We start from the raw sequence: 144,179 nt of genomic DNA on the forward strand, positions 1-144,179 counted from the left end.
GTGCACTTACTATTACCATGAAAATTAGAATGGAGGTGCTTGAAAGGCAGGAATGAAAATGCCCCTGCCTTACCATTATGCAAATTACAAATTCTATAAATGAGATAAGTGGGGAGAGAAACACTTTTCATAAATCTTAACTAGGTAAAAGAGTTTATTAAGTCCATTGTCAAAAACAAATTGAAAACAAACATTTGTTAAATTGATTAAAAAAAAGAAAAAAAGGAAAGCAAGAAAAGAAATGTCTGCCGGGCTGTTCCCAACCTAACCCCTCTACACAATGCTTAGTTTGGTAGCATGCTAACGTTTAATTTAAAGTTCTTGTCATTTTATTATTCAGTTGCATAAAATGTTGAAAATAACCATTATCTTCAAAAAGAAGCCAGTAATGCAATTCTTATCCAAAGTTCTGAGAAAATATTTTCTGAGGAGGACTTTAATGAGACCAGTTCCAAGGAAGGACAACTATCCTGTCTCAACCTCCGTGGTTCTCCTTTGTTTTTTACATATTTTACATATATCCTAGTTATTCCCCCAACTCTTTCTTATTTCAATCATCCAGTGAACTTTGGTGAGCCCTGCAAAAAACATTCCCATCACAGAGGATTGATTGAGGTAAATGTTGCTGAAACATACAGTGTTCCTTGCCATTTGCTTATCAACTTCATGTATATGAATTATGTGATCGCAAACTGTGAGTTCTGTTTCTGGCACAGCACAAATTACACACTTTCACTCCTTAAAGAATTTATAAAGTTGCTGAGGATTTTGATACAGCAAAATACAAAATGGTAACACAATGAAATGTACTATTTTGCATTAAAGAGAAAATTCATGGCGGAGTTAAACTAAGAATGATGAATTTGCATCCTTTAAAAAAAAATTGTATTTGTTAAGGGACATTTCATTTTGGTATTTCAGGTCCAAAGAAGCTTCTACTCTCTTAAATAATTAAAAATTTGCATCTTAGAATAAATGCTTTTTCATCTGATGTTTAAAAATGAGGTGCTTAAAAAGAACCCGGCTTCAATTTAAAAGTTCAATGGCTTGATTATGATATTGGGTTACAAGATTTTCGCTGTTAAAGATCATCTTGAATAAATGAGCAAATTAGAAAGCAATGATATATCTTGGTATTAATAGATCTTAAAATATTAATAGTCACAATATTCAGGAAATATAAGTAAATTTTGACTACAGTTTGGAAGCTATTATCATTTTTGCGTGATTAGCTACTGCAACTTATAATGTTTGCTTCACTGCTTTATTTCTTTCGATAGCTTTTTTTTTTTAATGAGACTCCAAAAACTTAATTATGGCTTATGCAAATATCATTTGAGGGAAAAGAGGGTAATATTAAATCTTTAAAAGCATTGTTAGGTTAAATGCTAGGAAATTCGTTGTAGGTATTAAATGGCATTCAGAGGAAAAATTGAATGGAAGTGAGGGGGGCATCTGGAGAGCTTCCTCATCCTTCCTTAAAATCACCCATGTGGATCAGTTCTTTCCAACTTTTTTTTTTTTTTTTTTTTTTTTTTTTTTTTTTTTTTTTTTTTTGAGACGGAGTCTCGCTCTGTCACCTAGGCTGGAGTGCAGTGGCACGGTATCAGCTTACTGCAAGCTCCGTCTCGCGGGTTCACGCCATTCTCCTGCCTCAGCCTCCCGAGTAGCTGGGACTATAGGCGCCAGCCACCGAGCTCGGCTGATTTTTTTTTTTTTTTTTTTTTTTTTTTTGTATTTTTAGTAGAGACGGGGTTTCACCGTGGTCTCGATCTCTTGACCTCGTGATCCGCCCGCCTCCGCCTCCCAAAGTACTGAGATTACAGGCGTGAGCCACCGCGCCTGGTCAGTTCTTTCCAACTTTTTAATCAAAGATGAGTATTTTCCAAACCTGGAGGGAAAAAAAGAGTTAAAAGAGAGTTTTTGCCTGTGACTTATGTGCAGATCAGAAGTCAAATTAAGCCCATTCTTTGCCAAAACTGCTGTAAATGAACACTTGAAGTATGTGGCTACCCTCTTAATAGGCATAATGCAAAACTTCTTTCTATTTTTTTATTGAATCATCTACTTTTTTTCTATATTGACTGGATCTCCAATAGTGTGTAAAACCTACAGAAAAATAAACAGGTGAATTAGAGTAACCATCAGGTTTAACTAAGATGCTAAAATTAAAATGTTTTTCTGGGAAGATATGAAGTTAAAAATACGCTACATATTTTTAAAGTACCCATAGCCTACTGAGCACTGCTCTTGAAGAATGCTTAATATCATGAAGCTGCCAAATGATACAAACAAAAATAATGTTTGAGAAGGATGGGAATAAAATGGCAGGAAGAAGGGGAGGACAGGGTCAGAAAAGAAGCAGACAGAAAAGGACAGATTGGATTATATGCCTCTAGAGCACTGATTCCCAGCTGTCTGACTTTGGACCACTACTAGCCTATGAACATTCACTGGCCTGCTGCTAAAAGAAATAAAAGTTTGGAGAAGGAAAACCTTTTTCCCTACTTTCTTAAGTTCAGTACCTGGAGGCCTGTGAATTAAACTTACAAAAGACAAGTTAATAGGAGAAAAAGAACACAATTTGTATTAATATTTACACGCATGAGAGTTCACATACAAAAAGATAAAATGCAAACAAGTGATTAGACTTGGGGGCTTATACACCATTTTAACAAAGGAAAGGAGCGTGAGCATCAAGTGACATTAAGTTGTGGAGAAGTGACTAGGAAACATGGGGAGGAACTAATGGAAGATAAGAGTTTAGTAAGATCTGTTTATGTAAACTCACCTTCATGTTCACTCTGGTCTTTCATGTTAAGAGCTGCTATTCTTTCTCTTGGGTAAGAGAGAACCTTCTTCAAAGGGAAATTTATGTACAGCTTTTTAGGCAGAAAAGGAGAGGACAGTAAACTCTTCCTGCATTTCTTGATTCTTAATTGGCTTCAGCTCACAATAATCCTTATGCCAAAGTGGCATATTTGAGGGTGAGATATTCTGATCTCCTTCAAAATATAATACTCTGTTTTAAAAAATGATGATAAATACTTTCAGTTAACTTAGCTGTCTTTTAGTCTCAGAGTTTGTTTTCTACATTTTCAGCTTTTAAAAAAACTTTCTGTCATGGAAACGTGTTTGTAATCAGTGGTATTCTTTTTCTCTAATGTCTCTACTAGGCAAGGTAAAACCCTGGTGACTTTAATACATTCCTTTGATTGATTTTATTTTATTTTATTTTTTGTTTCAATAGTCCATGATTTCTCAAACAGTTGGTGCAATAGTTTAAATGTTTGTCCTCTCCCTAACACACGTTAAAATTTAATTGCCATTGTCACAGTATTAAGAGGAAGGACCTTTAAGAAGTGATTAGGCCGTGGTGGTTCTTCCCTCATGAATAGATCAATGCTATTATCGTGGAAGTGGGCTTGTTATTGCAGGAGTATGTTCCTTACAAAAGGATGAGTTCAGCCCCCTTTTGCCTCTTTCTCTCCCTCATTCTCTTTTTGCCCTTCTTTCATGGGATGATACAGCAAGAAGGCCCTTGCCAGATGCCAGTAACTTGATATTGAACTTCTCATCCTCCAGAATGGTGAGCCAATAAATTCCTGTTCATTATGAATTACTCAGCCTGTGGTATTCTGTTATAACAGCACAAAATGGATGAAGACACCTGGAAACAGTGTTCTAAGGCAGTGTCTCCAGAGGAAATATTAATAATAGCCATCTTTATTGAGTCCTTGCTATGCTTCAGACAATATGCAGAGAGTTCCGTGTATTCTCTTTAACATTAATACTGATCCTAACAGATAGACAGTGTTGTCCTGATTTAATAAATGAAGAAAGCAACTTAACAGAAGTTAAGTTGCTTGCCCATGGTGACATAACCATAGGATGACCTTATCATCTACCATTTAAACTGTACACATTTTAAAGTGAAAGACGGCAATATTAACAATTACACCAGGATAACAGATACAGCAAGGTCTTTCCAGGACAACATAGAACATAGAGTCATCCTACAGAACTACTGTATAAGCCAGAATTTAAATCAGATTGCATCTAAAGCCCATAATGCTCTTCCCATGTTTTAAGCTGCCTCTGGAAGTTTCTGTATTTAAATAAAAAAATAAAGAGATCTATTTTGAAGAAACTGAATTCATAGACCTTTATGATACCAAGATACACAAAATAATAATTCAGTCAACAATCCAAGATGATTTGTACCACAGGACGTCTACCACCAATGGTGGTTTTATGAGTGACGTAAGGATGAAAAGGAGATAATGTGTGTGGGACACGGGCTTGTATCAGAACTATGTGTTAATGCCTGCTCTTAAGAGAGGAATTCATTTTCCATATGCAGAAGTTAAATGAGTGTAATGGTTTTGTGAGATTCTGACTTCATCTAATGGTGCAGCCAGGACAAAGATAGGGAGAGATTCCCTGGTGGTGAGTTACAGCAGCCAGCAACACAACCCCAGAAATGGGTCTGAGACTAAAAGAGTCTAGCACTATCAAAAAGAAATAGAAAGTCTGGCAATTATTTGCCTTGAATAGGAGCCCTAATATATACTGTAGTTAATACTGTGTTCTTAACTTTCCCTCTGTTATCTGTGAAAAATGCAGGCAAAAACTGTGTGTCCCAAATAGATCAAGATGATTGTTGGGAACAGAGCTTAATTCCACTAAATCAAAATGATGCCTCATCACTTCCATCTCCCCAATGTTGTAATGAATGAGTGCCATTAAACTTTGAGGTCTACTCCCAATTCTCCCACCTGCACTGTGACCTATAACTTTTTAATTTTGAGAGAAAGGCTCTTCCCTTGCCAGAAAGTGCTTTCTGTTTGTGAAAGAGTATGTAAAACAGCACCAGGTGAAGAACGACTTTTTCACTCAGTCTCGAAACCATCACAAAGAGACAAATTTTGCTGCTTTTGCTTCGTGTGTGAATTTTTTTTTCCACACAGCTCTATTCATTGCCTAAAACAATGGGACCAGTGTTGGCCAGCAAAGAATAGTGCTATTCATGCGCCCTGTACCCTGCACAGTGCCTACACTTGTTAGTCTTGGCTGCCCTGTGCGGCTGGCTGCTGGCAAGAAAGTCGGGTCTATGTTGTTGGATGGTGTAGCAGATCAGAGAACGAACACTGGCAGCCAGATTCCCAGATAACCTCAGCTCCTCTAGAAAACTCTTGTTGACATAAGCCTGTGCTTTGAGGGGTGTCTTGGAATTCCAAGAACTTGGGCCAGGTGTGAGGCCAGGTGGTTGTGGTCCCATTCCAGCCATTCCCATCCTCCTGCTACAACCAAAGCAATTTCGTTAGGGGTCAAATGCCTGGTTTAGGAATCAGACACCTGACTTGAATTCTGGCTCCAGGGCTGACTGGCAATAGGACCATAAGCAAGTCTCTTAACTTCTCTGAATCTCTATTCCATCATCTATAGAGAGGGCATATCAATGCCACCTACCTCATGGGGTATCGTGAAATTCAATGACATAGTATTATGCTATGATTTACATGGAATAAATGTTAGCTATTATTGTCATTAATAAGAGACTGATGTAGTGATTACTGTCACTAATGAAAGATTGGTTTAGGGCATCCTCTCTCGGTAGAAAATTAACCACTGTGAAATCATGGGCAACATCATTGAAGTGATGAGTGAATGGAGGGAGGGGAGAAAGAAGACAAGCCTCAGAACCAGGCTGTGCTTGTAGTGCCAAAGTAAAATGTTTTACACAGGGAAGAAAGTGTACACTGGCAGAGGCCACTCTGTTTGTCTCAAGGATTGAACAGAAGACTAATTTGCTTTCATGTGGCTTATTCCAAAGGACAGTTCCATAAATGTATGCTAGAGATGGTCTCATCAGCCTCTTCTCTAGCTCTCCAACCTAGAGTGAGTGCAGCAGAAAACCTGGACCCTATCCTGAATGTGTGTGTGTGTGTGTGTGTGTGTGTGTGTGTGTGTGTGTGTTTTAAGTGAGAAAGTCTCATAGCTCCTGTTTGATTTCTGTGGGGAAGCAAACTGCCAAATTCAGGCAACCTGTGGAAAACTTGCAGAGGCTCTGGTAGATTCTGGGATCGTCAAGGGCAGGATGCCTGCCTACCCTTCTCTAGAATCACCCCAATGCAGAGCCTGGCAGACTGCTGGAATTGAAATGTGTTATCAAGATTAGTGCTGCAAAGGAACTGCAATTCCAAATCAAATAAAGTCTAAGAGGGATGTAGGGCTGGAAAGAGACCATCTTTCAAGTTCTTTCCAACCCAAGATGTTGTGATTTTTGAAGCTTTCCTTGCAATAGATGTTGTTTAACTACCTTGTGTCTTCTGTGAAGTTGCCACCATGAAAGCTGGACATGTTTGGCACCCATTTCCCTTGGCACAGTTTATATACTTGTACACTTGTTATAGTATCAGCGCTCTAGATTCTGTTAATGCATGACAGGAAGCATAAAGAGTACTAATCACAAGGGCAATTTTCCAGGTTGTATGTACTATAGAGAAAAGATCATATATACTTGGTAATTATCTTTTCTCCATAGCACATATAACCTGGAAAATATATACTTGGTAATTTAAAATATATACTTGGTAATTTTAGACATTTTAACCATTACTTCTATGAACAGCAGACTTCACTTGTTATAATCACATAATTAGAAGACATTATTGCAGTTCATAAATGAAATTAATTATAATTTTAATTAAATTTTCAAAGGACAATCTAATAAAAGTAGGATTGATTAGAAAATTATCAATGAATTTACAGATTCATTTAAGACATTTATCTCTGTCACTTTTAAATTTCATTGAAATCTGTTAAAAGTGATGGTAGGTATGCCCACAGTAAGATTTCAATAGTCACCATATTGTTTCAAGAGGTAAACAATACCTAAGATGTGTCTTGGTATCTTTCACTGAGTAGTGAATTTTATCAGTCAACTCCTTTGAACATTGTCTTGAAATAAATTGACAGAAAAATATGACCTGTCCAGCATTCATTTTGAAATCAAAGTCTTGTCTATTTGGCCAGTTACATTTTTCTTGAAAATGGATTTGGATTTCAGATCAAATGTGTGGCTGAGATAAATTTATTGATGGCCTATTTGAGGTTCATTCATGAAACTGATATAGAGCAATTCTAAATCCTAGCAGAAGCTGAAAAATGTGTGCAACATTTGTGTCTAAAATAAAAGCTTTGGGGCAGGAAGAAGACCTAGTACACATGCTGGATCTGTTGCTTACAAAATGTGGTTAATATTATTTACATTAGAGCCACTTTAGTGGTAGCAGCAAAACCTGCGTAGTTTTCATAGTGTTTGATAATTTTCATTTCACAAATGGAAATGACATCATCAAGAAGGAGGGCCTGTAAATCATGCATTCATTCATTCACTCATTCATTTATTCCACGAATACAAAGCTAGACCCTCTATGCAGGATTTGGTTATAAAAGTTATGAAATAGAGTGATACAGTCAGCAGATCCATTCAACTCTACCCTCAAAGTAAATCCAGGATGCAACCCCTTCTTCTCACCACCTCTGCACTTGCTATTCCAGTCTACAGTGTTTTATCTGCCTAAACAATTGCATTAGCTTGTTAGTTTGCCACTCTGCTTCCACTCTTGTTACAACATAGCAACCGGAGATAGTCTTTTTTTTCCTTTTGAGACAGAGGCTTGCTCTGTCGTGCAGGCTGGAGTGCAGTGGCAGAGATAGTCTTTTGAAATGTAAGCAAGATCATTTAAACCTTTCAGTGGCATCAAACCTCACTCATGATAATATCCCAGAGTCTTTCCAGAGGCTGGAAAGTCCTTGTGTCACGCTGCCTGGCCCCGTCTCTGAGCCAACTGCCCACTCTGCTCTCATTCCCTCCTTCCCAAACCCAGTGCATACTTCACTGAAGGTGTCTGTGTCCTTCTCCAAAGATACAACCAAGGCTTGCTCACTTATCCCACTCAGGTTTCCAGTCAAGTCATCAGAACTGAGAGGCCTTCCTGGCCCATCTTTTCTCATTTAGGCCCTCTTCCTTACATAGTTCTCCTTCCTCTCACCACTTTGTTTTTTTCCAGAGCATTTATCATCACTTATATGTATTATTCACACTGTATATTTGTTTATTTTCTGTCTTCCCTGTCTAGAATGTAAGCTTTGGGAGACCAGTGGCTTTGTGTATTTTATGTATTGCTGTATCCTTAGGGCTCAATAAATATTTGTTAATAAATGAAGGAATCATCCTGCTCTGATCCTTTTAATTTTACCTGGAAAGAAAGATAGGCAACAAATAATTCCAATAAAGCATGGTAAGAGTTATCATAGGAGAAGCAAAGAGTCATGGGAACAGTAAGAAGAACTAATTGGTTTTCTGGAGGAGGTACTGTTTCAGTTGAGACCTGAGGGGTGAAGTAAGCCCAAGAAGAGAGTTCCAGGAAGGAGCAACAACACCTTCCTCTTTCCCTCCCTTCCCCACCTCCTTCCCTCCCTTCCTCCCTCCTCCATCCCTCTTTTTCTCCCTTCCTTCCTTTTTTTTTTGTTCCTCTTTCTTTCTCTCTATTTATTTTATTTAGTTGTAGTCATATCTTCTTGTTCTTGTCATTTTAATTATTGAGGATGTGATGTGTGCTTCTGGGAATAATTTGGATTGGATAATTTGAACAAGTTCACCTAGGCAAGGTAGGAAAAGTATTTATAAACATGTTAAATATACATCTGAGTCCTTAATGAAATAAGGAGAGTAAGAGAATCCTCAACCCAAATTAGAAGTACTAAACAAGTGTGACATTGCTGTTATCCTGGGGTGGGGAGGAGCTGAAAATGAGTGCCCAACCCAGGATTATGCAACACAGGAAGACATAATCCATGATGAATGACAGTTATCAGATACAAAAAATAAACAAAAGGATTAGAACCCAAAGAGTTTCAAGTAATAGATTATTAGAGGGATATTATAAAATAATATGTTAAAAATGATTAAAGAAAAAAATTAACAAGTCAGAAAAGCATAAGACATATGAGTAAGAAATAGGAAGCTTTGAAAATAACAATTAAATTTCTAAAATTGAAAAATATAAACATGGAAGGGAAAAGCACAATGGATAGTTTAACCAGATATTCAACATTCAAACAGTTGAATAAAGATTTTCCTAAAGGGTAGCAGAGAGCAATTAGATATTTAAAAGTGGTTAATACACATTGAGGGGAGAAAGAGTGTTTTAATGAGAGTGCCTGAAGGAAAGAATAGAAGAGGAGGAAATATGTGAAGAGATAAGACCTAGAGTTCTCCAGATTTTTTTGTTTGATGGGGTGGGGGTCAGGGGTGGGGTGGATGGTGTCTTACTCTGTTGCCCAGGCTGGAGTGCAGTGTTGCAATCTTGGCTCTCTGTAACCTGTGCCTTCCAGGCTCAAGCGATCCTCCTGCCTCATCCCCTGGAGTAGCTGCGATTACCAGCACCCACCACCATGCCTGGCTATTTTTTGTATTTTTAGTAGAAACAGGGTTTCACCATGTTGGCCAAGCTGGTCTCAAACTCCTGACCTCAAGTGATCCACCCGCCTCAGCCTCCCGAACTGCTGGGATTATGTGAGCCCCTGCACCTGGCCAAATCCTCCAGATTTGATGAAAGACATGAAACGTCAGGATTTGGAGGCCCAAGTGAGATAAGACAACACACAGATACATCTTATGGAAATACCAGAGACCAACATAAAATCTTAAGAGGAACAAGAAAGAAAGAAAGACAACCTGTAACAGAACAACCACACTAACTGTAACCTTCTCAGTAATGACAGAAAAAACCAGAAGACAACAGAATAATATCTTCAAAGGGGTAGGGGAAATAACTGTAAACCTATATTTTTATACCCAACCACACTATCATTCATAAATAAGAGTGAAATAAAGAGATTTAGCAGATAAAGGCTGAGTGCTTACCACTATCAGAGCCATGTTGGGAGCAGAAAATAAGGTATATCCATGTGCAATTATAATATGTCTTATGCTTTTCTGACATGTTAATTTTTTTCTTTGGTCATTTTAAACATTATTTTATAGTATCCCTCTAATAATCAATAACTTGAAGCTCTTTGGATTCTAATCCTTTGTTTATTTTTTACATCTGATAACTGTCACTCATCATGGATGATGTCTTCCTATGTTTTATAATCTTGGGTTGAGCACCATTTTCAGCTAATCCCCACCCCAGCATAACAGCAATGTCAAGAAGCAGGAATTTAAACTCCAAATGAAAGAATGGGAAGCAAGACGTAGGGATTTAAACTTCAAAGGAAACAATGGGATGCAAACTCATGAGCAAAGAAACCAGTAAATTGTGGGTTTATATAAACAATCAATGATTATATAAAACAACAATAATAATAATTCAAATGAATAATTTGATAAGATATAAAACTAAGATGACACTAAAATGTTGGACCAAATAGCATGTAAGAGGGAGGGGATGGTCAGAGTTAAAGTGCTCTAAGGTACTTGCCATATTAGAGCAGAATAAAAAGATCAGTTAAACTTAGACCTTGTTAGGTCAGGAGACATGTTAAAAAATTAGAAATAATAACTAAAATAATGGAAATAGAATGTATCTCTTCAAAACCAGCAGAGGAAAACATGATAATAAAGAAAACTCAATCACTTTGAAATAAGTTAGAAAAGAAAAAAGGAATAATATAATATGATAAGACTGCAAAAAATAAAGTAGAAAAATATGAAATACATGTGCAATTATAGTAAATCTAAACTGAGTAGTGGCAGAAAAATATACTTAATCTGAAAAATTAGGGGATAGCTAGATTAGATAGTCAGCTAACGCAGTAGATTAGAAGGCCCCTGACAAGCGTAAAATTTATAATTATATTTTTCATGTGTCTATATGAACATTTATATTAATATCTAATATTTGTTTATATATTTTATGCAAATTAAGCAGGCACTAGATGTTACCATTTCTCAGTGTGGGAAATCAATGTGTCCTAAGGATATGGGTCTGCAGAAAGATTAGCCCAGCAGTAAGTTGGCTCAGCCACCGGAAGAGGGTGCTTCAATGTAGAAATCAATGTAAAAAGAGTTTGAGATGTTGACTAGGAGTACAACTTATTAGAACTGCACATTTTAAGAAACAGAAGAATAGGGAGATGAATCGAGGTCAAAGCAGTAAAACAAATAAACAAACAGACAAATAAATTAAGAAGTACGTATAAAAGAGAGAGGAGTTTCACCTTCAGAAGAGCTCTGGGTAGAAAAAAGCATCAACAGTACCCTATATCTCTTTTTCCAATCCAGAGACATTTTGGAAATACTTTGAAATCTGTTTCCCCAGGTTTGTTTTTCCTCTCTGTCATACCTCAAGAGGAACACAAAGAGTGATGGCCTGTCACTCTGATGCCTCTCTCTACTCAAATGGCAGAAACCAACCAGGTGAGTTGTCATAACTTAGATGAGGCTGGGATAAAAATACACCTTGGAGAGCTAGCTTACTGATGACAGAGTGAGAGTTGCTCTTTTTGATTTGAGTGAATTGGAGCTTAAATTCTGTGCCAGCCCATATGAGTGTCTCAAGATGCTTGGGTTAGAAAAGAGATTATATCAGGATTATAAGGTCTTTTGCCTGTCTTCCCTCAGAATTGTCTTTGATTGATAGATAAGTGACCCTCTCCAGCATACTGATTTAAAACTGTAAGTGAAAAAAACAAAACAAAACAAACAAAAAAACAGTTGAAACTTTCATTCAATATTCACTTTGGATTTACCTTTAAAAGCAGCTCAACCATTGCAGAGTTAAACATCCTAATTAATTACATCGTCTGAGAATGCAGCTATTACATGCATCAATGTATCTGTTTTTCATTAAAAGTCAAAAACCCTTCCTTGGTTTCAAAACATAACAATTTTAAAATCCTTAATCCTAAACCTCAAATCTTGATCTTCAATTGGAGTAACTTATACAAACTACTTTGTAGGGTGAGTCTCTCAGCCTAGCCTCTCCTAACCTGCTCAAAAAGGCCCTCCAGCAGGCAATTGGGGTATACTATAGAATCAACCAACAGAAACGCAAAGCTATCTCCACCGTGGCTACAAATGATATCACAATGAGGCGTGCATCTGCTTTGCTGAGGATACCTGTGATTGTTAATAAAGTAAGTGGTAGGAGTGGGGCAGTTTTTCTCTACCTTTTATGATATCTTTCAGTAATCATGACATTGAGCTCCTCACAGGTCATGTCTGTTCACGGCTGACATTTGTTGTTCTGTTCTGATTGGATGATACCCTTGTCTCGGTTTATAAAAGTTTTGAAAATCATCCTAGTCTGAGAAATATTGATGCAATACTATTGTTTTGTTTGTTTTTGATTTTTAGCAAAGCAACTATTCGAGTTTTATTTATAGCTTTATTTATTTATAGCTTCCCCTCACCCCAAGACCAAGGAGTGAGTCCATGGGATTGATTATAAAGTAGATTTGAGTGATTTAAAATCATTTCCTCCTGAAGTCATGAAACCTTTTACTTTCTTTTAATGGTGTTCAATGCATTGTTCTGATCTCATTCTTACCTTAGAATGAACAATTTCCCTGGATACTTTATATTTCCCACAACGGTGACTTTACTCAACATTTTGCCACATATACATAGCCATGTCTGTATCTCAGCTTTGGCTCAAGCAAAGACTTTGAAACATTAATGAAAAATATTAATAAGTGCCTATTGTATGCTGAACACTTGCTATTTCATGTAATTCTTACATGACATCTTTTACAGGAGAATATCACACAGTGCTCAGATTCAAACTCAAGTCGAAGGCATCCAAAAGACCAAGCACTGTCTTCACACTTTGTAGACAGATTCTCTCCTTCTTCTTGGATGAGGCTGTCAAAGAACTGGGGAGTAGGGGATATTCAGACCACATCTTCATGTTCAGTAGAATATCTTCATGTTTTGGAGTGTTAAGTTGGATAGCATCACTTCTAGCCATGGAACTCTTCCAGAAGCTTGAGAACCTGTGAGATTCTTGAGTGACTTGGGACACTCAGAAGGGCCAGGATGAGGTTCAGGGTTGAGCCACTGAGAGCTGGCTGTTCTGAGCTTGATTTTAAGGGAAAGAAGGGGTTGAATTCAAGCTTGCCAAGACCTGGTTTCTTCTATATTCTATCTGCTTTCATCTTGTCCATCTTTATTTATGTAGTGACTAGAGTTATCCTTTTTAGAAACAAACATAATCATACTATTTTCACACTTAATGACTTCTTTTTGAACTCCTTACTCTGATCTTCAATGTTCAGCTGAACTGGCTCCTTTAGGTTTAGTCCCAGTCATTCTTCTTCCCTTCCAACCTCCAACATGCCTTCAGAACTCTGAACATATCTAGAACTTCCATGCCTTGGGGTCACTGCATGTGACATGTCTTCTGCACACCATTTTCCCCCACTATTCTGTCTCACCATATCATCCTGGACATTTTTTACACCATGTTTCTACAATGTATAATTGCTTGCTTATTTATTTTCCATCTCCTCCATCAACTGCAAGCTACATAGGACAGAGACCATTACTCCTTAAATCATCATGCTTACCCAGAGGCTGCACTGAGCTCAGCACATAGTGAACACTCAGTAAAAACTTGTTGATTGTGTAAGTTAATGAGCTATGCTTAAGAACACTGGTGTCCACAGTTGGACCAAGGTGCAAGGGTCAAACAGAATTGAGCTTTCCAAGTTTTCACAAACATGCTAATATTAATAAGTAAACTGATTTCCATTCTGAGTTTTATCTAATTTTTCATAAACCACTGCTCCCTGTTAATGCCTGTCTATTCTGGAATTTATTGCCAGATGATATGTTATTTAATATGAAGTTGATTTTTTTATCATAGGTATAATAAATGAATCAATATTAAAAACAATCCTATAGTGTTCCATAAAGACATGGCAACTTCTTTCTGTCCCTCCACCTGAAGAATTTTGAGAACTGCTGGCCTGTGTCACTCATCTGTTACTCCATCACTTCACATTTTACAATAGCTTAAGTGTTCATTCTTATTTTGTTTAAATTTTGTCTCATGGCCTTGAGCACACAACTTGATTGTAAGCATCTTGAAGTGAAAAGTCACAGCTAGCTTTTCTTCTGTCCTCTGAATCCCCCACAGTACCATCCCAGTATCTTGTCACGGAAGATGCTTCACGAATGGGCATTGATTGATTACTTCTCCTTTTCATAATCAGAACATTGTGGCTTGGCTGGGAAGCACAGTGGAACACCGCCCTCTGTCATTTTTTTTTTTTTTTTTTTGTGAGGCAAAATTTATATGACATAAAATTAAAGATTTTAAAGATAGCAATGCAATGACTTTCAGCACATTCACAATGTTGTGTGATTATTACCTCCTTTCCCTTCCAAAACATTTCCATTATCCCAAAAGGAAACGCCTTGCCAATTACACAGTCACTCCCCTCAATTCTTGTCAACCACTAGTCTGCTTTCTGTCTCTGTGGATTTCCGTATTCTGGATACTTCAGGTAAATGGGGTCATACAGTATGTGACCTTTTGAGTCTGACTGCCTTCACTTAGCATAATGTCTTCAAGGTTTGTCCGCATTGTAGCAGGTGCCAATACTTCATTCATTGCTATGGCTGAATAATATTTCATTGTATGAATATACCGCATTTTGTTTATCCACTCATCTTGATGAACATTGGAGTTGCAGCCAGCTTTTGTCTCTTTTGCACTTTCTGTCTTCATGCACTCTACTCTTTTCCATTTGTACTGGAGTTACCTCAGGGAGTAAAACCCTGCAGAAGTCTGGGAGCTATGAATGCTGTCTGCGAACAGACTTCAAATGCTTCCTGAAATTGTAGTGCTTTTTAATTATCAAAAATATAGTGCTTATAAATTTTAGTACTTATTCAGGCTGATACCTTTCTGGAAAAGCCAGCCTAAGAAATGAGTTCATTAATGACTTCCACATATACTTTACTTTCATCTGTTTCTACACTACCCCTAAAATAGTCTTAAGAGATGAAGTGGGTGTTACTATTGCATAGGTAACAACTCCCTAGAGTAAGGCCAGGCCTAAAGACAGTTAGTTAAACTTGGCCTCATGGGGACAGGCTGCACTGTCACATAAATAGACTTATATTCTGGAAATGTTCAAACATGCATACAAATATAAAGGCTAGTTCAATAGACTCCCACACATTTGTCACCTAGTTTCAATAATCCGCATCTGCTGTTCTTATTTTACCGATGCCCTACCATCACATTTAAAAAAATTGTATTTGTTGTTCTTATTTATTATTTATTTATTTATTTATTTATTTATTTATTTATTTATTTGTTGCTGGGGTATTTTAAAGCTAATTCTAGACATAATAGCGTTTCACTCATATGTATTTCAGTCTAAATATCATACGTATTTCAGTCTAAATATCATATGTATTTCAGTCTAAATATCTAGTTTTATTTTTTGAACATAATCACAAAATCATTATCAAGGCCTTCAAACCTCGACAATTCCCCAATATCATCAATTTGTGTTCATTTTTCATGATTGTCCCAATCGTATCTTTTTTAATTGTTGGTTTGTGCAGTTCAGAATCCAGACAAGATTCTAGGAATATTGCCTATGATTAACACGTTCTTATATTTATTTTAACGCACAACTGTTTCCTCTCTTTGGTGCATTTATTGAAGAAATTGAGAAATGGGCCTATTGTCTCGTAGAATGATTGGATTTGCCTGATTATATCTTTTTAGTGTCATTTAATATGTTTCTCTATCCCTACAAAAATCAGTAGTTAGAACTAGAGGCCTGATTAGATTAAAGTTGATTTGGTGGTGTGGGGTAGAGGGATTTCGTAGGTGGTATTGCCTCATATTCTAGTCATCTCATATAAAGGCATATCAAGGATCGTGTATTTATCCCATTTTCCTTAGTATTAAGATTACTCCATGATTTAGTGTTGTGGTAGGTTGAAAAATGGTCCCCCAAACCAAAAGATAACCACATTTTAATCCCCAAAACGTATAAACATTAACTTATATGGAGAAAAGGAGGCTGAGTCTTTGTAGTTGTGACTAAATTAAGGGTTTTGAGATGCAGAGATTATCCTGCATCATCTGGATACCAGATCTGGGACTCAGAGGCCATTACCTGTGTCCTTTGTGAAAGGAAAATATCTTGGGCCCCTTCAAGCTGGGAACCACACAGGGCAAATCTGCCTCCCATTCTACTCAAAGTCATCCCTCTGCTCACAGAGATAGATGCATATTCTGATTGCCTCTTTTGGAAAGACTTATAAGAAACTTAAAAGAATGCAACCATCTGTCTCTCACCTACCTGTGACCTGAAAGTCCCCAGTGGGGAGGCCTTGCTTTGAGTTGTCTCCACCTTTCTGGATGGAACTACTGTACTTCTTACATATATTGATTGATGTCTCATGTCTCCCTAAAATCTATAAAAACAAGCTGTGCCCCGACCACCTTGGGCACCTGTCGCCAGGACTTCCTGAGGCTGCATCATGGGCGTGTCCTCAACCTTGGCAAAATAAACTTTCTAAATTAGCTGAGACCTGTCTCAGATTTTCTGGTTTTACAAGTTATAAGTGGGAGGCAGAGGGAGATTACAAAGACACATACAGAAGAGAAGACAGTGTGACCACTGAGGCAGAGATTACAGTTATGCAGCCACAAACGGAGGGAAGCCTGCAGCCAGCAGCAAATGAAAGAGTGGAGGGAACACCCAGAGGGAGTGCAGCCCTGTCAGCACCTTGATGAAGCTGAGTGAAACTGATCTTGGATGTCTGGCCTCCAGAACTGTGAGAAAATAAACTCTTGTTGTTCAAAGCCACCATGTCTGTGGTAATTTGTTATAGACGCTGTAGGAAACTAGAGTTGACCCTTGAACAATGCAGGAGTTAGGGGCACTAACCCCCTTGCACTTGAAAATCCAAGTCTACCACTTTTAACTCTGTAAATACTTAATTACTAAGAGCCGACTGTTGAAATCATTAAGAACTCATATTAAGAACTCAAATATGTAAATAGCCCATTAACACATATTTTGTATGTTACATGTATTATATACTCTATTCTTATAGTAAAGACAATTTTATTATGAAAATGATAAGAAAGCAAAAATGTATTTACTGTTCATTAAGTGGAAATGGATCATCATGAAGGTCTTCATCCTTGTCGTCTTCATGTGGAGTAGGCGAGGAGGAGGACAGGGAAGAGGAGGAATTGGTCTTGCTGTCTCAGGGTTGGCAGAGGCAGAAGAAAATCTTAGTATAAGTGAAACTGCACAGTTCAAATCTGTGTTATTCAAGAGTCACCTTAATACAAGTATGAGCTAACTGCCTGATTCATCCATTAAAATGTCCCCATCAAGTTTTTCAATACAACAGTACTCCCCAACCCTGCCCCGCAACTTATTCTCTGGGGATATGTTCCAAGACCCACAGTCGGTGCCTGAAGCCATGGATAGTACCGAACCCTATATATACTATGTCTTTTCCTGTGAATACATACCTTTGATAAAGTTTAATTAGTAAATTAAACACAGTAAGAGATTAACAACAATAGGACAATTATAATAATATACTTGTAAGTAAAGTTATGTGAATGTAAGGGGGGCACGGTGGCTCACGCCTGTAATCCCAGCACTTTGGGATGCCAAGACGGTCAGATTGCTTGAGCCCAGGAGTTTGAGACCAGCCTGGGCAATATGGCGAAACTCTGTCTCTATAAAAAAATACAAAAGTTAGCCAGGTGTGATGGCACGCACCTGCAGTCCCAGCTACTCGGGAGATTAAGGTAGGAGGATCAACTGAGGCTGGGAAGTCAAGGCTGCAGTGAGCTATGATTGGGCCACTGCACTCCAGCCAGGGCAACAGAGTAAGACCCTGTTTCAAAAAAAAAAAAGTTATGTGAATGTGGTCTCTCTCTCAAAATATCTTATTGTACTGTGTGCATGGGTAACTGAAATTCACAAAGCAAAACTGCAGGTAAGGGGGGACTACTGTAGTAGTTTTAGCTGCCATTGATTACTGTTGTCTAGGTTCATTATTTCATTAGCGAGTGGAAAATAGTGATTTTCTAATTCTTTAATTTTTTCTGCATTTATTATGCATGATTCTTCTATATAAAGAACAACTGTATTCCTCATCAACTAGCTGATTAGCCTGAGTTCTAGTCCAAATAGGGAAAGACAAGAGGAATGCTTGAGATTTTTCCCTTAATTGATACACTTTCAGAATAATGAGTTGGTTCCCTAGCAACCTCCAAGGTGATCAATGAGATTTTTTGTTTGTTTATTTTTGAAGTATCATTATGAACTCATCAGTTTTCATATATTTGATAAGTTTCAATTCATTATAGTCATTATCATTTTTGATGCTTAAACTGTCCTATCTGTAATCTCAGGGGAGACCCTCCAGGCTTGATCTGCTTTAGAAAAGTCGAATAATGGCCGGGCGCGGTGGCTCATGCCTGTAATCCCAGCACTTTGGGAGGCCAAGGCGGGCGGATCAAGAGGTCAGGAGATCAAGACCACCCTGGCTAACACGGTGAAACCCCGTCTGTACCAAAAAAAAAAAAAAAAAAATCCAAAAAATTAGCCGGGCATGGTGGCGGGCGCCTGTAGTCCCAGCTACTCGGGAGGCTGAGGCAAGAGAAAGGCGTGAATCCGGGAGGCGGAGCTTGCAGTGAGCTGAGATCGCGCCACGGCACTCCAGCCTGGGCAAGGGAGTGAGACTCCATCTCAAGAAAAAAAAAAAAAAAAAAGAAAAGTCGAATCACCCTGGCAACTGAGTAAAGATGGGGCACTGTGGATTTGAAGGGTAACAATCGATGATGGAATGCTGATCTTCTTCCTGGTCTCCTTTGTGTGAGTCTTATACACACTCTAAAAAAAAATCAACTATGAAGATACTTAGTAAATCTAACATCTTCCCATTTCTTAATATGGTGACTCTCAACCCTAACTTCACAGTAGAATCCTCTGGGGAACTTCTAAAAAATGCTTCTGTCGGGAATCCACCCCATGAGGTTGAGATTCACTCCTTTAGGTTAGGGCATTGATATGCTTCAAAAACTGCCCAGGTGATTCTAGTGTGTAGCCAGGACTGAAAACCACTGTCTAATGCATCGATCATACCTCTGAGATGTTTACTTTTTTAAAAAAAACAAGCCCTGGTCTTTTGCCTTCTGCAGGTAAGAGCCTAACATTGATCGCACATGGAGCAAGATTAAAAGGGTGCCTCATCATATGTTTTCTTGCCTCCAGATTCAACGAGGATTCTGCCATTAACCACATTACCAGAACTGAATTAAAAAGCAAAACTGGCCAAGTGTGGTGGCTCGTACCTGTAACCCCAGCACTTTGGGAGGGTGAGGTGGGTGGATCACTTGAGGGCAGAAGTTCGAGACCAGCCTGGCCAACATGGTGAAACCCTATCTATGCTAAAAATAGAAAAATTAGCCAGACATGGGGGCATGGTAGCACATGTCTGTAATTCCAGCTACTTGGGAAGATGAGGCAGGAGAACAGGAGAATCACTTGAACCCAGGAGGCAGAGGTTGCAGTTAGCCAAGATCACTAGAGACACTGTCTCAACAACAACAAAAAAGCAAAGCTACCATCCTAACCTAACTCTAATGCCTTTGTTTGTTATCTGTAGTCCACATCCAGCCTTACCTTCCTGGCCTTGCTTCCTTCTCCAGACTTTGTTTACCACTTTATAACATTTATCTACAGGAAAATCTCCCTCAATAGATTGTATGGGGGGTTGTGTCTTATCCACCCTTGTAGTCTTACATTCTCATAATGAAATGGAATAGAGATTTAAATACAGTTAACATTTAGTAAAGTTTTCTTTGGTGCAAGAAAATTACCAGGATAATTCTGTTTTATTTTCTACTCTTCCCCTTCATCCCTTCAGCCTGTTGAAGTCTACTGGATAAGTAAATAATTTATAAATTTCCATGCTTTTTATCTGCATATGATTTATATAAATATTCATTTTGCTTCAGTTTGTTCAGTAAAGGCCTCTGGGTAAAGAATTCCAAATTCTATAAAGACATATAAGATTCAACATGCATCTCAACTTTTAAAAGTTTCTCTTTTTGAATATATCTAGTGATGATAAAGGTAAACAGGTGTTTGAAAACATACTGTTGTGAAGTACCAACCTGGCAGAAAACCTGTAGCATTTATAACGAGAACATAATCCAATTGAATTTGTAATTAGCACTTTTGAAATGTGCTCATTATTATTGTTATTATTAGCTACAAAATGATGCAGCTTTGGCTCACACCCATTGGAATTTTAGGGTGTGATTCTAGCCAAAAAGCAGTCAGTATAGAACCCAATAAAAGAAGTATGTTGCAGATTTTATAGAAGTCTTTTCATGTTAAATATCCAGTGGGGGCTATCAATTAGATGTAAATTATTTACTATGTCAAAGAAAATTTTCACTTTTGGAGATGCAGATTTTTATGAGACATAACCTGATGATTTGAGAAAAGTTAATACACCCGTGCATGGAATCTACTTGGGAAGTAATCCTGGAAAAAAGGAATAGTCATGGTTGAAGAGATATATCACAATGGAGTGGAGAGAATTTTAGAATTCAGAGACTTGTTTTTATTGAACTTCTAAAGGAAGCTACTCCCAGCACTTCTCAGGCCATAGAAGGGTCTGACTGACTTTATCCCTGGTAACTCCCACAGGAAAAGATTTGATTCCCAACCAGCTTGTAGTTCCCTTCATTAACAAACATTTATTGAATCACAGTGCACTGCATTCAGGGCTGCTGAAGAAATAGGAATGATTTAGTAAATTGGATATATAAAAATAGGAGGGGATCTTGGAGACAATTACAAAGCAACATGTTAAGAGAAAAAGCAATAATTGTGAGCTCAGTGCTAATTATTAAGGGAAGGACCCAGAAAAGGTAATAAGGTATGGGCAAGCTAGTGAGGAAGAGATTTATGGAGAAGGTTCATTTTGATTCAGATTCAAAATAACACCTTTACCTTATTGGTAGGATGGTTAGGAGATGCCCTTTCAATAAGAGAACTGACACAAGTAAGGCATGGACCTGTTACCATTTGAGCCTTGGGTAGGGATGTCCAACCTGTTGATTTGATTAGAAAAGAAGAACTTGCTAGGCACTGTGCTTGGCACATGGTCAATAAGTGTTTATAGGTGCCCAATAATAGTAGATACTCAAAAAGTATTTGAAGGTGCTCACTAAATATTAGAGAGTCAATGACTTTGACTTTCCTGTCACTCATATGCCAGGAGGGTGTATAAATAACACACTAAGAAAATCTGACTTAAAGCTTCACAATGATTTAGTCCAACTCCAGACAAGATGTACCCGTTTAGTTGCAGTCCTCCATGGACCTTACTCCAGTCCAACTCTGCTCACTTATATTACCTAGTTGACTCTGTATGTCTTTGATTGTATGATTCTGGTCTGGGTAGAGTAGACAGAATGTATGATCTAAGCTTACCCATATGATCATAAGCCTAGATGTTGGGAAGACAATGACAGTTTCAAAAGAAAAGAAAATAAGCAGTTATGGAGGCCGCCTTGCCTTTCAGATAACCTCTTGAAACCAACCCAATAGTCCCATAGGCAGTTTTTTTCTTTTCCTATAGTAACATAGAAATGGACTCTTCTGGTCTTAAAGCTTGAAACTCACATTGGTTTTATCTGAGTTTCTTTGTAAGGAAAGGGCCCTCAGGCCTTTCAAAAAGTGTCAAGGAACAGAAACTCATCATATAACCACATCCAGCCAATGGGATGTCAGGCCCCTCATTCATCATGATTGCCTCATGACCCCTCCCTAATTCCTGTTTTCCCATGCATAGTCACATTTCTTCCCTGCTGTAGAAACCTCTATTTTTAGTTGTTCAGGGAGATGGATTTGAAACTGATCTTCCATTTCCTTGGCTGCAGCACTCGATGAAAGCCTTCTTCTTTGGCAATACTCATTGTGTCAGTCATTGGCTTTCTGTGTCAGGGAACAGCAGGACCTAGATCGAACCCCTGGCATTTCAGGCACACTCTTGCCTCAGTCTCAGAGGTGGTCTCCTGCATGCCGTATCTCTGCAGAGTGATTTTTGTCTCTCATCTGACCCACCATAGTTCTTTTCTTTCTTCAACAAACAGTTATTGAACTCCTATTTACCAAGTGCGTTCCTAGAAAATAAACAAGACAATGGAAGCTTCAGGGATCTCAGAGTTTTAAGAGGTGAGCCAGTGGAGGGATCAGGTCTGTGAAGAGCTTGCTTGTACACAGATCTCTCCCCAGAGATTCTGATTTAATTGGCCTGATGTGGGGCAGGCTGCTTACATTTGTTCCCCATAGCAGGTAATTATAATTTGCAGCCACAGTAGAGAATCATTGTGGTTCTCAAGAGTGGTCTTCAGACAAGCAGCAACAGCATCTCCTGATAAATTGTTAGAAATGGAGATTCTCAGGCCCCACCCCAGCCCTACTGAATCAGAAGCTCTGGTGCAGCAGAGGAAATAAAACACAGTGCTATGTATTTCAAGAGGCCTTGCAGGTGATTCTGTTAAACACTGAAGTTTCAGGATTACTGAGCTAGGGAAATTGGCTCTGTATTGAGATACTAAAGAAAACTTCCAGGTATCCTCTCTCATACCATTTTCTCCATGAAATCCTAATCTTATTCCTTACTATTTTAACGATCTCTTTAGAACATAATTTATTTCCTATTTTTTTCCCTCTTATTTATTTCCATACTATACATATATTAAGGGCCTGTAGGATGCCAACTTAATTCAATCCCAACTCACCAAGTATTCATGTATGAACCCAATCGTGTCATAGGCACATTATGGGACTGTGGTTACTGAAGGCTGAGAAGGGTAGGAGAGAGGGAAGGATAGAATGAGGCTGGTTAAAAGACACATAATTACAGCTAGATAGGGAGAAAAAGCTTTAGGGTTCTATAGCACTGTAAGGTGACTATGGTTAACAATAATTTATTGTATATTTTCACATAGCTAGAAGAGAGGATTTAGAATGTTCCCAGTGCAAAACAATGATAAATATTTGAGGTGATAGAAAGGCTAATTATCCTGATTTGATTGTTACACATTGTGTGTATCAAAATACTACTCTGTAGCCCATAAATATTTGCAATTATTTTATGTTAATTAAAAATATTTTTAAAAGAAAGCTCAAAAAAGTGAAAGTACAACACAGAGTTCCTGGAGCCTTTGAGGAGCTAGGAAATGGAAACCAGGGCACTGTCACAGGCAATGTGCTGGTAGGCACTGCAGGAGCTCCAGGGAAGAATGGAAACTCTATGGGAAATATGGGAAAAGCAATCCTGGACAGCTTCAAGGAGCAAGGCAAACTTGAGCTCAGCCTTCAAGCATGGGTAGAATTTGGACTCAAGGAAGGACACAGGGGATATTAAAAGCAAAGAAGCTCTTTATGACTACCAATGAAGACATTAACCTGACCAGAGAGGAGGATACAGAGCTGAGAGATGGATCGGCCTTCCCCGTGGAGCACTCTGAGACATGTCATAGCTCATTGACATCTCGCAATACAGGTCAAAAAGGTAGATTTTTATTTCACTTACTGTAAATGTGAGTTAGAGCAAATAGGCTCCTGATGGTTAGCTGGGCTGGCTACTTTAGCCTTGCAGGAGGCAGTGTATTACAATGGCAGTAGATGTTTGGGAGTCAGGTGTATAATTTTGGCTTCACTACCTACTGGGTGTGAGGCTTAACCTCTCTGAGTTTTAGTTTCCTCTTCTGTACAGTAGGGTTAATACATTTTCCCTAGGTCATTTCTAACTTTTATATAAGCTTACAAATGTAAAACAAAAAACTGTATGGTAGGATATTTCTAGGCAAATCAATGTATGTTATGGTCCCTCTTGCTTTTCTTTGACTTAAATGGAATCAATCATTGCATTGGAAAAGAAGGGAAGCAGTACTGGTTAAGAGTGACCACTGTGAATTTGGAGGACGTGTGCTGGACCTCAGCCATACCTCTAACACATTGGGTAACCTTGGACACACAACGTGACCTCACAGAACTCCAGTTCCCTCTGTCATAATCTGGAATGATGATATCAATCAAGTGAAGCAGCTATCACAGGGTCTGGAACATAGTAAGTCCTCAATAAGTTCTAGCAATTATTAAAAAAGGAAAGGCTGTCTGCTCATAAGATACAGTGCAAACAGGTGATCTCAGAAGGGGGTTTGTGCCTCTCTAGGAAGGAAGTCTCATTGTGGACATCTGGGAGCAGGTCAAGTTCTTCACCTCTGCTTCTTTTGAAGCACCACCCACATACTTCCCATTAGAAACTTTGCAATCTGTTTTTCAGAAGAGTGGTCAATTATTGACTCAATATTAGAAATGCTGCTCAGAGTACATAATGGCTGACCTGGGAATATCTCTTTAGTTAAATTAACACCTACAAAAGGCTCCAGGCTTGCCGCCAAACCAATGCTTTAATTTTCTTTCTAACACCCAGGTCTGTGAAAAAGGAAAATGGTCAGAAGTCAAAAGATAAATCTCATCTCCAAAGTTTCCCCTCTTTCCACCCACCCCCAAATCCCTCCTATAGCCCCAATCCTCATTTCGATTATATCCAAAACCTTAAATGGAAGAATCCAATTAGCTGTCATATTTTACAGCTAATTTACAAATCTCTTAAAAGTTCCAAGTTTAGTTTTCACATTGTTCCGTGGACACCATAAAAATAAAGGCACTGAGAAGCCTTTGGATCCTTGCTCTGCTGAAGCACTTCCTTTCCATATTTTTTGCTTCTCATTTTACTCATTACTTTACACGAAGCTGCAGCTCTCAGGACGACTGCACACCCACTGTAAACCTCTATTATTGATCATGTACTTACATGGTTGGTGGTGTTTTATGTAAGAGGAATAAATGATATAGTTGTTTCTATCCATTAAACTATACTGTTATCAAGGGATTGAGAAACTGCCCTGAACATGGCAATTATTTTCGGAGGTTCTGTAATGTTTAAATATAATTGCCTAGTAATCTTATATTTACTGTGTGGTGGCAAAGTACAGCTAGCTTCATGTTTGCACCTTATAAAACGTAAGGACATTTAGCGTGCTTAATTCTCCGTTGTCTTCCTTCTCCTGGCCTTTCTCTTTCCCGATGCTATATCCCCAGGCATTGGACTATGAGACTTCTAGATAATTCCCAAGTACTGTAATTTTTTTTTCCATACTACCTCATCCTTGGAGATCAGTAATTTCCTACTTAGTATGATGTGGGGCTTCCCAGGCTCTGGCCATGGGGAAAGGAGAGCTGGGGTCTCTGAGGCACAAAAGACTTTGCATGATTAGTAGAGCTCTGAGAATCAAGGAAATACGCCTGGCAAGCAAACACCCCAGCCCAGAAGAAGCTTAATTATAGTCAAGGGAAACTAGTCCTTCCTTAGTGGCAGTCGCCTCTGCCCACGTGCTTGCACATGCGTGTGCACACGCAAGCACGAGCAAACTCTCATGCATCGTCCATATGTGAATTCTTTTTGGAAGCTCATTTGCTTCTTCTCACTTCCTCCCCTTACTGGGTCCTAACACGGGCACATTTAAACCCTATCCTTTCTATCTTCAGCTCCCCAGACGAGCCTAATCTGACCTTGCTTTAATTTTTTAAGCCATTGGTGGAGAAAGCCTTGAAACTTTTCAAGACCAAATGATACAAATAAAATAACTGGGAGCTTGCTAAAATGAGGCCAGGAGCCTTTTAAACTTTTTACTGAAGTAGAATAGAGCCCAGGATTTTTAGACGTTTTCTGTTTCTCTTTGAAGTTGCCAGGAATTTGCCAGTGAGGTTTTAAATGCGCTTCTACTACTGACTTGCAGGAAGAGATTTCTAGGCTTCTCATGCTACCTCTGATGATTGCAATATAGAATCCAAATGTTTGATTCTTTCTTTCTATAGGATTTGACTTTTCCAACCTGTGAAGGAGGGAAAAAAACGGGAATAATATCTTGTTCTATTCCCATAAACAAGATACACAAGGGGAGCCCAGAAGATTTGGTTTGGCTTAGGAGAAAGTCGGTTTAGGCTTCAGTGCGTTTTAGAGCATCCTAAGGGTGCAGTCTTGTGCCTGCTTTTCCTCATTTGAGATTCAAGGTGTTCTGCCTGGCTGGCTTTCCAGCCCCTGGGAGGCCGTCTGCTGCTGTTGGCCCACCGTCAGAGCACATGTACCTTCATTAGCCAAATCTTTGTTCCCCTTTGTGCTTCTCTTCCTCCAACTTAGTAGAAAGCAGCTTTGGAATTTGCTTCTGTTTTTCACATGCTGACTTACAGGAGCAAGGCAGGGTCCTGGGTAAGCATATGGACTCTGGAGTCAGCTGCTTGGGTTCCCGACCCCAGCTCCTTTTTTTTTTTTTTTTTTTTTTTTGTTTTGAGACGGAGTATAACTTCACTCTGTCGCCCAGTCTGGAGTGCAGTGGTGTGATCTTGGCTCACTGCAATCTCTGCCTCCTGGGTTCAAGCAATTCACTTGCCTCAGTCTCCCAAGTAGCTGGGATTACAGGTGTGCACCACCATGCCTGGTTAATTTTTGTATTTTTAGTAGAGACAGGGTTTTGCCATGTTGGCCAGGCTGGTCTCAAACTCCTGACCTCAGGCTCCTTTCTTTACTGAACATTTTATTGTAGAAAAGCCCCTTATCTTCTCTGTGTCTTAGCTTTCCCATTTGAATGTTGAGGGTCCTGAAAACAGTGACTTCTAAGGGCTATTTCTTGTGTGAGTTGATTGAATCAATGTGTGGGAAAGGCTCAGAACACCACTTGCTCTGATTCCTGAAGGTCTTCTTTAGACTGTCCTTGGCTCACCACATCTAGATGGATTCTATCTCCACTTATCCATTCTTTTGATCTTGGTGACTGCCTCTCTTCATAAGCCTTATCTTCTCTGTGCTAAAACAATTGATTGATTGAATCATAATAATGACAAGCATAAAAGCAGTGAAGCCTTCTCCCTTAGCATTGGGGAGGTGGAGGGGCCAAGCCAAGTGGTCACTTGCTTGCATTTTTCACATTATTAGTGATCTTACATGGATTTGCGTTGGGTTTTCAGGGTTGCCTTTCCTAGATACTACTCAGTTTTCTTTTTTTTCCTTATGCAACCGTACCCCATAAGGAGCTTCTTACCATGAAGCTCCATTACAGTAGGGCAGACCTGGAAACACATGCTTTTGTTCAACACTCCCCCACTTTTATTTTTGCTTTCAGAGAGTCTGTGAACATTTTCCAGGCGAATCCACCCACCCTGGTAGAGACCCTCAAGGGACCAGGAACACAGGATCCAAGGATAGGGCAGGAAAATTCCGCCTCAATCCCTCTCCCAAAGTTCCCTATTTCTCCTCCCCTATATTCTAACTGTAGGCCTGCTGAGGCCCCAGGGGTGGGATACTGCACTTAAAGCCTTTAAACCCATCAAGATTAAGGTGTTTTTTTTTTTTTGCTGGTCAGCTGAATTTTTCTTATTCTGTTTATTGGGTGGGGGGTGGGGGAAAGAGGCTGTTTTCTAAAGGAATGAAGGAATAAAAGAACAAGAGTGGGTATGGGAGAGTAAGGATAATTTCACTGTTGTCTCAGAGAGTTGAGTCTCAGGGCTGGTAAATTCTCAAATTCGACACTGTATTATGACATAGATCAGCTGTTATTTTTTCAGTCTCAGAGGAAACCTTGAGGAATCTCATTCCTGCAATTGTATTAAATTATCTGCCAATATTGTCTTTTCCACTCAAAGTACTTTCATTGAAACATTTGGCATGGACTGCAGAAACAGCAAAATCTCTTTAAAAGCTATTGTTTCTTTGAATGTTTGGTTTACCTTTTGGTTCCACAGTAAAATAACTTAATAAATGAAGGGTGAGTGGAATTGTTACTATAGCAATCCCCATAGTAACATCAAAATGCCACACACACTCGTGCTGCAAGCCCTGGGCTTTCTCCTAGTCCTCCTACATTTCAGGTTCAGCTTCCCAGGTTAAGCTCTGATGGCTTAAGATGTAAGGATATTATATTAAATCCATTTTATTTCCATCCCCAAGAGTTAATAGACTCACAAAATACCAAGAATTTTTATCCACTTCTATCCTTTGCAGAAAAGTCAGAAGTGAATTTTCTATGAGCTTGACAGTATGTACAAACTGCTTGCATTTGAGTTGCTCTTCCAATTTTAGGTCTGTCCTTAAAAACAATAACAACAATAAACCCAGTCAAGGCATGAATTGCTCTTTGTTGATTTCCATAGTCTTACATAACTTACATGGGGCAGGACTAGGAGAGGAAACATCTTCAGAATGCAGCACTGTGGGAACACACATGTTTTTAATCTCCTATTTTCCAGAAGATAGCCAGAAGGGATCCCCAAGAGGTCACTTGGAAAAGCCTTTTGCCACCTGGTAGAGTTATAAATCGATACTCTGATTAAGATTGCTGTTATTAGGTTGAATGAATGACTGAGAGGCTACGGAAAAATTTAATGGGAGGCAAAAGCTGATTTTGAACATCATGTCGTATCTTTATATAATAGGTGGTCATGCATACATGTAAATATGTATATCACTGTTTGTGCATATTTAGCACAAATTTATAAACCAGATGCTGAATATCAAATAGTAGATCTGTGTATCCTGTTTCTTAGCTCGTTGTATCTTGAATATTAATACTCTTACCCTAAAGGCAGAAACTACAATTGGAAAGCGATTGTGTTAAATTCAGAACCGGTGGGGCTATAAAGTTTTGCAGCCCGGAAAACTCAGTGAGCTTATTTCCCAAGAAGAAAGCTTCACTAGATAGAGAGGAAGAAAATAAAAAACAAAGCACAAGCCATAAAGAACAGACAATTCATAATAGAAGAAATATGATCATTAGTAAACATGTGAAAAACATCCAATGTTACTACTAAGCAAAGAAATAGAAATAAAAACAAGCATAGTAGGATGTGGAGGGGGGCTTCTACTGCTGCTCTGGAGTCAGCACTAGGCCCACAGCCAAAAACAACAGGTGCTAAGTGCTCAACGTGTAAAAGAACGGCCAGACCCCAACCCCGCATCATCGTTATATAAGCAGAGGCCTGGAAAGGAGGCATGAGGGACAGGATCAACCCTGGGAGTGGTCAGGCAGTGTGGAACTGTTACTCACCCGAGGTCACTCCCTTTTCTCCCAGTGGGCAAGGGAGAAGCTGCCCACTCTCCCCCAGCAGAGGAGCTTCACAGATAGTCACCCATTGAGGTTGAAGTTGCAGACTGGTATTCACTTTCCTGGCTAGAACTCTGCTTCTGGATGAACAGGCTTTCTGATCTGCTGCTGTGCCTATCTAATTAGGGATGAGAAATGCAAGAAAGTTACAAGATGGGGTGGTCAAGGAGCAGCCTGCACTTCCACCAATGGGTATCCCCAAGGATGCATACATTTCTAGTGAGTCATGAGGACACCAGAAACTGTAGCTAGTGTTCACATGCTCAAAAAAGCCTGCCCAATGGGTGAGATGATTCCAGTGATGGAGACTGAGAGGAGATACAGAGATTGAGATTAAGCCTGATTTCCCAGAGCAGGAAAGTGTGTCAATGGGAGTTCTAAAAGGCCAAAAAGACTACATCACTCCTTGGAAGAACCAGAACCTCAATGCCTGCCATGCAGAGATATCAATGTCTGCTTAGTCTAAATAAGAAAAGTAGTAACACCCCACAGGAAAAATATTGCTATTGTGTCCATATAAGTAGAATGTACTGGCCGTATTCCCTCACACTCCCTTTCTCTGATACAATTGCTTCATGGATATACCTACATTGAATTGAGATTGCTCAACTAACCTGTCATATAATGATGAGGTATTGTTTGCCTACTGAGCTGTCGTTAACTCTTTAAATACCTAGATTTGTGAGGATGTAGTGAAGGAAGACACACCTGCTGGTTCAAGTGTACCTTGGTTCATCTGTTCTGGAGGGAATTTTGTCAATTACATATTTTAAAACTCTTAAAATTTGGCATGCTATTTGATGTAGTGACTCCTCTTCTATGAATATTCACTAAAGATCTAATCAGAAGCACAAATATATTTAAACAAAAAATATTCATTGCATCCTTATTTATAAGAGTAAAAAGAGGAAACCTGAATTTCAAGTTGGAAATGACTACATAAGTTGTGATGTATCCAAATAGTAAAATACGTGCTACCATTAAAATTGTACTTCAAAGACCATTTAATATTTTTGTGCAATGCTCATAGAGTGTTTAGTAAAAATCAAATAGGATAAAATCTGTCATACATAAGAAATAGAAAGGAAGAGTAAAAACATATCTAGTAGCAGAAGACATGTATATATCTGGAAATCCCAAAAAACTCAATGGAAAAAGTACCACAAGTGATAGAAGAATTTAGTAAAGTAGTAGATAGAAAAAAAGATTATCATAAACAACCTTCATATATACAAACTAAAAGTAGTTAGAGGATATATAGAAGATTTATTTAAGATAGTAGTAATGATAAACCTAAGCATAAAAAGAAACAAAAATTGTACAAAATCTATGTGAAGAAAACTAAAAACACTCCTGAAAAATGTAAATGTTGACTTGAAGAAATGGAAAGTCATACCACTTTTGTGGATAGACAACAGTCAGTTCTCCTTTAGTTAATTTATAAATGTAACATCATTCAAAAATACCATTTAGAAGAAAAAATAAGCTAGAGTAGTCAGGAATTCTTGCAAAAGAAGAGCAACGAGTTTGGGAAGGGTTGGCTATATCAGATATTTAAGTACATTATAAAGCCTTTATAATTAATACAGAAGGATATACACACACGAATAGATAGATCAATGAATAGAAATTCCAGAAATAGACCCAATTGCATATGGAAATTTAATACACAATAAAGGTGACATTTCAAATTGGTGGTGAAAAGATGGACTTTTAAATAAGTGGTGTTGGGATAAGTGAATAGCCATATGGAAAAAGATAAAATTGGATCCATTTCTCACATTGTAAGCCAGGATAAATTCCAAAAGACTCGGAGATCTAAATGTGAAATAAATGAAACTATACATGTTTGAAGAGAAGACATGGATATTTTCCTCCAATAGCTAGGATGAGGAGAACTGTCTCAACTACTTATCAAAATCCAGAAGCATTAAGGAAAAAGTTAAACTTGATGGCATTAAAAAAAATACGTTTGCAAGGAAAAAATACTCTAAGCAACGTAAAGAAAAATGACGAATGGGAAAAACTGCAACTTTTATCACAAAGGTTGAACATGTCTAATATATAAAGAGCTTCTAAAAATAGAGAAGAAAAAGACTGCAACTTGGTAGATAAATGGGCTAGGGAAATGAACAGACTGTTTCTTAAAAAAGAAAAGCAAATGGCTCCTAATTATCATATGCTCAGCCTTGCTCCTAATAAGAGAAAAGCAAAATATAATATCCTGTCCATTTCTCACATACCAGATTGGCAAAAATCCAGAAGTTTGGAAAATATACTCAGTTGGCAAAGTTGTGGGAGAGCAGGCACTCTCTTACACTGCTAGTGGGAAGCAAAATGATACCACATCTGTGGAAGGGAATTTGGCAATATCTAACCAACTTACATTTACTCACTTCTAAGACTCCATCATAAGGACACACTGGCAGACGTGAAAAGAGAAATGTCGCCCAGATGCATTCTATATTCACTGCAGCCCAACTGTAATAGTAAAATATCAGAAATAAACCAAATATTCACCCAGAGGGATCTGTTTAAGTAAACGACTGGTAAATCCACATGATAAAATACTATGCAGTTGTAAAGAGGATTTAAAAATCTCTACAAAACTGCATTGGAACAATCCCAAGGAAAAAGCAAGGAGGAGAAAGTGTTTATGTTATAAAACCATTTATCAAAAAAAGAGGAAATGCTAATATAGACACATATTTGAATAATTGTATTTAAGAAAATTATGAGAGAATAAACTTTAAAAGGTATTTATCTATAAGGAAAGTAAGTGAACAAGGTAGAGGTGGCTGGACATGAGCTTGGCTTATCTGATTATATCTTGTTTTGTTAAGGGGGACTTTTGGAAACTTAAAATATTTTTACACAATTATAGAGAAGTGTTTTTAAAAAGTGATCATTAAAAATCTGAAGCAAAAGAAATTGTTTTTGAGTTGGTAGCCTAAATATACCAAAAGGAATTATTTCAAATGATATTAAAACTCAAGAATGTATTTGGTCATCCTTAGGGTGATACTGTTCGAGAACAAGAAGAACAGCAGAAGAATGTTAAATTGTTTTATGTAATTATGTTAGTGATGATAACATTGATACTATTTTTCTGCGACTGTATTTTGTGTGCTTACAGGATAAAGTATGCTATTGACCAAATTATTGTTGCTGTATCTTCTCTTAAAAATATTTTCCAGGTCTGTATGATAAAAAGTACTAGAAGTAATGTCAACACAATAGCAATTGGTACCCTTAACACACAGATTGTGGTTTCTAAATATCATACTGAAATAAACAGAACACGATTTCATGTCTAGGGTAGAAAATAAACAGTATGGATCTGGAACATTTTGTCATTCTGGAGAGCAATGATGCTATCAAGGATAATGGTCATGTTAAAAGGACTCAGGAGACAACTTCAAGAGATTCCTCTGGCCAAACATGGGGCAGTTTAGTATCACTAAGAATAATAGGTGCAACCCATTGAAAACACACAAAACTGTATTTACATCTATAAGTTCACAATGATATTAAACACAAAACAGAAGAAAACAAAAATTCGTTGGAATCCCCCTTTGGAGGATTCTATGGAGTCAGCTCAATATGTTGAAAACTGAAAAATGAAAGGAAAGAATCAAGCATTTATCTTGCTTTCCTAAATGAAATTCATCTCAAAGTCATTAGATAGTTGATTAGAATGTTTTCTTCTAAAGAAGCATTTAAACTATATATATAAAAGAAATTATAAAATTAGAATATCACCATTTTGTAACCATTAATGGATTGGGCAATGATCATCAATGGTCACTAATATTACAAAAACAAATAAAGAGAAACAAGACATTATATGCCTCTCCATAAGAGTGCTGCACAATTCTTCCTATAAAATGTTTTAGACAAAAATCAGAACTGACATAGGATCAAGACTCAGGGATTCTTCATCTTTTGTGCTCCAAAGGGCTTGGGCAGGCTAGTGAGTCCAATTGAACCCCTTTTGATAATAATATTTTAAAGACATAAAATAAAACACAAAAGTTGGTAAGTGTATTAGTCCATTTCACACTGCTAAAAGGAATATTCAAAACTGGGTAATGTACAAAAGGAAGAGGTTTAATTGACTCACAGTTCCGTCTGAGTGGGGAGGCCTCAGGAAACTTACGATCATGACAGAAGGTGAGGAAGAAGCAAGTACCTTCTTCACAAGGTAGCAGGAAAGAGAGAGAGAGAGAGTTTCTTCACAAGGTAGCAGGAAAGAGAGAGAGAGAGAGAGAAGGAGGAACTACCAAACACTATAAAACCATCAGATCTCATGAGAACTCACTCAGTATCATGAGAACAGGATGGGGGAATCTGCCCCCATGATCCAATCACCTCCCACCAGGTCCCACCCTCGACACCTGGGGATTATGGGGATTACAATTTGAGATGAGATTTGGGTGGGAACACAGAGCCAGACCCTGTCAGTAACTAAACTCAATTATGTTAAATACAGTTACTCAAATAATAGAAAAAAATATGTATGTGTATGTGTACACACCTATATATATGATACACACACACACACAATATGTTGGGGCTTCTTCATCAACACATTCAATAATCAGATCTAAAGGCAGGTCCAATAGCTGCAATAATTTTGAAGTCATGGTAAGATGAAACGATATTTAGGTATATCTTGCAACAGTTGGAATATGATAGGAAAATATGATTTCTATTGATGGTAAAGTCACATATACTATTAAAATTACTGTTGTTTTTTGGCTAATTTTTTAATTCAAGAGCATACTAAATTTTAGTTGGAAGTTAGTAAAAATAAATATGTCATTTTTTCCCCAAGTGTGTCCCTGAATTATATTCACGAATTGTTTGGGGTCTGCAGACCACAGATAATTAGGTCTAACTGCAAATTTACTGGAAATACAGGGGATAGCAGAACATGTTAAATGATACCCTGATTATTTAATTTATCAAAATCCAAGCTGTGGGAAATTATGACAGGCAAATAATCTGGTTTCTTCAACAAATACATCGTAAGGGAAAACTACTAATGGATACAAAAGCTTAGAGATTAAAAGAGACTTAGTGAAATACAACCAGTTGTAATCTAAGAACATTATTAGGATCTTGATACAAGCAAACACACTGTAAAAGATTACAAAACAATTGATAATATTTAAACACTAACTAGATATGAATAATACAATTACAATTTTGTTAATTTTTTTTTGAACTGGAGTCTTGCTCTCTTGCCCAGGCTGGAGTGCAGTGGTGTGATCTTGGCTCACTGCAACGTCTGCCTCCTGGGTTCAAGCAATCCTCCTGCCTCAGACTCCTGAGTAGCTGGGACTACAGGTGCACCACCACATCTGGCTAATTTTTGTATTTTTAGTAGAGACGGGGTTCTGCCATGTTGGCCGGGCCGGTCTCGAACTCCTGACCTCAGGTAATCTGCCCGCCTTGGCCTTCCAAAGTGCTGGGATTACAGGTGTGAGCCACCATGCCCGGCCTTAATTTTGTTAGTTTTTAAAAATTGTGATAGTGGTATTTTAAAAGTGTTATTACATTTTAGAGACACATACTGAAATATGTAAAGATGAAATTACATAATGTTGGAGAACAGGGATAGGGTTCTAATTTTTTTATGTTGTTCTTTTTTTGTGTGTGTTTTGCAAATTTCCCATACCGATTGAGTAGTCTTTTATGATCATAAAAATGATTATATATATTAAAGCCTGTGTGTATATGTGTGTGTGTATATATATGTATATGATATATATGTATATGATATATATATATGATCTTAGTTCATGCCTTTGAGATGTATGTGTATGTGTATATATATACATATACACATACATCTCAAAGGCATGAACTAAGATCATAACAATATATAATTTAAACTTTTGGTAACCTAATTATATATTGTTATGACCTTAGTTCATGCCTTTGAGATGTATGTGTATGTGTATATATATACACATACACATACATCTCAAAGGCATGAACTAAGATCATAACAATATATAATTTAAACTTTTGGTAACCTCCAGACATGCAACTAAATGTAGCAGGGAGAAGTGAGGGAACTCTTGAGAGAGAACTTAACCTAGTGGAAGATGGAATCAGAAAAAAAGCCTGGCTCTTGGAGAGATAAGGTTTCCATGTGGAGACAGCATGAATGTTGTGACTCAGATTTGTATTTGTCTGTGGTCCAACTCAGTATGGATCCATGTCTGAGTCCTGTGGGATGGAAGGTGATTAAGGAGAGTGGAAGTAAGATGAGGTGTAGTTAGGTGGACTGAAAATTCCAGAGAACATGGCACCTGCCATTTTGGACCCTCAAAGATGCCAGTGCTTCTACAGCATTGGAATCTGCAAGGAAACTTGAGGGAGATAGCTGCAGGCTGTGAACTCTGGAGGATGCACTGTGAAAATTGTGAGAGATGGGCAATGAGAAATCAAGAGGAAGCCCCCATGTAGTAGCCAAGAAAACTTGTCTATGAGCATATGCAAGATCTTGTCTGGGTGAGAACTTTGCAACAATGAGAGGTTTTGTAATTGAAGGTGAGTGTGATGAGAGGTCTATAGATAAGATCTCATGGCAGATGAGAGGACTTGTGTGTGCTTTAATGCTCTTATGACATATAGATTGTAACTTTCAATGCTGTAATTAATCTGCAAACTTATTGAATTACATAGAAAGTAGAAAATCCCTTCGTTTAAATCAGCTGGGTCTGCCATAACAAAATTCCACAGACTGAGTAACTTAACAGAAATTTATTTCTCATAGCTCTGGAGGTGGAGAAGTCCAAGTGTCGGCCAACTTGGTTTCAGGTGAGGGCTTTCTTCCTAGCTTGTAGACAGCTGCCTTCTTGCTGCGTCTTCACATTTCAGTAAGAGAGAGCTCTGATGTTCATTCCTCTTCTTACAAGGAACCAGCCCTGTGGGATTGGGGTTCTACCATTATGACCTCATTTAACTTCAATTACCTCCTAAAGGATTATCTCCAAATACAGTTACATTACGGGTTAGGGCTTTAACATGGGAAGAGATACAATTCAGTCCAAGTACCCTTCAAGAGCTCAGCATACAGCAAGTGAATAATAAGTGCAAATGGTAAATTTTTACTTATTCATGGCGAAGTCATATCACCCACATAACAAGGGAGTTTTCCCCAAAGAAATATGACAAGGGCCCAATGCAGTGGCTCATGCCTATGATCTCATCACTTTGGGAGGCCAAAGTAGGTGGATTGTTTGAACCCAGGAGTTCGAGACCAGCCTGGACAATATAGTGAGACCCTATCTCTACAAAAAAAAAAAAATTAGCTGGGCGTGATGGCACATGCCTGTGGTCCCAGTTACTTGGGAAGCTGAGGTGTGAGGACCACTTGAGCCCAAGAGGCCAAGGCTGCAGTGAGCCATTATTGTGCTACTGTACACAAGCCTGGGTGACTGGGTGACAGAGCAAGACTATGTCTCAAAAAAAAGAAAAACGTATGACAAGAAACAGAGGCTTAGAGAAACTCAGTTATAAGGAGGAATCCTTGAAATAGGGGATGGAGAAAAACTGCATAGAACAACATGAGTTCTAATCCCAAATAGCCTGCCTAATGCCTCCTAAAAACTCTGGAGAGAAATTTGGGTTCTGGGTGGGTTATGATACATAAAAGGGAAAAATTTCTAAATTTAAAAATATCATTAGCAGCCACAAAATCAACAACTCCATCACCTCAAAGGCATCCTTGCTAAAACAAGCTAAGATCCTTATGCAAAATACTACCAATTGCCTGTAAGTAAATAATCAGTCCTCTACATGGCAGAGGTGTGATTTCTCTGAAATAATAGACTCTCCTCTGGAAGTGGTCAGGAGCAGGATCACTGGGAATAGAGGCCCACGTCATAGAACTAGATGGGTACTTGGTGACTTTCTGCCCAGCAATGGAGCTTCTGCTTCTTCTGTTGGTTTCTTCTGGGGTTGAAATCACTGGCTGCTTAGAGGGCAAAGTAGAGACTGGGATAGATCGGGCTGGGGAGGGGAGTAACAAAGGTATGAGAAGCAGGACAGAGATACATGATGCTCTATATCCAGAAACACTAGCACTCATATCACAGCATATTAAAGTGTTAAATGGACCTAGTTTAACAAGTATTTATGGAGTGCTTCCCTTATGCCAAGCCCTGTTCTAGGCTCCAGGGATGTAGTGATGAGCAATACAGCCAAAAATTCTCATCCTTCTGGTGCTTACCTTCTAGACTACTTCTTTACCGTTTAGTTATAATGTTGCTACCAAGTCTTGGAAATATGCTAGAACTCAACCCAATTACCCATGAGGCTCACCTGAGGACTGCAATTGCTTCTTTGGTGACATAATCACAAAACTGTGACAAAATACTAAATTAGGATTAAAATGCTCCAGAACTTAAAGTTGGCCCCATAGCAAATGGCTGACTTTTTTGGCTCCAACCTCGTAAGTCAAGCATCAGTCATCATTAGCCACATTCACTTTGTAAACTTGTCAGTTTCCAATTTATACATGTGCAAAACCAACATTCTCATAGGCATAGGTTGTGTGAATTTTGTTTGTTTGTTAACCTTGCCTACATTGGGAAGGGGTCAAGCTGATCATTTTCCAACCTGTTTACATACACTCCTGTGCTGGGATGCAACATGCCAAGTCCCATCCAGTATCAGATGCTCACAAAGCCCCCTGGGAATCCAGAGTCCTGTGTTTATAACAGGAAGCCTTGACCGCAAATACACTGAAGTCACACTACAAACATCCTCAGAGCTGTCCTCAGTGTTCTTGTTAGAGCTTTTGTATAAAGGAGAATGCCTTATAATTATCTCCTTTACTTCCAGAAATAATCATGAGGCCCAAAACACTTCCTGAATGAAAGAGAACCTGCATTGAATTTTGTTCTGTGGTGAATGGTATGGTTGCAGTATATTAGGATCTGGCAGAAATTGCAGAATTTATTGCCTATTTTTGTTTTGCTGCTTAATGGGATGTTTTGCACATAATAGGTTGAGTCAAAGAATACATAAATATAGTAGATTCTTATTATTCATGATAGTTATAAAGTCCAAGTCATTGGTCTTTGCTCTTAGGGGAAATACAGGGTCATTCTCTTAGGGGAAATACAGGGTTAGATTCCTGCAAGCTACTGTTTACAACATTTTTGTCCACCAGTCAATACATAACCTTGTTTCATGTGTGTTTCTGTTTAAAGACACCTTATTTAATATATGTTGTTGATTCATTAATATTGAACACATGGCCAAAATCATTATAACTCATTCCTAAATGATGCTTATCTAACACATATTTTCTTCATTAGGTACATCCCAGCCTTCTTGCACATAGAAACACTACACAGCACTTCAGCTGTATGTTTGGGGGCCATTTTAAACAGCAAAATCATCAACAGGAAGCAGAAAATTGTAAAAATTGTGGCACTAAATAGACCATGTAAAGGACACATGTTTGCAATAAGAAAGCTGAAACAAGAAGGGGGAGTGTCACCTTATTTGATCCAGCTAGAAACGTGAGTGTGAGAATTCAAATTTTTCACTGCTCTGACCATGTTCATGAGTAATTGCAAAAGTACCTCCAGTATTGATTTTGGGATTAGAAATAAATTTTAGCAAGTAGGCAAATCCCCAAATAGGAAATCCCTGATTAATGAGGATCAGCTGCCTGTAAATGTAGGTGACTTATACCTCACAACACTTAAGGGCAAGGAATGGCACACGTGGAGTTTCTAGTCCTTATTAAATTAAATTTGCTCTGAGCACCCACGCATCTGACTAGTGAAACTAGTTTCATTAACCCTTTAAAAAGATATTGATTTTGTGTGTGTGCTGGGAGAAAAATTGAGGGACATTTCCTTCCTTAGAGTCACCATTATTTCTGTTGTCCCTTTAGTCAGGTGCTGGTATTCCAGCAACACTCAGGCGGCTGCTCCAGGAGGCTGCAGAGGGGTCCTTTTTAGGCGTCAACAAAACTGGCTATGGTCACGCCCATTGGGAAACTCATTGCTGCCTTCAAGGTCAGTGCTGTGCATGTGTCCAGTGTCTCCCTCCCAGCACCCCATAGCAGTTCCTCACTGGAGCATGGCCCACAATGTGGCCCATTGCTGGAAAGTTTATGGCTTCTCTGTGCTGGAGGAATTCTAAGGAATCTCTGTCTTTCTGGTGGATCCAGTTATTCCTACGTCTTCACACCCAAATCGCCAAAGTTCTGCCTCTCCTTACCCAACTTAATGACACTCAAGGTCCGAAGGAGAGTGGGATGAGGAGGATAAAGTCATGAAAGGAAGTTTCCATTTCCCCTACAGACATGGGAGTAAGGACAACTTGAACATTTAGAGATACAGTGCTAACTTCTTCTACCCAGAATGGGAGTAGGGAAAGAAAATGCTTATGCCAATTACTTTTTTTCTTGATAACTCATCCTGGTGTAATTAATGAATGTTAGAAATTGCTTATTTTTAACTTGGTAAAATGTTTCCATGTTTGAGCTCTTAGGTGGAAGTTAAAGTCATCACAGTTCTTTCATGAAAGGAGAAAACTTCTACATAGAAGATGAGAAGCTTCTTTGGGGCAGAGACTATAGTTAGTATTTCTTTAGCACTGTTCATAATGTTAGGATAGGAATAAGCAGAGGTGGTATGCAATAGATGCATTTATCAACACCCAAATACTCTCTAAAGTATCTTCTCGTTTATGTGATGCATCCCAGAAAAATGACATGACCATAACATTTTTGAGAATTGTATCATATAAGATGGGGAATTGGCTATTCAGATGAAGAATGAATGATTTAATCAGTAATCTTTCATTATTTCTATCTTTTATTAGTTTAAATTTCATTATATGTCCTCTACTTTTAATATAAACTATTAAAATGATGAGCAAGTCAGGGAATATTTTTAGATCTGAGAGAAAACTAGTAACAATTACTCTGATCACTGAATTATTCACATGGTCTAATTTTATGTTTTTGGAACACGTTGCTCAAACTATGATCTTCAGTTTTGTCTTCTGAGAGATGAGAATAATAATACCTACTTCAAAGGGCAGTTGTGATGATAGATCAGCTATTATACATGAAATTTCATGATAAATTACAAAATAGTATCTAAATATAAAGAGTTGCTGTGAATGTTATTCTTCCCTCCTTTAATTCTTTCTTTTAGTTTTATTTTATACTAGACAAATTTCCTGCATGGTCTGTCTCCTCTGTCATTGTCCACAGGACTCAGAAGCTGTAGGAATATTCAGGCACAGACACCAGACCCAGCTTCATCTCTAACTTGTGGCAAAGGACAGTACATCCTGGGATGGGACCCTGTGCTCCCCTATGCCATTTAGACAGAGCCTGGGGAGAGTGACTTCCCAGGGTATCCATGTTGGAATCTCTCATTTGATTCTTATTCAAATGTAAGTCATTCTCCGAGGCCCATATAAAGTCAACCTCATCCTTGAAGCTTTGGGTTTTATTTCTTTAATGTGCTTTGTGTATACATTAATACTTAAAATTGAAATCTGGACAAAAGAAACTGTGTCTCTCGTAATGTAGTGATTCACATATAATAGGTTCTTGGTACTTACTGAATGACGAATGATTGAATCAATTGGCAGATGGATGGATGGATGGACAGATGGATAGATATGTTGTCATCATTCTGTTCATCCAGCTGTCTCAGCATGGCTAAAATTTACCTGCATGTCAGGAGCCTGATATTTCCCTTTTCTTCACTATCCAAATGAAATGGCTCAAGCCTCTACCCATGTCCTCCACACTCTTCCTGAAACCTTTGAGCATTCCCAAGGGAAGGCTGTTGTTCTCCAGGGTCAGTCATTGGGCAGCCTGCCCTAAATTATCTGTCTCAGCTCCCATAACCAACATCCTCTTTCTACACTACTTTGACCCAGACTTAAGCACTGCTCCACTCTCTCCCAACACTCAACACATCTCTGGGCAGATCTTAACTAAAGCTTTAAAGATAGAAATGAATGGTTTCAGCACAGCTCAGAATAGGAAACATTGACAACTGAATATTAATCACCACTACTCTTAAAAGCCCCTCAGCTATCCACTCCACCTGGATGTCTGCATGGCTGTCTTTTCTTTCTAGGCTTCTTGCCAGCCTCTTGCCAAGTTGCTCAGCCCTCTCCAACCACCAGTGAGGCATCAGTGACCAGTTCCCAAAGTCCAGTTAATTTTTTATGTAGTGCAGCTTAGCTCTCTCTCTCTCTCTCTTTTTTCATCCTATCTTTTAAGATAGCAGGGGCATCGTTTACAAAAAAAAAAAAAAAGCACTTCAGAATATTTTCCTAAACAAAAAGCTATCTCCTCTGAGATCAATATTTTCACTTCTCTGCCAGGCAAAAGTAATGGAAAGTCAGTGTTTTGTTTGAAATGGTAAATATTTCCTGAATTTGTCATTTTTAAAGTTTTTTTCACTTGAGATTTCCAGAATCATGGAAGTTAAACTTATCTCCTCAGTAGCCTTCTCTCTGGTAATCGAATACCCTCAGGACTATTCATTCCATCTACTTCCAGAAGCCATCACCAAAAATTAACTTCTCACCTTCTCGGAATGCCACATTTTAATGAACATTAACAATGGCATAACGTTTGTTCCGTCTTAAACATATTCAGTAACTTATTAATGCATACCAGACACTTGAGTGCAGACTTTTTTTCACATCATAAACATTGATTATAAGAAAAGCTTGAATTATCACCAAACTTTGAGCTTACCAGTTAGTCTCCATCTGTTATTGTTATTTAGGCTTTAGGACAAGAAGTTCAGCAATGTATATGTTGGGTCTACCAAGTCTTCAATCTTAAACTGCTTATTTTTTCCTCATTTTCTGCTTTCTATATGATCCAGCTCCTCCACTGTCTTTCATGTGAAGTTTTGTCTTGTAACTAATCCCACAGCCCTTTTTCCTTGAAATTGAATGCCCCATCTGCCTATATGCAGTTACTACCATTCTACTCCAGATTTTACAATGCCTCTGCTATGTGATATCCTGGCTCCACAAACAAATTATACAATTTTTATTGGTGGGAGGCAAGTCTCACATTTATTTATGAATCCATCCTGGTGCCTACCCCTGTGCTAAGCACCATAGAAAATACTCAGCAAACACTGTTTAACATCTAAATAAAATAAAGAATTGCTAAAAGTCTTTTTACCATGTAAGAGTTCAATATAGAAGCTTAAAGCAGGAAGAAACTTAGACCTCCCTCTTATGCCAAGTAGAGAATTTGATTAACTTGGTCATTAGTCAATGAATATTGAGCTCTATTGGCAAACAGCTGTCTGTTAAGCACTATGGGAGACACATATGGTAGATAAAGCAAGTTCTTGCTCTCATGAAAGTTAAGATTTCTATTAAACGTTTTCCTTTTGCTTCATTGAAAAGACATTTAATTTGTCATACATTTATAAGATATGGGTCAGGAAACACCAACACATTTAAACTCAGGTAACTATATGGTAAACAAAGGTGGAAAAAAGAGGTAGCTTCCATTGAAACATCTAATAATTACTAGTTCTTTCAAGGCTAAAAACAGTTTGTCTCCATGAAGTCACTTTAATCTAGTCCAATTGTTAGACAAAAACATTTTACAATGCAGACATTTTTGGAAGGCAATTGACCATGTATAAAAAAATCTGTATTTTTCAAGCAAGATAGTGGAGTGTTAAATTTTCTGTTGAGGTCAGCTCTCCAGCACTGTATTTGATGATTTCATTGACATCCTGCTGCAGTTTCTTTTAAGGACTGGTAATTTGAAGTTTTTGGTTTCTCTTTTTAAATTTTCATCACTTCTGCTAGAGACAAAAATATGGGTTCCCCTTACAAGTGATTGTTTAAAAATGTGAAAGTCAAACAAACCATTAGTGTCCTACCAGATTGTCAATACTAATGGTTATGAGAATTGGAATGGTGACCCCAGGACAAGCAGTCTTTTTGGAAACCTTTGCAGTGATGGCCTGGAAAATGTGAGGTTAAGAGAATATGAGAGGTAATCTTCTATGGCAGGAGAGCCTGCTTGGAATCTTCCTAAAAAAATAAGCAAAATCAAAGGCCAATCCTATAAAATTTCCAAAACCCTTCACTGGAGTGGAATATTGCAATAATAAAGTCCCAATAGAGAAAAAAAAAAAAACATAAAGCATCAAATCTTATCCAACTTTTTGACAGCTAATCACAGCCATGTTAAATGTTACTGGGACTATGAGCTTGAATGGTGTCATTAATGTTTTGGCCTATGAAATGTTGGCAGATAATTTATGTATTTCATGTGTAATGAAGCAAACCATCATACCACCCTACCTAAGGATGTTCTTCTATGAAATCACCTAAGAGTTAGATGCAGACGACGCCAAGGCTTTCTGGATACTGGCAGAATCAAGTTTTTTCTATGCAATGTCTATCCTCCCAGTCTTGCCCCACAGTAAACACTTCAGCCTCACTTAGGTATAAGCCAGTCAGGGTTAATCCAACTATCCCAAGGAGGGCACAGTAAAAAAATGCCTCATTTGCCAACTTCTGCCCTCATTTGGTTTATTTTGAGCACTTCATTAAAAATAAAATGTATTATCACCTCTTCATTTATCTTCCCTATCCAGAAGGTTTGGCTGAAAGATTGATCTGATTCCAGATACTGAGGAAGTATCACTTTGCAGCCAATCACTCTGGGTTTTCTGGTATCCTAACCCAATGCTTTTAATAGAGATGTGTTTTCCAATGCAGACTCTCCAAATGCTATTTCCTACCAGTGTGCAGAGAGAGGCAATGCTGACAATATTTCTACTCATCTTTTAAGTTACTGGAAGGTGATTCTATAGCATATGGCTGTTAAGTTTAACAAAAGTAGGGGGAGGAGGAGAAAGGCCTGGCCATGAACATTCAGGAAGCTGGACCAGCGCCACCTGAAGGAGCCAGGAGGCCAGGAGGCCGGATGTGCACAGATCCCTGGGAGGAAAAAGAAGCCAGAACAGCTTAAATGGTCAAAGAATCAAATGTAAAGTGAGCTGCAAGGGTCAGATCTGGATGGAAGCCCAAATTCTGAGTCTCCGCATCCGTCCGGGGATAAACTTGGCTCCCAATCAGGGCTGACAATTAGGCCGTACAGTTAATATTTTTACAGCTGTTTTATTAATAACACATACAGTGCATCCAGCCAGGATTTGTTGGAGACACCTCAGGAAAACGAATGATGTAAATAACAGATGGATGTAGAATATCCCTACAAACAGGCATAAAGATATTCCCTTCTTGTTTAAAAAGAATTTAAATAGACAGATTGTAGATAAACAGGCAGACAGAAAGGGGGAGAGAGAGGATTTATGATATTTGAGGTGGTGGTTGCATGCGTTCACATGGCGAAAGACATGGACGTAAACATATGCACTCTCTATATGGGAGGAGATGCTCAAAGCTTTGGCTTCTGGAAAAAAAAGTGTTTCATAGTGCAAGGGCTGAGCACCACAGCCTGGGGGCCCACAGAAGCAGGTATGCTGATGTGGCTCCTCAAATAGCTCCTCTGATATGTGGTTCAAGTCCAGAGACAACTTGCATGGCTTGTCCAGGCATGCCTGAGCCCAGCCTTGACCCCCAGGCTGTCCTGGGGCATCCTTTCCTCTTTCTCCTTGTCAATATGCCATTTGAAGACCCAGTGCACTCTTTTCAATTTTGCATCAGAACTAGGAGCAGTGATATTTCAATCTGAAAAGAGAAATTAAAAATTCAGGATCTTCATGTCTTTTGTTTTCACTCCTACTATTTTTTTTTTTTTTTGAACTGCTTTTTCATGTGCCTGCTGCACTGTGCTCCTACCATACTTTGCAACCAGATGGCTCAGGAACGAAGAACAAAGGCCACTAAAAAGTGGGCGGGGAGAAAAGGAGAAAGAAGCAGAGGACTGAAAGTCAAGGCGAAATCAGAGATGGGAGCAAAGCTCAATTGCTTTAATCACTGATACATTTTGGTTGAATTATGAACCTAGAACAGACACTCTTCCCAGTGATCCTGTATGTGTGCTGTGTGTGCATTGTGGTGTGTGTGCCTGTACCACACGCAGCCACATCTCCAGTCTTTTATTTCACTGGTAGGCATTAAAGCCAGAATGTATTCTTTGATGTATCTCTGTGTTCCCTGACATGTGTCAAAAGTGGCATGAGATGTCTTTTTCCAGAGAGAGAATGGTTGAGCTCAGATCTGGGCACTGAGAATGAGCCCATCTGCCTGGGAAGAAAGTGTGGTTGATTCAGAAGGGCTCAGGAGTTGTATGACCTGCCATTTCACAGTGGGTGACCTCGGTCGAGTCACATCCCTTCTCTCCTTAGTTTCCTCCTCCAGAAATATCTACCCCAAGGGATGCTGGGAGTGTTAAATAGAATAACATGTTATAAACTGGGAAGCACTGTATGAAAAGATTGTGATTATTCTGGAGTATTGCAACTCCTTGCAAAATTTTACAAGTGGCTAAGAGTTGTCTTCGATGCTTTTCTGTGACCCTCCCCACTGTATTTCATGCTTTACTTAGACCCCCAACCAAGCTTGTCTCTCCAGATCATGCTGCACACTGTGAATCTTACCCATGGCTCCCAGTTGAACTTACTGTTTGTGTATCATTGGAATTTTATTCAATTATAGAATGACCTAATTGTCATTTAGGTGATTAATTATTTTGCTCGTGAACCATAGAAAGGTTTAATTTTTAATCAGGAATTTCTGCAGACCCAAAGCCTTCAAGCAAAAGGAATGACTATCTAATGGTGAAATTTCACATAGATCAATGGGACTCAATAACTTTAGAAAGAAAATATTTGTTTTACTTCTAGTCAAGAATACACACAGAAGCCTATTCTGACTCCTGGTAAAGTTAAGCCAGCATCCATGCATTAAAGGAGGTATGACCTAAGAAAGAAGAAAGACTTCATGTGGGGTTCATGAGCGCTTCTGCTGAAACCTTACTTGTACCTTTACATCCTCCAATTGAGCTGAAATTTTCTTCTAACTGCAGTGTGCATAGCTACACTCTTCTTTTCAGCCTCAGACAGTGTGGGGATACTTGTGAAAATGACACTGCTTGATATTTTCATTTTAAATGAAGCCACGTGTACGGATTATGCCTTCTCTGATACTCGTGAGGACTCTGGAAGACACTGAGGGAAATTTGATTTACAGATGAGTAAAATGAAATGCAAAGAGATAAAACGACCCCCTTATCTCCCCGGGCTAGGCAGGCTTTTGAAATGCACAATGCACCTTCCCCTAGTCAAGAGGAAGAGAAATGATTGGTCATCCTCCTTCACATGGAAATTCAGGCAAAAGACCTGCGCCCATCTGCACCAGAGGCCCAGTTACTAACTGATGCTCAGAATCTCACATGTTTGGCAGCAAATCATAAGAAAAATTAAAGACTTGGGAGTCAGCCTGTAAGTTTCAAATCTTGGCTCTCCTGCTAACTCTATGTTCTGAACCTCTCCAAGATTGCTTAATTTCCTCAGTCTTTGTAAAACAGCATCATGATTACCTAACACATAGGGTTGTTGGGAGTGTTCAATGAGATGATGCATGGAAAGCAATTGACACGGTGCCTGGAAACGTAGTAAGTGCTAAAAAATGTTACATGAGAGTATTATCATTACGGCTCAGTGAGCAGGTCCCTTCTATCTTTGGGAATCATAGAATATTAGAGCTGGAAAGAAACTTAAGAGGGGTGTTTTTTAAACCTCTTGACCAAAATCTTTATTAAGAAAAACACTTTATTGTATAACCTAGTACAGAAAAATATATTACTTGCCAGTAAAATGGAAAGTTAATGTTTTTCAGAAATTGTTAAAAACTGGGGCTTGTTTGTGATTGCTTCTGGCATTTACCTCTTTATATTTTTTTCATTTTTAAAAGTTAATAAGCATGTTATAGAGGAACAAAACAATTTCAATACACACACGTATTGAAACAGAAATTTCCTAAAACAAGGCCTATTTTCGCTACTTGTAATACACTCTGATATTTTCTCTTTGGTTGGATTCTGTTTTGTTTTCTTCTAAAATATTGGTATGACCCACTAAATTGTCTTTAAAACCTCTTAATGAGTCACTGCTAATGGTTTGACAAAGCATTTCTTTTCATAGATAAAGGGCTAAGGCTCAATGTGGTTTGTCCAATATCTCTTATATGACTAGGCGCAGAAGTTGGTCTTGGACCAGGGTCTCTGGGCTTCCAATCTTGAGACACCTAGAGTCACTAAAGGGCACCAAGATGCAAGGACTTGCTTTTGATGCTTTTGTATCCTGAAAGTCTGGAGCAAGAGCTTCTCCGTGAATTCACTGCCACTCACAACATCCCAACAGATGTGTGTGGGTCACTCTGACACACTTGAAAATTTCCCGAACCTTAAGAAAGATCTGTTTTCCTCACTGCATTGGCAACACAGTTGGAAAGTTACTTGAATGTTTTTCAAAAATTGTTTATAGATTTGAAAACTGTTTTGGATTTGTGATTGCTTCTGTTGTTTGCCTCTTTGTATCATCTCGTTTTTGAAAATTTAATAAACACTTTGCAGAGGAGCAAAATAATTGGTCACACACTTGTGGGTTCCCAGATTTGTTTTACATGTGTATGCAATACAGAGTAACTCAAAACATGTTCAAACCCAATGCGTCAAATCATTTCTGATGCTGTGGTCAAGACCAAAGCAGAATGTGAGTGAGCACCCACGGCCCTAGACCACATCACTCACTGGGCCTCTGACCGCAGTGCTTAGGGGACAGATCCTAGCCCCAGTGACGCATGTGGCACCATTACAGCCCACGGCTGAAAGCTGCTGTGAAAGGCTCCCTCTGAAAGCTGGAGCACAGTCTGGGGTGCCTTATTGTTGGAGGATTTGCCCAATTTGTGACATCGAAGGAAGCAGCAGCCACTCTAGGAAGCTCCGCAAGGTGGGAACATCTCCACTCGACTCCATTCACTCAGCTTAGCCTCATCCACAAGGGGCTGCTAAGCAGGGGTTGTCTGTTTGTAAAGCAGGTGGAGGTTGATGGATCACCTTTCCTTCTTTGTCTGGCATCTCCAGGAGCTTCTTCCTGTATCTTGCAAACCCTATGAGCCCCATTGTTCATAGGAAGAGGGTTGAAAGCCCTGTGGGTTTACCGTTCCTTCCAAGTCCTTTGTAGAGCATTCTCTATAGAGATCAGTGATCTGCTCTTGTTATCTTGGATTACTCAGGTCTCGAATGCTGACATTTGTAAGATGATTTCAGAACAACCTTCTACTTCCATCCCACCTCATTTTCCTTGCAACAATTTGTACCTAATAAGACCTAGTTAACTTGAAGGCATTTTCATTGCTTTTACTTTCCCATGAAGAAGAAATCAGTTGAGAAGGTTTTGTGAAAATTCTAACAGACCTTTAAGTGGTGACAATCTGGTTCTCAGAGAAGCCAAGAGATATGTAAGCAGCCTGAATGTAGGATCAATGTAGGCAAAGCATTTGAGTCATTCAAGCTCCAAATCTGGATTTACCTGAAATCTGTAACAAAAATGGATCAGATATTCATTTTCTAAATTATTCATTCATCTATACATTTATGTCAGATATTTTACTTAACAACACAGTTTAAGTTTTCACTGTACTTCACACTAGACTCAGATTCAGGTTTACACTGATAAAGTGGATTAGCCTGAGATATTTCCAGTTCACATGGGGATATCTGTATGGCTTTGCCACAGAGCAAATGTTCAGAAATCCAAGTCCTGTTGCTCACGGTGTCTATCAGTTGTCCACGGAGAATCATGGCAGCAGATATTTTCTTCATCTTATACTAGGCTGGAAGATTTTGTACACATGGCTAGCTAAAAGCTTGATGTGCAACATCTCCGAAACAGTGTCAAATGAAGAAAAAAAGTTTATCAGTTTGGTACAAATAAACTTTTAAACCAATTTGGCTACATTGGTTTGGTTAATGGTTTGATTATCTTAGTCCATGGCTATAGTTATGTTCATATAGGCACTGTGTGAATGGTTTGGCCACACATGCTCCTTACATGTAACTGCCAACTCCTTCACCTCTCACTCGTTGTGCAGTGATTTAGTTACTGTCTCTCATTCCAAACCTGGCCTTCTATGATCTGTTCTGTGATACTGCAACCAGGACTCTGAAAACTATTTTTCCTTTATTCCCAGTTAGGTTCTGTCAATAGAAGATACTAAAGAAAGAAAGCCAGGAGAAGAAAAGAGACTTCTTTCTTCAAGGTCTAAGCTGTTCTAATAGCATTATTCTGGGAATGGCATCTTCCACTCCTCCTAGTACAAAGAACCTGCTTCCTCATACCCCGTCAAGGAACTGCAGCATCCAGGTACTTTCTCTGCCTCAAAGGTCTGCATCCCATTCTCCATTTGGCCCCTCCTTTGAACTACCAGATCTCCGGCTGGATTGCCTTTTTGTTCTGGAATTTTCTAAATTTCTTTATTAAATTTCCCAGTTGAAATTCCCAATGTGGTTTTTATTTCTCTCATGGACCCTGAATGTACAGTACTTATATCAGGAGTAATCCCAGAAGAGAGGTCCTCCAAATGGAGTTATGGGATTGGTTTAAATCCCTGGGCTTGAGTGCAATGCTGCACCCTGCTAATGGAAATGAAATAGTAGTATTTTATGGCATGCAGTGGCATCTTGACTAATTGTGACTAATTGTGATAAAGTGCCAATTGAACCAGTGTCTTAGGGGACCAAATAGCTGCTGAACTTGGCCTTCAAGGTAGTAGCAAAGGCAGTGATGATGATTTCAAGAACTATGAGGTATGAGGGCTGCTTTGAATGAACTGGGGGACTTATTGGAGGACAATGACAAGTTCAAGGCTTTAAACTCTCTGCTCAAATTATAGTAAGAGAACTAGAAAGCTTTTGCTGTGGCGATTCCTAAAGATTCTCTTCCTATAACCATAGAGCTGACCTGATTGAGAATCAAACTCAGATTCTTATGTGGATTGCAAAGTCACACAGACTCACCAACCTTCTTATGTGAAATTTAGGGTATTGACTGGGGAGAAGTGGGACCTTGACTCTTTGGATGTGGCATCTGGATCAATTGAGTCAAAGCTGAGAATCTTGAATCCCCAAATGGCTATGAGCCTCCCTTCCCAGTAGAAGCAGCTCATTCCCCTCAGTTCGAGAAGACTAGTTTCCCTTTGCTTGAAGACCCTGTAATAACCTCACTTGGGGCAGCTGCCTTGCAAGAGAATGCCTATTCTCCTTAAAACTTACCCCAACTACCACTTACTATCTCTACACCTATAACCAGGATCGTTTCTTAGCAAGTGCCGGGGGTGCAAAATCTGATCTGGGAAGAGCTAGCTTCCACTAAACAAAAACAAGTAAAATTTTGTTAATTTATAATGATAGAAGCCTAGCATGTGTGTGGGAATGACTTCTAAGGGTTAGATGATGGAATGTAACATTGGATTGAATTGAATTTCTTGATATGAATGCACTTAACAGAGAGTCTGGATTTGCAAATGTTCAGTCGTCTTTTGGTGCCATTTATACTGTCTTACTTCACTTCCCTCTTACTCTCACTTCCCTCTGACTTGATATAGATTCACCACCAGCACTACTCTATTTTTCTTCTTGAGAAAGAGAAGGAGAGGTCTCTTTAAGTCAGCTCTATGGTTATAGGAAGAGAACCTTTAGGAGCCACCATAGCAAAAGCTTTCTAGTTCTCTTACTATAATTTGAGCAGAGTTTAAAGCCCTGAACTTGTCATTGTCTTCCAATAAATCCCCCAGTTCATTCAAAGCAGCCCTCATACCTCATAGTTCTTGAAATCACCATCACTGCCATCACTACTACCATGAAGGCCAAGTTCAGCAGCTATTTGGTCCCCTAAGGCACTGGTTCATGTGCATCCTCAATTTCTCCAACTACCACCTCCATCTTGTCTTGTTCCTCAACTCACCACAGACTCTTCTACTTGACCATGTTTTTATCCATTTCTCTTTCTCTTCCTCTTCCTTGCTTTCCCTCTCCTTCTCTTTCTCAAGAAGAAAAATACTTAGAGTAGTGATGGTGGTGAATCTATATCAAGAGAAAGGGGATTTATACACTTTAAAGGGAAATTAAACAAAATAAAAGCCCACATCATCAAATTCCAAGTGCATTCATGCACCCTAAACTCCCCCTTCAGATTTCCCACCACAATTTCCATTTACTTCCTTATTCTCATCTAATTTGGATCTTAGGGACAGCTAGGATCTTTCACAAATAAGATAACTGAGGGCTAGAAATGTTCAATCGTCTTCGTGGTGTCATTTATACTATCTTCTATGGTACTTTTCTTCTTTAGCATTACAAATATATAATATTTTATTTCCATGAAAGGTTTGCTTTTTATTTATATGTTTGTTTTTTGTTAATAACCTGGAATAGATGTATTGTTTTGGTAGCACAATTTTGGGATAAAATAAATTCAAAGTGGCAAATCAACAATTTCAAAGGGAATTTTAAAATGGAACCTATTTTTAAGCTGAATATTGCCTGTATAATCCTTCAGATAAGAAATGAGGAAGGAAACCAGTAATTAGACTAAATAGTTAAGATCATAGACTTTGGGGTCCGACTGCCTGGGTTCAGATCTCAGCTCTGCCACTTACTAGCTATGAGACTTTAAGCAAATTATAAGAAACCTCTCTAAGTCTGGGTTTCTTCATTTGTAAAATAGGATCAAGCACATAGTGTTGTTGCGAGAATTAAATGAGCTAATAGGTGTAAAAAGTAGAACAGTACTTGGCACATAGTAAGCTATATATGTGTGAGCTTTGTTCTTAATAGCCTGCTGAGGCCTTTTTTAATCCTGATTTTATAGATAGGACACTTAAAGGTATCAACTAACATGCTCCAACAGCATGGCTGGCAAATGAAAGAGCTGAGATTTGAAACCCCTCCATTGGATTCTAAAGCCCATGCCCTATCTCTTACACCACGTGGCTTTGCTTTTAATAGTCAAACATACAGGAATGCATGCACCACATCATAGAACCCACAGACTAAATAACTTCCAATGTATGAGAGTTTCATTCACAAAAGTAGCTTTTTTTTTTTTTTAATTTGGAAGGCATTTTTCTAATCACTAATGGTGTAAATAAGATTAAATAGTTTTGGACAAAAAAAGATTGAGCTATTGACTGTATATAAGAAAAGAAGAGAAAAGTGACAAAGTCGGCCTTTCTTCTAGGATGACCCTCCCAAATAAGCCACAAAACTTCCTGATGTAATCTCATCCTTTTTCACTTTTAGTCTCAGAAGTGGTCCCTTGCTGATGTTCTAATCTCTGCCATTTCATCTCATGTTTTGGGGAAAGAGGAAAAAACTCCATTCTTCCATCTAATTTATAACTTATACAAAAAAGAAAGCTTTAAATGTTATGAATTTTTAATTTTTTTTTCATTTAGTTCATTCTCTTGCTGAGAAAAGTGACTGCCAAAGAACTGTGCCTAGTATGAGCAATAAACATCAACACTATCTGCTGCATTAATAATTTAAGCATAAATAATCAAACAAAATAATCTAGCAGGTCCCACAGGTGAATCACACAGAGTTTAAAAAATGTTGGTATGTTTAAACCAGGCAACTTTTAAATGAAAATTTACTCCAGTGTGGACAGAGGTGTGTTAGAGGGGCCACTGATAACATCCATTGATCCTATGGTTTTTACCAGAATACATTCATACCTAACACCTCAATAGATGACATGGTATCCATGGAATCGAGTTCAAAGCCCTCTGTAACGTGGCTATATCCCATCTACTCTGAGCTGATGTTCAGCAGGTACTTTTGATTGGTTGGGCATTCATTCTGACTGGTCAGTAGCCATACCTTATTTTTTTTATTAATTGTTTTAAATACCATTATATTTGTTTTCTGTTGCTGCAGTAAGACATTGTCAAAAGCTTAGTGGCTCCAAGCAACACACAGTGAGTATCTTACAGTTCTATAGGTATGAAGTCGAACACAGATCTCCTTGGGCTAAAATCATGGTTTGGGCAGAGAGGTGTTCCCTACAGAGGCTACAAGGAAGGAAGAATCCATTTCCTGCCCTGTTTCTATTTTAGAAGCTGCTCACATTTCTCATTTTGTGGTGCCATTCCTCCATCCTCAAAGCCAGAGCTGCAAAGCAAAGCTTCAAAGCTTCAAAGCATGTCTCTGCAAGCTTCTCTTTTGCCTCCTCTTCTACTTATAGAACCCTTGTGACACATTGGGCCCAACAGCATAAACTAGGATAATCCCTCTATTTTAAGGTCATTTGGTTAGCAATCTTAATTCCATCTGCAACCTTAATTCCTCTTTGTCTTGTATCCTAACATATCCATAGATCCTGGAGATTAGGACACACACTCCTTTACGGGCCATTATTCTGTCTACTACAGCTATTCATGCAATTCTCCCTGCATGCTTTCTACCGATCTCCCAAACATGTCCTTTTCTTACATCAAGCTGAGCTCCTTTTTGATCCTCAAGGTGAATGTTTTTTTCCATCTCTATGCCTTTCCTAATTCACTTCTTCTTTCCAAGTCCTTTTCCTTTTCTTCAAAGCCTGTCCACACGTTTAGGTCCAGCTCAAGTTTCACCTCCTACGTGGAGCTTTTCCCATTGCAGAGTGCTCATCTTGTTTTTGTTTCTGTTTTTCTCTTCTTTTCTTATGTTCCATTAGAATTCCATTACACTAACCCACATGAAATTGTCAATAGTTTTTTTAACTTATGAAAAGAGAAATTGCATATGACTTAACCTAATACTTAATTGTCCACTACTTATCATTTAGTTGTTCCTGAATTAATTTATTTCTATCCATATTTGTTTTTTCTTTCTATTTGAATTGCAATCTCTTTTAAACCAGAACTATGTCTCATGCTGTTTTGAATTGCCTTCTACCTTCCAATTCTCACTTGCTCAGAAGATAGTTGTTCATTCAGTGTTGATGTAGCTGAGCAATGTTTTACCTGCTATGGTTACTTTGTTGAAAGCCACAGAATAACAATCTGGCCCAATTTAAGGGAAAGGATTAACTTGTTAGAAAGATAGTGAACTTAAAACTTCCACAATTAAAGTAATAGTGAAGCAACAGAACATAGAGAGCTAAAATCGCTTCTGAGATACGTATAATATTGACTATGAGTGAGTTAGTATCAGTAGATTTGGTCCTGTGACAGAATTCTAGAATAGAGATTATCCTGGCTTAGGGCATGTCATGTCCCTACTTTGTGAATGGAAGACGTAGCTAGCAGGACACTGTGATTGACAAGTCCATTAGGAGGACCACATAAAACGTAGGGATAGTAATTTCTCAAAAGACAGCTAGAATGCTCATACCAAAGAAAAGATGTAGAAATACTGGGTAGACAAAATGACCAATGCACATGAATGAAATCTAAAATGAAATTTCTATGCTAAGTGGTATTGTCAATACAAATCCAATAGAGGCAATAGAAAAAAGGGTAAAACAAAACATGAGTAAGGATAGCTTTTAATTTGCTATAGGCTACGTCAAAACACTGAATTGTTAAAAAATCATCCTTATGTAGTAGCAACACCAACAGCTAATATTTATGGAGCATATATTATAACTCAGGCACTGTGCTAAAATGGTGCATGCATTTTCTCATTGAATCCTTGTTGTAACAAGTCCCTGGGTTGAGTTCTGTTCTGTTACTCTTCTCATTTAATGATAAAGGAAGTGAAGCATAGAGAAATTATGCAAGTTACCCACCTTTTATATCTACTAACTGCAAAGGAGAAGCAGTAATGAGGTGAGGCAGAAGAGGTACAAAGGGAGAGATACACCTATATTATTTGGACATCAGTGACACTTGAGACAACCAGGGTTAAGGGAGAGGTTTCAACTGATGATGCATGTAACTAGGCACTGTGTCAGCCTGTGCTGGAGGCCAGAAAGGAGCAGAGGAAAGAATGTCTACTGTCTGGTTGAGAAGGCTGACACTTGGACAAATAATTCCAATTCAATGTAAGAAGCCCTACACTAGAATTCCCTATAATGGCTCAGAAAGAACTCAGAGCGACCCATGACTCAGGGGACAATAGAAAGGAGAAGACGGGGAGAGTTTCTCCGAGAGGAGGTAGATCTTGAAGAATACACGTAAAAAGGTCAAGTTCAAGAAAGCAATCCTCAGGAAATGCATCAAGATGAATGACAATCCAGAATATTTAGGGAGCTACCAGCAGTGAAGGATGATTTAAGTTATGCAAGTCATGATGAGAATTTGGGAATGAGAGTGATGGGAGACGAGACTGAAAACATAGGTTAGAGCCAGTTTTTAAAGAGCTTTGAGTGCCATACAAGACATCTGCTTTTTAAACCACAAGCAATGGAGAAGCCCTGGACGTGTTTAAAGCCTGTGTGTTAATGATAATGATAAGATCAGATTTGCTTGGGAGAGGAGAGGCAGTTGAAAGCTGAATTGGAGTTGGGGAGGACTTGTGGGTTTCTGATTTAGGTAACTGGGCAAATAAAGTGCCATTGAATTCAGGACAGGATTCTTGAAGGAGGAAAAAATTTGAGGGGAAATAAAATGGGTTTGCTTTGGGAACTTCCTCATGGCAGTGTCCAGCAAACATGTGAAAATGTAAGACAGAACCCAGGAGGCATCAACATTTGTAGAACAGGAACTCATAATAATTAGAAGATTAGAGAGAGAATAGTGGATGAGATAAGCCAAAGAGAGTATGTAAAATAAGAAGAGGGATAAGAACAGGAATTCTGGAGGCACCAACATTTAAAGGGAGGAGGAGGAGGAAGATAAACCAGGCAAGAAGACTCAGAAAGAATCAAAGGGTTAAGAGAAATACAAAGGAACAGTTGTAATAAATCAGGAGAGAAGAAAGTATCAAGAATGCAAGTTGTGACACAGCCTTCATGTAAGAGGAGAACTCAATATTTCCCTTAGGATTTGGCTATTGAAAGGTTATTCATGATCCCACTGGTTCAACTGGGTATGGCATGGTGCAGCCAAAGTCAGATTGCAGAGAGTTGAGTGTAAAAGGCAGTGGAAACCTAGGGGCACGAGGGTGTTTTAATGTGAATAAAAAAGAGATATAGGTGGTATTGGGTTGATGAGGAGTCAGATTTTTAGTGTGCAAGAGGGAAAGAAAGAAGTGGAGAAAAGAGGTTGGAATATGAATGAAGGGAGAAGTTGCTGTCCCAGTGGGAAGGGACAGATAAAGGCCCAGGTGGAATTCTGTAAGAGGTGTCATAGCTCTTTCCTTGAGTCAGAAATATTCATTTAGCTTCCCCATCATCCTTTCTTCTTCTCTCTTTTTCTTAACTTCTGTAGCCTTTTAAAATTCAATCCTAATATGGGGATTGGAACTGAAATTGGTATACAAAGCACCTGGCACTGTACTGGTTACATAATAGAAGCTTAAAAAATGTTATATCCCTCTCTCCTTTATTTTCCCCTCTTTGGGTTGGACAGTTCCCCTTTCCATTCTCCCTTTGCTCATGAAGGGGATGAATCTTCCCAGAACTCAGCTGCTGAGACTGACATATCAAATAGCTGTGGCACACTGATTGAAAGAAAGGCTTAAGAAATCTTTGGCTACAGCTCCTAAATTTCACCTGTGACAATGAACTCCTATGGAAAACATCTTCATCATGGGGTACACAGAGTTAGCCTGACCACCAGATATTTTCCTTCTCTCTTCTGCAGTCCCATTGTTTCAGGTCAGAAGTGAACAGACAATGGGTGAGACATGAAGCTCTAGCCAGAAAGGGCTAATGTAAGTACAGGCCAACCTCTGATGAAATAAACGAGGACTGTAATTCTGAGTTGGTCTGTTCCATTTGCCTTTCTCCAATCCCAGGTGATGGCCACAGTGGCAGAACCTAGGAAGCCAAGAAGAAACCAGAGAATGGAGACACATGGCAGCAATGGCAAGTCATCAGACCCAGGATTTCCCAAAGAACACTGGTCCAGGAAGATGCTCTGTGAAAAAGTGTTCCCTGGTCAGAGAAATTTGTGAAACACTTTGCATACTTAAAAGAATGTATGGCACATCAAAGGTAATATGCAATAAAAGAATTCATTTTTTAAAAACCAAGCATATGCACAACTTATTTAACTATGGATTCAATTTTTAGATTCATATTTTTTGACCCACATTTGTGGAGCCACATCCATAGAACAGATTTGACCATGCTTATGGTTATCATTAAAAATTTTTTTTAAATTCAGATTGATTTTGGAATTGGTTTCCCATCATAGTTCAAGTAGATACTGTCCCAAACAATCTGAAATCAAGAAATTAGCAAATGGGCTTGTTGTTTGTGGATTCGAATGGATTGAATTCCTACAGCATTGAAGAAAGATATATTTTAAAGCCTATTTTTGGAAAAATACTCTTAGTTGGGTATTTCATTTGATTTGGTACACAGTAGTCATAAATTGCCATCTTTTTCTGCTGTACTCTATCCTAAATATATTCCATGGTATGTTTTCATAATTAACATGCAAATAGATGTATAGTTTATAATTAATTTCAACTGGGCACAGTGAAAATCTTGAAAACCTCAGCATGGAGGCATCTTTGTTGGTAGAAATTCAATGAAATCCCCAAACATCTTTGGTTTTGCAATCCATAATTTGCAGATTATTAATACAATAAATCCTTGTTGTCTGTGAGAGTTGGCATCGTACCCATGAACTCCTGTGTAGGAAGCCTACAAACTAAAAATCCAAATGGAAAGAAAAAACCACGTGGTTTCTGTGTATGCTCATTACCTGCTTCTGAAACCATAATATCTCGGCCTTTTATAGATCTTATAACAGTCTCCGCAGGAAGCAGCTGCAGTCATTAGCCATAGGACAGACTAAACACACAATCTGCATGGAAGGAGGCCTGGATCAGCTTGGTCTTTCAGATCTCTAATCTCAGGCACAGGAAAGCACCATCAACAGCACCCTTTGTATATATACATAAAGGTAACATATTTTATCATTTAAAGGGATTTGAGAAATTGAAGAGGCCCAACTCTTTTTCTGCCTTCTTTGGTTTGAGGCTTAGATTGCTTAAGGGGCTTGCCCAGGATCACATATCTAGTAAGAGACAGAGCAAGGATTCAAAGCCAGTTCTGGCTTCTGTGTCTCCATTCTTTCCATTCTCCTCCAGTGGCTCTTTTGGGAAGCTGAGGGAGGAACAGCAGCAGAATTGGGTGGCACCTGCCCATGCCCATCATGCACTGAGCATCTTCAGGTCTGGCCATGGACCCCTTAATTCCTAATCCAGAATTCCTCCCATCACTCTTTGCTGAGAAAAGCACTAAAATGGAGATATTTGTTCCAAAATCCCAAATTTTAATTCCATAGAGCAAAGTGTCTTCATTTTTAAATCATCCAACTCATCATAAATTCAGCTGGATTCATTAGAGTTAAAGAATTGACAACACCAAACATTTTGTAACAGAAGTTACTGCTGCTTAAGGAGTTAGGGTTCACCTTTTCCAGAGCTCTTCAGTGCCAACCCAGCACCAATATCCCAGCGTCGCTGGAGGGAATGATGGCGCCCTGCATTTCAGAGAAGATTTAAAACCGAGATCCTAACTGCTCATCATCATTAAAAATCTCCAGGCAGTTTTCATAAGAGCAAGGGGGTGGTTGCCTGAGGTTTTGGCTGACAGTCAACCCAACTAATTACATTCTGTCTACTGTGTCCTCCCGCAGTTTCAATTGGATATGTTATTTTTTTTTATTTCCTGTCCTAATCTGAATGTAGGGTTGCTATGTGTTCTTAAGCAGATGCTGCTGTTCTTGCTGGTAGAAGAGGCTTTTCAGATTTGTTTTTTTCCTCACAGAAAGTTTTTGAGACTTTAAATAAAATAATTCTTCTAAATGTTCCTAAGATCCTGGCACCAAATACATTCTAAATGCAATGTGTGCAGGTAAGAATCTATTTATATTGTTATTTTCCCTCATCAAGTATTGACATGAGCAGACATGCTTAACCCTGAGGTGATAATGTCCTACTTATAGACAGTCAGGTCACAGCAGTGCCCCTTAGCATTCTCATCTCCTCTTCTTACTGATTACACGTTCTCCTGTTGCTCCTATTACTGGTGGATTTCATGAACAACTCACACATTCTGTGGCATAGTTGCAATGAGAAAGTCTTAAGTTAGTGTTCTATCATCTATCTATCTATCTATCTATCTATCTATCTATATCTATATCTATCTATGGTGCTGGAAGTCTAATAAAGAAGAAGGAGAAAAATTGTTAATATGATATTTTCTGGTCAAATTCCTCTGTGAATTTCATCAGATGTGGCCATCAATAGCGCAAGATAGAGTTCTTTGGTGGAAAGTCAGGAATCTAGAGGCATGAATTTTATTTCTGCCCTCCCACCCACCTTGACTTCAGCTCTGTGACCTTCAACATGGGCTCCCACCTTCCTGAGACACACAGTGAGGAGAAAAAAGAGGATCCCTAAAACTCTTGGAACCTGTAATTTTATACACCTTCGCCCATGTTTGAGAGAGAGACGATATGAGATTGCACATAAAACATTCAAAACAAAGTTTAATGATGGGCTTTCTTTTTGCTAAAATAATTATCAAAAGTTGTCAGATTTTTTTAGTTGATCAGATTAGAAAACAGTGATAATGTTTTGAAAGGCTTGTGCTATATACCAGGCATGGATCTGGGCCTTTTATTTCTGTTAACACATCTGATCCTCTCTATAACCCTTGTTTGTATTCTCATTAGTCTCACATTAAAGATGAAGGAACAGAGACATAAAAACGGTGATTACCCCAACGTAAGAAGTGAGAGAGCCAGGATTCACAACCCAGCAGTCCAATTCAAGAGTCCACACTCTTCACAGTTCTGCAGCACTGCCTCTGTTGGGGACAGGCACTTTATAAATTTCACCTTGCTTCACACATTCATTCATTGTCACAGAAGTAAAAAATGTGGTTCCTTCCCACCTTCATCCTCAAACAAAGATTTAAAAGCGAGAAAAATAGAATGTCTTCTGAAAGTTAAATTCTAAATCTACACTTCAAGAAACAAAGCAAAGATATTCAGAGTAATTAAAAAAAAATAGGAGATGTCCAAATTTGCTCTTTTCAGTCCAGCATGGACCTGATATTTTTAATCACTCTCCCACTTTTCAGCAGGACATTGGTCAAGACTTGAGTCTCCTTTGCCTTAGAGTTCACCCACATTCTCTCTGCTTCCTGGGTGGGATGCCAGGAGAGAATTAACTATCTAAAGGCTAACTTATCTTAAGAAAAAAAAATGCATCATTCAGAAGAGGTTTTGTTGACTTTCAGAAACATTGAAGTTGTGTCCTTGAGTCAAATGTCACCAGAATCCAAGCCAAAGGGGAGGATCGTAAGGGGCAGAATTCCACTTGGTTGTTATGGGTGGCGTGTGTGTCCCTGTCAAGGGAATGCATGTCTTGGGCTTTTTGGCTGGAAAGCAGTCCATCTTTAGACCATATATCTATTTCCCTTCACACTTTCTTCAAGTCTATTAAATTCCCTTCTGATGACTACCTAGCCTGTTACAGCAATGCCGATGGGGGATAAGATGCTGCCCTGCCAACTGCTCCACTTCTCCTTGCAAACAAGTTATAGGCATAGCCTCGGGAGCTGCAGACACATGAGTCTGTCTCTGATACCACTCCCCATGAGTGTGATTGCAAAGCTCAAATCCTGAGCCCCAATACTGAGGGCCACACCTGACCCCATAGTAGGTCCATTATGCAAATGCCCCCTCTCAAAAGTTTCTTTGGTTTCTCTTGATGCTACACCTCTGTCTGTTGGAAATTCACACATTTGTCTTTAAACCCACTCATCAATGTTATGAAATTTTCTAGGACTCCAGTAGAAAGTTACCACAGGTGTGTTTCTCAATCACAGCTTTACACCCTCAGTACAATGAGCTGCAGTTTTCAGTAGGGAAGAGCATAGTCATGCACATTTATTCCCATGGGTGCATCTTGGTGTTTAGATTCACATGCGTGCCCCTATTTGCAAGATAAAAACAAGTATAAAATATGAAATTGCAGCAAAATTCAGAGTGCGGAATTTCTATTTATCAGAATGTGATAAATGTCAGGATAATAAGCCTCTCGAGGGAACAAACAGTTTCCTTGAGCACTGCTGCGAGGGCTATTATGAACAGACACTGCCAGGCCATGTGTGAGGCACAGAGCAAAATCCCCCCGCCTCTCCTTAGGCTGAGCATCACTAGTGATTTAAAATTCAGAACATCATGACACCAGTGACAAAGGGATCGCTAGAAAGAAGTCCTCAGTGCATTTGAGATATTTCCAGTTCATTGTAAAGAAGAAAATGAATAGATGGCAATTAAAACCAAACTTTATATATCCCAGCTATTGTGTGAAGTATGTACGGAATTGTGATCAGAGAAAAGACAAGAATAACCCCAGCTTGAATTATGTTACGTATTTTAAGAAAAGGATGTGTTTTGAAGTAATTGACATTTCAAAGCTTAGCAGGAATAATTAGTCTTGATGTCACCTTTATTTAAATCAATTTTAGTACAAATCAGAAATTAAAATATTAACCAACTAGCTTGATTGTCTGTTTTGAGTTAAGCAATAAGTATTTAAGTGAAGTCTGAGGATCGAGCACTGTGCTGGTGGGTGAGTGGGTGGTGTATAAAGGTGGTCCCTGCCTGCGAATTCTTAGAGTCTAGTAAAATAGATAAAGTTTACACACAAGAAAGTGCTAGAATAAGCAACTTTCATATCCAATATCAGGTTACATCAGTGATTCTCAGTCGGGGCCATCATGCCTTCAAGGGGACATTTGGCAAAATCTGGAGACATTTTTGGGTGTTTCAGCTGAGGGTGTGCTGTTGGCATCTAGTGGGTAGAGGCCAGGCTTGCCGCTAAACATCCTACAATGCACACAACAGAATTATCCACATCCACTTAACTGGCATCAAATGGCAGTTGGGCTGGGGCCACATGCACGTACCCTACACTACTCCAGCATTGATTTGTACTAGAGAAACAGAGCAAAACATATGTCAGCTGTGGTTCGTTGGTAAAGTCCCCAAAGAGTTGGGGCTTGAAGCTGGGAAGACCAAAACTGACCATGCTTGTGGGGCCAGAAAGTCCCCTTGTTTGACCACCAGAATTCCCAGCTGCTGCCGGACTCATGGCACTCAGCCTTCGGCTGAGCCTCCTCTTCCTGTTTTGTACTGCCGGGTACATATCAAGGCTTTATTAACATTTAATTAAGCATTTATTATGTGCCAGGCCTGTGTAACCACTTTACAGGTTTTAAATCACTTAGTACTTCTAACAATTTTTAAAGCAGATTCTATTATTATCCCCATTTTAAAGATGAGACAACTGTGGCCCAGGAGACTAAGCAGGTTTTTCTTGTATCATACAACTGGTAGATGCAGAGTTGTTTAAATGCAGGTAGTTTAACCTCAACAACTATGCTATACCGCTTCTCTGTCATATGACTTTTTACCTCTACTAGCAGTAGTGATCCAATTTCTTTCAGATTCCTTTCATAATAAAGTGTGCACCCACAGAAACTCATACTCAGAAGTATGCAGACAAGCAGCACATGCACCCGGAAAATCCTGAGAGTAGATGTGTGCACCCTCCTGTCTTCTGGCTCCAGGAATCTCCCTTGTAATCTCAAGGAAAACTATTGGCTGGAGGGAAGGCTCTTCTCTCTCCATACCTGAGCTAAATTCTTGATAGGAAGAACTGGACTATTATATTTGAAATCATAGAGCTTGAAATATAGTTGATAGAGCAAATTTCAGATTGTTAAAATAAATTACATACTACTCTACAGTGGAGTTATTTTTAAGCAGTTATATGTGGAATGTGTCCACATCACATTGTTCATTAAAAACCAAAACCATTGTACACCAGTGCATATAATATAATCTTGTTTTTATTAGGGTAAAATTATGCTATTATATGTATAAAAATAAGTCAAGAAGAATCCATGCCAATCTGTCAACAGCAATGGTAGAATTGCAACCTTAGGAGGTGAATTAAAAGAAATTAAAGAACATAAAAAGCAAAAAACTTCTTTCCCGAGTCCCAGAGGAGAGTTGACTGAGATACCATAATCTAAGGGTAGAGATCATTTCCTTGGAGAGCATGCTCAAAGCCAGTCCAGGGCAGAAATGAGGAGTGCAGAAATATGTGTCTCCATGGAGCTCAGCTTTGACTTCACTGCCTGTTTCGCTACTGACAATACTTCCTCCACCCAGCACCAAACCCTTCCCATCACACTGCAGCAATAAGAAAGAGGGTATAGCAATTCCATCCTCTCTTATATCTATCTCAAAGAAACTAGTATCATTATTTTTTACCTTGTGGTATATTTGAATTAATGAAGGTTCCTTTTCCAAGAATGTTTTCAGGTTTAAACTCTATCTCTCATTGTAGCATGAAGGAATTGCAAAGATAGCAAGTAGATAGAAGACGTACTTCACAGGAGCATCCAGCCTCCTATAGGTAACGATTTTCCTATATTATCCTTTTTATTCAGGTAGATTCAATTAAAATCACACACATTTATTTTCTTTATATACCTAACACCAAACAGTATTCAGGATACCAAAGGGAATATAGAGATTTGAAATTCTAGGTTCTGCCATTAAGCAGTTTTTTGTTTGTTTGTTTGTTTTTGAGATGGAGTCTCACTCTGTCACCCAGGCTGGAATGCAGTGGTGCAATCTCAGCTCACTGCAACCTCTACCTCCCAGGTTCCAGTGAATCTCCTGCCTCAGACTCCCAAGTAGCTGGGATTACAGGCACATGTCACAACGCCCTGCTAATTTTTGTATTTTTAGTAGAGATGGGGTTTCACCATGTTGGCCAGGCTGGTCTCGAACTCCTGACCTCAGGTGATCTGCCTGTCTTGACCTCCCAAAGTGCTGGGATTACAAGCATGAGCCACTGTGCCTGGCCTCATTAAGCAGTTTTTAAAAGTTAGTTGGAGAATAAGCAGATGCATAAATGAGCTACTCTAGGTGCTATAGTCAAGGGGAGGAGGAGAAGGAGAGAGGTCAGAGGAAGGAGGGTTTATACCTCCTTCAGAGAGTCAATGTTGGCTTCATGACAAAAGAGGTATTGGAGGTGGACTTTGATGGAGGGTAGAATTTTAACAGGTAGGGAGTAGCAGGTGAGGCCAACTTAAACGGTGGCAGCAAGCAGGAAGCCTCTGAAGCAGGACATCATGGGGCATATTCTAGAAAAACCCAGAGAGCAGGACGGCTGTGGCACATGGTATTGCACAAGAAGAGTAGGAGATCAGTTTGAGAAGGGTCAGTAGCATGGTTGTTTACCAGGGTGTCTGAGAAATGCCTGCCTAAAACTGAGTACACATATATAATATTTGCTTCAAGCAACAGAGGAGGGAATATTGCCTGAATAACCTGCCTCTATAACAAACATTTATTTTAAGCCATAACTAACTGATAGGAAGGAAGGAAGGAAAATATGAGGAAGGAAACAAAGAAGGAAGGAGGAGGGAAGGAGGGGAGGGGGAGAGAAACGAAGTAATGGAAACTGTAGATACTGAAATGAAGAAGGAATTAAAAACTAGAGTATTTGAGGGGAGTAACTGGTGGAGGTATTGAATTTAGTAACCTTAAAGTTTGAAACCCTCAAGAAATTAACATAAAATTCAGACACAGCCTGGTAAAACTGCTTGGGCACCAAGAAGAAGTAAATTCAAAAACTCTCCAAAAGGACACACCATCTAACCAGGTACAGACAAATCCCTGCTGAAGAAGAGCTTACAACTCAAAATTGTAAAAGTGAGCAAACAATCCTATATGAGGATGAGTAAAAAGACACAGGGAACAGTAGGATTAGAACCCCAAGAACATCAGATAACAAGTATTTGATAGACAGCATAAAATAAGTATGTTTAAATGATTAAAGACCAAAAAAGAAAGGAAAAGAAAACTATACAAAAAAGATACTATGGAAGAAAAAAGAAAATGTTGATAAAGAACCAAATGGAAGTTCTAGAATTAAAAAATTTTAATCCTTGACATTAAAAATCAAATAAATTAAACAATGGGATTAGATACTGCTAAAGAGAAAATTAATGAACTAGAAGATAGAGCAGAATCTATTTTCTGGACTACCACAACAGAGAGATAAAGAAGTGGAAAATATGATAGAGAGGTTATGAGACTTGCAGGAAAGCATACATCTATGATGAGTCCTAGAAAGGGACAATAGGGTTATTGGAAGAATAGTAATATTTGAAGAAATAATGGCTGTGAATTCTCTTGTGTAAATGGGAAAGACAAATCATCAAATTCAAATGCACATAGATGATATGTCCTAGATGCCTCTCTTCCAACTCTAGCATGAACCAGAATGAAACATGAGGGTTTATTCTGCAAGTTTGACCACAGTATACGAAAATGATTCAAATAGGAAGTGATGGTATCTGCAGATGAACTGGCCTCTGCCCTTGAGGATTTCCACTTTGTCAGCTTTGATCCTGCCTCTTCCCTTCTCCACTCCCTGTGCTTGAGCTTTGGTGTTTTGTTTGTTTGTTTTTCCACCATACCTTGCTTTTGGAGATACGTGGATTCAAGCCTTCTTTTCATTATGATTAAATACTCATGTCTTTAATTTCAACTGAGACTATATAAGAATTGACAAATGGAAAAAAAATTTTAAACACACCAATACTCCCCATATTACCAAATCACACAATGCAAAAACAATTTTTTTAATTCAAATTTAGGTGAAGGACAGTTCCAATGGACTTGTCTGGCACAGCTTTTGGGTACTCCATCTTCAAATTATTTTATTCTTTCCTCCACTTCTAAAGTATGTTCTAAATATCCATGTATGACAAATTGTGGAAACAATCCTGGTTTGAAGGTAACAAAAGTTCAGGGCTTAGCTCTGTCACTGTTCTGACCTTGGGAAATCTCCTGACCTAATAACAAGTGTGTTATGGTTTAATTATGCCACCCAAAAAGCATGTGTTGAAACTTAATCCCCAATGCAACCAGTGTTGAAAGGTTGGACCTTTAAGAGGTGACTAGGTCATGAGGGGTCTTCCCTCATGAATGGATCAATGCTGTTATCGATAGAGTGTTTTCGTGATAAAAGGGTGAGTTTGATCCCCTTTCCTTTTCTTGCTCTCTTGCTCTCTCACACTCACTTGCCCTTTTATTTTCCTCCATGAGATGATGCAGCATGAAAGCCCTTGCCAGATGTTGGTGCCATGCTCTTGAACTTCCCAGACTCCAGATCTGTGAGCCAAATAAACATCCATTAATTATAAATTACCCAGGCCATGGTATTCTGCTACAGATGCACTAAGCAGACTAAAATGAATGGCAACCTGCTCTGAATGCATGCTGTGAATCAGGCACCATGCCAGATGTCTCATATGCATGTTCTCACTTAATCCTTACAAGAGCACCATGAGGTAGGTTCTCTTAGTTAACTCCATTTATAGCTGAAGCCATTGAGGTCACCTGCCCATAGCCAAGTGATTAGAAAAAGGAGAAGCCCTCTGACTGCAGAGCCCAGGTCCTTTAACTGCAAACTCTTTTGGAAATCTCAACCACTTTGACCTCCAGCCTCATTGGCCACTAGTCTTTTGTTTTCTCCTATCTCAAATGAGGCCACCATTACATTAACATTCTATAATGAGTTTGTGTGTGTGCCTGTGAGTGTGTGTGAAATTTAAGTTCCAGTGAAGACAATAAGGAATTTGCATCTGCTTCTAGGGAAAATAAACAAAGATACTATTCTACCATACTTGGAGATAATGGCTGATCATTTATACATAAACATGGTTTTCAAAATTAAAAAATAAAAGCTGTTATTGTGCAGATTTTATTATTTCTACAAATTACCAAAATATTAGTATCTATTAAAAAAGTCAATCAGCTTAGTAAATAAGCCTTACCAATCCAGTTTGAAATTCTACATTAGAAAATTAAGACGTTAGCCCACAAAGAGCTGCCAACTCAGGGATATTGGGCCTCCCTGCAAAGAAAGAATGCTAAAAACATGTACATAGCAGTTTGCAATCTGAATCTTCTACATAGCAAGGTTTTTAAATCACTTGCCAACTCCCCCCAAAACACCCCATAGCCTTCTCATTTACTTCTTTTTGTTTACTTCTTTCTCTTTCTTATTCTTGATGCCTGCCTAAACCCTACTTGTTTGATTTTTGGGATGTAAGACACAGTTCTTATTCTCCTTCTCCTAAGTCTCTCCCTCAGTTGACCAACCCAGTCTGTGAGATATGTAAGCTTCCTCTTCCAAAGTCTTTGGAGTCTATGCAGTGGTTTCCTTTCACTGAGCACTCATTCTTCGCTGCCTGTTTTGTCAATTGAGAGTCATATGAATGTAGGAATCAACTCTTTGTATTTGCCACTGTTTTAAACTTATTTTCTTGCATATAGCATCAATCATCTATGAATATGAGTGATATCTACACGTGCATAAATATAGGGCAAATATAGTGGCATGCTCCGTATAATTATGTGTACATTTTCTTAGTATTTATTTGGGTTCAAGAAACAGAAATCTACTCTACTTAATTTAAGACCAGAGGGATTTGTTATAACGATACAGGGATATCACATAGAACCTCAGTGCAGGAAGTACAGCCAGTCCTCTGAAGACTGAACTGGGGCCGGGAAAATCATCAGGAGCTAACCAGCTACTTTCTCAGTCTCTTTTTTCTCTCTGGGGCCACATGATCTACCATCTGCTCCATTCTCTTGCTTTTCTCAGCAGACAGTCTCTCTCTGCACCAAGTTTTCATGGGCCAGGGAGCACCATGACCTCTAGTCTCTTGTCTCATAGTTCATATTCTTAAGAGAAAGAATCTGAATGGCCCAGGTCATGGGTCAGGTTTGCAGCCCTGGTCCCCCATCAACTGTGGCCAAAGAGGAGTAAAATCTCATGACAAGACAAGGCAGGAGAGGCCCAGACCTTCAGCAGTGGCAAGGAGTTGGTAGGGGTGCTGTTCGAAAGACAGGAATATGTATACATATTGCTTTCTTTTAAAAACAATATTGATCATATACAGTGTGTGTGTGTGTGTGTGTGTAAAATGAACAAGTGAGCTAGTTAATACTTAAAAATTTTGCTTGTAAGTTTTATGCTAAAGAAAAATGAGAAACGAGTTTTTTTTCTAATGGGAAAATAAAAGAGATTAAGTTGTTAGAGGCTTGTAAGGACAGAGAGATGAAAATAGGATATAAAATTCAATAGAAAAGCACTCTTTTTGAAAATGTTATTTAAGAAAGAAAATTCTGACATCTACATGCAGGGTAGGAAGGCTCTGGAAACAACAGTGGGCAGGCAGCCCATTTGGAGTTTAAATTTTATAATCTTCTGTTCATAATATAGAACCAGACCACAAAGGTTTAAAGAGTGTGGGCTAAGTGTCCCTCACTCAGCAGACAGCAACTTGTTGTAGATATTTAAAGATTAAAAGCAGAGGCAGTTAGTCAACTGTGTAATATTTACTGATTTGAGCAGCTCTACCATACAGACATCTTACACATAAATTTAACTCTTATTATTGTGTTGCCCTTTTCCAAGAAAGGGTAAAGTGGATTTGTAGGAGCACTTAACACATGTAAATTCCCCACTCTTTAAACCAAAGCACCTTGTATTAAAGAGCTACATAAATTTTACAAGTATTCTGTCCTTTTGAGATCATAGATCTATTCTTTCCTGTACCACAATTAAAGCGATGCCTCTTTGTAAGCCAGTTCCATGAAACTTGTTGGAAGATATCTCACAAAAGACACTGCTTTTGCTAAGTGCATAATTGCACCGAGGATATAAGGATGTGCAGAGGTTCCAGGCTGGGGCATTCTCAAGGCTCTGTCAGCAAAGAGCTCACTGTTTCATTGGCCACTGCAGCCTTCTTTGAACTTTATTTACTCATTTAATGTGCTTCTCCACTTTTCTTAAGACTAGCTTTAAAAAATGATTTAAAGCATGACTTCCTTCACACAGCTAATAGTCCATGAAACAGCTTAGTACTTATAAAAGAATGCTCAAATTGATAGCGAAAGAATCTGAAATGCTATATTTTTCCACTGATAAGATACAACCTAGCCAGAGATCATGTGATTTTTTATCTATCTCATCAACAGTATGTTTTCCCAAACTTTGTTCCAAAGGAAGCAAAAGTTGTATTTTAAATTGAAAGTGGTCAGTGCCAAATGATTTGATGGATCAGCTGGAATTATTAAAAATGTATTTTGTGAAAGAGATTAATAACAATTATTTTGACCAAATTCTTAGAAAATCATATAGTGACTGCATACATTTCTACCGGAAAAATAGCAAGTAAGAGATTTAACAGTTTTATCTAATCAGGCTTAGATAGTATTTATGAGAAAAGTTGGTTTCGGTTTGGCAAAGTCAGGTTTGAATTTCAACTGTTTCTAGACTCAATGATTTCAACTTGTGCTATGTGATATCTCCCAAGATACTAGATATAAAATCATGAGCTTTGAAATATGTTTCCTAAATAATATTCCATAACAGAATTTTTGTTGAGTACACAGTGTTTCATCATATGGTTCTTTGTCTTAATTTATTATTATTATTTATTTAGCTCATCCCTGATTGTTAGACATTTTTATATTTGCTAATCTTTCCCTTATTATAAATAATTCTGTAGTGGACATCCTTGTAGATAAGTAATGTCCTTTAAACTTGTGCCCCTGGCTCCACTCTCCCTCGGCTCCAGTCAATCTATTCCACGCCCCTGACTTATTAATCATGAAGATCATTCTTCTGGAAACAACATTTTGTTGAAAACAGGATGGTCAGATATTCTGGCTGTGCCCAGAGCCTCCACAATGTAGTTTTAACCTCCTGTTTCTTCATGATTGCCTGGTGATTTCCCAAGGTTCTGCTACTTGAAGTTTGGCTACAACTACCAGCTAATTTTTACACTACAATCCAAACCACTTTTTCTCAGAGGGAGAGGGATTGGTTGGGAGAAGGGAGTCCACCAGAGTCCTTCCTGGAGATCTTTGGAAGAGAAGACCATGAAAGAAAAACTGTTCTCTCTCCAGAGAGAGAACAGTGAGGATGTAATATGTAAACTTTGACAACTTAAGCAGCCATGTTTTCTGCCAGGTGAACACTGGAAGAGGAGAAAGTTTGCCTGCAGAGGGAGAAGAACGAGCACAGGTAGAGAGGAGTGTGTGTGTGTGTGTGTAGGGGGAGATACAGAGACAGAGACATTCTGATAAACATTCTAACAGAGATGAAAAGAAAGAGAAAGATGAATTGAAGTGGCCCTTCCCTGGATGAATACAAGGAGAGAGGAGCAGCAGGGATGTGGGAGGGGAAATTCAACTCCTGGGAAGTAGTGGAATGAGAAAATTAGATCTGCTCACCTCTTTACTGCTGCCCTGCACACCAAGATCAGAGTTGGACTGAGGAGTGGACCACTCAAACGGGTACACGGTACACTAATGCACAAATGCATTTAAGTGCTCTTAGGAATATCTTACTGACACTGGAAAATCCCCAGGGGTATTCCAATGACACCAGAAATGTCGCAAGATGGAGCAAACTGCATTTCTAATACTCCTCTCAGGGAGACTCTGACATGCGGAGGGAAGGGATTCTTTGGTGAGCTGCTTGGAAGGCAGATGCGTTCCCCTATGAGACATGCTTGAGGTCAACAGATGGTCTTTAAATAACCTTCAAACGAGACTGGGTCATCTTAAAATCAGGGTTCTCATGGAGCTTGGGGCCAAAGCTGAATTTATTTGGGAAGGAAGATCTTTGAGTGCTGCCACCCACTGCCTTTTCTCTGCCCTTCCCTTCATATAACATCCTACTCTTGTTCTTTTCTGAACATATTTAGAGACCATCAATTTGAAGGTGTGCAGAATTAAAAGCCTGCCTAGAGCCCCCCTCTTTTATCCTCTGGAGGACACCCACATGTCTGGCCTTGAGTGATTGTTTCCTCTTCTATATTTTTTCTTAGGCTCTTCTCTTATCTCTGCATGATGCTTTTTTCAAGGACTAGTTTATATTCTATATATGTTAGCCCAGTGGTTCCATCTAAGCCACCACGGACACCAACCTTGAACCCTCTGCAGAAGAGCTAATGAGAACTAGAGAGGCAACAAATCTGTACTCTAGATGTGATTCCTGCAAAGGCTAGTTGGCACAAGGGCATCTATGCTATTAGCTGGCAGTGAAAAGCAGGTGTATCTCCTGTGGAGTAAGGTGTCATATGAACAGACAACATCTATGGCCACAGGACACTTTACTTCCTCTGGAAGACCCAGACCAGAAAGTTCGCACAAGATGTCTACATTGTCACAATCAGGTGCCATTCTTATTATTTAAATCAACTTCTAAATGGCCACTTGAGTTTTGACAAAAATCTGTTCTAGAATTTAGCAAATGCAGAGAATGAAAAGAAATTCTGTTGCAGAGCCCAGTCTCTAAAGGCAGCAGGTGGGAGCCAGTTGAATGGTAGACACCCCCTAATTCTGGGCTGTGCCCATACTGCCAACTCCTCAATATTATCATGAAGAGGGCGAAAAGAAGAAAATACATTTGGCAGTTTAAATCAGATAATTATTTTTTAAAAAGGTATGCTGAATATAACTCCCAGGTTTGATCCATCTGTTTAAACTTAAGTAAAAGAGCGTCACTCCTCAACTGACCGTGCTACGTGATGAATATGCTCTTGAAATGAATGCTTTCAGATGGTTTCCTTTTATGAAACGTGTACAAAGATGTGTACTGTGGTGGTGGAGTTGGCCTTGTAAGACATCTGGCTACAACATGTGCCTCATTAAGTTACACCTGTAAGTGTGGGGTCATTTTTTATGCCAGTAATATTAATAATAAAGGGTTCATTGAATAGGATTATTAATGGTGCCAGGTGGAGGATGTAGTATTACTTACAGCCTGGTAGGGGATTGGCTAACGTCTCCTCCCACCAACGTTTCTGGTTTCATGTTTATAGACAGAGCCCTCCAGATGATGGCTGGCAGTGTAGCCATTGAGAAAATGAATTCTCCATTTCCCATCAGCAAGAGCATGTACAACAGTTGGTAGAGAATTTGAATGAATCTATTTTCTAATTTTCAATGTATAATCTTGTGGAAGAGCAAGTAAGATATTTACCAATTAATTCAAGAAATTAAAAAGTCACTTTCAAAGTTTCACTTTCCCCTAACTTAAATGGAAACTTTTCAGCCCTAGCCATCTCCTATCACTTCTTATTTCAAGAGACATTCATCTCCGCATTTTCCCTTTGTGGTCACAAACTGCAAATCAAAAGGAAAAACACTGAGAAGAAATCTAAAACCTTTCCTTCCTTCTGTGGAATGTTTGCCTTTGCTGTTTTACAATGCAAGACTTGTAACAGAAGGAAATGGAGGCTCAAGGTAGGGCACTTTTTAATGTGCATTATTACAGGTGTTAGCATGTCTGGTAAATTCAAAGTATTGTTTGATTTGGCAACCAGATCCCAAGACTTAGAATACCAACTCATGTTTTAGCTTCAGATTACATGCAACTAGAATAAATTTTTAAATTTAACAAGGCAGTTGTTGAATGTTAATTAAATTGCATTTCAGTAATAAAATCCAATTGATTGCTAAGAGTATGCTAAGGCATAATAGAAAAACTGTCTTTTACATATCTTTAGCCATTCATAAATACACACTCACATATCTATTTGTGCAGAAACAATAAACTAATGAAAACAGTTAAAAATCTATTTGTATCGCACTTTACAGTTTAGAACTGATCTTTTTTACATACATTATATTAACAGCTCTGTGAGGTAGGTGGTGGTGTTATCTTCATTTTGCAGAGAAGAAAACTGAAGTTCAGAGACTGATATTCTCAAGATACACACTTAGCAAGTGGCCTCTGCAAAACTGAAACCCTCCCTCATTGAATCTAAACTTTTATGTTGTTCCACTCCACCATCTGTTTCCCCTTTCCCAGCCAATTAACTCCCCTCAAGAAAAATCCTAAAATCCAGGAACGACTTCCACTGCCACCTCATTTTAGCATAAAGACATTTACATAATCTGGATGAATCTCATCGAGTTAATGATGAGTGGAGAAAGACAGCCACAAAGAATACATACGGTACAGTTTCATTTCTGGGAAGTTGAAGTCAGTCAAAACTAACCCAAGGTGACACAAGTCAGAACAGTGGTTACCTCTAGGGAGAGGGTATTGACTAAGAGCACGAGGGTGCCTTCTGGGGTGTGAGAATATTCTGTATCTTGATATGAGTGGTGATGACTCACATGTATGCATGTAAAAGCTTAGCAGAACACAAGATTTGTAAAGTTTGTTGTAACTCTATCATATATCAATAAAAAATTAATTTTAAAAAGAGCTTATTGCATCAAATATGTACTAAGTGTCCCTGAAATGTGTCCTCTTATATTTTTTATTTTGGGAAAAAGAATCATACCCTATACTAGATTCCCTAGGCTTTCTCGTGCCTCTACTATCTATTCTCATTGTGCCTAGCTACTTCTTCTATCATTAATCATAGTATTTTATAATTGTCTGAATACATGGCTGTCTGTTTCTCAATGGGCAGAGAGCACTTGTTCCTTGTGTCCATGTTCCCAGCATCTAGCACAGTATCCGGCATGAAATACTTACTCAATAAATGCTTCTCGAGAAGTGAAAAAATGGATGAATGGATGGGCCAAATGACTTTTCATTTTGTTGTTTTATAACTCAGACCTAGGATATGGGTTATATTAGGATGTACTGTAAGATCAGGAAATAAGACATCAGATGGGGCTTTCCAAAAAGTCTTGGGTCATTGCCTTTCAAAGCTGGCTATAGTTAAACCACCATCACCACACCACCAATCCAGAGATATAAGCTCTAATGAGACCATTTCCACTGTTGGGATCTGATTGCCTCCTTTCTAGACCTTTCTATTACATGGCTTCCCCCTGCTTATGCCAAAGAGGAGCCCTCAACTCTATTCTTTTCTGTATTTATTCCTGCCTAGCTCCCAGCCCTTTGTCCAATTCTCTTCTAAATTTCTTTGTAGGGGAAAGTTTGTTCACACCCCGCCCAAAACAAAGAGGAAACCAGACTCCTGCATCCAGCACTCCAGCTTCATTTTTATCAGTAGCTTTCATCAGCCTTTTTTATTTATCTGAGTTCCAAGTTTAGAATGAGTAAATGTCACCATTATCCTAATTTTGAATAGTAGCCTCTCCTGTTGAAGGTTTCCAATTTCTGCTCTGCTTTGTGTTTGCTTCCTAGGTTTGTGGTTTTCCTTCTATCGAGACTGGCCTTTAACATAACTGTGAAGAAAGCAGCTTGTCCTGGGTACCTCCTTTCTTTTCCTTTTCTCCAACTGTTTTATTCTGTGAGTTGCAGATTATGTCAAAAGCATGCCAAATGAGCCTGCCCAATTCCAGGAGAATACTTGGGTTAGGTGGTGCTCTAGTAAGAGAATAGTTGGACTGTGCATTTTATCTTCTTGGCTCAAGCCTACTCAGTTGACTTGTTTACCATTGTCATGTCTACAACCTGCTCTTCACTTGGAGTGAAAATTCTCTAGATTATGTTTCTTTTGAGGGTCTGGTATGAAGGCTCTGTTGCTGTTTTGGAGCAAATAAACAGCCATCAACAAGTACTAGCATTCACCTGTCTGGTAAATGCTTCTGAAGATGGTGATTCTCCAAGGCCATGCCTCCTAAAACACTGTGCTTTTGTTCTGCTCTGATAGTCTCCATGAAGTTGCTTGGGTTGTGTATATATTCAGCACTTTATGGGGTTTGTACTCTTTGTGCTCTGGGCAGAAATACCAGGCAGTCAAATGCAGAAATCATAAAAATGCCCTGGAGGGTCATAGAAGTGATGGGATTTGGGGACTGAGGATAAACCTATCTGCTCTTCTTTTTCCATTTATACTCTTTAATGACTTATCTGGGCACTACAATGGGCGTAAAGAAGGACAGAAAAAAGCAAGTAGGAGGTAAATTAGCACAGAAAAGAGAAGGAAGATATACTTCAAATATAAATGTCACAATTTTGTGTGGTGCTCGTTCCAGAGTCTGGTTAGCCCAGAGAGCATGTTGGGTTTGCTCCCTCCACTCCATTTAAGCAAAACCCTCAATATTTGTCCCACACATCTGAGCTAGGGCACCCTGTGAAGACTGAAGACTATAGTGTCAAATAATCAAGTGCAGGATTGAGAGTCAGAGGGGATTGTATTCAAGTTCTGACAACTTCTTCCTGAAAAGATTGAGTCTCCTCTCTAAGCCCCAACTTCCTCATCGTAAAATTAGAATAATAATATAAAAGTCACCACAAACCTGTTTTTAAGTGTCAGTTGAGATGTTATTTAAGAAAAAGTACTATTAATGGGAAAACATCTTCAAATATTAATTGTGATTATCCTGCCTCTTGCTGGCTGCTTACAGTAATTCGGAAAATTACTAAGAATTTTCCTTTGACTGGTCAGGCCTATGCAAGAATGATTCCAAGCCAGGAAATTATTCTGCCTAGTTAAATGTGGTTGAATGTGTAGGCTGGTGGGGTAGTCAGAGATGGGGGCTTGGGGGTTACAGACAGTGGTATTAAATGAGGTAGTCTAGTATTTTCTCTACTCTGGGGCTAAGCGGTTTCCTTGCCAGTCATTAGGCATAGATCCATTTTCTAGACACCGGGATATTTAGTCACTCTGTGATTCTTCAAAATTGATGGCGGCTAATTCTTAAAATAACACTTTAATGGGTTAACAGCCAATGAAGGAGAGCTATGTTGATTAAACCTCCCTTACAAACATATTTGATGATTATGAGAGTAAGGCACTGGGTAGATTGCCTTTAGGGTATTGTTAAATCTAAAATGTGTGAAACGTTGTCTGAAAGAGGAACCCAGTGCATTCTCCCTGCTCTGTGCTCCTCCAGCCCTGACTTGAAATGAGACATGGCTTGATTGTTATGGTGGCTGCACAGTCTTTCAGCACATCTTCTACCCTAAAGATGGAGGCAGCAGGAACCCCAGAATGTCAAACCAGGAAACCAAATCCAGCTTGAAGCCATTCTGTTATCAAAATGATGCTTCCTTGCTCACAAGAATGCCTCCAGGCCAGCAACACAGATCTTAAGCAGGGTGAAACCACATCCTCCCAACTTCTGCTCGTCCGGTAGGATCAGTGCACAGCTGAATAGGGTGAGTATGAGAGGATAAAGATGCACAAAGAAAAGAGAGTAGAGTCTGGTAGGTGCTCCAGGATAAGCACTAGAGGAGACTCTATGACTGGAGGGGGCCTGATGAGCCTGCCTCAACTTGCTTCTTCCCTTTGGAAAGTACAGCAAAGAGGAACAGGGAAGAGAAAGGTTAAAAAATCCATTTGTGGATGGATTTTTAAAAAAATATTGGGGAGTGAGTCAAAGATGATCTTAGGAACAGAGATCTTACTTCCTTCTTTTAGCTACATTTTCTAAAAGTCAGGGGGCGGAAGAAAAGGGAAGGAACATTTATTATGTGCCAACTTGGTGCCAGACATTCTGCTTGCACTTTTAACTTTACCTCATTTAAACTTCCTAGGAATCATAGTAGGTTTTTTAATCCCCCTGTTTCCATATGAAGAAACCAAGGTCCGTGGAGTTTCAGTTACCTAAAGTCACATGTGCTGCAGCCAGGTCCTACCAGATGTGCCTGCCTGCAAGGCACTCTACCATATTGCCCCTCCGTGCTTATGACTTCCCTGGTATTTCCAAAGGTCTAGAAATAGGGCTAGGAACATATGCTTTGATATGTTGTTCCTTAGGATTTTCAGGGACTAAAAAAGGGCAAACCAAACATTCATAAATGCAAATTATTTATGTAGATAAACCAAATGCATTTTTGTAAAAATCAATTAAAATTCTACAAGGCAATGCTTTTCTGAACAGTAGTGTGTAACTAACAACTGCTAAAAAAACTGATCGTATAAATTAAAACCTAGCCCTCAAATTGGGCTGACTTCTAACAGCTTCAAGGTGGCCCCAGGATTTACAAATCGAGTGACCAGGTTTCAGAGACCTCTTCAGGTTCAAATAAGATTTACACCCAGACTTAACACATAACTTATGCCTGGAGATAGAATCTCATTTGGGGTGGGGGATGGGAAATGTGTGTGCACAAAAATTATATTTCATTCTGGGTTTACCCTAGAGGCAATTTTTGGAGTTAGATTACCTTAATATAGTTAGAAGAAATTTAACTCTACTCCTGTACAAGTCCCAGCTTTGCTGAATACCATCTTCAAGCGTAACCTCAGTTGTGGGAAACTAAATACGTAAGTGACCAATGGCTAGACCATATATAAAATTAGAACTTTGATCCACAATCTGGAGCAAGCTCTCCAGGAAACCAACTTTTTATCTACTATAAACAACCTAGAAAGCCAGCCTGCTAGAAGTCAGACTTGCAGGAAGCCAGACTGCTGTCTCTAGTGACAATCTAGGAAGCTATACAATAACTTCTGTAGCAATCAGCTCCAAGTGGCCAGAATTTGTTTAATAACTGGCAGCTTTCCTATTTTTTGTCCCTGTTTCCAACTTAGGACCAATAAGAGGAAGCCAAATATGCACCTCTAATTAATCACATAGCACACCCCACTTCTAGTTAGGCTGCTTCCAACTTTTCCATTTCAACAGGCTCTAATCAGGGCATACCTGAAGCTTTCCCTGTTTTCCACTCTAAAGCTTTCCCATTCCTGCCTGCCTTTGAGTCTCTGCCAAAATTCAGGTGCTTGTGGATGACCCCCTTGCTGTAGCACGCTCTCAATACAGAGCCTTTGCTTTTCTCTTCTTGTTGCTTTTCTCTTTTTGTTACAACTTGCACAGTTGCATCATCCCATCTTCACGTGGAGCAGCTCCTTTGATATAGGAAAGACTGAAGACATACATTGCACATTGCAGATGAGGAAACTGAGGTCCAAGGAGGTCAGTGATTCTCTTTGAGTAGAACATGGTATAGTCAGGAGCCCACCCCAGAATCACAGGTGTCCTGACTCCTGCCCATTATTTCCCCACTACTCTCTGCTGCCTCCCAGCTGAGCTTTTAAGGAGGTGGGAGGAGGAGTCGATGAGAAAGTGGAGTATGAATAGTGATTCTGCGGAAGATAACGCTGTGGTTCCATTCACCACATTTCTAAAATGGGGTGAAAAGACCTCTTTGTTGGAGAGAACAGAACCCAAAAAGTAATCCCCCCTCCCCTTCCCCTGGCAGAGAAAATGTAGAAGTGTCTCTTGGGGTTTATACGTCTTCTAGGCCTGCAAGCCAAAGCTGGTCCTCCACCCTGCAACCAATTTTCAAGAGCAAAATATTTCTTTCCTGTTTGCTTGTTTGTTTATTTGCCTCTTAAAAAGACAAACAAGCAAACAGGAATGAAAAAGAAATCCTAAATTCCTGCTTTTAGGTTAGCCCTGAAATGCATTAATCTCTTTCACTTGATGTAGCTCACTTTCATTCTTCCATTTTAATATCTTAGGGGGAAAAAACCCAAATAACCAATAACACTTTACAGCTTTGACGCAGAGCACTAAAGTTGTTTTTCTATGAATATAGATTATTACATTTTTTTGCAAAGCAAGTAAACAGATGCATAAAAATGCATTATTTCAGGAGCATAAGAAAACCTGCAATAAGTATAGTGCTTTTAATTTGTTTTTATGATTACTTGTAATTAATTAGCATCAAAAGTAAATTATCAACATTTGAAATTGTACTATGAGATGTGAGCAGGGTACTCCATGAATGATTGACTGGTTCATCTTTATATCAAGGCAGGGAAAAGAATGATCTTTTCTTTGAATTTTTTTTTAAACTATGCTTAAATGAAAGTGCCAAAAGCCAGTAGCAGCACAGAGGAAGAAATTTTAAAACAACTGATAAGGAAGGCCCAGTTTGTCAAATGAAAAATGATGTCAAGGGTTAAAAATGATACACATTACCAGCCTCATAACAGGATTAGGGTTGTCTAAGAATGAAAATTTCTCTTTTAGAAAATATGAATAAAAATGGAATAGCTCTGCTAATTGAAGGAGGTTCACATACTTTCTCCAAACCATCACTTTCAGCCATAAAAAGGAAGACATTTTACAGATGTTGGTTTTTTTTTTTTTTAACCAACTCTGGTTGTTTGTCACCATCCCTTTTCCTTTTAAGATTAATGATGAAATTACTTGCTGTAGCTTTGGTCAACTTAAAACTAACCAATAGATTCCAAGGAGTGATACACTTGACTTCTTTCTGCATCCTCTGACATTTGCTGCCCCAGCGCACTCTGCCCTGAGCTGGTTCTTCCTGAGAGAGTGCCAACAAGAAAGAAAAATGGATATTTAGTAAGCAGACTGTTTTTTTCATCTGAGAAGAATATGTGCAGGGATTTAGAGGACTCACCCACGTCTCTTTTATTAACAAGAACGTACTTGAACTGAGAATTCAATCTCTGCAATACAAATAGAATTCACCAACAGAAGGGAAGGGAGGGGAAAAAAATAAGATTAAAAACCCACAGTCTTCCTTCTTGCTTAGCAGCCCTCCTAAGAGTTAGGGGCTTTCACAATGGGATTATGGAGCTTCGAACAAAATTAAATAAAATAAATAGATTCACTTCTAACAAGTTTCATTCCATGGCAGACCCTCAAAAGACACACATTTTTTAAATTATTATTTTGGGAAAGTTATCTGAAATGAAACTCTGGCTGTATTTTTCTAAATAATCCACTGGGAAGAATAAAAAGCGTTCCACGTTCATAGGGAGCTGGGGATAGATTTACACTTATGGTTACTTCAATATTGATAAGAGAATATAAAGTAAACTGCTTCCCAATGAAGACATAGTCAAAGACTCAGGGACATTCTTGATTATCTTGTCCTCTTCCTCTAGGGATTCTAGTCCAGGTAACTATTCTGTTACTGGTGACCTATGGTGGTTACTAAGGAACAACATCAGAGTTAACAATCCCCAAAGGCAAAGTGTTAAATCAAACCAAGGATATCTGCATTGCAGTTACTGTACTAGAAAAATTCTCTACTAAATCCCACTAAAATAACAAATATTAATCAAAGTTCAAGCTATATCAACAGCATTCTTGCTTAATTGTTGAAATTAATAGTTTATCACAAGCATTGAATTGCTCTAGTCTCTCTCATCCACCACTGCTGGAAGTGGGAATTGGAGAAAACTGAAGAATCCATAAAATTCCTAGCCAGATGATTTTTACGCTGAGATTTTCCATTCTGTGTTACCAACAGTGAACACACATTCCCTTTTCCCCAAGATTGCTACCTGCCAAATCTGTCTTTGGGAGGTCACAGCACCCTTTCTCAAATACAGCGTTCAGGGGCACATACTGAGAAGATACTGGTTATTATTTTCAGTGATTGGAGGAAAGTGGAAAGGTTATTCAAGGAAAAAACAAGGAGAGAAAACAACGCCACGACTTGTTGAGGAAGTGTGTCCACGTGCCAGGCAGCATTCACTGAAGTCACCAAAAAGGGGGAAAGCCCCTGTTTTACTTCCTATCATTATTTCTATTTTGGAATGTGGGTTCCCGGTAAGAGCATATCTAGGCATTACATTATAAAACTCTTCTCCTACAGATCCAGTGGGGCCATTTAGCTCATTGGTCACTGGATGCACATCTCTTTTTAACTATTGGTCCTTGACTATTACTTCTTATACAAATATGTGTGTGGGAGTGGGAGGTGATGGTGGAGTGAATAACTCAAGTCTTGACCTCCTAGATCCACCGAATATCAGACCCCAATCATGGGTCAAATTTCCTAGCTACAAGGCAGTGTCCAATCATTCAGTCTACTTCAAGGCCTTTATGATACTTCAGTAGTAGGGTATGTTTGCATGAGGACTAAGACAGACCAAATTATCCTTGATTTATAGTGACTAAGATTAGAATAAGGTTCCAGAAAGCCTAGCAGGGACATCCCTGGAGAATATTATTAAAAAGGCAAACTGTATTTATCACTCCATACTCTTCTACTGGGCCCTCCCCTGCAAATGCTCTGTGCCCTAAGGAAGCCGCATCTGAGGTCCAGGATTCTGGCTTTTTCCTCTCTGAGCAATTCACTCAAGTCTGTAACTCTTGAAATATTCTTCCTCTGTAAAATGGCTCTATCCTTTTACTATACCCTCTGGATTCTGCACGAAAATTTCCAGGTTTACCTAAGATTTTAACTAGATCAACTTAATGCAATAATAGATCATTTTTGTATTGTCGTGTTGCCTGCATGGGTAGCTGATATGCATTCTAGCAGGAGCTGTCTAAATATATTTTAATTTAAAAAAGTGGTCCTCACAGGTGCTAATTCTAATTCAGAAAGGGAGTTATTTGGGGTAGATGAGCTCTTTTAGTGCCCCCTCAACTACACTGGGATAAGTCAGTGATTACATACTCTGAATCTACAAAGTCTTGCCCTACCGGTTGATGCTCTATTAATGTAAGATGCATGATTTCTCAGATAATTGCTTTTATCCACCACTTGATATTTGCCATAGAGGCATGGTCTCAAGAATTGCTTCGAGCAACTGTCTTGTTTAAAACCAACATTGCTTTAAATCTACATATTTTAAAAAGCATAAAAGCATACGAGTCATATTTTACCCATTTCCGATTTATGAAGTGCCTGGAGGCACTTTTTACCATAAAGATTTTTGCAATACAGATATACAAGCTTCCTTCTCCTACTTTAGAATAAATGACTGGTGGCTGAGACTTTCTTCCAAATACTTTTACATAAGCATTTTATAATCCTTTTAAATGTTCCTTTTTACAAAATTTCTTTCTAAGTTACACTTCTCCTTCTTAATCTTATATGAACCTCAATATGAACATTTGAATACTTTTTTCCTTGCTCTTCAATTTTCATACTTCAACTGGTAATTTCCTATACCTTTCTGCTTTCTCCTCTCTTTTCTCCTTTTCTTCCTTTGATGACTTCTGAAAGACACTGATGATAATCTTTCTCATTTCTCCAAACAGTGTTCTTTCCTTGGTGTTAAATTGTAGATAGTTGAGGTATCACAACTTGCTTGACATTGCATCCTTTGCTCTAAGGAATACTAGAGACAGAGAGAATGGTGATAGAGCTTAGGGCTCCATTGGGGAGAAAAATGAAGAACATTTTAGAAAGAGTGTGTGATCTGTTAAAATATGTAGCACTGAAACACATATTTTGAGGGTTAGGAAGATTAATGTCTTTCAATACTAGATACGCAAACTGTCAAAGAACACTTATGGTTCTTCCAGCCTTGATCCTTATGGTTTTGATTGATTGGGGTCATAGATGGCTTCCTTGACAAAATCCTAAAATCATGTCTATCAAACAAAACAACAATCTGGCAAGGGAATATCACAAGGTATAAATGGATTCGAAGGGCTTCAGCTTCAAAATGCAACTTGATGTGATGGTAAAAGAACTTCCAAGAATTTTAAGTGTGGTTTCCTTGGAGTAGTATTAACCAGTTGCTAGAGGCAAGCTGACTGGGTCTGCTTTGCACCAGAAGTCATAAAATTTGTTCAGGGCTCAGCATGCTATCTGCTGAACGGTAAGAACCTTTTTCTTCCATTATCCTAAAGAGAAATCTCTGGCATTAAAATTCAGACAGTCATTTACTCATGGTACAATTTTTTTACTTATTCTGATTTAGATAAAGACCTTAATGATATATTTCCATGTTTTTACTGGTATGTTCTTAATTTTGTTTTCCTTTGTTCTAAAGACTAAACCTTCAGTTTCTTTTGTTTTAGTCATTTCAACATTAATGAATATCATCTGGATTAATGACACTATTTAATTGTCTAAGATAGGAATCCTGGACTCATTCTTGCTTAAAACTAATTTATTAAATCTTATAACTTTTTTTTCCACCAGTTAAACTTCTTGTTTGTTCTACATTAAGCAATACCTGAATAGGAGTAATCCATTGGATGCTGTATGTCATCTACAAATTCTGCCCATTGACACCTTTGAGCGTTCTGTCTTCTGGGGCTACAGTGTGATGACATCAAAATCCCTCTTCTGTTGATTTAGGCACATCCAATTCCATGCTCATCAATTGTAGAAGTCAATCCTCATTAGTCAGTTGATTATCAGCTCTTGCCCTTGCAAGGAAATTGGTGAGCCATCATCATCTAGGCTAGTCCTATCAAATGGTGTTGGGTAATTGGTAACCATAGAACCATTCAATTCTAAATCTCAAACATACATAACTGCATTTTGCTTTCATTCTGAGGATTCAATGGAACATAACAGATACCATAGCAATCAAAAGCTGTCTTTTAGACAGGATCAAGAACTAAAGGCAAATATTCTAATTTGGTAATCATCCTTATGACCTTTAACAATATTTATTCACAAAAGATTTGTTTTAGGAGACTAATTTATTGTCATTTTGCATTTTAAGGTTTTTTGTGGTGGTGGTATTATTTAGCAACTGGACAATTTAACTTTGGTAACTGTAAGAGCAAGCTGGTGAAAGTGATTTTAGTTAATGTCAGTAGGGCATTATAAATTAAGGGTTTATTACTCTTAGTCCTAACCTGATTCCTTTAAATGAGCAACTTGGATGGTTGATACGAATAAAGAGGAAAGAACACAGGTTTTGTGTCTGTGATATATGTAGATTCAAATTAAGATTCTGCCCCTAACTCCCTGAATTAGTCTCACCTATAAAAGTGAATATTCAAACCTGTATCTCAGAGTTAAACAGTCACAGGTGCATGATAGGAGATCAAGGATAGCTTTCATTATCATTATTGTGATTTCTCCTTCTGTATAATTTCACCAATAAGAAGCCTAGGACTTCATCAGCAGACTAATCTGTACTTGAAATCTCTTGAACCCAGGAGCCAAAAGACTCATACTGTCAAGGTAACATAGGGGTTTGCTGATTCATAATCATCATAAGACCTAAAAGGGATAGTTTAATTTTGATAGGCTATTTTTCTAGGGGTGGCTATTGGCTCACATTATTAGATAATCATAGTTCAATACTGTTCAGTTGCTACCTATCAGAGTCATTCTTTCATATACATATGTTGTATTTCTTACTACGTGCCAGACACTGTTTTAGCCATTGAGAAACATTAAGAAGCAGTTTACTTTCATTTTAAATGAATACTTTTCTATAGAAGTTACTGTTTATTCTTGTTTGGTTTTTATCCCTTCTTTATTTACCATTTTCAGGAATAAAGATGTGAGGGTTACAAGTAAAAATATTCCATGAAATTTGCATTTTCTTCAAGTTTAACTGTTTTAAAAACTGTGATGGAAAAACTGGGAGTTCAGGAGGATTGAACCAGAGGCAAGAGCTCTCTGAACACATAATGACCTCCATGATTCAAACACACAAGTCTATCTGTCACCCAAGAGAAATGTTTAGACAGATTAGATACAAATGTGCCATGAATGCACCTTGTGTAGGCAAATGGTAAGACTGATTTTCCCTTTTTTCTTGATTGGTAAAGCCTAGAGAAGTTATCAATAGAACTTCCTCTCAAAGGAAGTAATTCTTTTACACAGACATACATTGCAGCAAATCCTGAACCTTGCTACTGAGGCACACAACAGTTGCAGATTTGGACACCTCTCTTGTTCAGTGCTTGGCTCTGAGCGAGCAACTTCTCTGATGTTATAGGCCCGTTGTTTTAAAGAAAATTAGAAACATATAATAAGTCACAGGAAGAGGAAGAAAATTTAACCCAGTGTTCTCTAAGTCCTCCTCTAAGAACTATACCCTAATCTTGCATAAAGATTTACTTCTAATTAACTTGCCAGTTAAGAGACATTCTCCCTTTTTGGCAAAAATCTGACCAAACAATCAGCTGGATATCCTGTCTAGACTTGACTCCAGCTTCTACCCTCAAAAAGGTCTGTCCAGATGCTCCTGACCTAACATGTGCCTGATGAACAAAAAGACTTTAGCACAATTGTAGTTCTGTTGACCATTGTCGGTAATGGAGCTAATCAAGAGAACCAGGGGACTCATTAAAACTTTCTGCTGTATATTCATAGGCTGATTCATTTAAGAGAATTTTTTGGAGGAGTAATAGGTAGATGAAAGGCTTTAGAAATATGCAGATGACTCAAGTCTCATAACCCTGGGAGTCAGACATGCACACACAAATTCATAATGTGAAATAGCATGTCTAATGGAACAACACTCATTAGCTAAGTTCAAAGGAAAGACTCAGATTTCACTTGGAAGAATGAGGGAAGACTTTGTATTTGCTGCTTTTCATTGTGAGCTGAAGAGTTGCCCCAGGAACCTGAGACTTTGAGCACTTACCCAGGGATGTGAAGTCTGCATGGTACACACAGGTACCTGGCTCTGGTAGAGGGGAAGGGGGGCACATGGGGGTTTTCTGAGATTCATTTCATGCTCCACTCCGTTAACCATGTGCCCTGGCAGGAAGGGCTGTCCACCTGAAGAAAAGGCCATGGAACCATGCAGCCCTAGGGTTTCTAAGTTGGCTCTCCCTTCTGGGCAACTTTTTAAAAATTAAGTTTTGGGGTACATGTGCAGGATGTGCAGGTTTTTTACATAAGTAAACATGTGCCATGGTGGTCTGCTACACCTATCAACCTGTCACTTAGGTATTAAGCCCAACATGCATCAGCTCTTTTCCCTAATGCTCTCCCACCCCTGCTCTCCCCCAATAGGCCCCAGTAAGTGTTGTTCCCCTCCTTGTGTCCATGTGTTCTCATTGTTCAGCTCCCACTTATAAGTGAGAACATGTGGTGTTTGGTTTTCTGTTCTTGCATTAGTTTGCTGCGGATAATGGCTTCTAGTTAAAGAAAATGTACATGTATACCATGGGATACTATGCAGCCATAAAAAGTAATGAGATCATGTCCTTTGCAGGGACATAGATGAAGCTGGGCAACTTTTTCTAATTCACACAAAGGTACACCGATGCCCTCCTGGAGTTGTAGTATCTGTTACAAAGAGGGATGATCTGAAAGGCTACTTTTGCTTTGGGGAGAAGCCAGATCGAAAGCCAACAGGCTGCTCACAGGAATTTTCCATCTAGAAGTCCCAGAGAAAGAATCCAGATACCAGGCCCCGAAACTGAAGCCAGATAGGAGCATACAGGTTTAAAGCTGTGGATAGAAGGTAGAAGGGGTGAATTCTCTGAACTGATTGCTGAGCTGTGACTATAATGGGTGTAGGTGGCCTAGTTTGTGGGTGGGATGGGAGGTATCAGAGAGCCAGCTCAGTGGGGTCAGGTATAAAAGAGGGGCTAAATTTGGACTGTGTGATGGAGGAAGAAAATGAGGAGAGAGAATTTCACGCAGAGGGTTCACCTCTGCAAAAACTCCATGGGATGGAAGGCTATGGCTTGATGAGTGCACACCAAGACTTCTGCAATAGCTGGGACATAGGGCACATGGATGAGGAGGGTCAGGAGCTCAGGAGTGAAGATGAAGAGGGAGAGGAAGGTCAGCTCCTGAAGACAATGCCCATCCTGGTGTTCAAATCTCTCAAATAATTATCAGGATTATTATTTTCTCTTAGAGTGAGATATTTGTTTCCTGTGTGCTTCCTTTTATTAAATAATTGAATCTGTGCAACAAACCAGTTTCCCTTTTTGCTTTGGTTGTTATGATGCTCTGGGCTCTGTGGTAGACAGACCATAATGTGGCTTGCCCTGTTTCATTACTATTAGGTTGGTGCAAAAGTCATTGCGGTTTTTGCCATTACTTTCAATGGATCTTGTATTATTGCCCTTGACCTAATGCGATTCCAAGGCATCCATTGTCCTGTGTGTTAAATCACCACTAATCCCTTTTAAAAAGTTGTCAAAATATGAGTGATACATAGAAATAATGTATAATAATATCTTCTAGTTGACAACCAAACAGCAAATGGTTCTTGAACACCTCTGATAACTGACTCTATTACTTCGAGAAGTCAGAAGCACAAGATTTAGTTTCAACATTCAATTACCAGCTTGTGACCTACCTGAGAATATGCCATGTGCAGATAACATGTTAAGTAGTAGTACAAGGCATTATATGCAGGGTTAATATTTAACTTATTTCTACTGCTACAAGGTTGCTTGCAATTAAAACATTTTAGTTCATCTCCTTTGGGTGGTATATAACTTGTGCCTGAAGCCAGCTGAGTACCCAGCTTGCCACTCACATCCCTTCCAACTCTCCCTGAAACACCCACCTCCATTGCCTACAATCTAGCAACTGAGGGGTTAATGCAGGCCACAGCAGGAACCTCTATTCCCAGGACCAGGACCACCATTTGCTCTGGCAAGATGAAGTCTACTATGCTCAGACTTCTATTAAACATTTTGAACATCACTCTTGAGTAAATGTTAGGTGCTAAGTGATCTGTCTCCTTGTTATCATTGCAATAAATAATAAGGGCTACTATTAGCTAATCACTTTCTATGTTCCAATTTAACATTTATAATTAGCCACTAAGATAATCTTTACTAATCTCATTTTACAACTGAAGCAACAGGCTCACGGAGTAGAAATCACTCCATCAAGAGAGGGCACCTAGTAAGCAGAGAATCCAAGTTCCCAACCCTGCTCAGTAGGACACGCTCCATGTTTGGGAGAAGGCTTTGTTATCCTGCCTGGGACAGCAGAGAAGCAGCATGGAAAAGAGGGAGGAGATGGCTTAAAGGGTTTGGCCGAGCAGTGTGGCTGGAAGGACAGGGGACCTAAGGCACGTTAGGTGGGTAGTTGAATCTGGCTTACACCCTCTTAACATGTGTTTCTGGGTTCTTCCTTTTTCAGTTGCCCTTAGTCTATCATAAATAAGAATTCGGGAAGTTGCATCCACTTTCTTTTTAGGTCACTAATATACTTTATAGTAAGTTCAGCTACAGCAGAATAAATTGGGGCTTCTTGGTCCCAATAGGCACCATCTGGTTTATGAAACAACAGTGTATGCCCTCTGGATCATTTTCCCTTAGGAAATTCCTCCTTATCTGCTGCCTGGCTGCTAACTTAAGGATAATTTTCATACTTTCTATTCTAATAATTTTGTGCTGTGGATTTTCAGTTTATTTTGTTTATATTAAGAAGGGGGAAAATAACCTCTTGTATACAACAACAAGAGGTGTGTAACCTCTTGTTTACACACGGGTTTAGTCTGGCAACAGAAAAACATTCTCAGGGCAAGAGAAAGTGAGTATTTCACAGCTAAGGGAAGAATTGAGCAACTCAGATTACAATTGAAAGCTGATTAATGGGAGACTCATGTTGGAAGCAAAGAGGTTTGAAACAGAAGGAACAATCAAAGAGAAAATAGATGCTTTTGTTACCTATGCTTGTTTTTAGTTCTCACCTCTCCTAAAAGAAGTGATGAGCAGGCTGTAATCTGTAGGCATAACATTAAAGCTGAGAAAGCTTTAGGGAAGGGTAGGAATGGTGGGTTATGAGATCTATAAGACTTTAGATTGAAGGGTTGAAATGACAAAGATACTTACCAGTGTTATTCGATGCTGTGGTTTCATAAGGGTCTCTGGTAATTCTGAAAATACCCTCCCTACCCCAACACCCAGGTAAAAGGTCAGTCTATGGCCTTATGAAAATGTTATCATTCACTGCCTCTGGTGGCCACAATTTGTTCTCTTTCTCACTCATATGTGAAAAATCCCGACGCCCTCCCATCCTCCACCTCTTGTTGCCACCCACCAGCCCTTATGTCAGTCCAGAGGCACAAACAACATCATTAAAGGGGAGGAAAAGAAAAATCCAGTACAGATTGGCTGGCTCCCTGGCCTGGGCTGGTTTAGGCAGCTCTTGGCTTAGACAACCTGCCTTCCAAACACAATCTGTTTTCAAGATTCCTGGGGAATTTCAGGTCCAAGAGATGGTTTGGTGTTAACTTCCCCAAACTCAGTCTCCTTCCTCTCTTTCCACTCCACTAAGGCATAGGGGAGACCCACTTGCCCAGACTCAGTTTTCAGCTTGTGGGACAAAGCTGTGTTCTTGGCTCTAGAAGAAGCTTCTGTTCTTTCCAAGCTCTGTGTTGTTTCCTTTCCTTCATAACTTTGCTCCGCCAATGGGCCAAGCATGGCTCCATTCTGCTCTACCCCCAGAGGCTTTTGGAAATGGAAAAATACAAAAGATGCTGAGAGGTCACATTTAAAGAAGACAGCCACTCTTAATAGGATATACAATCAGAAGTTCCAGAATGCAGGCAGAAGCTATTCCTTTTTAGGCCCCACGATAGCACCAAGTTCTTTCTAGTGTGGATCCTGCAATTGGCAAAGTGCCAGAAAGTGCAAAAAAATAAAAAATAAAATGATAGATGCAATGTAGTTTTTGAAGCACTCTGAAAAGTATTTATCTAAATGAGAAGCATTGCTCCCTTTTTTGTGCATGGCACCATCCTATATGAAGAAGCATCTTACAGCTTTCTGTCTAGTTGGGTGGAAATCTTGTTTAAAAGTAATACATTAGTTTCCTCTGAGACAGGAGAATTACTTGGACTCGGGGTGGGGAGGTTGCAGTTAGCCGAGATCGTGCCATTGCACTCCAGCCTGGGCAACAAGAGTGAAGCTCTGTCTCAAAAAAAAAAAAAGTTTCTTGTTCTGTGGTTTCCATTACCCATAGTCAACTGCAGTCCAAGAATATTATCAATATAAGTAAGTAAATCAATAAGATATTTGTAAGAGATCACATTCATATAACTTTATATTGCAGTATAATGTTATTTTATTAGTAGTAGTGGTTTTCAATATCTTATTGTGCCTAATTCATAAATTAGACTTTATCATAGGTATGTATATACAGGAAAAACATAGTATATTTAGAGTTCAGTACTGTTCATAGTTTCAGGCATCCACTGAAGATGTATACCCCACAGAAATATATCCCCCACAGAGAAGGGATGACTACTGTGTATACCTCTTTTTTTGACAGAGTCTCACTCTGTTGCTCAAGCTGGAGAGCAGTGGCACAATCTTGGCTCACTGCAAACTCCGCCTCCCAGGTTCAAGCAATTCTTCTGCCTCAGCCTCCCAAGCAGTTGGGACTACAGGCGTGCACCATCATACCTGGCTAATTTTTGTATTTTTATTAGAAATGGGGTTTCACCATGCTGGCCAGTCTGGTCTCAAACTCCTGACCTCATGATCTGCCTGCCTCAGCCTCCCAAAGTGCTGGGATTACAGACAAGAGCCACCACGCCCAGCCTATACCTCTTTTTTTAGGTCAGTGTTTTTGAATATGATTCTAATATCTCACTGGGCAGCCCTAGAAACATCATTTTCTGGGTTCTTCTGTAATAGAGGGATGCCCTCAAAGGATACAACAGACCCATTGGTCCCCACCCTAAATTACCCGAGGATGCTGGTCTTTTTCAATAGTCTTGTGGCTTCTCTCATTGCCAGATTCCTTTAATACATTGTTCTGCTTCTTAAACACAGTTCTCAAGGTAAGAGTAGTACCATTTTTTTTTACCTTAATAAACTTGGTTTCTTTACAAGTCAAGATCTTGTAAAACAGTTCTCTTCAATTTTAAGAATGATGGCTGTATTCAGAATGGTTGAGATTTCCAGAAGTTGGATCTTGAGACAAGCAGTGATTTTCAGTATTACCATTCTGGCTTCCAAAAATGATGCTACAGCCACATTCTAAAGTAATATAGTAATAATATTAATATTACTATATAAATATAAATATATATTTATATGAAATATAAATATATAAATTATATTTATATTTGTAAATATAAATTATTAAAATATAAATACAAATTATATTTATATTTTATATAAAATATAAATACATATTTATATAAAATATAAATACATATTTATATAAAATATAAGTACATATTTATATAAAATATAAATACATATTTATATAAAATATAAATACATATGTATATAAAATATAAATACATATGTATATAAAATATAAATACATATGTATATAAAATATAAATACATATTTATATAAAATATAAATATAATTTGTGAATACTAACTCCTTGTTGGTTATTGTGCCAGTTATTTTTTATTATTATTAATTGCTTCTAATGATTATCCAATACTTAAATTAGTTCATTTGGTCTTCACCACAGTCCTCTGAGATATGCATCCTTTCATCTCCATTTAACAGATGAGGTAGCTAGAGCTTACAAGGGTCGAGATCATTATTAAGTCATGCAGCTGGTAAGTGACGGAGATTTCATTCAAACTCAAACTCAGGTCAGCTGGAACTCAATGGTCCTGGTCCTAACTACTTGCATAGAATAGAAGGCTGGACCAAAAATATGACTAGTTCTAAAAACAAACAAACAAACAAACAAAACAGCTAAAGATTAATTATCAGAGAAAAAATCATCAGCTTTTTATCAGATCCTCAATAATGACTTAGAAATCCATTAGGAACAATCGACCTAAGTGGATTTATCAGGAACTCTAGTCCGGGAAAAGCAAATTGGTTTCAATTTCCCTATGGGGCAACCCTGACCATAGAGTAGGGGTCATCTGGAGTGCGGTGTTGAGAAAGATTCTGAAGTAATTGCTAGATCAGTAGGAAAAAGTCATGCATTAGAAATATCTGCTGTGACCTCATTTGGTTGATGGTTTGAACAATCTATTTTATAAAATCATGAGACATCAGGGATTTGAATATTGAATATTAGATGATATTAAAGAATTGTTAATTTTTTAAATGTGATCGTGATATTGTTATTACATTTTGTGAAAGATAAAAAATCAACACCCTAACATCACAATTAAAAGAACTAGAGAAGCAAGAGCAAACAAATTCAAAAGCTAGCAGAAGAAAAGAAATAACTAACAGAGCAAAACTGAAGGAGAAAGAGACACAAAACACCCTTAAAAAAATCCATGAATCCAAGAGCTGGTGTTCTGAAAAGATTAACAAAATATACCACTAGCCAGACTAATAAGAAAAGAGAGAAGAATCAAATAGGTACAATAAAAAATGATAAACGGGAGATCACCACTGATCCCACAGAAATGCAAACTACCATCAGAGAATACTATAAACACCTCTACTCAAATAAACTGGAAAATCTTGAAGAAATGGATAAATTCCTGGACACATACACCCTCCCAAGACTAAACCAGGAAGAGATCGAATCCCTAAATAGACCAATACCAAGTTCTGAAATTGAGGCAGTAATTAATAGCCTACCAACCAAAAAAGCCCAAGACCAGATGGATTTACAGCCAAATTCTACCAGAGGTCCAAAGAGGAGCTGGTACCATTCCTTCTGAAACTGTTCCAAACAATAGAAAAAGAGGGACTCCTCCCTAACTCATTTTATGAGGCCATTATCCTGATACCAAAATCTAGCAGAGACACAACAAAAAAGAGAAAATTTCAGGCCAATGTCCCTGATGAACATCGATGTGAAAATCCTCAATAAAATGCTGGCAAACTGAATCCAGCAGCTCATTAAAAAGCTTATCCACCATGATCAAGTCGCCTTCATCTCTGGGATGCAAGGCTGGTTCAACATACACAAATCCATAAATGTAATCCATCACATAAACAGAACCAATGACAAAAACCACATGATTATCTCAATAGATGCAGAAAAAACCTTCAATAAAATTTAACACCCATTCATGCTAAAAACACTCAATAAACTAGGTATTGATGGAACATATCTCAAAATAATAAGAGCTATTTATGACAGACCCACAGCCAATATCATACTGAATGGGCAAAAGCTGGAAGCATTCCCTTTGAAAACTGGCACAAGGCAAGAACGTCCTCTCTCACCACTCCTATTCAACATAGTATTGGAAGTTCTGGCCAGGGCAATCAGGCAAGAGAAAGAAATAAAGGTATTCGAATAGGAAGAGAGGAAGTCAAATTGTCTCTGTTTGCAGATGACATGATTGTATATTTAGAAAACCCCATCGTCTCAGCCCAAAAATTCCTTAAGCTGATAAGCAACTTCAGCAAAATCTCAGGATATAAAATCAATGTGCAAAAATCACAAGGATTCCTATACACCAATAATAGACAAACAGAGAACCAAATCACAGTGAACTCCCATTCACAATTACTACAAAGAGAATAAAATACCTAGGAATACAACTTACAAGGGATATGAAAGACCTCTTCAAGGAGAACTACAAACCACTGCTTAAGGAAATAAGAGAGGACACAAACAAATGGAAAAATATTCCATGCTCATGGATAGGAAGAATCAATATCATGAAAATGGCCACACTGCCCAAAGTAATTGATAGATTCAATGCTATTCCCATCAAGCTACCATTGACTTTCTTCACAGAATTAGAAAAAAACTACTTTAAATTTCATATGGAATCAAAAAAGAGCTTGTATAGCCAAGACAATCTTAAGCAAAAAGAACAAAGCTGGAGGCTTTGTGTTACCTGACTTCACACTATACTACAAGGCTACAGTAAATAGCATGGTACTGGTACCAAAACCGATATGTACACCAATGGAACAGAACAGAGGCCTCAGAAATAACATCACACATCCACAACCATCTGATCTTTGACAAACCTGACAAAAACAAGTAATTGGGAAAGGATTCCCTATTTAATAAATGGTGTTGGGAAAATTGGCTAGCCATATGCAGAAAACTGAAACTGGACTCCTTCCTTACACCTTATACAAAAATTAACTCAAGATGGATTAAAGACTTAAATGTAAGACCTGAAACCATAAAAACCCTAGAAGAAAATCTAGGCAATACCATTCAGGACATAGGCATGGGCAAAGACTTCATGACTAAAACACCAAAAGCAATTGCAACAAAAGCCAAAATTGACAAATGAGATCTAATTATACTAAAGAGCTTCTGTACAGCAAAAGAAACTACCATCAGAGTGAACAGGCAACCTACAGAATGGGAGAAAATTTTTGCAATCTATCCATCTGACCAAGGGCTAATACCCAGGATCTACAAAGAACTTAAACAAATGTACAAGAAAAAAAAAACAACCCCATCAAAAAGTGGGCGAAGGATATGAACAGATACTTTTCAAAAGACACATTTATGTGGCCAACGAACATATGAAAAAAAGCTCATCATCACTGATCATTAGAGAAATGCAAATCAGAACCACAATGAGATGCCATCTCATGCCAGTTAGAATGGTGATCATTAAAAAGTCAGGAAACAACAGATGCTGGAGAGGATGTGGAAAAATAGGAATACTTTTACACTGTTGGTGGAAGTGTAAATTACTTCAACCATTGTGGAAGACAGTGTGGCAATTCCTCAAGGATCTACAAGCAGAAATACCATTTGACACAGCAATCCCATTATTGGGTATATACCCAAAAGATTATAAATCATTCTACTATAAAGACACATGCACACATATATTTATTGCAGCACTATTCAGAACAGCAAATACTTGGAATCAACCCAAATGTCCAGCAACGATGGACTGGATAAAGAAAATATGGCATATATACACCATGGAATACCATGCAGCCATAAAAAAGAATGAGCTTATGTCCTTTGCGGGGACATGGACGAAGCTGGAAACCATCATTCTCAGCAAACTAACACAGGAACAGAAAACCAAACATTGCATGTTCTCACTCATAAGTGGGAGTTGAACAATGAGAACGTATGGGCACAGGGACGGGAACATCACACACCAGGGCCTGTCAGGGGGTCGGGGCTAAGGGGTGGGATAGCATTAGGAGAAATACCTAATGTAGATGACAGGTTGATGGGTGCAGCAAACTGCCATGGCACATGTATGCCTATGTAACAAACCTGTGCATTCCACACATGTATCCCAGAACTTAAAGTATAATTTAAAAAATGGGGAAATCAAAAATGTGTTTAAAGGAAAATTAAAAACTGTATATATCTACTATGGTTGTAGGGTAAGAGGTAAATTTGGAAGGGCAGTGAAGATGGAGAGGTGATGTCTTACTGCATGCTAAGAGCTAGCTCTATTATAACCTCATCATAGAGCTTACAAATCAAGTCAAGACTCAAAGTAGAAAGTGGCTTGCTCAAAATCACATGGCTAGAAAATAGAAGTGTTTAGTTAGTGTCTGGGTCTTTGAGCCTAACAGATCTTCCACAACACCCACTGACACACTCACAGTTGTAATGGCTCACAGTGAGAGCATAAAGCATATTGAAACACCCTTTATGCTCCTCTGGGTCCAAGGTGTCCTCAAGAATTATGTAAACAATTTAATACTAACTAATCACAAGGGTCTTTTAAAAAACAGTTTAATTGTATTTTAACTACAGTTTTGTGTATTGTAGTTTAATTTTGAGATTAACTGTAGATGCACATATAGTTCTAAGAAACATTGCAGAGAGAACCTGTGTACCTTTTACTCCCTTTCCCATGATGGTATCACCTTGCATAACTATAGTAGAATATCACAACCAGGAAATTAGCTTTGATACAGTCCACTGATCTTATATGGGTTTCATGAGTTTTACATGGCACTAATATGCACGTGTGTGTATGTCTTTAGTTCTATGCCATTTTATCATGCATGTATATTCCTACAATCACCTCCATAGTCAAGATACAAAATAGTTCACCACAAGAGTCCTCACTAAGGGGTGCCTTAACACATTATTTCACTGAACATGAACTACATCATCAGAGAAATTATTTGATTCAGATTCACCAGAATCTGAATCAAAGAAGATGAAAGTAATTTGGTCTAGGTGTATCAATGGCAAAGGAACCTATTTTAAAAAGTCAAGAATACTTTTAAGATGGTATTTTATAAAGATGCATATAATAATAAACTTAAACTTTCACATCTTCAAATAATCAGGTTTGACTTTATTTTTTCCTTGAACAGGTAATTTAACTTCTCTGAGATGGAGTTTTTCATCTGTAAAATATGGATAATCATACCTACTTATGGGGCAACTTTTGAAGATGAAATAAAGTAATATGTTTAAAAGGCACTTTAAAAATGATAAAGTACTAGTACTACTAAAAGGGTTATAATGATTTCCATGAAGAGGAAAACAAGTAATAAATAATTAAGCTGACATCAAGAAATGATTTTTGAAGAGAACCTTCCAGGATATACTGCATGGTCAATATTAGCTTATCCAATCTACTATACATTCTACTCCTCAGGCCTACAAAATGGCCATGGATGCTGTTCATGATAATTCAGCAAAGCTGAAAAATTCCTAAACATCTTGTATCTCATCCAAGGAAGAGTCCCCTGAAAGTTTTTAAAACTTGGAGATTGGTCAATTTATGAATGAATATGCTGACACCCAGAGCTATAAAGTGACTTTTGAGCCTAGTATTGGTATTTTTCTCTATTTAAAATCTCTGACATAAGGTCCCAAATATATAGTAATTGTGAGTTTTAGCTTTAATATTTAATTGACCAAGATAGAAGAAAATTGGTGCCCCACAGAATTAGGAACGTGGTAAAGTGTGGAAGCACTGGAATCATGAACCAAAGTTATGAGTCTCAGAACTGGCCTAGCTCTTTCATAAAGCCAATTCACTTAGCACTAGTCTCATGAGGGGCAAATAGGGTTAGCTCTTCCAATTCCTTGGCTGCATACATTTCTATATTACTACTACTTTTAATGGCAAAAACCACAATTACTTTTGCGCCAACCTAATACTAAGTATTTAAACTCTCCTTAGATGATCTTACACATCATCAACTCCCAGGAAAGTGGAACACTGAATCAAACACACTTCTTGTTCGTAAAGGTATATTTGATTTCTACCATGTAATGGAGTTTCATCTTTTAAAACAACTATTATGAATCACTCTCTTCTCAAAAACCTTCCCTCGCCTCCAAACAGAAACCACTCTGAAAGAAGCAGATCTTAGTGAATTTTTGGAAGCTGTGGCCTTGTCTGATAGACTCTGTTTAAACACCACTTTTACATTAAATGCCAAATCCTCAGCTCTATGCACTGCCTCATTAGTTATTAATGAGGCAACATATTTGTTCAAAATTTGTGGTTGTTGATTTGCTCCCATCACTGTATGAAATATTAACATAGCATTTGTACTTGCAACCATTTGCAGACATTAGATTGTGTATTTGCATATTCATGAACACTCATAAATGTTTAAGGAGACAGCACAGAAAGCATGGGCGCTGTCAGACAGACAGTAAAAAGGCATATTTACAGCGTTAATAAGTATTTGAGTTTATAGGCCAAAATGATGAGCAACAAATTAAGTGAAATTCTGGTTTGCCTATTGCAGAGACCTAGGGATTTTGCTATTTTTTAAAGCTTTGTAAACTCGAAATTCATTTCATAGATGCTGAATAAACGCTTATTGTTTAGTCACAAAATATATGGACTCTGTGCAAAGAACTTCCTAAGAGTATCAGGCTCTTGGAGATTTCATCTCACTCTTTCTGAGATGCAGTTTTTGTCTGCCTTGGGGTTCCCTTCTATCAAAGTAAAGTGGGAATGCAAATGTGTCATATACTTAACCAGAATTATTTTCTGTTTTGGTTCCACAGAGGAGCTTGGACAAATGATATGTTTGGTGTAACAACACCAGCCAATGTACTTGACTCAGTCTGTCAATTTATACAAACTAAGGCCTGGAAATGAAAAGGTTAAAGCATGGAGCACTAATGGACAATATGAGGGAGAGGCATAAACCATCCAACTAACAAACAAACACTTGATTTACAAATAATCCATGCATACAAATGGCTGCCAACATCCCACCAAACCCATTCCACTATAAGAAATCTCACCCCTTGCCACATTCCTAAGAGTCATGGTGAAAAATCTAGACCCTTTTGGAAGTTTTATGGGTAAATGATGGAGAAAGTATTACATTAAATCTCTACCTCACACTATATACAAAAATTAATTCCAAATATTTTAAGAGAACTGATGATGAAAGGAAAAGCTATAAAACTTGTATTATGTAAAACAAATATAGGAAAATAATCTTCCTGACCTCAGGGCAATGGGAAAAAAAGAATTAAACCCTCCTGTGGGCAGTATCACTACCCGTGCCATGCCATTGTTAAATGTCTCAAATATCATCTCTGGGTGAATGAATGTGTGAGATAGCTCACCATATCCTTGTACCAGCAGGAGAGGGAGGTCATAGATTGGAACATGGGTTGTAGTTGGCTTCTGCTGCCACGGCCTAATTGTTCTGCTGGTCACTTCTTGCCCCCTTGGCATTACTGCTGAAATCTGCAACTAGTAGATCCATGGTCTTTTCTTTCTTGGCACAGCAAGGATATTCTGTTCCTCTCTGGTGACACACTGTGCTGCAACTTTTGCTCATTCTATTCATCTATGAGGTCTGAAAGTTCTTTCCATTTATTCTTTAGCCTAGGCAACCTCCTCAACAGGCCATGGCAACAAGGCCACTTCACCATCCCCGCAGTGATTCCTCAGTAATTCACCACCAGAAGCACCGTCACCTTCCTTCGGTGTCCCTCCACAAAGCCAGTTGGGACTTCTAGATATTTTTGAAGGCATATTGAACTAGATGGTGTTCTAGGGTACTAATTTCAAGCTGTCGTTCTCCTAACCATGCCACCATAGCAGCAATTTTATTCTGATGCATAGATTTGTATAGAGAGGGTAAGAAATTATTCCATGAAGTGATCCCTTCTCAGAATTTTAAATAAGAAATGGAAAAACTTTCTGTACTCTCAGAGTTTTCATAATTTCCCCTGGGGTAGGAGGGCAGGTGCAGAAGGTGAGTCCAACATGTTTGTATCTGATCTCGACTCTTTCTGACTCCCTTCCCTTCCATACAATCATCTTGTACCAAGAGGGATGTGCTTTTCCTTCCTCTTTTCTGTGCAGCAATATCCTCTCTTACATCCTATTCTCTTTCCAGAAATACATTGACTCTGCTCCTTTCACTAGGGCTATGGTGGCAGAAAGGATACAGGGAAAAACACACTGACTTTTTGAGAAGAGAATAAAATCTAACCTCCTATGCACACAGCCTTTGATGAGTCAGAAACAACACACATTACACACAGACATACACACACAGATACACACACACAGATACACACACACATGTTAACTTCTACTAACGGGAAGAAATTTATTTATTAATTCAACACACATTTGTTGTGACTCCATGTAAGCACAGTGACTCTCATGTAAACACAGTGGTGCACAAACAGGAAGCTATTTTTAAAAATAAAGCTGTATTCTACACTTCAAGGAAAGAAATAAGTAATAAACAAAATAAATAATACTGAATATATCAAGTTATTATAAAATGCTAAAAAGAAATAAGGCCAGGTAAGACCATAGAGAATGACAGATTAGTGGAAAAATGCTTTATTGGATGTGGTGACTAGGGAAGGCCTTTATCATAAGACAACATTTAAGCAGGGAACTGAACAAAGATAAAGAAACAGCCACGTGGACGTGTGGTGGAAGATCGTTTGAAGGAGGAGAAGAGCAAGTCAAAGGCCCTGAGGCAAGAGCACACTGGGCATGTTCAAGGTTGGTCATGAAAGCCACTACAGTGGGAGTGCAGGGATGAGTGGGAAGGGAGTGGGAGGTAAGATCAGAGGGACGGTGAGAGGATGGATCATAAGCTTAGATCACAAATTTGGATCTGCATGATTTGGGAAGCCACTGAAGAATTTCTAGCAGAAAGATTATACGATTTCATTTACATTTTCAAGGAAGCCATCTGGCTACTATGTTGGGAACAAATTTAGGTGGCACAAGTGTGGAAGCTGAGAGACCAGCTAGGAGGTGACTACAATATTCCAGGTGGGACAGGCTCAGACTGAGGAATTAGCTGGGAAGGAGAGAGAAATAGTAACATTCCAGGGGATATGTGAGATTTGCATATGGGGTGTAAGAAAAAGAGTCACAGTTACTCGATGGTCTGGGACCTGAGGAACCAGAATTATATTGATATAAAGCCAACAGTAGGAGGAGCAATTTGGGAGTGGGGATCAGAGCTCAGTTTTGGGCAGGTTCAGGAGGCAGATCTCAACTGAAGGGAGGCCAAACAAGCGGCTGCATTCTAGAGTTCAAGGAGTAGGTCCAGGCCAGATCAGCAACTAAGACAGTCACTAGCATACAGATGACATTTAAGGCCATATACTAGGTGGGATCTCCCAGGGTGGGATTTTAGACAGAAGAGAAAACAGGGTGGATCTTGATCTCTGGAGTACTCTGATGTTTGGAGGTCATGGGTCTGAGGAGAAACTGGCAAAAGAGACAGAGCAGTTACTGGGGCAGAAGGAAAAGAGAAGAATGTTGAAATAAAGAAGTGTCCAAGGAGGAGAGACTGTGTTGAGTACAGCCCGTCAGTGGGGTGGGAGGAGGAAGAAGAACTGGCTGTTGGCCCTGGAATGTGGGAGCCATTGGTGCCTGGGGAGGTCAGTGTCCACTGGGCCTTACCATGGTGGCTCATAGGAGAAAGAAGAGGAGAAAAAAGTTTTGAGAGTAAGTGAATTTTGATAGAGATAACTTTGAGCTTTACTCTTCGGCTCCGTAAGATGGGTTCCTTGGGAGGACAGAACAAAATGGAGAAACCATCTTCTCTTCCTCCCTGAAAAGGGCCTGCCCTGAACAATCGTGTACAGGGAGTACAAGTCCCTCAGGCCTCTGCAGCAGCAGGAAATGGGCTCTGTCCAAGCCACTGGACTCCACTGATGTGCTGAACAAGTGGAACTCGTCTTTTTGAAATGAATGCCTCGGGTACGTCCTGTTCCCAGCTCCTTCTCCAGCACCCGCAGCCCCTCGGCTGACATTTCAGAAACACAGCCCAAGCTGAAATGGGCAGCCTGCCCATGGAAGAGATGGGGCAGAGGGAGACTGTGGCCTGTTCACACAGTTTGGTGGAAAGTGAAGACTGAAGGGGCTTGTAAGTAGCACAACTAATAAAGCTCCTATTTATCTAAACCCACATTCCACAGAGCTTCACAAATCTTAGAGACATGAGCTCATTCCTTCTTCTCGCTCTGAGGTAGTGAGTCAGGTTCCTTGAGCTCTATTTTACTTATGAATAAAATAATGTGACGAACTGAGAATCCTAGCAACCTCAGGACCATGGATTTTTCAGCATTTTCAGAGCGCTCTCTGTGGCTGAGAAGCTCACCAGGGCAAAGGAACCCCATTAGTGTATGTTTGAATAGGGGAGACAAGACAAGAATGTTTAACCAAGCAATCTAAGTCCAAATATGGAAATGGGAGACCGGACTGAGCTTTGCATAATGGGTCAGTCCTGGGTTCTGTGAGGATTTAGCCCCTTGGCCTCTCATTCTGACTCCACGTGGGGCAATTTAATTTCTCTCTGCTTCAGCTTCTTTCCCTGGACAACGGAGATCAAAATAGAACCACCTGAGGATACAGTGACATAGTACACATAGGAGACTTAGAGTAGAGCTTGGCACAGGGATGGGCATGGTGGCTCACGCCTATAATCCCAGCACTTTGGGAGGCTGAGGTGGGTGGATTGCTTGAGACTAGCCTGGCCAACATGGTGAAATCCTTTATCTACTAAAAATACAAAAATTAGCCAGGTGTGGTGGTGCACACCTGTAGTCCCAGCTACTTGGGAGGCTGAGGCAGGAGAATCGCTTGAACCCAGGAGGTGGAGGTTGCAGTGAGCAGAGATCATGCCACTGCACTCCAGCCTGGGTGACAGAGTGAGACCCTCATTAAAGATATTGGTTAAAATATTTTTATTATTATCATTATAACTATTGTTATTATTATTTAAAGAGGATAAGAGAATATCAATAAAAGAATGAAAACCTTCCTGGCTCATTCAAGCTAGGGAAGAAAAGAATTTTATCTAGAAATTTGGTAACACCAAACAGAAAACTGTTGCTTTAGTTATGGTAACTCCAGCTATTTTAAGAAGTAAAGCCCAAAATTTCAGTGGCTTAACACACTAGAAGATGATTTTTTGATCACATAGTAGCACTGGGCAGGCGAGCTGATTGACAGCCCTCTTCCACATAGTGGTTCAGGGACTCAGCCTGGTGCCATTTTCAATATGAAGCTTTCAAGGCAACTCTGGATGTCATTTCTGTTCCAGAAGGGGGAAAATGCATGGAGGAGGATGAGTCGAGGCATGTATGAGGAAGAAAGCTAATATACATCAAGCCTAGAAATGAAACATTATTTTCTCTTTCATTCCATTGAGTAGAATTCTCTCAATGCGTATCTCTCAGAATTCTGAGAATTCTCTCAGAACGCGTATCTCAACAAAGGGGGATAGATATCAAATAAGCTGTTGGATATAAGAGTCTAGAATCCAGAGAATAGGTACAGACTAGAGCTGCAAATGAGAGGGCAAAACCCTGCCAACGGAAGGTGGAATGCTAGAAAATATAAACCCTGGGTCAGAAGCCACTTCCCAGCCACATGTCTATGCTGTGGAAGCAGAAGTGCAAGTGTTAAGATCCCACACATTCTGGGTGTACCTAAGCATGTAGATCAGAGGAAGATAGCTTTCTTGGTAAGAAAATTCTATACTGTCACCACTTCTCAGCCTTTTGGCTAAGATCAAGTGGAGAAAATTCCTTTTCGGGGTTCCAGGATACAAAAATTAGGGCTTCAACCTAATATGGATTGGGACTTAAATCAAAGTTAATTTGCAAAACAAAGTAATAAGGAAGTAGCTTCTTGCACTGGCCAACTGAAGCAAAAAGGAGTTGGGGGCCTGGGAGTGGGGAGAGATGGAGAGATAGCTGGTGAGACTGAAGCGGGACAGCTATGGTGGCCTACTGAAAATAATGGCCTTCGGAGCTTGCGAATGGAAGGGACAGTCTAGGGACTGCACACTGCTGACTTGTAGTGGCTGTGCTCTGCTCACACAGCAGTCTTTCTCTCTCCTCCCCAAGGGTAGATCTAGGCCCTGGGTGACCTGACACCTGTACAATTTGGGAGGCCCTCTGTAAGAGTACAAAATTACAAATACTAAATTTAGTCACAAAAGTGAATATTTATTTAGAACAAGAAAAAGAATCACAACAAATTACACATTTTAAAGGTGACAAATTCCACAGACATCATGAAATCCAGACAAATGACACAATATTTGTATTAAGTAATGGACTGAATCACTTCTATAATACATTTTTTTCTACATCGTTTGGCTCATCCACCTCAATTTCCATTTCTAGGGTTTTATAATACAATTTTTATAGAGAGAAAGGGTAATTTAATCATTCCTCTAGGATAATTGATTAAAATGCATTTTTATTGTTGGTAATTTTAAAATGTTTTTGTCAGATTCACAACTAGTTATTGAAAATATTATGTATATTTTTAGGATCATTTTCAAATTTAGAAAAATTTTTATCAAGTTTCTTGTATGAGCTGTTATAGACGTAATTCCTATCTATAGAACTACTACATGCTTATTCCCTACAAGCACAAGGATTGTAATATAGTGTATTCTGTGCAATTCCCATTGAGAAAAGAAGAAAAAACTACAGTGCATTTTTAATTTTAGGTGCTGAAAAATTGAGTACAGTTCTGAAAGATCACTTCTGTTTTGATCAGTCATCAATGAGAACTGAATCCTCCACTTCCAATTACACACATCTGGTTATTTGAAGATATCACACAAACTAGCTTCTGGCTTCATACTCTTTATTGTTTTTCTTTTGTCGACCATATCTTTGCAGCATCGGGTGCTATGGGATACCTGCATTTCACTGTACAACCTTGGACTCTCCCTCCCTCCATGAGCAATAGGAGAACTCCTAGGAATAAGTCTAACACTAGGACTTCCAGCAATCTTGAAACTAAAGCCAGAGGTCACTGTGAACTACACAAACTAAATTCCTCCAAATACAAACCAAGCTTCCCACCCAACTCCCCTTAGCTGAAAGGGTGCTCACAGGTACTCCAACACCTCCTGAAGTGTGTTGGAAGTGTGCCCAAGTGGAAAGCGTCAATATACTTCATCAATTGCTAAGAAGATATCATATTGTAATGTTATTGATAATTCAATTATTAAAATGTATTAGTGTTACTTCATTTAAAAATATGACTATGGGTGGGGCGCAGTGGCTCATGCCTGTTATCCCAGCACTTTGGGAGGCTGAGGCGGGTGGATCACGAGGTCAGGAGATCGAGACCATCCTGGCTAACATGGTGAAACCCTGTCTCTACTAAAAATACAAAAAATTAGCTGGGCATGGTGGCAGGCACCTGTAGTCCCCGCTACTTGGGAGGCCGAGGCAGGAGAATGGCACGAACCTGGGAGGCAGAGGTTGCAGTGAGCCGAGATCGTACCACTGCACTCCAGCCTGGGCAACACAGCAAGACTCCGTCTCAAAAAAAAAAAAAATATGACTATGGGTGTACCTTGCCTTGACAGAGCTAAGTAGGTGAGGGGTTCCCAGAGCACAAGTGTCATTGGCTTCCTGGTAAAACACTTCTGGTTAACTCCACAATCTCAAATGAAGGGGCATTCAGCACACAGCCTTAGTTAGCACTTTCTTGTTTTGTTGGTTCCCCAGGGCTGCTGTAATAAGTTGTCATAAACTGGGGGGCTTAAAATGACAGAAATCAATTATCCTATTGTTTTGGAAGCTAGAAGTCCAAAACCAAGATATCCTCGGGGTCCTGCTCCTTTTGATGACTCTAGGGAAGAATCCTGGCTTGACTCTTCCAGCTTCTGGTGGCTCCTGGCAATCACTGGCATTCCTGGGTTTGCAGCTGCCTCACTGCAATCTCTCCCTCTGCCTTCATATGGCCTCCTTCTCTGTGTTTCTGTGTGTCCTTTGCTGTCTTATTTAAGGAAACCCAGAGTGAATTTAGGCTCACCCTAATCCAGTATGATCTCATCTCAATCCTTACCTTAATTACATTTGTAGAGATGCTATTTCCAAATAGCATCAAATTCTGAGGTTTTGGGTGTAACACAATTTTTTGGGGGGGGTGGGGGGGCATTATTCAACCTCTTCTAGTTGGGAAGTGAGATGGGAGAATTGACCTCGGTGGCAGGCTGGGGAGAGTTAAAGCTGTACACACAGAAGGGAACACTCCCAGATATCAAAACTGAAGATTGAGGCTCAGAAGTGACCCTAGAGCATTAAGTGTACCTTGCAAGTCTTGGGCATGGTGCTGAACTTCCCAGTCACTGGCAGGGGTATTGACATTGAAGCCTGGAGGACTTGATAGCCTGTGGGTGGCTGGCACCCTGGGCTACCATTCAGTTGCATGGGTGTGTATATTATGAGTCCTATCTGAAATCTGGCTCTGTCCACACTTATCACATCTTTTCTGTTGAACCAGTTCAACCTGCCATCTCCGGAATTTACAGACATGATACAAGACCTTTTGTACATCTGAACAAGCTGCACAAAAGACCATTGTCTTTGCTTAGGCCTGTCTGCCCTTGGATCCATTCTTCTCCTGTCTTCTAGGGAGGCATGGGAAGGCTGATCTTTGAAGACTCGGTGATATGTTTAGGCTTTGTGTCCCCACCCAAATCTCATCTTGAATTGTAATCCCCATAATCCCTACATGTCAAGGGAGAGACCAAGTGGAGGTAATTGAACAATGGGGGCCGTTTCTCCCATGCTGTATTTGTGATAGTGAGTGAGTTTTCCCAAGATCTGATGGTCTTATAAGGGGCTCTACCCCTTCGCCCAGCACTTCTCCTTCCTGCCACCTTGGGAACAAGGTGCCTTGCTTCCTCTTCACCTTCTTCCATGATTGTAAGTTTCCTGAGGCCTCCCCAGCCATGCTGAACTGTGAGTCAATTAAACCTCTTTCCTTTATAAATTACTTAGTCTTGGGCAGTTCTTTATACCAGTATGAAAATGGACTCTTTATCCAGGCTCCATGTGACAGAGCTCCCAGCTTCCAGGGGGAAGCACTGGTGGGGAATTATAAGGTGGGAGGGCGAAAGGGAGAAGTCAGAAGTCAGAGTATGTCCCTACCACTCCCCAACTTCATGCAGTGACTCTGATCACAGATGTGTCTCCATCTTGACCCCAGATCCACAGACAGGCCTATCTGGTCAAGCTCCACTGATAGGTCCAGCCCCTGGGCTCTTCTTTTCTCCTCTAGCCATGGGGTGGTAGGGGCTTCCTGCTGTTGTTAATCCCTCATTCCCCACCAGCACTCCTCGGCTCTTCTGTCACTCCAGTAACCAATTCTCGCATTAAAATCCCTCAATTTTTTTTTTTTTCAAGATGGAATCTCGCTCTGTCACCCAGGCTGGAGTGCAGTGGCATGATCTCGGCTCACTGCAAGCTCTGCCTCCCAAGTTCACGCCATTCTCCTGCCTCAGCCTGCCGAGTAGCTGGGACTACAGGCACCCACCATCACGCCTGGCTATTTTTTTTGTATTTTTAGTAGAGACAGGGTTTCACCGTGTTAGCCAGGATAGTCTCGATCTCCTGACCTCGTGATCTGCCCGCTTCGGCCTCCCAAAGTGCTGGGTAAAATCCCTCAGTTTTATGCACTGAGATTGGATCCTGTTTCCCTGGCTGAAGCCTAACTAATAGAACTACAAATGTTAAAAGAGGGAATGAAATTTTAATTAATATAAATCATTTTATCAGTTACATTAATAAACAGTTTAAGTCAGTATATTAGTTCATGTTGACAGATATATGCTAACACATATATACATATATGTATGTATGTACATATATATGCATGCATGCCTGCATGTATCTATGTATGCATGCATGTATGTATGTCTTTGAAGAAAAAAAGGAGGAAGCAGATTAACTTCCGATGAAAAATAATTGCTGATTTTGCTTTTGAGAACTCAATAACTTGTCATATTGATTTCACAAAGGTTAACAATTATGATTTATGAAGAAAACACTTGATTGTTAATCAGTTATCCACCATAAAGGATGGTGGCTGATTGGGACCGTGCAGATCAATCCAGCACCAAGAGCATCCTTTCTGTGACAAGTGACCATGGGGCTGGGTGCTAAAGGTGTAGTTTGTCAGAGTTACTCCAAGGTAAAAACTCAGGGCTTTTAAGTACCAAATTCTTCTTTTCATGTATCATCAAAATATACAATTGATGAAATTTTCCTCTCATTGACTCTTGTGTGTCACATCTTGGTCTGGTTGTCACTCCTCAGTAAACTGCTATCCCCAGTATGTATGGTTTGCAGGGCTTACCCTGACAAAACTATGTGGAAGTCCCAGCTCCTCATCAATGTCCTGGCCTGTCTCCTGCTATCTCCCTGGGGCTTTTCCAGAGCCTTCCTTTCTTTCCTCCTTTTCTAGGCTTCAGTCTGCTGCCTTGGCCTTGATCTTCCATCTGTAGGGGAAGATCTCATCAATAATGTTAATATGACTTAATGCCTCCTTTCCCAGAACTATTGACATGCTTTTTGTGTTTGCAGACAAACAAAAACAAAGCAAACAAGCAAGCAAAAAAACTCTAAAGGAAAGGAGATCCAAAAGGAAAATTCCAAATGCCTTGGCATCTGGGTAGGGCAATATTTTGCAGCAAGAAGTCTCTATCATCCCTGAGTCACCATTCATAGGAAACAGCTCAGCCCCTTCGGTAAAAGAACCTAGCCCTTCCCAAACTGAAATGCTAATAACTTCAGCATTTAGAAAACACAGTGTGGTATAGACACTGATATCTCACACCAGTTAAGGATTCATCATTCCTGACACCAGATGGTATTTGAGACATGGGATTCCCCCATCTTGCTCCTTTAGTACTATTCTTTCTTGCAAACAAAAAGCTTTTTAAATGGTGAGTAATTTGTAAAGCATAAATTGGATCATAAATGGATATTTATTTTTACGTAAATCTTGGCAAACTGAGGCAGCTACTTTACAGAGGTGATTAAAATTTAAAAGGCAGCATTGCAAGAAGAAGATAATAAAGGGTCGTTATTTACAATGACCATATTTACAATAAAATGCTAAATTTATTTTAATAAATACTAATTTTATATTTATGAACAGTCATTCATGGACAAGACAATAAAAACTTTCATTCCTGCTTACTGGATTTTTCTGTACAGCATATAAATCAAATCCTTCATTCAACACTGCATTCATATTTTGAGCTTGCTATGTTTTATCAGAGTAGTCAAGTCTGTTGTTTCTTAAATCTGTTTTCTTTATAATAAATGACTTTATTGATTTGGTTAGCACTCAGCTCCAAATAGAGCAGAATAATGCTAATAGTCCAAGAAAGAGAGGAAAATGGGAGAGTATTTTATCAGCATGTTTCAGAATCACAGGTAAAAACCATGGTGGTTAGCAATTTCTTTGTACAGTAACCACTTACAAAGACCTTGAATAAGCGGCTGTTAATAGGAGAATCTAAGTCACCACATTTTCTTCAAGTTCTGACTTTGGGTGACTTCTTTTTTAATTTAGCAAGTTTTTTTACTTGGTTATTTTTTTAATAACCTTAACTGATGACAAAGGGAAAGTTTTCCTTTAGGAAAAATTGTTGTGTGGTTGGAAATGTTCCAAAGTTCTGTCCCATTCTTTCTTAAAATAAGGCCTATCCTAATTTTAATCCCAGAGACAATCTTGTCAACGTAGGTTTAAAGAGTTTTTTAAAAACTCACTAGTTTGAACCAGTGAGAAAAGTCAATATACGCTGAGATATTATGCCTAGTGTTTCATGTATTCAGTCAAGAATTATTTGTTGAGCACTCATTATGCACCAGCATAACTATATAACAACATAGCTCTGCCCTAGTTTCTACAGTTAGAACAAGTTGTCAGGAAGGTGGCCTGTCCCTAGGAAATAGCGGAGGACAAAGCCAAGTCAGAAAGCATTTACTGAAGTGCTTAATAGACAATGCAAAAGAATATTTATATCTGTAGACTTAAAGAATGGGTAGGAATAATCAAGACACCAAAAAGCAAACTTTTTCTGATGGGAAGTGGGTAAAGACAATGGAACTTTGATGCACTTGACCAGAACTCCTGTTTTAACAATTTCTGATTATCGGAACACAGTTGGACCTTAAAGTTAACTCTGTAAACTGAATGAGAATCATGTGGTCCTTAGGGATGAACCTAGGATGTCTGACTCCTGTCTTGTGCTTTCTCTAGCATCAAAAAAACACAGTTTATGAACTGTCACAACCAAATATGAGATAGTACCAATAAACCATGAACTCCTTACCTCAACTTAACTGTTTTCATGGCTAAACAATGACTAAACCTTAGATCTATCCACACTTCAAGAAGATACTATGAATATATCCTTGAAATTAAGCTCAAGCAGGGTTTGTTTCTGAAAAGGCACCATGAATCCAAAGTGTATTAGGCTGTGGCTCCCAATGACTCACATCTCCCAGTAGTCAAGCCCTGTGTGGTCCCCTCCCACATTGACTCTGACTTTGGCCAATGGGGTATTAGCAAACACAATGTCTACAGAAGATGGGTAAGTGTTTGCTCATCACCACTTGCCCTCTTGGAATGCTCATTCTTGGAATCCAGCTGCCAAATAAGGCCAAAACTAGCCATGCTCATGTGGAGAGAGGGAGGGGGAAGAGAGAGAGAGAAAGGGAGAATGAGTATGAAAGAAAGGTTCCAACATTCTAGTCATCTTCTCCAAGGCCACAGATGTATGAGCAGAGTTATCTGGGATATTCCAACTCCAGAAGCCTTCTGCCTACAACCATATAAGGGACACTATGTTAGGACCAGCAGAAGAATCACCTTGTTGAGCTTCAGCCAGCTCACAAGGTCATGAGAAAAGGCTATTATTTTAAGTCAACGAAAATTTTATTTTAATCACCAAGATTTGGGGTAGTTGTCACATAGTAACAAATACCTGAAACATCAAGGGACCTTGAATAAATGTGAAGAAGGAGAAGAGGAAGAAGAAGGAAGAGGAGAAGAAAAAGGAGGAAGAGAAGCAGGAGGAAAGGGGAATAGGAGAAGGAAAAAACAAAATTTAGTTCCATACATCTAAAGGTTTATACCAAACAAACAAGTAAACATGGCTTGCTGAGAGTTTTTCAGATATTAACAATTTCCTTGGTTTATATTTAACTTTTTAAATTAATTATATTGTTACTGTCCAGTGTATGTCTTTACAGATAGGAAATTCCAGAATCAGCCTCCCAGTGGAAAATTCACCCATGCAGATGATCAACTGTGAAATCTGTGTGCAACTTTGTGAAAGAACATCAAATTTAGAATCAACGGCAGGGCTTTTGGACGTAACTATTCCATCTCAAGGCCCATATTAACTGAAAATTGCTCTGGTGGAGTTATAAGCTGACATCTGCAAAGAATTTTCAGCAACGACTGTTATCTAACACCTGCCTCTCCAATTAAGGATGCTGACCTTTTTGAAGTTTTAAGGAAGGGTGGTTTTTAAAATTTGTTTCTCTTTGGTTATTTTAAAATTGATCTTTATATCGTCCTTGGACATCCAACCCTAAATCACAGAGTACACTCTCTCAATTTAATCACATTGAGATGAGTCAAGTAGTCAAGGAAAGATTGTCAGAAATAGCTTACAAAGAAAGGCCTGGGGTAATGAAGTGTAGGCGAACTAAGAAGCTATCTGAAAGTTGTGCTCCCCTTGGCTTGGTAGCAAATCCTCTACAGTTTCTCTTCTTAATAGAGAACTAACGATGCCTCATGCCTGTATTTCTCAGGGGATTCTGAGAGTTGGAAGAGGCCAACTTTTCCCACCTGCAGTTTGAAGATTAAGGACTTAGAGATTTGTTGAGAGGCTGCTTCCGAGAGGTTACTGATACACTGAGGACAGGAACTACTGACTACTCTGAATGAGGAAAAAAACATCCAGTTTGGGGTGATCCTGTTTTGCAATGGCAGCTGTCAGCCATAACATGGTGGGAAATAACGGTAAATAAACCTCCTGTGATTGGCAAGAATATAAAAAAAAATCGTGAATTGTGAATTCTTAGGTCTACTTGAGAGAAGACATATTTAGAAAAACATCAAATCATTAAACAACCTGCTTTTGAATAAAATCTAAATGAACCAAACTCTTTAGCAAATGTCCATTTTGAAAATTTAGCTTTTTGGTTAACTGTATAAGTTATATTAGCTTCCTATTCTGCTGTCACAAATCACCACAAAGTGAGTGCCTTAAAAGAACACGAATTTACTATCTTATAGTCTGAAGGTCAGAAGTCCAGAATGGATCTTACAGGGCTAAAATCAAGGTGCTAGCAGGGCTGGTTTCTTCCGGAAACTCTAGAAGATAATCTGTTTCGTGCTTTGTCACACTTCCAAAGGCTACTGGCCTTGGTTTGTGGCCCCACCACGCCCACCTTTGCTTCTTGTCATTATATTACCTTGTCTTCTGACTCTGACACCTCCTGTATCCCTTTTATAAGGACCCTTGTGATTACATCAGGCCCAACCGACTAATCCAGAATAATCTCCCCACTCAAAATCCTTAACACATTTGCAAAGTCCCATTTGTCATGTAAAATAACACTTATGATTCTAGGGTTTGGGATGTGGGACATCTTTGGGGAGCTCTTATTCAGCCTATGAAACAAGTCAACTCTTCCTTTTTTAGCCATGTGGTTCTAAATCTTTCTGATTAAATAATTCAACTTTCCTGACTCATGAATTAAGTACTATGTTGCAAAATATGGAGTCTTTTTTGTCATCCAAGGATTTCCACTGCCCAGAGTGATTAATTTGAACAGTGAGTTTTCACTGTGGAGTATTAAAGATGCAAATGGTGCAAAGCTGTGCTCTAACCAGGAAGGAAAAGCCTCCAATGGCAGGGACAACCTCAGAAGAGAGTAGCCTATGGCAGAGAGCTGCCTAGTGCTGTCTTCCAGTGGGAAGGAAGACTTGGGGCCCAGAAAGCAGGGCTGGGCTTGTCTGGTAGGGGTGTCATCATGGGGAGATTCACTCTTGTAAAATTTCCTCTCAGTTCCACCAAAGCACTTTCTAAGACAGACTGCATCCACAGTAATCACAAGATGTTAGGTGAGGCTTTAAAAATCATGATGTCTAGGCCTCTCACTTTGCTGATGAGGAAACTCAGTTTTGGAGAAGTGAGGAGACTTTCTCAGGGTTTCTAAGCAGGACTGGCAGAGCCAGGACTGGAACCCAGCTCTCCCACCTTGCCACACCATGTTCTTTGCATTCCACGATGGTACCGTCTACATAAAAGAGGAACATATCATTCAGCCAAGACCCAGGGACTCAAGATTCTTATATTCTGATCTTTGATTATGAAAGATTAAAGATTCAAATTTCCTATATCATTTCCTTTAAGTACATGCTGCAGTTTACCTAAAACTGTTCTGCTCACAGCCTGAAAGCAAGGGTCAGTCGTATGGCCAGTGTCTCTTCACTTCAGACTTAATGAGGGTGGGAGGATGGACACCTTCACTGTCCCATTTTTGTTTTCTCTTGTAGTTATTGCAGCTCAAGGGACCAAGGGAATGCTGACTATTTGACTTGGAGGTTTCAGGAGTCAAATGTGCTTTGATCAGTGTGATACATTATCTCCAGACATGCAGTTTCACACAATCATCAAATTAATTATCAGGGATTCCAGCTTTTCCTATTGAATCTTCACCAAATTTTAGTGGCTCAATCCCTGCAGATTGCAATGTCCAGCTCTTCAGCAGTGAGTAAAGACCATCCAGTGGAGAAAGAAGGAAAAATGTAGTTAGTGTTCTAATTGATAGAGCATTTACTTCCTCTAGCCTGGTTCACCTAAACATACTTGTAGTCAGAAACTCATCACTCCCCTAACTAATCCACATATCTATTTGCCAGGCACCTTTTGTACAGCACTCTTAAATCCCAAGAGCTTTTGTGATGGGGATGCTTTTTAAGGAATCCGTCAAGAATTGGAGAGGGGTCTTAATGCTTCCAAAGTCAGCAGCCCATTGTTGAAGACGATTGAAGAGTCCCATCCCACCCTCCTGACTTCCATATGCATTCTGACAGTGACATTATTCATGCCAAGGTGAGGTCAGTGGCCGCACACCCCCAGCCATGGCAGTAGAGAGTGGCATTAACTTTGAACTTCACCCTCCCAGCTCAGAGCCAGGGCTACCCTGAAAGCTGTATCTCAGAAGGCTGCACAAAGCGGCAGGTGTTTAAAGAAGCAAAGAGGCAAAGCATGTTGTTAGGAAAAATTGTCCCCAAGCCCTGAATTGGCCTTTTATCACCATCACTCTGGCTTAAAAACCCCTGTAAATGTGTGGCTTTCAAAAAGGGGGAGCTAAGTTTAGTGGCTGATGCCCTGCCAAGAGCTTTATAATGCATAGAATAAAAAAAGATGAAACGTTTCTCCAGCTACATTGCTTTCCCTCCCCACCCTGATTCCCTTCCCTGGGGGGAGAATCATAAACACAGACAGCAGAATGACGCCCCTTTATTATTCCTCTGAGCTCTTTCTCTGCAGATGACCTATAGAAGTGATTTAACATAGAACTGTCGGAGTTCCCACACTTCCGCGTGTTCCTCCGGCCGAGGCTGGTTGATTTCTTTGGGGTGTTAGAACTATGACCTGCTCCATTAAGTAGCAAACAAAGTCCAGCTGGATATATCAAGCTCAGCTGGACTCTTTGCTTTCACACAACCTGCTTGATTAGGAGAATCGCTGTGCCCTTGTCACACGGCGCCTCGTGCAGTCTGCAAAGATTGGGCTGCCATTGATTTCTGCATAATATGGATTCACACTGCCTTTCCACAACAGCGTGGCTTTCACACCCCACAATAACCTGGCAAGGATTGTTTTTTCTTTCCAATCTTCTGCTGCTTCAGACTTACACTGGGGTTTAGTTCTAAAATTTGTCCCTCCTAGAGGTAATGTGTGGCTTATTACCCAGCACTTTACGATGCAGTAATTGCGGCTTGATTTAGACATTTCCCATTTGGTGACTTAGTTACAATTGTACAAACATGTCATGCTCTAAGTCAATAACGTGGGAGCAGAAAAAGAGCGAAACAACTGTGAATGCCTTGTTCTTCTCATGGGAAGGACCAGGGCAATTGTTACAGTAACATGATGCTATTTGTTTACTGGGAAGGGGTGTTTATCTAGCTCCTTTCCTTAGAGTTGTTATTCACCCTGGACCAGTTGTCTTCAGTAGCCTTACCTTTCATTTCTACGCCTATTTCCTTGTTAGAGAAAAACCCACGAAGCTTAAAAATTAGTTCAGCAAGGTAGAGAAGTTTTATTAAACACGCCAAGATATTTCACATAATATGCCAATCAAGGGGACAAAATATGGCGTTTGGTTAGCCATCTCTTACCTTGATTCCATTATGATTTTAATTTAAGGCTCCTTTCTTACATGATTAAGGAAGAATGAGTCAGAGTCATTTCAGTGTTATGTACATAGTGATTATTAGTGCCTATAATGAAAAATTGAAAAATAACATAAACTACCGGAATATCCACTGTAGAAATCCAACAATGAAGACGTAACAAATAAATTATGGTTTATTTATACTGTGGAACAATATTCAGTCATTAAAATGATTTAAAATTATATTTTATTAGATGTTATATTATTTAGTGAGAAAAGTTACAGAACAAGTTTATATTATAACGCCATCCTTTCCCTGAACAACAACAAAAAAATACTCTAAAGCCGAATGTGGTGGTACACACCTATAGTCCCAGCTATTCAGAAGGCTGAGGTGAAGGCAGAAATAAAGATATTCTTTGAAACCAATGAGAACAAAGACACAACATACCAGAATGTCTGGGACACATTTAAAGCAGTGTGTAGAGGAAAATTTATAGCACTAAATGCCCACAAGAGAAAGCAGGAAAGATCTAAAATTGACACTCTAACATCACAATTAAAAGAACTAGAGAAGCAAGAGCAAACACCTTCAAAATCTAGCAGAAGGCAAGAAATAACTAAGATCAGAGCAGAACTGAAGGAGATAGAAACACAAAAAGCCCTTCAAAAATTCAATGAATCCAGGAGCTGGTTTTTTGAAAAGATCAACAAAATTGATAGACTGCTAGCAAGACTAATAAAGAAGAAAAGAGAGAAGAATCAAATAGACGCAATAAAAAATGATAAAGGGGATATCACCACCGATCCCACAGAAATACAAACTACCATCAGAGAATACTATAAACACCTCTATGCAAATAAAAGAGAATTTTAGACCAACATCCCTGATGAACATCGATGCAAAAATCCTCAATAAAATACTGGCAAACCAAATCCAGCAGCACATCAAAAAGCTTATCCACCATGATCAAGTGGGCTTCATCCCTGGGATGCAAGGCTGGTTCAACATACACAAATCAATAAACATAATCCAGCATATAAACAGAACCAATGACAAAAACCACATGATTATCTCAATAGATGCAGAAAAGGCCTTTGACAAAATTCAACAACCCTTCATGCTAAAAACTCTCAATAAATTAGGTATTGATGGGACATATCTAAAAATAATAAGAGCTACTTATGAGAAACCCACAGCCAATATCATACTGAATGGGCAAAAACTGGAAGCATTCACTTTGAAAATGGCACAAGACAGGGATGCCCTCTCTCACCACTCTTATTCAACATAGTGTTGGAAGTTTTGGCCAGGGCAATCCGGCAGGAGAAAGCAAGAAAGGATATTCAATTAGGAAAAGAGGAAGTCAAATTGTCCCTGTTTGCAGATGACATCATTGTATATCTAGAAAACCCCATCGTCTCAGCCCAAAATCTCCTTAAGCTGATAAGCAACTTCAGCAAAGTCTCAGGATACAAAATCAATGTGCAAAAATCACAAGCATTCTTATACACCAATAGCAGACAAACAGCCAGCCAAATCATGAGTGAACTCCCATTCACAATTGCTTCAAAGAGAATAAAATACCTAGGAATCCAACTTACAAGGGATGTGAAGGACCTCTTCAAGGAGAACTACAAACCACTGCTCAGCGAAATAAAAGAGGACACAAACAAATGGAAGAACATTCCATGCTCATGGATAGGAAGAATCAATATCATGAAAATGGCCACACTGCCCAAAGTAATTTAGAGATTCAATGCCATCCCCATAAACCTACCAATGACTTTCTTCACAAAATTGGAAAAAACTACTTTAAAGTTCATATGGAACCAAAAAAGAGCCCTCATTGCCAAGTCAATCCTAAACCAAAAGAACAAAGCTGGAGGCATCATGCTACCTGGCTTCAAACTACACTACAAGGCCACAGTAACCAAAACAGCATGGTACTGGTACCAAAACAGAGATATAGACCAATGGAACAGAACAGAGCCCTCAGAAATAATACCACACATCTACAACCATCTGATCTTTGACAAACCTGACAAAAACAAGCAATGGGGAAAGGATTCCCTATTTAATAAATGGTGCTGGGAAAACTGGCTAGCCATATGTAGAAAGCTGAAACTGGATCCCTTCTTTACACCTTATACAAAAATTAATTCAAGATGGATTGAAGACTTAAATGTTAGACCTAAAACCATAAAAACCCTAGAAGAAAACCTAGGCAATACCATTCAGGACATAGGCATGGGCAAGGACTTCATGACTAAAACACCAAAAGCAATGGCAACAAAAGCCAAAATTGAGAAAAGGGATCTAATTAAACTAAAGAGCTTCTGCACAGCAAAAGAAACCACCATCAGAGTGAACAGGCAACCTACAGAATGGGAGAAAATTCTTGCAATCTACTCATCTGACAAAGGGCTAATATCCAGAATCTACAAAGAACTCAAATAAATTTACAAGAAAAAAACAAACAACCCCATCAAAAAGTGGGTGAAGGATATAAACAGACACTTCTCAAAAGAAGACATTTATGCAGCCAGCAGACACATGAAAAAATGCTCATCATCACTGGCCATCAGAGAAATGCAAATCAAAACCACGATGAGATATCATCTCACACCAGTTAGAATGGCGATCATTAAAAAGTCAGGAAACAACAGGTGCTGGAGAGGATGTGGAGAAATAGGAACACTTTTACACTGTTGGTGGGACTGTAAACTAGTTCAACCATTGTGGAAGACAGTGTGGCAATTCCTCAAGGATCTAGAACTAGAAATACCATTTGACCCAGCCATCCCAATACTGGGTATATACCCAAAGGATTATAAATCATGCTGCTATCAAGACATATGCACACTTATGTTTGTTGCGGCACTATTCACAATAGCAAAGACTCGGAACCAACCCAAATGTCCATCAATGATAGACTGGATTAAGAAAATGTGGCACATATATAACATGGAATACTATGCAGCCATAAAAAATGATGAGTTCATGTCCTTTGTAGGGACATGGATGAAGCTGGAAACCATCATTCTCAGCAAACTATCACAAGGACAAAAAACCAAACACCACATGTTCTCACTCATAGGTGGGAATTGAACAATGAGAACACTTGGACACAGGAAGGGGACCATCACACACAGAGGCCTGTCGTGTGGTGGCGGGAGAGGGGAGGGATAGCATTAGGAGATATACCTAATGTAAATGACTAGTTAATGGGTGCAGCACACCAACATGGCACATGTATACATATGTAACAAATCTGCATGTTATGCACATGTACCCTAGAACTTAAAGAATAAAATAAATAAATAAATAAATAAATTAATTAAAAAAAAAAAGAAGGCTGAGGCAGAAGGGTTGCTTCAGCCAGGAGTTTTAGTCCAGCCTGAGCAACATAGCAGGACTCTATCTGTAAAAATAAAAATAAAAACAAATAAAATAAAATAAAAACTCTAAATATGCATGTTTTCCAGAAATATATACCAAAAGAGTTTTAGGAAAGTGTATTCCAAAATGTTGCTAGATGTTATCTCTGAGTGAAGAAACCATTAATATTACTTTTAGTAGCTTGAACTGTATAAAATTGCTAAAAGTCTACCACTTTGCCCTCAAAAATGTCATTGTCACATAGTTAAATGTAATTTGTTTCATTGTACTTCTCTGCATCGTATTTTTTAAATCAGTTTTTACTCTTATAATAAGGAAAGTTCGAGGATATCAGGACTCTTTGGTTTAAAATGGCAGAAATCCAACTCAAACGTATTTAAATGAGAAAAGAATGTATGGGCTCTCATAATGAGAAATCTGAAGGATAGAGCTTCAGGTACAGCAGGATCTAGGGACTTATTAATGTTACCAGTGATTAGGGACTTATTAATGTCATCAGTAATTTATTTCTGGAAACTGTCTTTTTCTATCCCTTCTTTTGGCTCCACTTTCTCTATGTTGGCTTCATTCCCCCAAAAGGCTCTCTCCGTATGGCTGCAAAGATGTCCCCCCTGCAGTTCTAGCCTCACAAGTGCTTTAGGGTTTAAGAACTCAGAAGAAGCAGGGATCTCTCATTTCTATCTGTATTGATCAATCCAAAAATTTCTGACCTGACCTCTTTGAGTCATGTGCTCACTTCTGTGGGAGTTGTCAATAGCAGACATCAATAAAAATTTTTTTAATGAATAAGTACCTAATCTCCATAGATTCAACAATTTTGTTTAATGAATAAAAATACCAATCTCCATAGATTCACCTACATTTGACCAACCCACACACCATTTGAAAAAGTAAGAAGGTGTCCTGAGTCCGCTGGAGATTGTCAGGGCTTAACACGCCTGTGCAAGATGATGGTGTTTAGCGGGAATTCACCTGAAACTGTTGATCTGTAAACTTGCAATGTTTATCTGACTAGTTTTGTTCACTACCTGTCTTCTCTTGAGGAAAGTGGTACCACCAATACTAGAAATTATATTTTGTTATTGTTAATGTTTTAGTGTATACTTTTTGCATTTAAAGACGTGATCTAGCTAGCAATTTGATAATTACGCAATACTGTTAAATAATAATCCTTGTTCTACGCAGAGAGGTAACAAAATAGATAATCAAATCCTCACAGTGTATAACACATCTACACATTCTGAATAATACAGCTCATTTTAGTCATTAAAAACAATTATAACAATGTTTAGGCCAGAATGCTAATAAAGTCTCCAAAACAACAGATTTGAATTGTGCTTTTTCTTTTATTTCCTCATCCATATTTTGAGAGGTCTAAGTGAAAGGAAGGTAGGTATCAGAGAGAAAGAGAGAGAAGAACAGAGGGAGAAAGGAAGAAAAGAAAGAAGGAATGAAGAAAAGGAGAGAGAAAAGGAACGAGGGGAAGAAGGAGAGATAGATGAAGAGAAGCAAAATGAAACTACAATAAGAAGACAAGATGATTCTATGTAATTAAATAATTAAACCTCACTCACCAAGATTTCCCTGAATTGATACATTCCACATTGTCTACAGAGGCTGTCTAAATATCTACATATCTTCAGAAGTTTTTCTAGAAAAAGCAGTTGATACACTAGATTTAGAAGACCAAAAGGAATCTAACTTGTTGGAATGAATAGCATGAATAGCATGAATAAGGCTGGAATTATCCAGGAAGTAAACCAGCTAAACCACATGAGAGGTACTGAGCAGGGACCAATGGGAAAATGAGGCAAAATTGTGTGGGAGGATAAACAGCCTGTCTTGAAGACCATAGTGGGAATTGTGAGCTCAAGAAGACTTTTAAGGAATAAAGTAATAGCATCAGAGATTACTTCTTTAGAGGCAGTAAGAATTAACTGTACATAGGGAAGTCATCAACAAATTGAGTAAAAATTCGGTCATCGTACGTGCTCACTCATAAGTGGGAGCTAAGCTATGATGATGCAAATTCATAAGGATGACACAATGCACTTTGGGGCCTCACGGGAAAGGGTGGGAAGGAGGTGAGGGATAAAAGACTACAAATTGGGTGCAGTGTATACTGCTTGGGTGATGGGTGCACCAAAATCTCACAAACCACTAAAGAATTTACTCATGGGCAGGTGCAGTGGCTCATGTCTGTAATCCCAGCACTTTGGGAGGCCGAGGACAGAGGGTCACCTGAGGTCAGGAGTTCGAGACCATCCTGGCCAACGTGGTGAAGCACCATCTCTACTAAAAACACCAAAATTAGCCAGGCGCGGTGGCGGGTGCCTGTAATCCCAGCTACTCAGGATGCTGAGACAGGTGAATCGCTTGAACCTGGGAGGCAGAGATTGCAGTGAGCCGAGATCACAGAACTGCACTCCAGCCTGGGTGACAAGAGCAAGACTCCAACCAAAAAAAAAAAAAAAAAAAAAAAAACTTATTCAGGTAACCAAACCAAATATTACCTGCTCCCCAATAACCTATGGAAATAAAAACATTTTAAAAAGTTGACTGTGATGGCAGAGGTGGGGACATGTAGTAAGTAGTATGGGCAAAGGTAAAGGACCAGATAGTTTAAAATAGAATAGATATTTAACTTTGTAAACTGAATCTTAAGGAAAATACATATTGCAAAGTAATACAGAAACAACTGGACTGTTTCAAAACCTGGAGCACAATGGACCAGTAGTTCAACCAGTTTTCTCTTTCCGGTTGTAAGTTGCTTGGTGTTTCACAGGAAGACAATGGGCACCTAGCAGGAAATGTTGAAGAAGCAACGCCATGTTTGCATCATTCCCTTCTGAACATACACTGAAATGAAGACTGACTTAAAGACGTGGTGACACATTAGTGCTATTTGTCTTCTGATGATGTAAATTCTCCCTCGGAGCTTTACCCTAGTTTGCCAATAGGAGCCATTTTGATTGTGAGTTCTGTCCGTTCCTGTTGGTTTCTGACAACTGTAGGTTGGTATGGGACTTCATATAAACCCCTGTGCCTTCCCATATTTTGAATGAATAAGTCCAGAAATAAATAGGAGGCAACGTAAAAACCTGAGGTGAAAGAATAACTGGGAAATTTAATAAAGAAGAAATGACACGTTCCATTTGAGACTGAAATTGCTTTATCAGAACAAAATCCGATAACATTTGAAGCCCGCAGCCTTCAATGCTAACAGTGCCTAACTTCCTTAGATAGGAAGAAATCTACTATCTATTCTGAGCTGGAGTGTTAAAAGAGTTCTATTCATTAAAAAACAAAGCAAAACAAACCAAAACAACTACTTGTCTTAAGGCAACAAATCATTTGATGTCAAAAAAACTTTAAAAGGAGTGTTTTTTTTCTCTTAAACTTTATTAAATTATTTTTTACATCACAAACCTGAATGCTGTTCATTGAGCAAGTATTCTGACCATCCCTTTTAGATTCCCTGGTTTGCAGCTAAATCAATATTTTCTTGAAATGAAAATATAAGTTGAATTCTCCAGAGATCAAAAGTATTCTGAGGAAAAATACCTGTTGTAATTGCAACTCACTAGTCTGATGCCAAAATCAATGGTAGTAACTTTTCTCAGGGCAGGATTCCATTTAGCATGGAGTTACCCTGTCTTCTTTCCAAGAGTAGATGAGGCTCATTTAATCCATGATCAAGGCCAGCTACTATGCAAGGAACAATAAGATTTTACATTAGGCATTTATAGTTTACTAAGTTCTTCACACCCTTGCTGTCATTTATTCAGTAAAATAATGCTATAAATGCCTTGAAAGAGGAAAAACATGGCATAATCTTTTGAACATCACCACAGCAGAGCCCAGTGCATGGATGACATTCAAAAAATATTTGCTGACTCAATCAAGTAAATATTACTAGCCCCACTTTAGAGGTGAGGATATTAAGATCTAGAGAAAATAAGGAGCGTGTCCAAGATCTTATAACAAGTGAAAGGCAGAACCAAGAATCATCCAGCTGTTCTGACTTCAAATTTTAGTATTTTCTTAGTAGAATATGCTGCTCCAAGATTTCCTACTCCATTGATTTTGCTGGCTAAGATGAGATGCAAAGATTCATATTCAATTCTATAGAAATAGGTAATATGGTAAACTAATCAGTCTTTTTGAAGACTGTGAGGCTACATTAATGAAAAATGTAAAATAGTCTCCATAGATTCACCTACATTTGACCAACCCACACACCATTTAATTTTAGACTTATTTGATAGGAGTACAATTGATGTTAAGAGTTGATTAATAAGGTGAGATACTTACAGAGTTTTTGAGAAACACTTTTCTTGAAGAGATGATGGCTATTATTGGGATCCTGACCCATAGAGTACCACTTTCCAGCTTTGCAGGAATAATAAATCCATATTGTTTGGTTTCAGAAAGCTCTAGATCTGCTACAAAATATGCTGCATCATATTTTTAAGGTTTGTTTCAAAACGTTCTGCAATGTCTATAAAAACTTCCCAACTTAGGTAACAATAAGAAAAAGACTCTCAGGCAGGGTTTCTTAAAGTTCAGTGCCTGGGCCAGCAGTGTCACCTTTGTTACAAATACAGATTCTGTTTGTGGCCACACTCAAACCTACTGAATCACAGACTCCGGGAAGTGGAGCCCAACCCCCTGGGTAATACTGATGCACTTTCAAGTTTAAGAACCACTGTTCTACAATACAAAGTACAACTTTTTGGGTCCAAGGCTGAAAAAAAAAGGTTAAAAAAATCTTCCTAGGAAAAAAAACATTCCAAATGGAGAGGGAGAGAAAGAGTGGGGTAATATTGTTCTCAGAGGGAATTACCAAGTGCCCCCAGAGGTTAAATTCCAGGGCTTACATTTCTTGCTAAATATTTCTTTGAGGGCCTAATAAAATATCTCTTTAATGAGTCCTTTTAAGATTCAACATTTAGTATGTAGCGTCGTGCTGATACTATCTTAAGCGATGTATCTGTATCACTAATGTCAGGTGAAATTTTTTCTTTTACATAAGTTGTCCCCGTTAAAATTTAAAACAACCATTTTTACACATCTAGCATGTTTTAACATTTTGAGTCATATGTTGGCAAAAATGGCTCTTTCAGAAATTGCTATAATTTGATAGAGCTTTAGTAACTGTATTAATTTCTGATGGGAAAATTACAAATGTAAATAAATTATAATAGACTGCTTTACTATTCAGGAGAAATTCTTTACATTCAAACAGTAACTTTATAATGTCAAAATAACCAGTAGGTATTAATCAGTATCTGGACTATGTAAATATTTGCTTGTTTCCATAGTGATTGGCAAGCCCAGATACAGAAAAAAAAAAAAAACCCACACATGTTATCACTTCCTAATAATATGATCATAAAAACACGACTCAGGCCAGACTGAGAGGAGAATAAACAGTATTAATTAAAAGATTTATAAAATAGAGGAGGAGGTGACAAGTGAAGTATCGAGTGTAAAAATTCACAAAGGAGGTAAAATATATCTTTTTCAATTCTGAAAGAAACTTGAGCAACCCTTAATTATCTTTCAAAATGCTATTTAGAATTTTCCAAAAATAAAACATCTGACAACTGCTCAAAGCACACCGCACCCCCACCCACAAAACATACACTTTTAAAGTGGATATACAGCCATGGCTGTGAAGCGTGTTTGAAAAAAGTGAGACTGTTGGCATTTCACTTGAAATCAACTGAGAAGTTCTTTACTAAAGAAGTGAGAAGCTCAAAGCTGTTTTCCAAAGCTTTAGGGGAGTACGGCATATTATGAAGCAGGAGCATTTGGTCAAAGAGTAAATTAGTAGTGTGGTTCACACATTGCACAAGAAATCTACACAGGAACCACAGTTGTCTTAAATAATCAGTCCTGTTAACAGGCCTTTGGTTATGAAATTTCTTCACAAAGCAGTCACCAGCACAAAGGCTGTTTTTAGAAACACTTTGTTCTTCTGATATCTGCTGGGATAAAGCAGCACCTTTTTTCTCCCCCCCTGGAATGATTTCTAAAAATAAAAACAAACACAAAAAGCACAAACACACCATCAAGTAGCAAGAGAAGAAATGAACATGCCACATAAGGTTATTTCAATAGGTGCTTAGTTAAATAGACACTCAAGGGGAAATTGCTGACCCAAGTTCATAAATGGAGAAAAAGTCCACAAGGAGAACTACTCTGAAAGATCATTTTCTGAGCACTTGGCAAGACCAAACCTAAAGCACTGTATTAGGATGGTGGAAAAGTAATTGCGGACTTTGCCATTGAAAGATGATAGTAAGAGAAATCGAAGCAATCACACAGTTATTAGATACTATCTTATGCTATATACATGCGAATATACAAATTGATAAAATATTTAAATGTCATAAAAACAAACTATATAACACATAAAAGAAAGTTCCTCTTAAGGGTAGTGAAGAATTCCTAAGAAAATTCCAGCTGGGCGTGGTGGCTCACACCTGTAATCCCAGCACTTTGGGAGGCCGAGGCGGGTGGATCACGAGGTCAGGAGATGGAGACCATCCTGGCTAACATGATGAAACCCCGTCTCTACTAAAGTATAAAAATTAGCCAGGCATGGTGATGGGCGCCTGTAGTCCCAGCTACTTGGGAGGCTGAGGCAGGACAATGGCATGAACCCGTAAATCCGAGGTTGCAGTAAGCCGAGATCGCGCCACTGCAGTTTAGCCTGGGTGACAGAGCGAGACTCTGTCTCAAAAAAAAAAAAAAAAAAAGAAAAGAAAATTCCAATACCAAGAAGCCTTAAAGGAAATCATTAGCAGATTTGACCCTGTAAATCAATATAAATCTTTGTAGAGAAAACTTGAGAAGCAAAGTAAAGACAAGCAGCAGACTGGAAAAAAATATGTGCAAATTTTATAATAGACAAAAGTTTTCTATCCTTAATATATAAAGAACTCTTGTAAATAAATATGGAAAATGCAAATCAGGAAAGATAAAACAATTTAATCTTAAAGATTAAGAATATCCAGTATTGGCTAGGATGTGAAGACATAGGCTCATTTGTAGATTGTTGATACCAATGAGAAGCATTTTTAAAGAACACTTTTGTACCATCTTTCACAATTTAAAATGTACACTGTATTTGGTAGTAATTGGAAACAGGAAACAAACACTCATTAAAAAAGGAATGTCTAGAGTTTATGATTTATTTATGCAAAGTAAACCTTAATTCAGAGTCATCAAGAATCAGAATACTAAGCCATTTTTAAAACTCTGAGATACATTATTAACTGATAAAGCAAAGCAAACTATTGTAGAAATTACTTCTTAAGAAGAGAATATGATTAAGGAATGGAGGGAAGAAGTTAAGGGAAACTTCTAATTTTTAGTGTGTTTACTTTGCAATCTTTTATAAAAAAATTTAAACTGTGGTAAAATATACATAGCATGAAATTCACCACTGTAACCATTTTAAAGTGTGCAGTTTCGTGGCACTAGGTATGCTGTATTCTCATTATTGCGCAACCATCACCACCATCTATCTCCAGAATTTGTTTCATCTTCCCAAACTGAAACTCCATACCCATTAAACACTAACTCCCCATTTCCTCTCCTCTAGCCCCTGGCCACCACCATTCTATTCTTTGTCTCTACAAATTTGATTTCCCTAGGTACTTCACAGAAGTGGAATCATACAATATTTTTTTCCAGGCTTTTTCATTTAGCATAATATCTTCAAAGTTCATCCGTATTATGGTATGTGTCAGAATTTCCCTTCTTTTTCAGATGGTTTGGCTGTGTCCCCACCCAAATCTCATCTTGAATTTCAGCTCCCATAATTCCCATGTGTCATGGGAGGGACCCAGTGGGAGGTAATTGAATCATGGTGGTGGGTCTTTCCCATGCTGTTTTCATGACAGTGAATATGTGTCATGAGAGCTGATGTTTTTATAAAGGGCAGTTCCCCTGCACACGCTCTCTTGCCTGTCACTATGTAAGACGTGCCTTTGCTCCTCCTTCACCTTCCACAGTGATTGTGAGGCTTCCCCAGCCATGTGGAACTGTGAGTCCATTAAACCTTTTTCCTTTATAAATTACCTAGTCACAGGTATGTCTTTATTAGCAGCGTGAAAACAGACTAATACACTTTTTAAGACTGAATAATACTTCACTGTATGCATTCTACAGTCACTTTTAGCAATAAATAGAAACTGCAAATACTTGTGTCAAAATATTTTTTGGCAATAACAAAAATAAATTCCAAGGAAATTAAGTTTTGATTGGAGATATATTTCTCCCATCAGAAAATATTTACTTCCTTGTTTTCACTTACCTGAGTTTGGATTGAACTATACTATTTGGTGTGGATTAAGAATTAAGGGAGGGAGGAGAGAGAAAGAGAGGAGGAGGTGCCAGGAAGACCCCTCAAAAAGGTAACATTGACCCCCAGCCTTGAAGGATGATAGGCATAGCTAGGTGAAGAGTGAGGAGAAAAGGAGAGCATCTCTGGCCAAGGGAACAGTTTAGGCAAAGGTCCTGAGGTCAGAAAGAGGATATAGATTAGAGAACTTTGGAAAGGCTTTGTCCAGCTGAGCAAACAGGAGAGTGGAACAAACTAGTCAGGGACCACATGAAGTGTGGGTTTGTAAGCCATGCGAGGAATCAGGTTGAGTGCTCCAGGCAAGGGGAAGTCAGGGCCATGATTTGAGTGAACTGATGTGATCCAACTTGCAAGCCAAAAAGAATGATCGTGGCTGCTATATGGAGCAGGGATTCAATAGCACCAGAATAAAAGAAGGAAGAGGTCTCTGGGGGGTCCTGTGAGAGAGACAGGACTGTGAACTCAGGTGATAGCAGTGAAGGTCAAGGAACATCCGAGAGACATTTTTGAGATGACAAATACTTATGTCCTTCCCCTCATGTCCTTATAATAAATCTCTGCTTTTTTTTTTTTAAAATCAAGGTGTTTATTCTGTTATTTACCACAAAAAGATTCTTGACTAATGATCAGTCTATGCTTTGTCAGTCATCCAAGCCTTGGACTGTGTTGCTCCTACTGCTTGGAATGCTAATGACCCTTTTAAGGTGGAAATTTTCCTGATAAGTCCCTATTACCTTTCCAGGAATTGATCACTGTCTCTATTAATTCACCATGGCACTATACATGCACCTCTGTTTATTGCATTATATTCCTTAGTTGGTGTACTTAGCCCCTTGCAATGCCTGGTACGGATGTTTACTCAATAAATGTTTGAATGAAATAAGGATGCAAGGCTATAGGAAGAGAGGGAAGGGGGAAAGAAGGCAGGAAGGTAGAAGAAAATTGGCTTTTCCTGGTCACTCCAGCTTTGTGGGCACCAAAGATGGTAGTGGGAACAAATTGGAGATCCCTCTTTGACTGGTTTCATCTGCAGAGGTGACCTTTTCATCAGGAAGATAGGGCACATCAGGGACTCACTCCTCTTGAGGCTCCTCTCCGTTCCTGGGGACTCGGCTGCTTCTCAGACATGGACATGATGCAGGTATGTCTTCACGGAATGACAAGTCCCTCTCACCTCCTCCATGGAATGTTATTCCTTACTGAGAAGTTAGGGGCTCCAACTGAAGCCTCAGACTAGCCTGGAGTCCTTATTCCTTTTCAAGTACAGTCTGTGTCTGCCCCCAGCTTGAAAAGCCTTGCAGGGCACCCATTTGTACCCAGGGCTATTCATCAGAGGCACTAGGTGGGTGAGGGGTTCTCAATGACGAGTGTCATTTACCACGCAAGGCCCACCCTGAATGAGTGTGGAGCCTCAGCAGCAGCAGGCAGGGAGTGCACACACCTCCTGGGGCCACTCAAATGAGATTAGGAGAAAGGTAAGTTGGAATCTGCACTCTCACTCACAGAGTGGCATAAACACAAAGAAACCTTCCAAATGCAACCATAACTGGGGTAAGACTATTGGCATAAACAAGCCAGGCCCTTTCCATCAGGGTTAGACCACAAGCATCCAGCTATTTGGCATCGTAGGAGATCAAATATTTGGACACCAGCTGGATTTTTTTCCTTTTGATTGATGTTCTATAGTCAAGGTCATTGCCTATTTTCTCTTCCAAAAGTCAGGAGAAACAAGAGAAGATTAACTGCCCCTGGAGAAATCTGCAGGAAAGGAAATATCTCTGTGCCACTTGGTCAAAGTGTCAAACTTAATATAATGCATTTTATATTATAAATATAGAATTTATTTGTGCTTTTAAGGAGCTCCCCATTGGGTATATACTTTCTGCTCTGTCATCTTTCGTAATTAAAAGGCCACATATATCCAGTGAACAGAGGCCTACGCTAAGACAAATTACAAGTAAACTTGTGTTTTTAAGCCAATGTTGACTCTTAAGGTCCAGCTTGAAGGCTACAATTCCCCATTTCTCTTAGCATGAGAGCAGAACCAAAGGATCACAAGCCACGCTGTTGCACAAGTTTATAACCAGACCCTACAGCTGAGAGTTTTCAAAGAAAAATTACTTTAACAAATATTTCTGAGAACGAAAAGATTCATTTTCTTTTTCCCTAAAAGAACTAGAACAAAATTGGGAGGGGGATGTCCAGGCAGAGGAAATTTGACATCAAAAAAATTCTCCAAAGTAACCACATAGTTTGGGTGTTTTGTGGAGGGCAGGAAAAGAAAAATAGACACAATTCTCTCTCTCCGGGAACTTGCCCTCTTAAACAAAGCAAAAAAAAATATTGATACAGACTCACAACAAAAAGACACACAGACAACTGCACAAACATCAAAAAATTAAACAAGATACCAAAATATTGACAGAAATGTTCCCTTAGAGTTGTACAATTTGTTTCTACTCCAAATTTATTTTTCTCACTTTGCTTTTAGGCCAAAGAGATGTGTGGCTGAGAAAGTGCAGAGAATGGCAGAACAAAGAATGGCTGGAGATAGCAGTGACCCCAGGTCAAGGAAAGGGTGGATGCAGGCCCTTCGTGGAGCAAGGCTGCAGAAATGGGCACAGCCCCAATGCCAGAGAAGAACTGAGTAGGAATCCTGGCTCTGCCAATAATTTCTAAAACTTGAGTTTCAGTGCCTTTAATCTGAATAATGGGAGTACTAACAGGCCACTCTGGTTATTTCACAAGATGTTGGATGATAAAAGGAGGCAATAGGTGAGAACATGCTTTAAGCAACCACATAAAGACCTGTGGGAGGTTTACCTTTGGAGCTGGAGGGAAGGCTTGTTCTTTAAGCACTAGCTATTCTCTCCACACAAAGCTGCAGGGTTCTAACATTGTTTTATGTTATGTTCACAATAAGCCCAAACACATCCAGAAGGGAAAGAGCCCAGTCGTATTTTAAAAAAATAAAAAAGCATAAGGCTGTAAAAATTGCTGAAACTTTGCTCAGCAAAGAAGCTATTTATTCAAAGTAAATGACTCACTGACGAGAAAGGAGGAAGGAGCTTCGGAGAAGAAGATTAGTTAGCTGTGAATATAACCCTCCCAGGCTCTCTCCCAACCTTTCTCCCTAAAAGGTATTCCAGCAGGAATGTGTAGTCACTAAGAATGTGAAAGGGGTGGTGGGGTGGCAATCCAGGGCACTGGAAAAGCTTGAAAAATCCCCTAAAGAGAGAATATTGCCTGGTGCATCGGGGACAGGCATCCCTTTTCTTGAGGACAAAAGGAAACAGAATGCTATGTTCCTTTAGAAAAAGGTAGAAGTCGAGGGGAGAGATCAGAGCCACAATGGCAGGAGTTTTGGGGTCCAGTGACTACTATTTATATCCTCCCTATTACACATTAGCTGTGTGACTCTGGGTAACTAGTTTAACTTCTCTGAGCCTATGGGAACTTGGGGGAAGTAATATAATGTCTCTCATAGGGCTTCAGTGAAGGGTAAATGAGATATCATCTGTAATGTTTATCACACATAGTAGACACTCAAATGGCATTTTTTAATCAGAAGAGGACTGCAGGATCAGGAATTATCATGTATGCGTGAATTTTTTATTGATAACCATTGGTGAAACATAGCCTCTTATTTTAAATGTGCATAAATATTTCAAAGGTTGTTCAATCAGACTTATACAAAAATACAATTATACCTATAAGTGTAATTGCTAGACAAGAGTCAGTTTGGGGAGCAAGTCAATTAAAACAATATTATTTGGCAAATTGAATTATTCTCTATCATCAAATGTCCCAGGAAAATAGTCTGACTTTTTAAACCATGAAAATAGACTTTACACCAAAATGTATAATGCTGCCAGTGAAGAATTTGAGAACTTTGGACTCACATGGAAACATTGGATTCATTTGTACAGATGTAGCACCTGCAAAAAATAAAAATAAGGTGGGAGATTGGAGGGAATATTACAACAATTTAAATCAAAAGAGAAAGCTCCTGGGTCCTACTCCCAACTTATCATCCACTGTGACAGTTTGTGCTTTGATCTTTTTACATCTTGTTTCTGACTCTGGGTTTGAACCACCAAAGGAAGCACCTGGCTTTTATTTTAGTGGCTTCATTTAAAAGATTATGATCCAAATGTTGGCCTGAATTTACCCACAAGGCCAGAAATGTCAGGATGGCTCTGGGGTCCATAGAGTATCTCCTTGGTGATCCTTGATAGGCTGAACCGACTGAACTGTGTGGAAGAGCAGCTTCACGAAATTTCATTCATCATTAGTTGGGCACTTACTATATGGCATGGATTGCTCTAAGTACTGAAACTCTGCTTCCCCTGAAGCTGGTTCTCCAAAGGCAGCAACAAAAACTTAAAACATGATTCATATATATGACTGTTTGTGAATCTCTTTGAAATACATCTACTTTAAATGACTATACACACAAATATAATTGGCAATTTCATTGATTCTAGGGAAGATAACAATGAGAAATGGAGGTAAAATGTGAAATTCAGTTGCCAAGCTATCCAGTGGAATTCTCAGTACCTACACACTCTTAAACAAATCACTAAGGCTTATACTTTTATCTTACAGTTTCAAGTTCAGAATATTCAGATGTTTTTCCATATCTGTAAGAAACTGCATTCTTATGTGCTTTAGTGTATTAGTCTGTGTTTCACGCTGCTGATGAAGACATACCCAAGACTGGGTAATTTATAAAGAAAAAGAAGTTTAATGGACTCACTATTCCATGTGACTGTGGAGGTCTCACAATCATGGCAGAAGGTGAAAGTCATGTCTTACATGGCGGCAGGCAAGAGAGAATGAAAGCCAAGTGAAAGGGGAAACCCCATATAAAAAACCATCAGATCTCTTGAGATTTATTCACTACCATGAGAACAGTATGGGGGAAACTACCCCCATGATTCAATTATCTCCCACCAGGTCCCTTCCACAACAAATGAGATTTGAGTGGGGACACAGCCAAACCATATAATATGGAGAGCGTGAAAAGTTCTATGTTTTAGAGCCCTTGATTCTAATAAAGCAGCCCAGCAAATTGCTTCAATAAGATGTTTGACCAAACTCTGTGGCCATATTTTATTAAATAAAATTCTTAAGTCTCCAATTCTTCCCAAATAGACAAGGGATCCCAAACACAAATGACGTGGGCTGGTTACCTTCATACAGCATATTGTTACCTGGTGCACCCCATTCATCACACGGCCACCGGCCTCATGGGCCAGCACCAGTGCCGCCCCCAGGGCCCTGTGCACAGAAGCCCCTGTGCTTGTGATTTACTACTCTCCAGTTGCTGCCATGAGATTTTTAATAACTTTTTCTCTGAATACATGTTTTGTAACTGGAGTAAAATAAGATGGTGGTGCCTGGGGTTGGGGAGGGGGAAAGGAAATGGGGAACTTGGAGCCTTGGCTCATTCGAGGCCCACCTCCTACAGTCTCCTTGCATTGGCCAGGACAGGCCCTCACCTGCGAGGTGCCCTCCACTCCTGGTGCACCCAGCCTCACTTGGCCTCACTCTCCCCACTCCCTGCATGTGATAATGTGGCTCCCTTCTGACCACTTCTGCCACCCTCAGGAGGCCTAGGAGGGTGAGGGTGGGGCATGACAGGGCCACAGCACATTCTGTGGGCAACTGGGCAGGGTGAACATTTTGCTTACCCCCAATCAGGGGACCTAGTGCATCCCTGGGCTTGGAGTTTGTCATTTGCCATGGGTTGGGGCAGCAAGTCTATGGGTAAGGGGGATTCCTGGCTTCACTTTCCACACTTGCTGGGGCCCAGCATGTAAATCTAGTCCCTGGCAGGAGATGGAACCCAGCAGTTCTCAGCCTGAGTGCCCTCAGTTTCCCTGACTTGCAAGGCAGGGGCTCCCAGGTGCCTCTGGGATCCATACTTACCCTAAGAGTATTCCAGCAGGAGGGAATGCTCCCTCAGGCAACTTGGTACGTTGGGTGCCTCTCTTCCTCCTTCCAACATTTCTAAATCTGGCCTGTTTCTGCCCATTTGTTTGGGGGGACTGGGTCTTGCTTTGTCACTCAGGCTGGAGTACAGTGGCATGATCATGGCTTACTGCAGCCTTGACCTCGCAGCCTTGACCTCTTAGGCTCAGGTGATCCTCCTGCTTCAGCCTCCTGAGTAGGTGGTACCACAGGCACATGCCACCATGCCCAGTTAATTTTTAAATTATTTGTAGAGTCAGGGTCTCCCTACATTGCCCAGGCTGGTCTCAAACTCCTGGCCTCAAGCGATCCTCCCACCTTGGCCCCACAAAGTGCTGGGATCACAGGTGTGAGCCACCATGCCCAACCTGTTTTTGCCTTTTCTGGCCAGCTTTAGAGACCTGCCAGAGAGAAGTCACGAAAAAAAAAATTGAAAAAGTTTAGAGATTTCACATAGGAGTTAAATGCTCTGACATTTGCATTTACAACTGGGATTGCACAATATAAGGATAAACAATAAAATCTATATGACAAGCTGAGAGACAGACAGAAAAAGAAAGGAAAAAGCTTTATATCTTACTACCTTTAATGGTAATTTTTTCTTACTTTTTAAATAAAGTTCCTCATGTTTTAATCTATCACTAGGTCCTGCAAATTGTGTAGCTGGCCCTGCTACCACTGTCCAGGTAAAAGCTGTGGATGAAGAGTTAGATAAGAGACATTGCCTAAAACAATCACTTCTCAGTTGTTTGCTAAATTTTTGTGAGGACTCAGATCTCTTCTCATGAAGATTTCTGTTTCCTTCCATTTCCAGACAATTACCTACATTTGTTATAGATCCCAGGGCCAGGTCTTCTTCCCTTCCATTTTTCTGTCTCATATGAACTATTTTATGTGTGAACTTTTCTCTTTCCAGCGTTCCTATGTAGTTGGAACATAACTACTCATAGAAAACGATGAAATACTTTTCCCTAATAAAATATATACTCTGCAACTTAAAAAAAAACTTATAAATGTTAACACTTATAAAATTATCACCCAAATAGTTTATTCCAAGAATGATCAAAGAAACAGAGTTACTTAAGAAGAAATAAAATTCAAAATATCTTAAATTCTTTACTTGGGCTTTTCCCATTCAATGAAGAGGCTCACGGAAATTCTTGAAATTCCATATGTTCCTTCCATCTACTTCTCTCTTGCACCAAATTCATCCTGCTAGTAAGTGATGGAGATCTAAACCCAAGTAGTTAATCCAAAAGTCATGCTCTTTGCCACTGTACTTGTGTCAATGTTTCTCAAATTTTAGTGTGTAGCATCCAGAATCCAGAATCACTTGGATGTCTCATAAAGACAGATGAATAGGCCCCGCCCTCAGTGTCAGATGCATTAGGTGTGAGATTTTTGCATTTCTAACAAGTTCCCAGGTAATGCTGATGCTGCTGGGCTGAGACCACACTTTGAGAACCACTGACTATGTAGTAGTTTAAATTTTGATGTTAGGTGAATTGCAGGAAGAAACTTCCTCTTCTGGGTGCCCTCTCTTACACAAAGGGTACTTATGCTTGTGATCTTCCTTGCACAAAAGAAAGATATCTGCCTGCAAGTAATTTTCTGTAAATCTTCAAGCATATTTCAGAGCTGATTTAAAATCTCATCTGAGGCCGCATTTCACAGATCATGAGGAGCAAAAGCTGTCAACTCCACCATAGGGAGTGACTTTGGACCATTGCTCCTTTCATGGGTGGCTAAATTTGCCCAGTGCTGCCAAGACCAGGCTTCCTAAAGGTATCAGTTACCTGTCAAGCTGATGTGCTCTATGTGGAGGTGTAGAAAGCAGCCTATGCATTCTTCACCCATTTACCTACTCATTCTTTACCCTTAATCCAATCAAAAGATGACCCACTCTCATAATCAAATCAATCCAGTCAAAAGATGACCCATCTCACTGGGGATGACAATTTACTTTGAAATCCTTTGATGTCATAGAAGTTATTGAGTAATATCAGTCTACTTGGAATCTCCAGTTATACAGAACAATCAGAATTACCAATTGCACTTCCAGAAACTTTCCTGCTTTTTGCTCCAAGAGAATTTACTGTAGTAAATTCTTAAAGAATGCTCATTAAAAAATAATTTTAAAAGTTTACAGGCAATTTGGAAAGGAAGAGGTAAATGACTCATAATCTCACCACTCTAACAAAACCAATATTGGCATTCTGGTTTATTTCCTTCCAGTCTTATTCCTATTCATCTATTTAACATGGTCATAATTTGTAATTACATTTTCAATAACTCTCTTTTCACTTATGATTATAGAGCATAATAACCTATGTAATTACTTAGTCTCTAAACATCCACAGCATTTCTTCCAGGCAGCAAGAGGATATACTCAACAGCCATGTTTAAGAGAGAACTCAAACTTTTATATAGATTCCAGGGATTTTTCTGTTTGTTGTTTTTGCTTTGCAGTGTTTATTCAGATGGTTCAGTGCTTAACCCAAGAGGAAGGACCCTTCTTAAGCTCCAGTTAGATATTTCCAAGTTCATAGATCAAAACTAGTGACCTGTCCTTTGATAAGAGTCCGGCTCACTCCTTGAGTTTCACATTCTACTCCTTCACTTTGGTTTCTGTCTCCATAGAACTGGGCAGCAATGCAGTTTCCTGCATTTATTTCAGGGAAGAAATGTACTTTTCTTACTAGAATTACTTCACATTCCTATTCATCCATGTAAGTCCTATCCATCCTCCAGGCCACAGTGATATGGTCTGTATCTGACCCCATCTAGACAAGGTTGAAGCCTCTCACAGGGCACAAATCCTCATCTTCTTGCTGTACCCCATCCTCTTGTTCTTGCTGTAGGTTCTATTGCCCCCATGGAATCTGGAGAACTTCTCTCAACGATCTTTGTCTTCTAGTCTCTGCATTGTCCTGCAGACTGTGCAGTTAATACAAAAACAGGCCTTGGGACTGATCAGGGCATTGAGTGCCCTTTAATAATCTTTAATAATCACCACTCCATTTTTTTTTTTTTGAGATGAAGTCTTCTCCTGTCACCCAGGCTGGAGTGCAATGGCACAATCTCGGCTCACTGCAACCTCCATCTCCCAGGTTCAAGCGATTCTCCTGCCTCAGCCTCCCGAGTAGCTGGGATGACAGGCACCCACCACCACGCCTGGCTAATTTTTGTATTTTTAGTAGAGAAGGGGTTTCACCATGTTGGCCAGGCTGGTCTTGAACTCCTGACCTCAAGTGATCCACCCGCCTCAGCCTCCCAAAGTGCTGGGATTACAGGTGTGAGCCACCACGCCCGGCCAATCACCACTCGATTTTAAAAGGTTTTCTGTTAAAAAATTAAATAATTTATTATGTTTAAAAAAATGAAATACTGAGTAGCATAGGAATGAGTTCAAATAATAAAGATAATAAAGATTAACATTAGCAAACAATAATCACAAAATAACAGAGGACAGCACCCTCACTCCTGTCTTTTCAGAAAAGAGCCTTTGTGAATAAACACACATACCCCTCTTTGCTTTGGCAGTTAATTGCTCCGTCTAGGTGAAAGTGGTAGCATTCTGGATAGAGAATTGTGCACCAACTAGGATGAGCAGTAAAGCTTCATGAAGAAACTGAGAAACTCATTAGCAGTCTGGAAATCCTCTTTCTCTGACTCTGACCTTTCTTTCACTTCTACGTGTTTTCGACACACACACAAACACACACACACACACACTCACATTTTTTGATCTGGCAAGAACTTAGAAAGTCTTTAAAATTCATGCATCCAGCCATTTCATGGGAAACATCAGGTTTTCAGTACGATAGCGGGGAACATAAAACTTTGTGGAGAATAATTGAGTAAAAGGAACTTTCTAAAAGGCAGATATTAAATTAATCACTCAGACTGAGTTTATATGTTGCAAAAGTTAAGTTGAGCTATTAAGCAATATTTCAATACTTGTAACTCATAGCAAACTCAAGTTTTCCTAACTGCAGTTTAAGCTGTTTGTCTGTCATCTACATACTTGAATCTGCTGCATTTTTAACTATGAAGACATATTCCAAATTAGCTTTATTTTCTACCATTTGTGGGGGAGGGGGAACAGCCTTATATAAAACAAAGAAAGACAAATTCCGCCTTCAGATATTCACCCATAAGTCCCTCTAATTTCATGTCAACATGCACACATTTTTCTGAGCAAGGAATTTGGCCGAGACCAACCAAATGCTAATTTAACGTTCTTGTCAGATTTAACAAATTATGTGTAACTTGGCGCATATGCTCATCAAGTTTTTAGAGATGAAGAGCATATTTACCCTAGTCAATATTCATATCTTTGATAGAAGTTCTTTTTTTTATGTATTGTGCTTTGATGTGAGCTCAATATCTCTGCTTATTTATTCTAACGGGATAGCCTTAATTTGACCATCAGAAAATAGCAAAGATTTGCTATCTCATTATGATGTCTCCTTAATCATACCTGAACTTGGAGTAGCGACCTTGATTGGTTAGCTCTCCATTGCAATCTATAACAACCAGAAAATACATATGGGTTGCATGAATTTGAAATCTCATCTGACATATGAGTAATGTTGATCTTGTTTATATGACAACCTCATTATGGCGCATAATTGCTCAGCAATCTTCTAGCAAATACTGGGTTAAAAACGCCTGGAAGATGCTTGTTCTTCTTGTTATTAATTAGCACGTGTCCACTTCACCAGATCCAGTGCCCAAACTTCATTTGTTATGTTCAGCCAAATGCATGAATAGCTTTGGAGTAATTATTTTCTAACATCAACTAATACCTCTCTGCACATCAATTAAAAATCCTCTTAACAAGGAACTGCATTTTGTTTGAGATCAAATGCCTGGTCCAAAGCTATATCAATCATGTAGAGCTAATTAGTGGCTCTGCTTTATATCATTTGTTTTACTTTATTATTTCATTGTACACTTCCTAATGAAACCAATTGAACAATTTAAAAATCTTTGTTCAATTAATTGAAGGCTTAAAGGCCAGCTACCTAGTCAGCCTTTCTTCTCTTTGAAAAGAAATACATGTGACAGTGGGGAGAGAGGGGGAACCCCATAGATGTGTTATTATACCTATTTACCTTCTGAAGTGCCTGCCGTATAGATGCAAGTTTTAAAAGGTTTATCACCATGCTTATACTGCTTACTAATAATTCATTGCTGACCATACCTTTACGGCATCTCTCTACTTGGTGAGCCATTTCAGAAGGATGAGTTGAAACAATAATGGGAGATGTAGGGCAGTTATTCTTGAAGACTGCGAATGGAAGCTCGCTAAATTATTGTGTATTTCTGTCAGCATTTTATAAACTTGTTGTCCAGCTTTCCTCCTTAGTGCAAAAAAATGCTGAGCTGTGAAAACTGTTTAGTAGCACTCCTTTGGGTCTGGATAGAGCTGTGGATTCCAATACAAATATGAATGGATTAAATGCATACTAACTACCCAAAGTGGGAAACTATAATGAGGGGAAGGGCAAATTCTAGCTCTTTAGAATTTCTGTCTGCTCATCAGAACCAGGCCTCAGTTCCGGCTGAGCAGGACGGCAGGTGCGGGAGAGGAGCCCCGTTTCCCCAGGTGTACAGCATCCCAGCCGGTGACCTCTGTCACACCCAGCCTTCCTTTTGGTATTTATTTTGATTTATGAAATCTTCCAGTGCCCCAAATCTTTGTGCAGAGGTGGTTTCCCCAGACACAAAGCATATCACAATTAATGCAAAATCAAGGGAGTTAATGTTGGTAAAAGTAGAATTTATTTTCTCCAGCGCTGTCGCCTTTCAGTGGCCCCCGTCCTCACAAACATGAATACGTTTTAACTAAACAAAACTGACACATCTGCAGATGTCGGGACTTTCAACAAATGGGCTGTGGTTCTCTCTTTGGTCTGTGCCAGAAGGGGAAAAATCAGGACCAAATTTTCTGAATAGTTAGGCTGGATTAAAAATTACTACAGAGTTGTACTAGCATATAAACTTATGGCATGTATTTACACATTTATTACTTTGAAAATAAACTGATGGGGAGAATTCTATTCAAGAACAGGAAGGATGCGATTTTTTAAAGCTCTTCCAAGGTTTGAAAATACTCTAGAATCACTCGGGGGTAAAGATTAAAAGACTTGGGAATCCCCTAATTTACTCCTTCTTCACCCAGACGTCAGTTCTTTACAATGATTAAGTTACTAACCTTTATTCGTCGGTAATAATTGAATTTTACACCAATTATTACCAAATGAACTGCACTGCCGCAATTTTAAATAGCCCTTTTTGCAAATTATCTCCCATGATTTATATTAATCCTATAGGGAAGGCAGAAAAAAAATGTACGGGGATGGATGGTTTGAATTCAATGTAAATGGATAAAATTGAGTGATAGCTTCTTCTGATTCTGCCAATGAATTTAACAGATACCTTTTCAGCTCTGACATTCATTTAAAAATCTGAGTGGCAAGTCCAAATGGAAATCTTCAAAAGCCTTAGAGGTTAGACCATGGCGCACTCTATTCTAAGAAAAGATAGAGAGGTGGATATTTTACATAAGGTCATTTTAATTTCATTATCCAGAAAAATTTGTGATTTAGAGGGTCAAATACCTCTGTAAAACACCCCTTTTGCAGCTATCCCAGGAACTCATTCACTCACTTTTCCAGCTGATATGGATCTAAGCTTAGGTCCTATTTCTTCCAAGAAGGCTTCCCCAAAGCACTTGCCCTCTGACTTTTCTGCCTAATTTCTGCCTGTCTTTTAATGTTTTTCTCATGTTCCAGCAACTCCTGAAATATTTCCTTATTACTCAAGCTTGTGGTTTCCCAAACACCAGTGATGACAGAAATCACCTGGGAAATGCAGACTCCTAGGTGATTCTCCTGAGATTCTGAATTAATAAATTTGAGGTGGGTCCCCCTGGAAATCTGAAAGAAAGTTCTAAAAACACACTGAGGGAGCAGATGGGTCACCTCCTCTGAATACTTAAGCAATTGTAACATACACCATGCATTTCTGTTCATGATTTTTATTGCTACGTATTATTCTATGATTATTTTATTTATATCTCCCCTGGGAAATTACAAATAACTTGAATGTGGAGAACACTTTATTTTGAACATTTCTACTCCACCTCATCCTCCTAGAAAACCAAGAATACCTTGTAAATTCTTGATAAGAAATCATTAAATTTAATTTTGAGAAAGGCTGCAGGGGGTACAGAAGGGGACATGAGGGAAGCAGAAGGAGAAAGAAGAAAAGGAAGGATTTTCTGCCTTTTGAAGGTAAGATGTTTATCACATGGTTCTCATAAGACCAAAGACATTTATTGATTTTTTTCTGATGGCCACATCAGAGATTACAATTTGCAGAAATTTCAGAAAACATGGAAAAGCACAACTTTTTTTTAAAAAGAGTCACCAGTATAACCACCAAGAAATAACCATTGTTCATATTTTGGTGTCTCTCTAATAAATCTAGTTCTCCAACTTGCAAATTACAATTTGCTTCATGGGAAAAGTCCCATACAGAGTTAGTAAATTTGACCTTTGCCCATGATGGGGGCAGTCAGAGAACTTTATCTCGTTTGTGCCTTTAGAGCTTACAGTTTTGGGACCCATGAGCCTGGTTCTAAAATCAAGCCCTGGAAAGCAAACAAGAACTGTGTTATTGTCTGAATGTTTCTGTCCCCCCAAAATTTAGATGATGAAACCTAATTACCAGTGTGATGGTATTAGGATGGAGCCTTTTGGAGGTGATTAGGTCATAGTGGCAGAGCACCCATGAATGGGATTAGGGCCCTTATAAAAGAGGCCCAGACAGATTCCTTATCTCTTCCACCATGTGAGGACACAGCTAGAAGGTGCCGTCTATGAACCAGAAAGAGAGCCCTCATCAGACACTGAGTCTGCTGGCATCCTCACCTTGGACTTCCCAGTCTCCAGAACTGTGAGAAATTGATCTCTGTTGGTTTCTGTTTATAAGCCACCCAGTTTATGGTATTTTGTTATAGCATCCTAAACAGACTCAGACAAACAACAAATAAATTGTTGCTAAAACCAAAAGGATTAAGAGAATATTCAAAGCCAAAGCAGTTAGTGAATCCTGCAACTTGAGAAGACAACGATGGGCAAGGAATTAAATAGCCAACATGTGGGAATAGTTTGAAAAACTGCTCAAAATTGAGGTAACAGGGGCGAATGTTGGTATGAAAGGCAGGCACATGGGAAACAGTATTAGTTCATACATTAACTTGAGGATGGATTGAAGAGGATTTAAAACTTAAGGGGAAAATAAAATCAGAATTCAAATTTCAAAAGTACCCACTACAAGAAAGCTGAAAAAGTGTTCGTAGTCATAAAGTATTTTTTATATAAAGAGATGAAAGGAAAAATTTTAATCATAGAGATGTTGATGATAAATTGAACTGTTCAGCACTTACATATATATTTGATATTGGATACACTCAACCACATTTTAAAGACAGTACCTATCCTTCCTCCTGCATTCTTAATATAACAGTTTCACAGATTCCCATAGAGGAACATTATTTCATCAATAATATGCTTGCTTTTGATATGAAGCTTATAATGTCTTCATAATTAAAATATGCTGAGAAGTTGTCAAAGTCTTTGATTTGTATGTGTATGCATGTGTGTTTATTTTAAAAATACATTTAGTCATAGTTCAAATATTAGTTCTCTTTGAAGTTCTCTTTGAACTTGTGGGTCAGAGGGGAAAATCATGGATTCATCTACTAATCAGTGTGTCTCCCTGAATATCAGAGAATGTTTCAAAATCTAAATCTGCACATAAATAAAGGTTTTAACTGTGAGAAAAAGCTGAAGGTATACAAAAAGAAGAAAAACATACCTAAATGTTTTGTCTAGTATTTGTAGTGCTAAAAGGTAATTGTCATTATTTTCTTCATTCTTAAACATTTCTGAGTTCACTGAAAATTTTAAAAGTTTAAGGCAGTGTTTCTCAGAATATTTTAGGTTACCAGTCATGAAAGATTCTGCAGTAAAAAGGGCTCTGAGTTCAAATAAACTAAGGAAGTTCTCCCTCCTATCAGTCACTAAGTTATTCACTTGGAACTTTCCAAATCACATTAGTACATTTAAAGTCTCTGTTAAGTCCTGTAACAAAGACATGTGCTTGCTTCGTCTTATTATTTGGTTCCCCCACATAATTATCCTTTTGGATACATATTTTGACTATCAGTCTGGGTGTTCTTTTTATGAAACACCAGAGATGATATCCTAACTATATAACAACAAATATAGCAGGGAAATGATCACTTAGAAGGGACACTGGCTGTAAACAACCTGCATCACCATATGACTGCATCCTGGCAGCATACTAGAGCTGATCATTCCTATTAAGAACGCCATGAAACTGTTAATTTAATTCATTTCGGGATACACTAGCCAAAAAGACACTAAAATTAGATTTTTCCAATATTACATATTAAATATTAAATTTTGCCTCTACACTAAATAAAAATAAAGGCAATATTGATTTAAATTTTTTTTATTTTTATAGTACTTATGGAACTTCATAGACTATAGATGGATCCTGGTTTAAAACGGTAGGTTAAAACTCTATTAGAGAATCTCTCACCTTTGATATACAAGGATATGATTATTCATACAAATAAAGAGACATAATGAAATAAGCATCAATGAATAGTTACCATGGAAGAAAGCAGAAGATTCTGGAGAGTGAAACAGAGGCCGGGCATAGGTCAGCTCCAAACTCTGCCCTTACCTTTTAGAGACTATGTTAGTGAGTCCACAAATCCTTAGTAGGGTCTCTAACATCCACCATTCTGGAGAGTAACACACAGAATAGGTATCTGCAATTTTCATTCTTCTGACCGGTGGTGGAACCAGCCTGTAGGAAGAAATGGAAAAAGGTGTCGTGGGTCTGACTCTCAGATGAAGTGAAGGCTTCAGGGCTACACAAGGAATTGCAAGAGCAAGCTGCACCCTAACAGTAATGGTACATGCCCCCTAAATATGTAGATAAAATTCTGATAAAGAATAATATCTCCACTTGGTCGAAGAATACAAAATTTCAGTTAGGAGGAATAATTTCAAGAGCGCTATTGTACAACATGGTGATTATAGTTAATAACAATGTACTGAGTACTTGAAAATTGCTGAGAATAGACTTTAAATGTTCTCACCACAAATAAATATGTGAGGTAATGCATATGTTAATTAACTTGATTTAGCCATTCAACAGCATGTATGTACATATTTCAAAACATCGCATTGTACATCATAAATATATACAATTTTTACATGCCAATTAAAAAATATATATTTTTTTAAGTTAAGAAAAGGAATAATATCTCTGAGGGAGCACAGCTCAGTTATTCTAACAAGGACATCTTTTGCATCAGCTAAAGGCTCTAACTTTACTATCTGTATTCATCCATTTTCATACTTCTATGAAGAAATATCTGTGACTGGGTAATTTATAAAGAAAAAGAGGCTGAATGAGATCACAGTTCCACATGGCTTGGGAGGCCTCACAATCATGGTGGAAGGTGAAGGAAGAGCAAAGTCACGTTTTTCATGGCTGCAGGCAAGAGGGCATGTGCAGGGGAACTGCCCTTTATAAAACCATCGGATCTCATGAGACTTACTCATTATCACGAGAACAGCATGGGAAAAACCCACCCCCATGATTTAATTACCTCCCGCTGGGTCCCTCCCACAGCATGTGGGGATTATGGAAGCTACAATTCAAGATGAGTTTTTGGTGGGGACACAACCAAATCATATCACTATCCCTCAGACTGCTAAGAAATCAATAGAACAGAGTATTGATTAGGAATTGCCTTCAACTATAGGCAACAGAGGCCTGATTACAGTGGCTTAAAAATCAAAAGCTTAATATTTTACATGGAAGAATTCCAAAGGCAGGTAATCCAGGGTTAGGATAGTAAAACCATAAATTTATAATGCACTCAAGTTTCTTCTTTCTTTTCTGTCATCAGTAGCATGTAACATTTATTCTCAAAGTTTCAGTATGGTTGCTGAAGATCCAGCCATCACATTTACACTCCAGGAAGGAAGGAGGTAAAGAGCAAGAAAAAAAAAATCTCCTATCTAAGTTGTATCTTTTAATAAAATTTCCCAGAAGCCTTATTTAATTACTTGCAAATATATCTCAGTGACGACTACTAGCTACAAATCAAGCTGGGAAATATAATTGTATCTATCAGAGCACATTGCTCCATGGGGAAAAAGAAATCAATGGCCCCTTACTAAGGAAAAGGAGGATAGATATAAGTAGACAACTAGTAATGTTTACTACAAATTATAAGTAACCAGCAATCAAACTGTATCTGTGAGGGAAAAACAAACTGGTCTCAGATTCAGTGGAAATAAAACCCAAATTCTCCAAACAGTACATCAGACTCAATACAATTTCTGAAACTAGGTAAAAATACCATAGCCAAACAAGAACAAAAACAAAACAAAACAAAAAGATGGAAAAGAAAGAAAGGAGAATATAAAGATAAATCAGAAGAAAGAAATTATCGGGCAACATTCAGGAAAAAGTCTCAATCTAGAACAAAAATTTGGATTTATTTGTTTCTGTTTCCTTCCAATGTTATAGTGATGGCTTTTTAAATTTAAATTTTGTTTCATGCTTATGTAAAATACTTACAAAGTATTTTGACTTGGGAAGTCAAAACCATAAATAAAAGGTATATTCAGATAAGTCAAACTTCTATCCCTCTTTCACTTTTTAGGTAATTGATATGGTTTGGTTCTGTGTCCCCAGCCAAATCTCATGTTGAATTGTAATAATACCCATATGTTATGGGAGGGACCTGG

The 144,179-nt window shown here is 38.9% G+C and overlaps 3 long non-coding RNA genes and 1 other non-coding gene across 11 annotated transcripts; 2 read left to right on the forward strand and 2 right to left on the reverse strand.

Moving 5' to 3' along the window:
- Positions 1–24,097: 24,097 nt before the first annotated feature.
- On the forward strand, positions 24,098–57,414 carry LOC107969501 (uncharacterized). 3 transcript variants are annotated; one of them, XR_001711363.3, is made up of 7 exons: positions 24,110–24,175; positions 38,609–38,815; positions 39,196–39,319; positions 39,798–39,884; positions 40,528–40,712; positions 49,488–49,660; positions 57,178–57,414. It is a non-coding gene; the product is annotated as an uncharacterized LOC107969501 (long non-coding RNA). The 3 variants fall into 3 exon arrangements; XR_001711364.3 differs by lacking the exon at positions 39,798–39,884; XR_001711365.3 differs by lacking the exons at positions 38,609–38,815; positions 39,196–39,319; positions 39,798–39,884; positions 40,528–40,712 and having other exon boundaries at positions 24,098–24,175.
- LOC112206284 (small nucleolar RNA SNORA73 family) lies at positions 40,485–40,685 on the reverse strand. The gene has a single exon (XR_002940518.1). It is a non-coding gene; the product is annotated as a small nucleolar RNA SNORA73 family (small nucleolar RNA).
- On the reverse strand, positions 44,432–98,665 carry LOC134808614 (uncharacterized). Of its 6 annotated transcripts, none has more exons than XR_010151945.1 (10): positions 98,429–98,665; positions 83,306–83,501; positions 82,291–82,459; positions 79,591–79,680; positions 66,521–66,611; positions 63,693–63,831; positions 51,260–51,378; positions 48,712–48,833; positions 46,278–46,462; positions 44,432–45,020 (listed from the first exon to the last, which is right to left on the reverse strand). It is a non-coding gene; the product is annotated as an uncharacterized LOC134808614 (long non-coding RNA). The 6 variants fall into 6 exon arrangements; XR_010151944.1 differs by having other exon boundaries at positions 83,306–83,542; XR_010151946.1 differs by lacking the exon at positions 63,693–63,831 and having other exon boundaries at positions 83,306–83,542.
- Positions 98,666–98,703: 38 nt separating this feature from the next.
- Positions 98,704–101,259, forward strand: LOC129137913 (uncharacterized). The gene is made up of 2 exons (XR_008540771.1): positions 98,704–99,836; positions 100,911–101,259. It is a non-coding gene; the product is annotated as an uncharacterized LOC129137913 (long non-coding RNA).
- The last annotated feature ends 42,920 nt before the right edge of the window (positions 101,260–144,179 follow it).

The sequence above is a fragment of the Pan troglodytes genome, chromosome 17 (genome assembly GCF_028858775.2).
Source record: "Pan troglodytes isolate AG18354 chromosome 17, NHGRI_mPanTro3-v2.0_pri, whole genome shotgun sequence".
Taxonomy (NCBI): Eukaryota; Metazoa; Chordata; class Mammalia; order Primates; family Hominidae; genus Pan; species Pan troglodytes.